Raw genomic sequence first — 144,179 nt, 5'->3', positions numbered from 1 at the left:
CTAGTTTGTTCTTAAAAATGCTGTAGAAAAAATATATTGTTTTTAATCTTTGAGAGAAAAAAGTACATTTTTTTCCAGAGCAAAAAAAATATTTCTAACTAGCTCTACCCAGTTTGCCTATACTGAAATAAATTTAGGCTGAAACAAAACTAGGAAAATAGATGGAGAAGGATGGGGTTTCATGAAGTATCCTACACTCGTCTAAACACACTAACTCTCAGAAAAATGCAGTACTGCACCTTTTGTAATACCATGGTAACTCACTTCACACCTGCAAGAAGAAATAGACCTGAAGCAATCAGTCCCCCCTCTCAGAAGTCTGTTTTATAGCATACTTACCAGCATACTATTGTTACTGCTTTTCCATACTTGACTCTTTGGAGACCAAAGCCTGCAAGATGAGATTGGGTGAGACTGGCACAGAAACTGGATCCCAGTACATAAACCACAGACCACTTAGTGAAAAAGGCATTGCAAAAATACCTTCTGAATGTCCATGTTTGTATTAAGGTCAAGAATAACTTCAATTTATTTCCATTTATGCAGATGTAGCTGTTGAATCTTCCAAAAGTATTGGAAATGGAAGATAAGAGGGAGGGAGAGAGAGGCATAGCAGGGAGAGAATGAAGAAAGTATGTAAATGTAATAGAGACATAAATAAAGACTGGTTTGAGACGGATGAAGAAACAAGCACAAGGCAATAATGGTAGATGAGACAGAAGAAGAGGAGAACTTCCTAAATGAAAGTAGACAAAAATGTGAGAAGGAGAAGTTAGAGAAAGGAGAGGCATGAAAAAGGAATATGAAAGTAAAGCTTTCCGTTATAACTTTCAGATTTAGTATGTGTTATATGCAGCAACTGACACGATTCAATATCAATAGTTTTTACTTCTATTACTTTAGCTCACAGTCATGGATAGAATGGTAATGTCTGAAGAGGTGGGAAGACCCAAAACAAAAAAGTGTCTGTCCTAGAGTATTCGCAATCTGAAGTCAAAACAAAAGACAACATATGATACAGACAAAAGACGAACACAAGGAAATGTTTAGACAGCAGTAACTGAAGGTGTTAAACAGGCCTAACTCATGTCAGGTTGTTTCTAAATGTGACAGAACAGGAGGATTTAAGTGGGAGTTTGAAGGACAACAATGAAGTAGATTTGGAGACAGTTATTGGAAGGTCTTCTCAAGCATGAAGGTCAATAAGGAAGAAAGACCCTGGGTTTGAAAGTTAAGAGGCAGTTGTGACTGAGTGGCTAGTGGGTCACGAGTCATGAGTAAACCAGCAAATGCATTTTGATAGTGTCAAGAGATTGAGGTGGAGAATGACCTTGAAAATGGAGATGACTAAATTGTGTTTGAGTCTGAAAAGAAGAACATGCTAGTGGAGAAATAGAGGGGTGAAAGGGCAGAAGAGTTAGGTTGAAATTTGATTTTTTTGCATTGCTAATCTCAATGGACATGAACAGCACAAAACTGCATTCATCGAGACCAAAGAAATAGACACTACAATACCAGAAATATGAAACGATGAGGGTTTGGGCAAGATTTTCAACTAGGTGGTTGGATGAGACCTGTATTGAATGTTTTATGTAGAAAGAAGTATTTAGATGTAGCCTTAGGGCCAAAGAAAGAAGTCAGGGATGGTGCTCTGTTTATGGTCCTGAATAAGAGATGAAATGGTGGGACTATCAGAAATGATTTATGAAGAACATAGCACGTCTTCACACAAGATGGATTAATTGAAAACGTCTTCAACGAAGTAACTGGAAGAAAACATATTCACAATTATGTTGGTGTTTGGACACCTGAGACAGTAACAGAAGGTAGGAGCAGAAGCTGTATCATATGTAGGGACTTGCTGGAGCAGACTTTGAAATTCTGATCTTTTGTTCATGGAAACAACTACAGAAAAAGACACTTAGGCCTAGGAATCCTGTTCCACTCTTTCATCATCAGAAGAGTGACGTTACTTAAGCTTTATCAAAGCAGCTACAGGTTTTCCCCAGCAAGTGAGACTCAGAACCACAGACATGAAATGATTTTAAGAATTGGGCTGAAATATGCTCTGGTGAATATTTCTGACAGCCCTAAAAGGCTTTAAACATCACCCTGCAGTGTGCAGTGAAGTCTCCTGGAATATCACCAGCAAACTGATTTTCTTGTGATTATTAGGGTGTCAGGAGTCCCAAGGCAGAGAAACTTTTTAGCCTATTTTGGCAAAATGTTCTCAAGCCAGTATCTGGGGGCTTTATGTGGGCATTCCTGCAACTAGCAGGACTGAAATGAAAATTTATGTGTAGAAAAATGGGCTATCAGTATGAAGCTACACTGGGAAAGTAAAGAGGAAAATGAAATATCTGATGGGGGTAGAAGAATGAAAAGTGACTCTTTAAAAACTTGTGCTTGTTTTTAGAAACTTAAAATTATTTTACTCTTTCTTGGCTGTCATTCTAAATACCAAAGTAAGTTTTAAATTGTAAAGGTCTGTGTATTCAAAAAAAATTAATTCACTGAACAAAGCAGGAAATTAGTCATAGTTAAGGGTTTTTTTCAGTAAAGTTTGGTGAACGGTTTTACTGAAAATAGTCAAATATACTTGACCAGCTTCTGCGAAGAAAATTGAATATATATTATTCTGAAAACTTGTAGCTGGCCTTTTTCATTCTTCAGATAGATATTCCTATGTACTGTGTGTATGTGAACTGAATGTAATGATAAGACTAAGCGACTGCTACTTCAGTTAAACATAATGTTCTCTTAAAGTGGATAATTATCAACATTGTTTTCTAGATGCTACTATAGGTTTTATTTTGCACTGTCACAATAATGTTCTTTGCCTATTTTTCACTGCTTGTTTTCTAAAATCTTTTATTTAGAAGCGACATTTGTATGCCTTGTGCAATTATTGTATATCACCATGTGGTTGGAAAACAGAGGAAGAAAGGTATGAATTGATCATCCTGAACAATTCTGCTGTTCAGTACAAAATGTAGGTATTACAGATGTGCAAATTCTGTACATTTTTAAAAAATATTGGCTACACAGTTGTATCTCAGATCTTAAAACAAACATTCGCTTTGGGTCTGCCAGTCTTCCTTTTGTATTTGTTTTCTATAGACTTTCAAGTACTTGAATTTCTGTGCATGGAATGGTCCAAGGTTGGTACATCGCATGCCTGAGTATTCACAAGTGGTGAGGTACATATTTATAGAATAAGATGGTCACGATAGTGGGAGAACAGGCTCCTCAGGATCAGTTCTTAAGTCCAATCACTGGGACTGCTAAAATAGCTGAATGAAACTCCTTTAAGAATAGACATTTGACTAACAAAAATATTTTTTTAAGGAAGTCACCATGTTAGCAGAGCATCTTAACACTCACAGACCTTTTTCTTGCCTTTGTTCTGGTTATGTACCTGTGTACCTATGCATGTGCACATGCACAGAAATGCAGTCCTACACTCATTCTTCTGACTTTTTGCAGGTGCAGAGCTGTGGGCTGAGCAAAGTCTAGACCAAAGGAATTTGGTTACAGTTATTGCAGCTCCCTAGTACAAATTACTCTCAGGTAACCACATAGGCCCCAGTTCTTATGTACAGATGTTGATCAATGCTGATCTTTGTTTTCAGTCTCAAGATTCTGAGGCCAATTCTTCCAGACTCCGTTGGTTTGTATAGGAACAACCAAATCTGTGATGCAAAACCCAGTCTCCCGCTTTGTTGCATGTATAAACAGACCACTGACAATTCAGGTAATGTTTCTCTTTTTCTTCTCTCATAAAGCCATATCATTGTATTGCATGGAGAATAAAATAAAGAAACTGCATTATCTGTCATTATTACCTGATTTACTCCTTATAATTTACATGATTATGTCTAGAGAAATTAAATTTGATAAAATGAGTGATTAAAACAGCAAGTTAAGTGAACCAGCTGAAGGGGAGCAATCACTGCTAATGAAAGAAGACAAAAGAATGCACTGGAAGAATTACTTTTTATTTTCTAATGAAATGTTATTCTTTTCTTTTCTTTCCTCTGATTTTTCTTTCTGCTGTTGGCAATACCTTATTTAAATATTCCTGAAGATCATTGTTTGTTTTTAAACTGAATAAGGAAACAGAACTGGTGGACATTTCTGTGATTAATCATTTGCATGTTTTTGTGAAATTCTGTGTGTAAAATGGCAGCACAAAGTCATATATCATGTCTCAAGTCAATAAAAAAATGGCTGCAGTAAAACCAACAAACTGTTTTCATACAGAGGTCGACAGCATTTAGGAGCTGAAATACTTGCAGAACTTCATTAATTTTACCTTTGTTTCCCCAGTATTAACAGATACATGAATTGTCCTCTTCGGCTGCTACGATGGTACTTTTGAAACCTCGGGTTCAGATTCCCTCACAAGAGTTTGTGGGGAACTGTCCCATTTGTCCTTTGGCTCAGAATTCCCTTCTGCTCTGTTTAAAGAGCGACTCATGTAGCCTCTGTCCATTCCCATTCCTAAGTCCACTATTCCACACTTGGCACTGACTATCCTCATATATTTGTCATGGAGAAGAATAAAGAAAGTCTTTTTCATTACTAGTGTTTGCAGCAAATCTCAAGATTTCATGCCGTTTGCCTTCCTGGCATTGCAGCCCCATACACACTTCTCTTTCTTAAAGGGGTTCCTTTTGCTAATTTTAAACAACACTTTTTGATATTTTAAGTGTATCTGCAAAGCTCTAACGTTTCTGGAATTTAAAACTCCTTTGAAGACTGCTGCTCATTCTTCTGTTGGCCAGGAGATATTTATGTATGTATAGTCTTAGCCTCAGAAATTATTGCAGAATTTGTAAGCAGATACACTGAGGTCTGACTCTGTGTGGCTTCTTCTGAAAACACAAAACAGAAAATACAAGGTGAAAGTTAAGCAAATGTGGTTTTAAGCACTGCAAGTACCAGCTCAGACTGTAGGCTAGTTCACACTTAATGGGAAATTATATTCTGAATATATGCACTATCCACAGGGTTTATGGAAAGGAGTGTACGAATGACCCGCCTGTTGTTTTGCACACTTACGGACAGAGCATTTTTAAAAATCCTAATTTATTAAGATCTTTTGCATGAGGACATTTTTAGGTGTGTAATCAGTTTTCCTGAATGGGATGGTCAGTCATTGCCCAGAAGGTGACGGGGGTCTTTGTTACAAACGTTCCTTGCAGTGACAACTTCAGCTATATCAAGTGAGATTCTTTGAACTGTTCCAGTGAATTCTTATAATTCAGCTGGGTCATGGTCCTATGTGACTGCTCCAGCATATGCATGAACCATTGCTATTGATTATCTTGAATGCTGTGAAAAAAATATCCCATCTTAACTAAATACAAAATACTGTCCTGTGTGACCATTTCTGCATCTTCAGGAACAGTTGCTACTGACTATTTAAAATAATCTATATAGAGTTTGGTCAACTGCCTGGGGGAGTCCCTGGGACTGCCAGTTTCTCCACCAGGGAAGTTAATCAGCACATCTTAAGCACAAAACCAATGTCTAGTAGTTGGACTAAGCACAGCAGGAGCTGCCTGGGGGAAGTGGCTGTCCAAAATTCCCACCTGGAGAGTTCCTGTAAGGGTTAGTCAAGTGCTTTGCTGTGGAGTTCAGTCAATCACCTTCTTTCAAGTCAGTATTTGTATCAAATAAGCCCATCAAACCATTTGTCTCCCCTGTGCAGGGACTAGCTGAGGAGATCCTGGGCCACCCAGGTAAACAACGCCTAAGTGTGCTGGGTCTGCGCACAGGCACAGCCCTTATACCCACCTACACCACAGCAGGAACTGGAGTTTTCTCCCTGTATCACAATTTCAACTTAAATTCCATGGATCCGTTGCAATTAACAGAATTTCCGAGGAAAGGCAGAGTCCCTCATTGTGATTTTTGCATTTTGACTCTTTCAAAAAACTCAAATGGTGACAGGTAAACTTACCAGTGTTCAGTCTGTCAAGGACTGTACTCTTGTCACTGAAAATGTATAGTTATTTTAAGATTGATTTTAACTGGTTCCTAAACCACATGCAAATTCTTGGGACATCGTATATTAACATCTGCAACACTAATGACTACTTAACCGTTAACATTGTAATTCAAGGTATTTCCTAACCATGTTCACCATTCAGTGCAGAAGGCGTTATGGATCACACTTAATACAAAGGCCAGCTACTGGTCCTGTGTCTTCCTGTCCAGTGAAAGGTTATACCCAAACATACCCAACCGAGGCTGCATACCTCTCACTTCCATAGGAATTTCCTTTTCTTCATGATGGTCCAATTAGAATTGGCACATCCAGGTTTTTATATCCCTAATTCAGATTAGGTGGAAGCTTAGAAGGATTTACTGACACACCTACTTTCACTTTAGAACCCTAGAGAAAATCCATAGTATCTCAAAATTAAGAAGATTTAAGGATGTCTATTGGTTTATGATTATAAAAGAGTCCAACTGTATTTCTGCAAAAAGACATTTTATGAAGAGAATTGGAAATAGTTTCTGTTCATGTTTAAATATTGATAAATATTCTGTGAGATGTTGTAACTATAAATGCATGCTTGATGTTTGAAAGTTTTCCAGATTACAGTTGTTCATTTCTTGTTATTTAATTGCTCCAGCAGGCTCATTTTAATTGTTTCTGCTGCAGCAGTCACTGAGTATCAAATTCAAAAATAGTTTAGTAATTCAGTTGTCCTCTGAAGAATTAATTTGTTAAACTTGGACATGAAATCTAGTCCTTAAACTGTGATATAGTGACATTTTAATCCTGCAAATCTCAAACCATTTAACTATGAAGTAGCTACTAATGTCTTCATAGTATACAGTCGCATGCATTATGCTGTCTGCTTTAAAGACAAAGATTTAAACCAAGTTACCTACTAGCAAGTGCAATAAAGTTCATGATAGGGTTCAAGGTACAACAAAAATAAGTTATTATACCTGTTAGGCAGAAATGCAATGTTATTCGGATGTTGAAATTCTGCTATATTGAAGAAAGAGGAAATATTTGTCTTGGAGGCTGATTTAAAACACTGTCAGCCGTCTTTCAGAGGGCCCATACATTTGCTATGTTGCAGGCATTCCCAAGGGAGATATATTGGCATGGGCATCGGCAAGGTAGTCAAAGGGCAAGGAACTGCAATTTATTTCTTGTCTGTCATCAGTTTACCTTCACACAGATGAAATGTTTCTCTCACTGAAGTCAATAACAAAATCTTTGTAAAGGATGCATGTGTTTGTGTGTCTCTGTGCATGCGCTTGTGTATGTGTGTATGTAATTATGCACACACACCAGTAGGAAAAGTTCTGATCAAATAATTTTACCCATTTTAACAAGCACGAGGTATGATGTCATGATTTCTGCCCACATTTTCAGTGTTAAGTGATTGAGTATGTGGCTGCATTTCAAGTCTTCCAGGCCAGCACAAAGCATGTGTGCAGCTTATATGTAAGGTAGATTATGTGTATATGAATAGCGCAATTACAAGCCAAATGTAATATATTTATGTGTGTGTGGAGGGCTAACATGTTACAAATATGTTGCAGAGTGCTGCCATAAGAAACTAAAATGGTCAGCGTGCTGCCAAGGGTTACTCCTGTTCCGAGTGCTTCATCTATAAAAGCAAAGTCATGTACCTTTTTACAACTGATAACGATCACACTTTTGCTTCGCAATAGTGGTAACAAAAGTTAAGCAATGGAAATCTATATCTGATCTTCAGAAAACCTGCCTTTATTTAGACACTTAATTTCAGTTAACTTTTATAAGTATGCACTGTGCCCATGGGTACTAAAGCTGCCGTGTGTAGAATTTATACTGCAGTGTGTCTGTTGGAAGCTTTTATCAATATATGGAGATTATAACATACGAGGTCTGATTCTGATTTCAGATATATACCAATGCAGAGTTGACTCACTGACTTCAGTGGGATTATTTACAATTTATGTCAGTGTAAACACAAGAGAATCACCCTGGTTGCAACCAAAGGTTACCGTCTGCTGGCGCTTGGGTGACACGTTTTTCTGGAAGGCACAGCATAATCAATCCATAGTCAAAGAAGGTCAGTGGCACTTTGAAGCATCCTTTTTTTTTTTCCTGGGAGAACTGGCAGGGCAAGAGAAGAAGGTTATGAAGATCAAGCCACTAATGGCAAAGGAAGGCGGTCTAGCACAGGAAGGAGATTTAGAGGGACTACGAAGCAAAAGCAATTAAACTCAGGCAAGTGTGCTTAGAAATAGTTCTCCATCTTATCAACTTTGCAGTTTAACTCCACAAAGTTTCTGTGATGAGTAAAGGAATGATTTTTGAGAAAAAGATGTCAAAGAGAACAAAGGAAACCATCTAACAGAAAAAGAGTCAAAAAAGGCAACAAAAAGAAAAGAAGAAAGACAAAAAGAAGGAAAGGAGTAAACCAAGGAGAGATTAAAGAAGGAGAGAGACTTTTTTTTCCTGCCAAAATCAATGTATCTTCTCACTCAGGTCTGGGAGTGCTGTCTAGAGAGCAGCTCAGTAAAGATGTCAGGAGGTCTCCTGTATTGTGTTTCAGGCAAACATTTCCTACATTTACATCTAATACAAAATTGTTTTGCTTTAAAAAGTGGGCACTGCAGACAACATCGACAGGTGTATTTATAGTCCAACACATGGCCAATTATTTAATTTACATTTCCATAGTAACTATTAGCAGAATCCAGGCAAAGAAAACATGTGCAGTCTTTGTTCAACAATTACACTGCCACATACCCATCATTGTTAAGCTGTATGCAGCAGTTTAAAAATACACACCCGTGGGGCTTTTTCCTACTGTTTACCTCATTCTCTCATGGTAGCACCTGGAGTTCCTGGCTATGAAATACGCAAACCCAATCCAGAGAACCAGCAGGCTAGATTTATGATGAGATGCAAAAGGCACGCAGATGCATAAGGGGTGCGTACCAAAGGGAGGGGCTAAGGTGACAATAACCATGGGTTTCCTCAAGTGCATATAAAGTGGTCACATAAGTGAGACCATGGGGAATGGTGACATAGAATTTATTTCTCATAAACTTACTTTCATGTGGAAGTTGAGGAATAGTAGCAAGAACACGGAGCACTATCACAAAGCAAAGTAACTATGTCCTTTTACGGTGCCAGGAAAAGTCTCCTTGGTCTTGTTTTCACGGGAAGCGCAGACCAAATGGACAGGGGTACTACAGGAGTGGTCAGGGTAATCAAATTGTACTTTCAGTAGGATATTGGCAAGGTTTTAAAAGGGATCTTTGGAGCTCTTTTTCTGCTAATCACTGAGGTGAAGAGTGCATTCAGGTCCTGTTGAAGTCAAGGGTGAAAAATGGTGACTTTTTTATGCCGGAAAGTGTCTCTGCAAACACAAGTTCCTCTTTTCACCATCAACTATCATTTTCCCCTCACTGACCCTGAAAAGAAGTGGTTGCCTCAGGTAATTACATGTACAGGAAGGAATTCTTACTGCTTTCTGAATATCACCAATAACATGTTTAAGTGATTTACTGTACCTTGTAATTGGTTTTCTGAAAATATGAATATTTTACTGCCACTGTGGCAACTCTCCACAGCATCTATAACAGTGACATTCTGCAGGACATGATTAATGAGTTTTATTTTTTTCTCTGTCTACAAGTAAGAAGGTTAGAAGTTTTAAAATTATGTTCTTTTTGAGAACATGCAAAAAGATCATAAAGCTGCATCTGACCAATGTTTGAGAGCTTTTCTGAAGGGCCAAGAAACCAAAATAACCCAGCAAATATTAGAAGCAAGCTAAAAGAGGCCCGTCATGCATAAAGTAATGCCATCTTAGTATCATACATAGCTAATTTGGAGAGGAGGAATTAGCCTATCTCTGAGTACGTGACGTGAGAACAGGAAAGCAGAGAAGAATATCTGTGAATGTTGAAGCCTACTTTACTATAGTGGATGCCTTTGAAATCCCTTAAAAATATGTGTGGGGTAAAATACTATAAAGATGAGGTGAGCCTCTTGGTATTCTGTGCAAAAATAAAAGCAAATCAGATTGGTAGAAGGAACTGAGATGATGCCAAACACCGACTTTGACACTTGCCCTGGAAGGTTTGCAACCTTGAGAAGATATTTTGCTACCCATTTCTGCTTGCTTACAAGCAGGAAAAAATAGATGATGGTAAAATAAAGCCTTTCTGTTGAACACTCTCTGTGCTGTTCTAAAGAATCTAGTTTCTAGGTCACATTAGGAAGGGTTCTTAAAGGGAAATAATATGAGTAATTTCAGGTTCCTTGGCACCCAATGCAATTCACAGTGCTGGGTGAGGCACCCATGCTCTCTTATATAATGCAAGGAGAAAGCTTTAAGCCTAAAAATGGGTTTTACTAAAGCAGAAATACAAAGGAGACTAGAAATGTTTGCATCCTGCCTATGACAGGCAGTTAACTTCTCTGAGCCAGAGATGGGCACCTCTTTCATAACAAGGAACTGAGCTTACCTATTTTCAGCATTCCAAGTGAAATTGTTTATTCCAAGAGATGACTGGAAAAGCAAGTCATAATGTCCTTTTAACCACTAGACTGGTAGCTAGGGTACTTATGAAGATGTGAGAGACTTAAGCCCTGACCTTAGGGCTTTGTTTTAATAACAACAGGAGGTGCTTCTGAGTTAGCTTTACAACTATGCCCCATGGAAATAATCTGAATTTGCATTTGCTAATTATTTACAAGCTAGTTCATAGTCATATATCCCTCTTCTATTATATACCAGACAGTCTGATTAGAATAGTCTGTAAAGCTTTAGAACATTTGAAGGAAAAGACAAAGACAGAGAGGCAGATGGAAAATAAGAAAAAAAAGCAATGGGGGATAATGTATGACAGATCATGCCAGACCAGCCTGATCTCCGTCTTTGCTGACATAGCAAGCATTATGGGCAAAGGAAAGAGGGCAAAGTCTTAAAGCATAAATTCACCTGCCCCTAAATACACTTTGCTGGGGATGATAGAGCACAACACAAGAGCTGGAAAGCAGGAAAAAAAGGCTAACAGGGAGACTGCTGAAAAGAGAACAATGTTGCTAGAAGAAAGTAGCTAGTGTAATTCCTCAAGGATAGGTCTTGAGGCCAATTATATGTAATGTTTTTATTGGTGACCTTGGCACAAAGAGTAGCTATGTGCTGATGAAATCTGCTGATGACACAAAGCTGGGAGCAGCAATCAATAGAGAGGAGCATCAGAATATCATACAGGAAGAGCTGGATGACCTTGAGGACTGGAGTCCTAGGAACAGGAGGATAACATGTAGTACCAAGCGCAAGGTCACGCACCCAGGGACTAAGAAGAAGAAGGACTGCCATAAACTGGGAATGCAACGGGTGCAAATGAGAAAGGAGGGCGATTTTGTGAGTGTAAATCAACCACAGAATGCCTCAGAGCCACTCAAAGGATATGACTGTCAAAAAAGTACGTGCAAAGTATCTCCAGTGATACTAGAAATGGACAAAACCATTACTCAAATGGTTGAAAAGACATTTTTTAGAGTATATTCAAGTATGTACATGAAAATCTCCCTAAAAAAATTAAAACTGAATAGGTGCTGCAATGAAAGAGGGTCTCAGGATATGGATATGTGAATGAGTTACTGCAGATTTGGGAAGGATGCAGGTTTACTAGGTATCATGAAGTAGTTTCTGCTAAGTGTTTGCCTGCCTGCACTTGTCTCATGGTAAATTCAAGGTAGTTTTTCTTCATTCTCTACTGAAAGATAAGCTGTCTTGAACTTACCAAGGTGAAATATTATGGCAGCTTCCATGAGGTGGCTAATGAGATATATAAAAGCATGAGTTCTGGTTCAAGTAATCTTACCCTAAAATAAGATGCGTTGCCCAATCTGGCCAAGCAAAAGATGAAAAGAGACAGGATTGTGTCTGTAAATATGCAAAGTAGACACCAGAGGTGAAGAAAAGTCCTTTGAGTTAAAGAACAAATTAGCCTCAAGATTGAGTAGTATTTAATTGGCTATTTTTTGGGTGGAAATTATCAAATGGTTTCTGATCACAAGAAGGGTGGGTGGTCAGAAGTTTTCCAATAAGCATATTGAGGGCAAGAAACTTAATTGCTTTTGGAGATGTAACTTGAAAATATTTTCTTAATGACTGTTGACTCTGTTTGTAATTCTTGTTAGCAAGGTGTTTCATGTGTGGAAAAGGTATGGGATAGATATTTAGGTTGTGAGAGTGTCTCGGGGCAGGAGACAGTTCTCTGGGAAGCATTCCTTTCCGTTTCTGCTTTTTAGTACTTGACTATGACAAATAAAGACTCAGTGCGATGCACTGCTGTATTGTTTGTCTATTACTCTAAACCTGTTCCTGAACATCTTATAGCGCTCCTGAGCCTTGTAATGAAAAGAATATATGACTTGAGCCTATTTAACAAAACCAGAACTTCTATCTATTAATAACACAGTGAGTAAATAAGCAGTGAGTGTATGACTCTAAGCACAGATGAATTTCAGTGTTCCCTCACATGCTAGTGTGTTTTTCTCATTTATGTTTTTCATCTGACTTTTAAAAAATAATAATAATGAATCCTCTCTTTCCTGCCATATTGAAATGAGGGAAACTGTTAAGGTGGTGAATGGTTAGGCTGACATTTATACAAATGTCATTATAGAAATTATACACAAATAAAAATTACATAAAAATAAATATAACCCATTTAACAATTCCATAAGTTATTTAAAAGAATTACCAAATGCATTTGGGTAGCCTGAAGATGATATAAAAATGGGAATTCTCATAAACACAGAAGAAAAGCAAATATTCATATTCCGTGTTGAGGGTCTCTGCCCTGAAAGGTAGAGTGGTAAGAAAACTTGACAAAGACAAAAAAATTACGTTTCTAGCAAGCATGTATGTTAATACATCTGGAGAAACAGTTATCTACTGGAACTGTCTACACCCATCATGTTTCCATGGATACAGCAAGACTGTAAATATTCCTAAGGCATGTATTTTTAACTCTTTAATTGAGACCTCAGTTTGGGAAAGCATAACTTGAAGCACATAGCTAGACTATTAAAGGGGGAAAATGGAGGGAGAGAATAGATAATTCCCATGACTTCAAAGATGCCTGAAGAGATGTTCTCACCAAATGAACACAGGTTACAGAGAGAAAAACTTCCTGGCTGTCTCACTATAAACAACTTGGGCTGTTTAATTACAAAGACAGACTCAGACCCCTCAGGAAAATGTGTGGACCAAGAACCAAGAAGAAATGTCTAATATTTATCGGTGGGAGTCTCGACAAAACAAAAGCAAGTTGCAGGAAGCTTGGCATACTGTTTCATTCCTCCTGGCTGCTTTGCCTATGAAGACCAAAACCATAAGTTACTTCATGCTTCATTTTCCAATCTTCCTTTGCTGACTGATAAAATTAGTAAATAGTGTTCTGTCCTTTTTCTTCATTTTGGGTCTATTTATCTGGGAGAAGACCTGGCTGTAACTCTGAACTGATGACTTGTGAACAGTTTTGGTATTCTAAAGTTTGTTTTCATGAAACATCAAAAATATTTTCAGTATTTCCCATGGTGTGGAGTTTCAGAAAACTTAACTTGCAAATTTTAATTACTTTAATGAAAATGTCTGAAAAGTAATCTGTATTTTTACACATTTTTATTATATTTTCATGGAGTTATAATATATAATATTAAGGAAGATGCTGATTAGTAGAGATTTAAAACCTCTTACATTCCCTTCAAGTTCAAGCTCTTTCTCTCCTATTTGTTTTCTAATGAAATAGTTTTATAGCACATTTTCCATCAAATCTGTTTTGATAAACATTTTTGACCAGCTACAGGTAGTAATAACAGTTTGCAGCAAATGATGACAGATAACCTGTTGATAAGCAATTTAGCTTACCTGCTTTAGAAATTACTTTTCAGAAGCACAGCTGATGGGTTACTTTTCAGATAAATCAAGAGCAGTCAACATCAGAAACCAGGCAAAAAATTTAAATTGCATATTTTAATTTTTTTCTAAATTTTGTGTCACATATTTCTGTCTAATCCTTGTAGTCTAAAACTTAGTACTTACACTGATGGGAATATTACTAAATAAGGTCAACCCCACAGTTTAAGACCCATATATTTTTAAGTGACAAATGTTAATCTGGCAAATCAATGCTGCAAACAACCTGATTATTAAAAAATGCTGTGTGACTGGCAGTTATTGGCATTACTGAAAATCATGCAATACAATTATATACTTGCTTTTAAAAATTTCTGTCTCTATAAATTAGGTACTGGGCAGGTGGTATGATGTTTCTGCTATCAAAGTACAAGTTTTGCTCCTATATCTTCATGTTATATAAACCCACAGAACTAATATGTGAAATATGTTTTCCTAGAGCAAAAGATAGGCTGTGCTTGATATAAGAGGTTGATTCAATAACACTTTTCTGATACTGAGCTTTATTAGATAATTCTAGTGCTTTTTAAAGCAAAATTGCCCTTCTTTGCAAAGTGGTTTTCCCAGTAAAGTGAGGTCACAAAATATGCTATAAATCAGTTGGGCCTAAACAAAATTTGACACTGTTTAAATTGAATTGACTGTTAAGCCAGAGAACAATTAACAGGAGAAAATACAGATGATATTTGAATTCTATTTGTTACTGAGCAACAAAGGTTGTGAACTTCTGAAGTTGTCTTATTTTGGTGATTAAAAGAAGGGTGTTTTTTTAACCATGAGAAGGCATTTGGGGCAGATTTTTTTAGTAGGGCCTGTAGCAGTAGAACAAGGGGTAATGGTTTTAAACTAAAGGAGGGTAGATTTAGACTAGATATAAGGAGGAAATTTTTTACGATGAGGGCGGTGAAACACTGGCACAGGTTGCCCAGAGAGGCTGTAGATGCCCCATCCCTGGACACGCTCCAGGTCAGGCTGGACGGGGCTCTGAGCAACCTGGTCTAGTTGAAGATGTCCCTGCGCATGGCAGGGGGGTTGGACTAGATGACCTTTAAAGGTCCTCTCCAACCCAAACCATTCTATGATTCTATGATTTATTTCTGTTCATAAGCCCATGAGTTAATTTATGGATTTAAATTGCTTAATCATCGTGACAGGATAAGAAAGGACTTGCTTGGCCTTTTTTTTCAGTTTTCCAAAATTGCAGCATTGTCATTGGCCTATCAATAGAATTTAAAATATTAATTCTCTACCTGCAGCGTGCCTGCTGTGGTCAGTCCCTGGCATGCTGGGACTCCCAAACCGTGCCAGGAACTCCCTGGGGGAGTGCGGGCTGGCGCAGGCACAGCTGTTCCCAAAACTGCTGTGCCAGCTCTGTGGTGTGGGCACTGGCACCGCTCAGTGCGATAGCAACGGTGTAACCTCAGTTCCCAGTCTGCTACTGAACTGAATTACACAGCTGCAGCTGGTCCTGCGTTGTGGACAGGATAAATGATCTCTTAAAATCCCTTTCTGGCTCCATAGTGACATGCAAAAGCCTTATCATGGTATAATATTAAAACCTGCTTACTTCACTGAGATCTTTATTAAGACAAATTGAATTAACTTATTCCAGCACTCCAAATTTCAAGCATTTGAGCCCTGGACATTTCTTTGAATGTCCGTTTGTGATGATTTAACTTCTTATCACTGCATGTAACATTTTGGAACAGGGATGGTCTGAACCCGTAAGAAATGACCCAGGCTTCCTGCTTGCTACATTTTTCCCCTCATTTTTTCCTCTTGAAAATTACTAATTCCACACCTTGAGAATCACAAAACTAGGACAATCAAAGAGGTATTTACATCAAGTACACAAAATCACACAGGATTCCAAGTTTCTGCTGTAAGGCGGCGGGGGATAATTTTGTTTGGGGGACTGAGGACTACCCTAGCATTCAAAACTGGTAATTAGAGGAATTCAGAAAAAAAGTGGTGACTTACCAGTAGGCTGATGTCACAGGCATGAAGAGTGCTGAGCTGTGGATCCCAGGAAGGGAAAGAGCAGGTCCCCCAGGATGTTTTAGCATTCCAGTCACAAGCTTATTTCAATGTGCTTTGCATACTCCAAGATCTCCTATGCAGAGTCAGGCTCTAGCCAGCCAGGGGGGACCTTAGCTTTTACATCGGTGGCAGCTGTACCAAAAATGTCCTTTCTCGCATTTTGAGAAATACTTGGCAATTTTGTACTCCTGTTTCTGAGGTTGACAGGCATTTCTATTTTATTATGAAATTCATACAAAGATGGTATTTTTGACAAGAAAATGAAGACCAGCAGTATCGGATCAGTCAGGGCTCTGTGAAACACAGCTGTTGCCTGCTGTTTGTCCCAAATGAGAGGATTTGTTTTCACATCTGAAGGCCAACCCAAAGGATAGAAAGTGTCAGGAAAGGGACAGTTTCCTCTGTGAGGACACAAATCGCCACTCACAGTGATTCTAAAAGAGTGAAGAACACTTTTAAAAAATAATAATTTTTAAAATAGTACTTTTAATGTGAATATATATGTAAGGTATAAAAATACTTTGAAAAAATGTTTCTTCTTATGCAGTACTTAAGTTCTGAAAAGTCATCACTGTAGTTTCTCCTTTAATGTGACTTTTAACTAACCAGCTTTAGCCAACAAACCAAAAAAATCTTCTTAATCCGAGTCCACGAGCCAGATTAATATCGCAAGGGACCTGAACGCCCTCCCCTTCCAGGAGTTCACCTGGCTGCACCCTGGACGGAGGCTGACCCAGATCCCTGTCTCCAGACCTCATCCTGACCTCACTTGCTGACTCGAGGCTGTGGCTCCTAGCTGGGCTCCTGCCCTGCCCTGGTGCTCAACCCTGGCTGCCGCAGGGAGCCTGGCCCTGGGGCTGCGTGAAGCCTTGTCCCCACGGCTTCCCACAGCTCCACGTTGACCTCCAAACCCTGCAGAAAGTTGTGGTCATTGTGTAGGTGCAGAGCCTGTCAAATATTAGCTCTTCTTATAAAGTTGGTTGAATACGTACTGATTCAAATGGTTTCAGAGTATCTGCTGCTTGATGCAGGAAATTAAGTGTTTCTCAAATGTGGTCGGATCCCACAGACTGGAACAGTTGAAAAGGAAATTTTCTTATCCCTCATGAATTATGTACAATTTAAAGTTCTTGTGTAGACTAAATTCTAGTGCTTTCGTGTGGGAAGATTTTGAAGACAAAATAAAAAAGGTAAAAAGGTTGTATTCAGGTTTACTCCATAAGTGTCTGCTTCCACCCCTGTTTCAGTTTTGTGAGCTCATGTCAGTTTTCTGATTCAAATTAAGCACAGTAGGGTTTACATTTAATTTATGTTTGTGTGGAGCATGGTCATTAAAATACCAAACTACAGCTTCTACTGCAGACCTGCAACGAGTAAGTGCATCTGTTATTTTTAGAATCTGATCCTAAGCCAGCTTTGATTGAAATTCACCTGTCCGCAGCTGCTTGCAAACATATCTAAACAGATACGAAACACCAACAGCAAGATGTGGCATAAACAGTTCACAGCCGTTATTCCATATCTCTGCTAAGAATTTCACCTCCTAGGTACAGAATTCCCATGGAAATCAATCTATGGATCCAGTAAAAATAACCTCTCTCTGCTGAATACGACACTGTTTAGTTATATGGCTAAAAATGTGTCAGGCCTGATTCCCTTCTATTTTAAGGCTCCTCTAAGTAGAACCTTTTGAACACTTACCGGGACAGTGAGCAGAACTGAATTTTGCGGTCTAAAAGAAGATGAGCCAAGGCTTGGGTTCCTCCTCTTACTGGAAGGGGAAGGCAGGACACGATGGGGCGAGTGCTGGAGGAAAGACACTGGAAAACCAGAGCCGCTGCTCAGCTTGCGTCAGAGAAAGGCAGCTCACGGGCCATCACCGCTGCGCCCCACACGCTGGCTGCTCCTGCAGCAGCAGCAGCCGAGGACTTACCAGTGCTTTTCCACAGACAAAGGAGGCAGCGGGAAATTCTGCAAAGGCTGTTGCCCTAAGTACTTGTGAAAAATAACACCACTCCTTAATATTTAATAGTGTTGTGATTAAGGAAACTCAGTTTTACCACCTGTTTTTAGATATGTGCTAGTTCCAATTATTATGCCACGTACTAGTAAGCCTGTAAAGGACTATGCTTCCAGGAGCTGCATTTTTCTCCTGGCAAACGAAGAACCGGCTGATGTTATAACATATCTCTTTTCACTTTAGAAATACCCAGTTCGGTCTCAGTACTCCTCAAAGTCCTATAAATCATGGCACCTGTGTGCCCCATCCTATTGGTAGTCAAAACACCCAACTTAATCACAGCATTCTTTAAGCATTTGCCCCTAAATTTTCAAAACGGGGAATGTAATACAGCCCACAGCACGTTTCATAGCTGTCTAGTCCAGTAGGAGGATTTATGGGGACTTGATGTGGTGATGGCATTAAGCACAAGTTATTCAAAGTAGTCTGTGAGCTAGGGAGCTGAGAGGAATTACTGAGATCCACCATAAAAAAGAGCAAGAATGAAGATTAACACTGGATTCAATACAAAGGATGCCTCTCTATTCTATACTCTGAGAGATCATACAGAAATGTGGATTTAGCAGCTCAGTTCTTATGAAACTTAACAGGCATTGCATGGTGTAATGTCCATGTATTGTTTAAAAATGTAGTCTTGGATACTTACAACTTGGACTTCCAGCATATTCCAGATGTAGTATTACTAGTGGTGTATCTATATGTCTGAGAATAAGGGCTGTTTGAGCAACTAGAAAATGTCAAGATAGATAATTATTCATTGAAAAAAAAAGCAAAAATGTGCAATGGATGTTATTCATATGATATTGTTTAGCCATTTATAGAGCTGCCTTAATAAAGGACTGTGAATAAGTGATGCAAAAATTGCCAAAATTTACAATGACTTCTTTATAAAAGATATTTTCCCTAGCTCTAAATAGAATTTGGATCTAAATCATTACCACAGAACGCAACATGAATACTGAAAATGAAGGGCTCATTTATATCCACTGCCCTGATTTTATCTCTTGAGTACTCTAGATAAAGGACTGAATATACTAAAGGAGCAGGTGATAGGTATCTAAGGAGGAGTTTAAGATGGGCTTTATATGTTTATGTTTCTGAATGTCATCCTTGCTCCACTTCAGTCACCTCTCTGCCTCCACAGGCACTATAATTTTCATTTTATTGTGTCCCAGGAACTATAGTTAAGTTACTGAACATGCCCAAAGCTGCCCTTATCTTTTGGAAACAAAACCTTTAATTGCCTGGCAAAGAAATGGAGAACGAGGTCTTCCACCAGACTCCCAAATGGACTCTGTCAGCCATTCTCAGCATAATTAATGGATTAACATATGTGCAGGTCCAAGCCTCGTACAAAAGAAAAAGAGTTATGGTGCTGGATATCTTTTATGTAATTAATTCAGGGCGCTAAATGAGAAACTTTCAAGCTTCAGCATCCTTCCAGGTCCCAGGACCTTTAACGCATTTTGTTCGAAGAACTGTGTTCTGATGCCTGCCGAAATACTGCTGTGCTGCCTTATTCTGCCGGTGCCCGAATCTTGTTTGCCGGCTGGCGCATAGACACTAACAGAGACTCTTCTCCATGCTAACTAGTTCTGACTGTGCTGCAATCCCTCAGACGAAGGGTGAAAGTGCCTAGTTGAGACAAAAAAGCAAAGGATATTTCAGAGTCACAGTGTGGTGTTTCATATCTTTACTCATCTTAATTTTGCTCTAAGATTCCAAGAAGATGTATATTAATTAAGCCATCAGTTATTAGATATTCCAGGATGGTACTTTCTCATCCTCTTTTACTGTAGCTCTTTCACTTTAATAATATTAGTTGGAGAGGAACCTGAATTTGGTTATCGCACAGCTCTGGGGTGTCCATAACATTCTCATTACCCTGGGATTCAGCTATCTGTGACCAAGAATCCAAGGTCCAGCTCTTATACAGTTCATATGCATAACTTTGGCTCAGACTTCTGGGGGAATTGTGAAGTGAGAAAGAAGTGTAAGAAAGGCCATGGAGTCATGCTATGCGAGACAAAAAGGCAAAACTGCAGAGAGATTGTTGAGACTGGGCTCATTAGCAGCTCGAGGGTTCAGGAGTAACTCCAACTTGGAAAGATAGGCAATTCTAAAGAAAAAAACCTGGATTTGGAAGACAGCAAGTCAGCAGCATGGAGGACCTGCTCTTGGGACCAGTGGAAGTCAGATATTCCCCATCTGACTGATGCCTACCTGGCCAGCAAAGACATGTTATCGGGGTGGTGAGCTCATTCATCTTAGATACTTTTTGTGTGTATTGATCAATAAATAAACGTCTTATACTTGACCTGGTGCCTAAAGTTCTTGCAAAGTTTCTTTGTACATTAAAAAAGGCACTTGAATGAAGGGTTGTAAGGAGATTTGGTTATAGTGCCCTAATTCCTACCCAGGAAAGTCAATAAGCCTCTCTCACTTCCCTTCTATATTTAGCTCTGACAATAGCCCCACGAAGATGTTGCCATTGTATGAAGTGGAGCAGTGCTAAATAGAAAGACCTGAGCCTGTATCTCTACTTTGATTCAGCGACAAGATTTGAAAGCCACTCCCGAGAAAATGTACAAGCTGGCTGACCGCTCAAAGAACTCTGTCTTGCTGTCTTTTGTGGACTCATTTGCAAGACAAGAGTGAGCTGCACAGGATCCCAGCTGGAGGAAGATGTGGAGAGCGTCGGTCAGACACTGTAGCCGAGCACCTCACTCCTTAGGCATAGATAGCTCCTTATTCATACGGCTTTGAGGGTCTTTTTCCTATCCTTGGTACCTGCACTCCAAAATGCCTTTGAGTTTCTTTCTCCAATCCAGCAAATTGTTTATATGTATGACTTGCCTTAAGCGTGCAAAGAATATTTGTACATTTAAGTTACCTATGTGATTAGGATCTTTACTAAATGAGAACTGCCATAAAACATAGTTGTTATTAAATTAGGGTATAACTTGACCCCAGGATACTGTAAACCTATTTGAGATTAAATGTTTGCTCCGTAGTTAACCTTTGCTTTAAAAACACTTAGATTACATCTCTTCACCTAAATACTGTTAAACACAAGATTTCTTTTCTTGTATTAAGGCACATTCACTGGTCTGAGTCACTGTATTTCTTATTTCAACGATGAACTGGATTTGACAGCCAACTTGCATTAAATCTCTAAAAATAAGACTGTATAATGAAAATGCTGTCAGACCCTTATCTGTAGTAACATTAGTGGGCACCACTTTAACCAGGAAAATGACTTTCAACTTATTTACTGAAAATGAGATCAGGTGACCATTTTTAATTCCAGTTAAAATATGCAGTCATGCATGGGTATGAGGCTCAGATGGCCTTTTAATAAGTTTGTAATTTGGTTATCTCTCTGAGCAGACTTAAGAATTTATCTCAAACACAAAATTTATATTAATTTTTTTAATGTTGAAGAAGCTACTTGGAAGGACTTTTTTATTAGTTAGAGTTATAACTGTTGGGTTTATCTTGAGCACTTCTCAAGTTTTCATTATTGGATTTTAACTTATTATATAGCTAGGCTTCATCTAAATTGTAACCTTTCATTATCACTATTACATTGATTTCTACAAGCCTTCAAGGCATAATTGACCTTTGTACATGAAGGAGGCATTTCTTTTCTCTGTATTAAAAAGGTGATCCATATGTGTTATTAAATCATTAAAAGACAACATTCATTGTCCTTATATTCACAAAAGGAGAAAACAGAACACCAAGATAGAACTATAGAACTATCTCTACCTTTTTATCACAGTTTGTTCCATACCACTGTTATATGTATGTTGTCATTGTATGCTCTTGTACAGAACATGTATCAAATCCTTATCTGGGTTTGGAGAAAAAGAGCAGATATGTTGTCTTATATCCTCGTATAGCATAACAGGACCTTAACAAAGGTTTAGAGGAAGAAAGTCTGATTTTTCATTCCTTATTTTATTCAAAATACATTGTTTTTTCAATTTCAAAACAGCAGGTGTATTAATAAACTGGAATCAGGATTGCATAGTAAATTGGTATTAAATATTCTTCTAAAATGCTTTTTAATTATACAATCATTATAAATTACCAAAGCAAAACATATTGTCTTAAACCTGTAAATGTCTTTAGTCTGTATATCATTTAATGTTTTTTATATTGACTTCTGGTCAGTAACCAAGTTTCCTTATTAAGGAACACTATCTTGGTTATATTGCAAAACACCCCATAATTGGAAAATGGCTGCTAATAATTTGTATGTAGAAATTTTGTTTCGTTGTGAAAGCATATGATGATATGGTCATTAATTATGTGATAAGTGATCCTATAGGAAAATGATATTTTATCTTTTTTTCTGTATTCTGTCCCTCCCCCTCTTTTTCTTACACGTCTGGATTGTACTTTAACTCCTTCAGCCCCTTCAAATTTTGTAAAAAAAAAGTATTCCATTCTTCATAGTTTTTGTTCAATTGATCTTTGAGAGACCTTAGGTAAGCACCCAAAGCATAGGCGATTGCTTTTCAGAAATCACAAATGGATCAAGATCACTTTCTAAGGATCTCAATGTCTCGGCCAAGGCTGGGATGCGTGCCAGGGAAGGAGTACCACATACTTACCCTTTCCTGATACTTCTCCTCAAGCTACTGGTCACTGTCAGAGACAGGAAATTGAGCAAAAAAAGTCCTTGGACTGGAGTTTTTCCAGAGATTTATCACTTGGCTGAATCTGGGTAAGTTTTCACAGGTTTGACAAAATTTCATGTGAGGGGTATGAATTAACTCTTCTGACTGATGTCAGCTGCCACCTCGGAAGCGTGAGGTCGGGAGAGGTTTACAGTAAGACTGCCAGGCTTCACGTAGGTAAAGCTGTATATTGCATCTGCTCTCACTCTTAGAAATGACTGCATCATTTCCCAGAAAAACTAATTGGATGCAGGCATCACCCAGCATGAAAAATTTCCTAAGATGAGATCTTTCTGTGCTCTTTCTTTCTCTGTGGTGCAGAGTGGGCACAACAGTGCTAGTGGGAGCAGGGGATGCCACTGTCTCAGGGTGCTCACTGATTAGTCACACTTGTCAATACTGGATCTGGTCTCCGTTGATGGTATCTTCATCACAGATGACAGCATAGATAACACAAAATCTTTTTTAGATTAAGTGGCCATCTCAGACCAAGTTCTGTGACCGTAGCGTCAGGTTGCATGCTTTGATATCTCCCTGCCACTTGTGAGCTGCATTAATTCAGCATCTACAGCTCCTGGGCCGGATGAATTCAGAGGAGGTGCTATGTATCTGCACCTTTCCCTAAATGCACAGAGTAGCTCAGGACTGAGTACTGGACCATTTGGACACTGGACCCCTAGGCAATGCCATATCAGTGATTCCTTGTCTCCTGGAAAGAAAAGAGTGAGGTTGTATGGAGGTCTCCCATTGCCTGAGGCTCATGTGTCTCCACTTTGGCCCATCTTGGATTTGAGGAAAGTAGGATATATTATTTTTATACAAACAGGCTTGTAAAGAGAAAAACACATAGTCATTCAAACTACACAAGCCCTTTATTTCATGAAAAACATGTATGACTCATGGAGAATGTTCACCGTAGATTCTCTTTTGTATTCAAAGCCAAACTGAGTTTCTATTAAATGTATTTTATTAGCAACATCTGACCCTTCTGTGAGCTACTCAATTAAGAAAGGATTTTCCCCCCCCTTAGGTTAATTATGTTTCCCATTTCATTTAAAATATCATGTTTTTATTATAATAAGGTTATGTTAATGTTCTGAAATTCAGATCAGTTAGTCCATGTCAAAAAGATAATATAAATAAAGCATACAAGCTTGCTTCTATTTTCAAGAAAAGTATCAATCAATATGAGTATAACTAATCATCAGTAGCCCCTACTCTAGAAATCATTTCAGTTTCACAATTCAGAACTTTCTGGATGGGTTAATAGGCAACGTATGGGATTCATATGATGCATGCATCTACAAGAAAGAAAGAGAGAGGGCGAGCAAGCTCCTTTCCCATTCACGTATTACTTCTGGTTCTAATGGCTTTAGTTTTTCAGATGAAAGCTGAGAACCTTTGAACTTCTCATCATATGCACAAGATTATTAAGAAATGAACCATCAAAAGGTTGTATTTCAGCAAGTAAAGGTCAAATAAACAATGCTAGAATGTTTTGCACCATTCAGTTTCATTTTGGGGTAAATTTGGATATTTTAGTTTGAGTCTAGAACACATAATTTTGGCAAGCATTTTAAATGTTGCTAATTTCTCACTAAACAGTAATACTGTTGAAACAAGGCTAGAATAACTAGCTCTTCAGCGGTAAGTTATTTTGTGCATGCTGCCACATTTTACATACTATGCATATATAAAAAACATATATATATATATAAATTTAGGCACAGACATATAAATAGTTGCTTATCATTGGTGTCAATTCAATTTTCTGTCAAAATCAAGCTTGGCACAGATTATTCTGGGTCACCATCACTAGAGAAAATAATTAGAAGATGCTAGCTTAAAGCATTAAAAAATCAAAGGGAACGTTGCCAAATAATGAGATTAGTTTTAAAGTCACAGTAGTTAAAACTGTTAAGCTTTCCTCTGAACTCCTGAGAACCAAAAGTTTACATTTTTCTAATGAAACCAGAGACTCTCAGGTAATAACATAGCTCTGGAAATGGAAGTTTTGGGAAAGTGCTGAACATCTCAAGATGTACAAAAAACGCATGTAGAGCTGAACACTGCCATCTATCTATCTTTCTTTCTTTTTCTGATTTTTCAGTCTCTGTGTACTGGAGGTACTCTAAGCAGGCAATACAACTGTCCATTGACTTTGCTCAAAGGTATTGCTCTGCAGTCCAGACCAGTGTGTGGGGAATGGTGTGATGAAGCCTGCCTAGGATTCAAAACTGAACTACTGTTCCAACTTGAAATATTAACCTAGATGTATCCTATGTCATGGTGACTATTTTCTCTAATCTTGTCTTGCTATTACTATAATGTACAAAACCACACGACAAGCAGAATGGAGATTATGCTGCTAATTAATAAAGCCCTATGTTACATGGCTCTGGAAGCTTTGTATTTCTCTAAATTCTGGTCTTTAAACATCCTACTTAAATGTACAACTATACAAACAGTTATAATTTTTTAAAACATTAGAATTGGGCATGAATTAGTGTTGCCTAGTGACCCATGGGTCAAAAAATAGCTAGCCATTTATGGGACTTAGGGGATTGCTAAGCATTTTCTGATGGTCCAGCCCTCTGGAGGCATCTCAGTCTCCTTTCGCCTCTCTCCCCTTGGACCAAGTTAATCCTTCCTTAGCAGGCATGTGGCTCGCTATGATATGTACCGATTCCACTCTTCTCCTCCTGTCTCTCCAGATTTAGTAAAGCAAAGATTGACACACCACGTTTCCTGTTGTTGCCAAAACAGACTTTACTTCATAGAATTTTCTCACAGACAGCAATTTCGTTGCCAACAACCTCTTATTTCTTCACAGACAGACTTACCTTACCACTATCTAGGTATTACACTGACAGGTTTATTGGCTATGCCCAGGATAGTGCAGCGGCAGTGCAGATGAACAGCAGGGCAAAAGTATTTCTGGACAGTTGTAATAAGAAAGAAAGAAAACAAATACGATTGAAAAGGAAAGCTGCTGTTTAAATTACAAACCAGTATTAAAAAAATACTATTCTGGCTGAAGTAGCGCAGCCTGTGCCTTGCAGTTGTGCGACACAAGAAGCAGTGGTCCTGTGTCCACATCCCGTTGCTTCTCCTGGGGAAGAGGGCAGAGTGTGACGTCTCCAGAAAAGGACCATCAGAGAGCATAAATATAGTAACCTGATCGAACCCTGAAGAGGTATGTGGATATTTTAAGAACCTGAAAGTGCAGCTGTCCCTAGACTGCATGGAAACCATCCACAGGTCATGAAAGTGAGACCAAGGGCTCCAGTTGTTGGTATTTATATAGGCTTTCAACCCAGAATAAGGTGGTAATCCAAATGTTTGTATTCTCAGAGGGAGAGGAAAACCTAATGTAGCTCTTTTAGCAAAGAGAGAGAAAATAAAAAGGAGGTGTGAATGGGTAGGTTAAAGCAGCAGAGAGGGCAGTGTTGGCTCCCTGGGAAAGGCAAAGTGCCTCACTGCCTAGACTGAAGGGGAACAGGGTGTTATTTGTTGCTGCTCATCACTGTGTGACTTCGCCTCGTTCTTGTATTGAACTGCAAATTGACTGAATATGCAGCTCAGCACTAGAAATGCTGCGGAATTCACTCTCCTGACTGTCAGGAGACAAGATCAGTCTGTGATATTTCTAGCACATCCAATATTACACTATGGCATGATTACAGCATGCCAGTAGTATCCTGATGGTGTTATTTTCATGCAGCCACCTCAGAAGAATGTACAGACAGGACTGACTTCCCAGAGCTGAGATGCTGAGAAAGAAGCTGCCATTTCTCCATCTGTCTGCCCCTATCCTGTTACTTGAATTCCATCAGTGAAGATCAGGCTGCCGTGAGCTAGCACCGTGTCATGATTACGCCGCTGTAAATGTCACTGCACTGGTTCATGGCAAGACTCATTAAAGACAAACACGTACAGAGATAAGTACTTAACTTTTCTTTGTGCCTTAGAAAAAACTTCCTCTGGTGTTTAATCTTTTGAGCCTGTTTGTGCTTGCTTACCCTCAAAATGATCTTAAACCTTTTTTTATATAAAGAGATATGGACGAGGCAGTAAGTTTGCAGGCAATAACGAGCTATCTGCAGACATTGTGGAATTCCTGTCGTGTGCAGGCTAGTCACCGCATTGTTCAAAACCTGATTGCCTGAGGAAAGGTATTTGCCTTCGCAGAGCTCTTCAGGATGCGAACTGAGCTGTTTTAGCTTTGCGAAACCTTCCTGCTCTGAGATCTTAATCATATATGTAAATTGGCCAAACTAATTTTACTCATAGCTGAGCCAGGTTCAAACAGGGGTTTGGAAATGCTTCTGAAACAGTGCTATCCTGCTGATGTCAATCACCAAAATCTTGTCAAGAGCATGGAGTATTATTTAGATTGCAGATTCATGAAGAAGAAAACAGGTTTTCTTATGAATTTGGACAGTACTAAGCATAGCAGGATCTTATTCAGTCACGCAGGAGTACAGTCAACAGTGCAATATGTACAACATGAATTTCAGAAAATTTTACTGAGGCCAGTAAAACTGTAGTAGATTAAATTATAGGAGATTAAAACATGTGTTGTTGGTTTTTTTTTTTTTTTTTCTCCCAATATATCTGCTCTCTGCATGAAGATACAATTGAGATAAACCATTCAGATTTGGAGCTTTTAATATTTTCTCTTTTTTTAATATACTGAAGTTCTCTGAAAGAACACAGGTAGCTGAATGGATATGAAAGGAACCTGGCATCTTGTTTCGTACACACTCAAATCTTAACCAAGGGAAAAGGTAGCAACATTACAAACTTGCCCGTTAATTTAAATTTAACTTCAAGATTTGATCCTCTAACTCTGGGTGCAGTGCGAGCAAGTGACAGTGGTTGAGCTGCTGTAGCCGAGGTCTTTCTGGTAGCTTATGACTTCTCTAGAAGCTTTCTGGCTTACCTCAGAAGAGCACAGAGAAAAGTAGAGGGCTGTATCACTGACTTCACTCCCTGTATTATGGGTTGTGAGAGAGCTCCTTGCTGCTGGATGGACTCACTTTGACACCCTCTTCTGCCAACTGCCACGCTGAGTATAACCAAAGGAAAGGACAGGCAAGGTGAGGGAAGGACAGGTTATTTTTCTTCTACTGGTGTATGTGCAAATGCAGGAGAAATTGTGAAAACTCTGACTTGCTTTCCTGCCTGCCTAGCTTCTGTTGTAGACAGCTATACAGAGTAGGAAGAAAATCTCAGTCTAGCTCATAATTATTAAGGATCAAGTGCTTCCCTCCCTGTAAAGAATGGCTTGGGTTGCTGTTATGCAAATGTGCCCTGTCTCGGTGACCTTCCTTTTGGTCTGGCTTCCACTGATATTTATCTTTAAATAAGATTTTGATATAATGTCTCATATTAACCTGCCATTTAGAAATTGCATCTAAAAAAAGAATGTTTCTGTAGTCTTTTAGCAAGTTTTTAGTGTTTATGCTTTTGACTTGTCGGTCTCATTAGTAAGTTTGTGTATATGTGTATGCACACACACACACGATATTTTTGTATTTAGTCTCTAAACCATCATACTATTGTAACATGAAGGCTAACTTGTGAAACATGTTTTGTGTGCCTTGCACCCAGACTTACCATAAGCCTGCTTGAGGTAAAGAAAGAAGTGAAATATTTTAATATCTGCTCGATTAGCATAGTTATATAAAACCAATCAAACTAAGGTTAACAGTACCGTTCTGCAACTGCTTGAAGGAATCAAATGTCTGGCACCTTCTGTGCAAGCAGGTACCACACATCTGAAGAGACTTGAATGGACTGGCACCTGGCAGGTCTTGCCCACCTGAATAAGCTAGAACAGACTAGTTCTGACTTACGGAATGAGGAAGCAATCCTTTGAACCTAACTGGTCCTGAACCACAGGAAATGTATATAGAAATACCAGTGATTTGCAATAGAGCTTAAGGAAGCAAGAAGAGACCCGCTTCTGTTCTGGGTCCCCTTATCAAGCATCTTGATCTCCGAGATTAAGAAAGATCAAAATCTGCAGGCACCAGAGGGAAAATCATGGCATCAGGCTTGACTAAGATGTTTGATTAATGCATCACTCAGTTGTTAACAGATAGGTTGCCTATTAGCAGCACATAAATAAATTAGTGTTTGATATTGGTGTCTGTCTCAGAATACTCCCATCATGACTGTACCTCGTTACCTAACAATAACAGCTGCAACACTGCCTTAGCATCATATCTGGCAGTTAAAATACAATTGCACGTACCACAACATAATCAAAAGTCTTAGAACTTCACTGAATTTTTTAAGATAGTCCTTTGCGTTATGTTTTTCCCTCTTGTGGTTTGACTTGGGTGGATTACAGAGAGGTGCTAATAGCATGCTTTTCCTTGGTGTCATCAGAATAGTCACAAGAACATTGACATAACTAATATGTTGCTAAAAATCTATCAGCAAGTGTGACCTTTCATCATGTCACAGCTGAACAAAATATTAGCATACTTTGTATGTGTATCTATCTAGGTATATGATGCTCATTTATGACATTTATCTTCTCTTCTAAGAAAAGATAAGAATTCTCTTGTGAAAGCAAATGAGGTCATCTACCAGGTATCGGTTATATCTTAAATTATTTATTCACCATTAACCTTTTGTAAGCTTTATAAGTAGGATTTGCACGTTAGTCTGCAAAGAAACAATTGCTTTCATGAAAATTGCTTATGAATGGTATTCAGGATGAATGTGTATGTATCAGTCCAGGAAGGAGTTCCAATCTTCCAAAAGAGCCATACTAATGGTTGTAACACCTTATAATTAGATACTATACATGCTTGTAAGGTTTGGTATAAAACTTCAATACTTGTCAAATACCACCAAAAGGAAAGACATCAAGATGATCTGAATAACAAACTCTGTTAGTGCTAGTATGATATTTTCCCACTCAGCTATTCAGTAAGAATACCTTAGAGTAAGTTTATGCAAAACTGATTTGTGAATATGTCATTTGAAAGCTGCTAGAATTGGTGGTGGAAGATTTTACATAGGGAGCCCTTCTTCCACATTTCAGTCATGACAGCAGTATGTCTGAATCTGCTTGTTCCCAGAGTGAGAAGGAAGATATCCAGTTGTGTGGAATTTAAAAGGGGCTCTTGTCAACAGATTTCATCTACTGATTACTGTGGTCTTTTACTGAAGCTAAAACAGCCACTTCCAGTATTCCTGATGCAGAGTTAATTTGGTAGGTAGTATTTCAGTGTTAATACACGAATAGGTTATTCTTGCTGCAAAGTCATACCTAAGCAGCTTTACATCTGCACCTTCTAAGCATTAGTTTCTCATTTTCCTCTGATTAGTATCACTGTCTTCATGTACTCAGTAGAGCAGAGCATTAAAATTATGAAAAAAAAAAAAAAAAACAACCAACCCCCAGCAAAATGACTAAAAATATTTTACTTCTTTCTTACCATTGAAGTTACATGTACCAGTGTAAAAGTAATACTGAAATGGTAAATAAGAAACATCAGCCTTGGCAGGTCTTTTACAACTGTATTTCTTATACATTGTTTTGGAGAAAGAATTTTGCATTTCAAATATTTTGGCACAGGTAGTAATGAAATTATAACTTGATTGAGACATATGGCATCAAGGAAAAGAATAATAAATAATGTCTTGAATGACTAGTGCTTGAATAAATCTTACATACATATTTGCTAATTGTAGCAGTTGTAGTTGTATCGACTCTCAGTTTATTTGCTTTGTACACATAACCGTAGCACGTTTGCCTAGAAAAATTTTAATTGATATTTGGATTGGAAGTCTTTGTGAAAGTTCTTCTTGTAGTTAGGTTAGCGTTTCAATATTGGGTCAAATGCGCTCAGTGCAGGCAAGATTCTTCTGTTCTGTGAAAGGGCACTATGCACAAGTAAGGAAACTGAGGCAAGCATCCTGTCTTTGCTGTGCTGTGGCTGCTGTAAGCACAAGGACTGCTCCTTACCACAGGCTGGAGGATGCAAGGTAGGAAGGGCAGGGATGGGGGATCTGCTGCATGGGTCAGGGTTGCTCTCTCTATTTATTTTTAATAAAGAGCTTTACTACTGAAAATGGCCTTTTTCTCTCCAAATGGATTTGTGTTTGTGTGTGAAAAACTGTGCCATGACTTCTTGTTTACTAGAACCCTTATTTGCCAGAAAAAAGTCCCCTTATCTTTCCCCTCTTCACAAACATTGAACAGCCTAGGTAAAATATCCAAGCCAAATAGCCACTTTTAGTTTCAGTTGTGGGATTATTTTTTTTTCATGTAAAAGTAGTCCCAGTTAAAAGAGCTTTCAAATTCTTCAAGGAAATGTAATTCTCATTTTGCCTCTAACCCACTGGGATGACACTGTGTGAGAGAGATCATGCAAAGAGTTTGTGGGTTGTGAGAGAAGGGAAGAGCTAACTGCAATTGTTAATGGCAGCTGGGGTAGCTGTGCCCATTCTGCATGGCTACATATAGCTGTAGCATGTCTGCACTATTTCCACTGACCAATTATTGTACCTGGGGGGAAGAAAAATGCCCCCAGGAGTTTTGGCCAAAGTAAGGCTCTTCTAGACGTTGCGTTACTGAAGGCCTGTACATTAAAGCTGCAGTTTTCCCCTAAAAGTAGTTTCACATCAAGGAGTTTAATTTGTAATCTAAAGAGAAAACCCAAGGTCTTGATCCCATGCTCATTAAAGCCAGCAGGATTTTTGCCAACATTTTGAGTAGGAACAGGTTCAGGTTGCAAGTGAGTCTACCTTCCCAATGACTCCTTCGTTTCAAACATTTGTCCCCTTTTTTATTCAGCTAGGAGGTTTCTGTGAAGACTGCTTTTGAATGCTGTCTTTCTTCTAAAACCTTAAAGAACTCACCCAGCTAGGTCAAACTATAGCGAAGAGCTTTTTGAATTATCAAGCTTGTGGAAACAAAAGAGAAACTAGCTAATTTTAAAATGGCTTAATACCCTGAAATGTGCTAAATGAAAGTATTATGCGAATGGTTTCTTGTTATACAGGTATATTCTGAAAGTTACTTTAATGCAATGCTATCTTTTCTTCCTCTGTAACATACTGATCATAATTCAATTCCTTTAAAAGAATTTGTTGTTCCATACAACTGCTGTATTAAATAGGTTTACACTTCTATTATTGCAACTGGAGCATCCAACTTGGTGCGAGATGCAATAGTTTTGAGCCAAGACTGTGTCTTTTTTTTATTTAGACATCAGCAGTACTGTGGTGTGCTGCTCCCATTGCTCTAAGGTTAAAGCCTGTTTTGTGAAGGTGGCTTTTCCATGCTCTTTTGTAATCGTTCTTTTCTTGGTTGTTATGGAGATAAAGCTTATGCAGTCCCTTTTCTGCTTACTTTATCATGCTCCAGGTCCAATAGCACAGTAAACAACCTATTAGGCTACCTATTTATCTATGTCAGTGCTGCAAGTTCAGACCTCTATTATTTAAGGTATGACTCTTTTTTCAGGTATGTTTGTCTGGAATCGATTCAATATTTTTTTTTTTTTTTTTTCAAATTGTGCTAGCTTTTGTGGGATTTTTAAAAAGATCAGGAAAACTGATTTGGTAAATTTGTCTTTTCCCCAAAATAACAGTGTCAGTTCTCAGCTGAGCTTGTGTTTCAGCTGTTGAGTACAACATTACCCAATCTAATATTTTGCACATAAACCAGTTGATAACACATAAGGTACTTCAGATTATTTTCCCATGAACCTCAGTGAATTAAAATGTTTCAAATCTTCTTATTTTCTTCTAGCTGGTTATTTACTTGAAAGCCTGTCTATGTTTAAAAAAAAAAAAAATGTTAAAGGATGTTACCTTGCTTCTCTGCCTTTCCACTTAGAAATTAGTTGTGGTTTTCTGACCAGCTAATTGCTCAAATTTGCTATATTCCATTGAAGAACCACTTCTGGGTAGGTCTTTATTTTTAAAGATATTTTTAATTTTATTTAGATGACATTAGCCCTGAAAAGTACCTATGGAAGTGCCATGAATTATCTATAGGGATTCTGCATCCATTGGTGCTTCCGACCTTGCAGAGAAATGTCCCAAGTCAGAAATTACGTGGTTCTTGAACGTTGCCTCACGGGAGGTGCAGCTGAGTGGTGGTCTTTCCTGTGAGCTAGGCTTTCTCGTTGGGTTTTCTCGTTGGGTTTTCTCGCTGGGCTTCACCTCCTGGCGTGGGCTGCAGCCACCCCGCCGTGCCTCCCCCCTCACCAAGGGGCTCTCATCCTGGGAGACGCAGCCTACACTGGAGAGTATTGGTATTGAACCAGTTTGGGGCTGTGTTTGAGATGAAATCCTAGCTCTCTGCAGGGGAGAAATCAGTTCTCAAATGCTGCTTTGGAGGCAGGTTTCTGTTAAAAACCTGAAGTTTGTAAATTCCCTATATCCTCAGTTGCACAGGGAAAACCTCTGCTGCACCGAAATGTCTGAACATTTAACTGCATTCATAAATTGCTGGAGAGTCTTTGTTCAAGAAAAAAAAAAAAGCATTTCTGGCAGCTATAAAATAAGATACATAGAATATCTTCACGGCTGTATTCTGCTGTTCAGGGACCACATTACGCATAAAACATCAACCTTCCTCACTTCTTGAAATTCATTAAATATAAAAAGAAATGATCCTGGGAAATGCTTTGGGAAAGAACTCTGCTTATGGAAACATAGCATTAGATCATCCTCTTATAACTCTTGGGGAAAAAAAAAAGCAAAGAACAACCTTTTTAGCTCTCTCTTTTGCTCCATTCCTGTAACTTCCATTATGGATTATTCTATTGTGAGACTTAATCCTGTAGATAAAATGACTCCTCTTACTGCTGTGCTGACTTGGGTATATTGCATTATGCAGTAATTTTCTTTTAATCTTTATCAAATAAAAGACATGCTAGGACAGTTTTGTTAAACCAGCTATCTATTATAGCTTTATTTTTCTTCCAGTCAGTATCAGCAATGATGATTTTAGAAAACTTTTCTGTGACATCTCAACAATGAACATGCAATATGTTGTCTACTGCATATAACATAATTTCTTTTTTTTTTTCCTCTAAAGGAATTTAATATAATTTGTAGATACTAGTCAGACTGTGAGGACAACTATCTTTATTTTTAGCAACAATTTTTCAATCTCTGTAATGTCAAGGGAGAGGGTTCAGTCTTGGTGTGGGATTCAGTGGAGTTATGTCTGAGTAAATCAAGGCTGAGTCTAGTGTAATAATGTTTAGTATTATATTACAGTCTTGTAGTTTTGGGGTGGGGGGTGTGTTTAGTATTATATTACAAGCTTATGAGTGCTCACAGAGGATGTAGTGCAGCCAGTCCTGCTTTGTCACCACCACATCATGTGATTGTACAGTGGAGGAAAAGGCAGGGAGAGATGTACAGTCCCATCTACCTTCTTATAAAGTTGTGTCTCTGTACAACATACCTGCATACATATGTGTATCCATGTACTCATATATGTACCCTTTTTTAACCCTGAGACAAGGAAACGGCGGGGTGGGTGGGTGTCAAATTTGAGTCATAGTTTTGTTCCTCAGTTCCTTGTTCTGGATTTTGTGGTGGGTTGACCTTGGCAGGGTCACCTTGCCACTTAAACCCAATACAGATTTAAAATAAAATGCCATTTGTTTAATATTTTTAAAGAGGACATAGTACTCATATAATTGCCAGTCTTGGATTTCTACATATTAGTGCCTATTTATGCTCCTCTTATGCTATCCCGAAAAGCACACTTCAGCCTTAACTGGGTGGAACTACCTCTGAGAGAGGTGGCAGCTGGTCTTTCTGCTTGCGTTCAGCCCCTGATCCCTCTGCAGAGAATGGCACCGGCAGAGCTGATGTTGGAGTTGTAAGCATCAGTCTTGGTGATAATGAGCAAACTTGGTACATTATGTCTGTGCTTTCCCGTGAGCAGGGTCTATGCCTCCACTTTGTCCTCTAGGGAGTCAGCAAATCATAATAAATATTGGCCAGTAATAAGGCATTATCAGTCAGGGTTCATCATTGACTGGCATTGAACCAGAGGAAAAAATGCAAGTTGAAGCTGATTGATAATGACTAATCTCAGCACCATCTGTCAGTGGTACATCTGCCCAAACCCTGTGGTTCTGCATCTTGTCTAGCACCACTTCGGGTTGGGCCGAGCTGCCAACTTTGCTGCATCTTGGCGTAAGAAAAGAACCCTTTAGGAATGAGCTGCTGTACTGCTAAAAGGTTCCTGCTGTTGAGATGCTGGTGCATACCATATACAACTGTTTCAGCAAATTCCAACTTTGTTCTCCATCAACAGTTATGTAGAAATATTTCACTGAAATGAATTGCCGTACAATACATCAGCCTTGTCATATCTCTTAGACTCCCTGACTGCACAGATTAATCTTGGAGGGAGAAACATATTTCCCATACATTTATTGTTTGTGGAATCTTATGGACAGCGAATGCATGACGGTAAGGTATATGGTTTAGTCATCTCACTTGGAGGGGTCCATATTTCTCAGGGGTGACGAAGCAATGAATAAATTAGGTTATATCAAGAGAATACTAATAAAGATTACCCCACCACCACATATGCAGCATAAACTGTGTCTTACAGAAAGTATTTAAGAAATACTTCAGAATTCTACAAAATGTTCTACTTTAATTCTTCAAGTTACAAACCCAGGTTACCTTAACGCAGCCTAGGAAAGAGAAAAATAACTATGCTTAAAATGCTCCTGACAGCTTTCTCATACACTAGAGTGTCACAAGCTTAAATCTGAATTGCAAAATCTACCAGAAGAAACAAATGTTGTATTGCCATCTCTTGTCAGAGCTGATTTTTAAATCATACTGATAGACTCATCTATCCAAGCTTTTATTCTGTGGAGGAAGAACACCTTTTAGCCCTCTTGTTCACAGAACTCAACCATCTTCTTTTCCTACCCTTTCCCATGGGCCAGCAGTGTGGCCTGCCTCTCCGCTGGTAGACCAACTCATGGAGCATCGGCGATCTGCAGGCGGGAAGTGTGCCAGGCCACGGAGCTCCTCGGAGGACCCCACCAGGGAAGAATCCCTGGCTGCAGGGCCATACCCCAGTCTCGCTCCTGCTTGGTGAGAGCTGTGGTGCGGTCACTGCAACCCACTGACCAGCTGTATGCAGTGTAGAGAGTCAAAAAGCAGAAGAAAGGTGCAGGGTTATACCACCTAAGCATCCCAAGACATCTTCCTCGCTGAGGGAGAAGCATGGAGGAGTCTGCTGCCTGAGTCTGAGGTTTCATGTGAACTTGGTAGTCTTCATATTTGGGAGAAAAAACTACATGTGCATCAGACTAATGGAAACAGAAGGAAACATATCTGCATTTCTACTTGTCTAGAGCGGACATTTTCGACCTCCAGTTGCAACAAATGTCATTAACATAAAGCCACATTTAGCTTTGATGTGAAGTTTAACTTCGCCAGTTTGGGCTGCACAAAATGAAATGTTTAATAGGATCCAACTCTCAGAGAATTGGTTGGCGCTTCCGAATAGATTTCAGTGTTTCAAGGTAGTCACTTAAAAACCAAGCCACCTGAGTACACTTGTCTTTCTCTGAAAATAAGTCTAGATTAATGAGGGAGAAAGCTTGGTTCTGGTAAGTGCAAATATTCTGAGAGAGCACAGGCACAGGAGACCTATATGCAGGTTTATGGGGATTGTGAGATCTTCCATAATTTAACAAAGTTATCAGTGAGACTGCTGCAGAAAAGGTTATTTTTATGGAAAAAACATTTTTGCTGTTTCAGCACTCTGTCACTGATCCATGAACTTCTTTTTTAATAGGAAAATGTAGTGTTATAATTGATCCTTATGCTGATAGTTTAGGTTGAAACATGAAAATAATAAGACATAATGAGGCAGTCCTGAGTAAAAATATTCAGATAAACAAATGTGATGTTAAACAGCTCTCCATTAAGTCTAGATTTCCACAGAACCAGCATGCAAACACTTAATTGCCTCTGAGCCATAAAGAACTTCATAGCAACCAAAAGTCAAAAGAACTTTTTCATTTCATTGTCACTTCTTTTCTTCTGAAGGCTTTTTGCAACAGCTCACTGTCTTTCCAAGAAAAAAATACATGACCCTGGTTTTAGTTCAGTTTAAATGAAAAAACATCTCATTGCCATCCTTTCTGACAGAGGTCTAAGTGTAATTTGTGATATTTGGGTATCTGAGACATCCATCTGAGGCTAACAAATATAGCACAGAGCCAATGGAAGGTCTGTGAATTGGCTTTGCACGGCAAGGTTTTGGTAGCCAGGGGGGCTACAAGGGTGGCTTCTGTGAGAAGCTGCCAGAAGCTTCCCCCATGTCCGACAGAGCCAATGCCAGCCGGCTCCAAGATGGACCCGGCGCTGGCCAAGGCTGAGCCCATCAGCAACGGTGGTAGTGCCTCTGGGAGAGCAGATGTAAGAAGGGGAAAAACTGCTGTGCAACGGCAACTGCAGCCAGAGAGAGGAGTGAGAACATGTGAGAGCAACAGCCCCGCAGCCCCCCAGGTCAGCGCAGAAGGAGGGCAGGAGGTGCTCCAGGCGCCGGAGCAGAGATTCCCCTGCAGCCCGTGGGGAAGACCATGGTGAGGCAGGCTGTCCCCCTGCAGCCCAGGGAGGTCCACGGTGGAGCAGATCTCCACCTGCAGCCCGGGGAGGACCCCACGCTGGAGCAGGGGGATGCCCAGAGGAGGCTGGGACCCCATGGGAAGCCCGTGCTGGAGCAGGCTCCTGGCAGGACCTGTGGCCCCATGGAGAGAGGAGCCCACGCTGGAGCAGGTTTTCTGGCAGGACTTGTGACCCTGCGGGGGACCCACGATGGAGCAGTCTGTGCCTGAAGGACTGTAGCCCAGGGAAGGGACCCACACTGGAGCAGTTCATGAAGAACTGCAGCCCGTGGGAAGGACTCACACTGGAGAAGTTCATGGAGGACTGTCTCCCATGGGAAGGACCCCACACTGGAGCAGGGGAAGAATGAGGAGTTCTCCCCCTGAGGAGGAAGGAGCGGCAGAGACAACGGGTGATGAACTGACCCCAACCCCCATTGCCCGTCCCCCTGCACCGCTGGCAGGCAGGAGGTAGAGAATTAAGGAATAAAGTTAAGCCCAGGAAGAATGGAGGGGTAGGGGGAACGTGTTTTAAGATTCAGGGTTTATTTCTCATTATCCTACTCTGATTTGATTGGTAATAAATTAAATTAATTTTCCCCAAGTAGAGCCCATTTTGCCCATGACAGTAATTGGTGAGTGATGTCTCCCTGTCCTTATCTCGACCCACGAACCTTTTGTTATATTTTTCTCTCCCCTGTCCAGCTGAGGAGGGGAGTGATCGAGCGGCTTTGGTAGGCACCTGGCATCCAGCCATGGTCAACCCACCACAGTCTGTTTGTCTCTGGAGTTGTGGGCAGAGGCCAGGAAGACCATTTCTCATAGCACAAACTACATTGGTGTGGACAACTGAATGGAGTCCACGGTGTCAACTCTGGAGAAACTTTCTAGAAAGAGCCCCTCTCCTCCCACCCCCCACCCATGCCATTGCCTCACTATAGGTGTCTAGTTCCATTTAAGATGTCCTAGGATATCCTACCTGCCCCCAACTGATACTGCAGACAGGCACAGGTCTGCTATAGGTCCTTGGGTCTGATTTGCCCACCTCATAAGGATGTGCACCTCATATGGCTCTGGATACCTGTGGTCAGGCAAATTAATAGGGCTCTGGATCTCCCTTGCCTGTAGTGGGAACTTACATATTTGGCCATCTACCACATATAGAGATACCCATATAGAGATACGTATATTTCTGTGTCTTAATCACAAACTGAATCCCATTCCTTGGGTTTGATTCATTTGTCCATACATGGCTGTCTAGTGCCACTTCAGACAGCCCACACTCTTCCACCTGGCCCCCAGAAGCTGTTCCAAAAGGCTTTGGGTCTCTTTTAAGTCTTCTGTCTTATCCACCACTTTTGTGTGCTTCTTGGATACCCCAAGGTATCTCACATGTCAGTAGATTCCTATGTATGGGCAATTGAATTGATCCCTGTGCTGCACTCGAGGCAGGAGGTGTTTCAGTCTTTTTTGTAACCCTCTTTTCAAAATTATAGAGACTATATTGATATATGTACCCCCCAAATTACCAGAGATTCCTGAATGATTTTGCAACAAGCAGTCCAGAAGGTCTCCTTTTGTTGCAGCAAGGCACACCATCCTTTATCTGGGGAATCTACAGCCACATGTCAAAGCAATGGTAATGAATAGAGAAGACAACGTTGGACATATAGGGCAGCTGAGAATCCAACTAGACCAGTCCAAACACATTTTATATTAGAGGGGCAGTAGCAGTCTTCATCCGATCTGATGCTATGTATTTAGGGTAATGTGCACAACTTCAGACTTTTGTCACACTATATCTAGCAACTTCATGTTCTTCTTTGCATTAATACACACAGGCCCCATCAGCAGCAGTGGAACGTTGCCACTCCAGCTAATGGAAAGAAAGTAATTCTTGCTTCAGAAAGTATGATTGGATCAGGGAATTTAATCCAGAACCTGGATTACTGCCATGGATATTACATGTGCCTTCTCTCTCCTTTCCTTAGTACAGTGACTCAAATCTCCTGCATTTTAAGTTCATTGAAAAGAGCACAATGAAACTCTCTCTTCATCTCCTCCCCTTAAATTCCTCAAATGTCAAAATCAGTTAAATCATTTTGGTAATACCTGCAAGTTCAGAGCATTGTCCATATCAAAACATGATTGGTTGACACATCTAAGATTGCACTTTCTATCATAAATGTAAACACTAACTTCCTTCTCCTCATTCTTGAACCTTGCAAGGCACTCTCCCTAGAATGAGATTTATGACTTAAGGTTTTTCTTGTGGTGTGCCTGGGTGTGTCATTTGGACTGAAGAATCAAACACCTTCTGGCTAAATATCTGCTTTCATGCACCACTGAGCTCCAATTCTCCACAATTCACTGTTGCTCCACTACTTGGTCATCCTCAGTTTGCCACCAGATATAACTAGTTCTGCTCAATATCCAAAAAAACATTGCCAGGACATGCTGCAGAATACAATTTACAAACACAAGCGCTGCTGTACTTCAGCTAGAAGCCCTTTTACTTCTGTGGTGGGGACTACACTAATCAAAAGGCCTCCTTGTAAGCAAAATGGTTGCTACTGCTCTGCCTTTCTTATTAATTACCTCTTCTTCCCCTTGCCCTTCTCTCTTCCCCTTCTTCCCTTTCCCCTTTCCCTTGCCTTGCCCCTTTCTTTTGCCTTCCCTTCCCTCAGACTAAAAGGGAGGACAGTCATGTCATTCACAAAATACCCCCACCCCAAAACCCAGGAGTTTCAGAGCGATGTGATTCCCTTAGCTGTTGTTCTTCAGTTAACCACCACAGTAGTCTATACTTTGGCATATAATTAAGTGGTTGGCTCAATGAGTACTTAATGCTTGTTCAAAGCTGTACGATAAGTGCACACGTTTGAGTTGCTCCATCGTGGACATTACACGATATTACTGATGTGGATGGGAGTTGCAGGTTAAAGTCCCTTAGTGCTTTTTGACAGCTTAGTAATGTAAACTACTGAAAGGTTAAAAAATAAAAGAAGCAATGAAAATACCAGAGACTGGTTTTTTAACCTTTGTACAAATAGGCTAAAGTAAAACTGGGCAGGTTGTTGGTTTTTTTTTTTTTTAATTATTTAGCGATGAGGAAAAAAGGAAATAGGTGAACAAAAATTAAAAGAAACTGTTTTCTTCAGTTAATTTTTTATCACCCTGTAGCTTGTCCTGCATGGGTCATCCTGGCAAATGCTTTCAGTAAGGGCTTAGATGAAGTCCTTAAGTTACTCCAGCGCCAATGAATTCAGTTCACTTGAAGACAGCTATGCTTAGGTCCTACTCAGCCGTACTGAAGCTTCACCTGGTGAGCAAGGGATAGAGGAAGATTTGTTATGAACTGTAGTTAAAACAAAATTTTGCAATTCAGCTTGTTTCAGCTGGCAATTCATAATGAACAGAAAGAGATCCTCCTGCTTTGGCTGTGATTGCAAAGATTCCCACTACTTTTCTGGGCTTCAACTTACAGTTAAATTGTGATTTTCCCCTAAGCTTTCTGAGCCAGAGCAGCATATATATACATATATACTGCATTTATACACAATTTTGGAAGTCCTAATGAGTCCCTGGGGAGTCCCTGTTACTGACTGTGACCCTGCTGTGTTAAGTGCTCAGATTCAAACAGATGGCTCAGCTCCAAAACCAGGCAGTTCTTTCCATGTAAGAGCAGAGGTGATGAGTAGATAAAGGGAAACAGATCAAAATGTGTAGCCTACATGCTTTGGTATTTCAAGCATTTGAATTTGTGCCACAGGACAGAAGAAAACCAGTTAAAAAGAGAAGTGGATCTTAGCTGGAACATTCTGGATCCCTACCCATGTGTAGAGGACAGGGCATTCAACTACGAGACCTAGAAAAATCAGGAAAGGAGCATGGTAGTCACAAGTCATGCTTAGTAGCTTTTTCTGGCGCTATCTGAAGAAGATTGTGGTTGATTATTCCCTTAAGCCATACATGCTCACCCTCCAAAAGCTTTTCTAGTCAGACTGCAGAAAAAAAGATTGTAAGAAAAAAGAGACTTGAACAGTGCAGAACCTAAATGAACTTCCTATAAATTCTGTCCTCTACCTTCACCACTTTCAATGCATATAATGGCTTCATTTCTCTGCCATGAGTGAGTTTTGATCTACCACAGTTTGGTTTATGGACCAGACAGAGTGCACAGGGAACTGGTCGTCACCTCCATAGATTACACATTGCATTTTGCTCCTCACTGCATTTAAACTGGGATTCTGCCTCTCTTTGGAAGAGAATGCAGGCAGGTGCACCTGAGGTGATGGTATGCCTGTGTGGATATTAGTCTTTTATTTACCTGGGTTTATGGGAAGACAATAATATCTCATAGCCCTACAAGCCCATGCCTAGGCAAGTGAAATAGGTTCTCAAGTGCAATCCTACAAGATACAAGGAAGAGATCTTGTATATGATGAATCCAACAGCTGTCCTGTTTCTGTGTTAACTGTTACCTGAAGGGTCATCAGTGATTAACCTATAAGTTAGAATGTGGAGAATTAAGAGAGTTTGTTGGCACAAGTCAGGAGGACATTGAACGGACTGAGATGCTGCCTTTCTCAACTCTGGAGCCCAGGTGACAGGGTATCAGGGATATCTCGGAGAGACCAAGAAACCACCTCTTAAAGAAACTTGTGGAGGAATGTGTTTACATGGGCACTAAATTATTTTAGTGTTAATGCAATATAAATGCTATGTAAATGAATATTGCAGCTGAAATCCTATTAATAGAGGTCGGAGAAGAAAAGAGCCATATCTGTGTAGGAAGAACCGCAGTATCTCTATTAGCTAATTCCATCTTATTTTTAGTTGTGCAAAGCATTCCAGCTAATATTTAATATTTCATGTTATTTATAATATTTTCTCTGTGTATTTGATGTTTCCTTTCCTAAGAGCCCTTCCTCTGAATACTGGCTGGCAATCATCAGCATCTGCTTATCAGTATTTTAGTTAAGTTTCCCTGAAGCCCAATGCCATGTAATGCTTTTTGAGCAGATAGAGAGCTCTGGCTCGTACGCCGGGAGAGAGTGAAGCTGAGGGGCAGGGAAGGGAGAGCTCCAGAGGAGGTTGCTCAGCAGCCCCCTTCCACATCACGTGGGGGCAAGGAAACAGTCAGACCAGACTGGGCAGCGCAGTCGGTGGCTGACGCAGGACGCCAACTGTCTGACTGCTGTCCGGTGCCTCTGACGGGAGAGGAGGGGTGTTATCCTTTCAGTGTGTTAGCATTGTCAGAAAGCATCCGTCATAGTGAGGCGAGCGTCGCTCAAAATGTACCGCACGCTCCCCACCTTTAATATTCTGCAGGTGCAGTCTTCAATTAGGCATGAGATTGATTTGCCAGACAACAGTAGCAAAGGGCAGAGAGGACCCCAGATTTTTTCCCGGCTTCAGTCCAAATTGTTTTTATCCCTGTAAGGAACTAACATTACAAACTAACCCCAAATGCTCTTGAATTTAGGGATGTGGGTGTTGAATTTTGAATTGAAATTCCAGCTTTCTTCACTTCAGGGCATTCAGATTCAGCACATTAGAGCAAAAGAGGCTTGAACTGTCAGTTCTCATCCTTTAATATTGCACCAAGCTGGTAGGGCACATTTGCAACGCGCACTGAGATATGTACTTTCCCTTATTCTTTCAACTGACAAAGTACAGAAAACTGCAACACATTTAGGAAAAAGACCTCATATTTGGCCAAATTGAACGTGTTAAGAAATATTAGGTCTGACTGGTTTTGAATTTCCAGATCACACGGGGACAATGAAAGAACGGGTGTCCCAGGAGGAGCTCTAGTCTGCCCAGCCTGAACCCTACTTCACCTGCATGATAGTACATGCTGCTGTGGCAGCTCCTGCCACTCTTCAATGAGCCTAACGTGTTCCCATCTATATATGTAGTAAGCTAATTCCCTTGGGCCAGAACCAGTGAAGACTCCTGCCTTGCACCTATCATGAAGCAAGTGTTGCTGCAGGCACTAACTCGTAGCAGGGCTAAGATGCGTGTTTCCTACCTGCGTTGGTGTTGGCTACTGCAGTCATTTCCCTCACTATAGATACAAGATGTACCTGAGTGAGCTCAAAAGTACTTCCTCCTCTATGGTTTCTCAGGCCTGTGTCAGTGAGAATAGAAAAAAATCAAAATTCAGTGAAAATGATGTGGCATCCAAGGTAAGTGAAAGGATGGTAATGTGAAAGGATGCCATGATGTATTGAGTAAAACTGAAATGTCAAAATGAATGCAAGAGGACCAAATCACAATGATGATAATATGGTGAGCACCAAGCTCTGAAAGGTTTCCTCTTATGGCTATCCAGTAAGACTTTGCTGCTGCAGCAATTTGACTACTGAATGAGAAGATAATTTCAACAGGGGCTCAGGGCAATTGTAGCACATTAAAATGAAAATGGCTTGTTCTGAAAGTGTGTAAAGAGTATGTAGGTGATAGTGGAACTTCAGTAAAACTATCAGCATACCCTTCACCTCTGGTCAACCTATGTTCTAAACAAGACACCCCATGAAGTTACAGTAAGGTTGTAATGGAAGTGCTGAAAAATTACAAAATGCCTGAATTAAGCTTTCTGTGTATCTATCTGCATTTCTGTCTGTACAGCCCTGGGGTGCCCCCTTGTTGTGTATGAATTGTGGCAGTTTGACTGAGGATCACATACTGTTTTTTCTGCAAGGCCATCTCACTCGGTGCCCTGGGTGGACAGCGCTCAGTGATTGAATGGCTCCTCAATATTTTTGTTTTACCCTCCTATTTCAGTGCATGGCCCATGGACATGTTTACTTTGTGCTACTCAAACCATTCCATGCGACAGAATCACAGACGTCCTCGGGGGATTTTTCTATGGTGTTACTCATTGTAAATTTTATTCGTGCAGTATTTTTGTGGTATGAGGGGTGATATTATCTGCATTTTCTATGTGGAGAAAGGCAGACAGATTAAGATTAAAATTGGCCTTTAATTTGGGCAGCTAGTTTGAGGCACCAAAGACCATATATTTTGTTGAGTATTTAGTCCAATGACTAATCTAGCTTTAGGTAGGAATTTTCTGACAAGAATAGGGATGGGATTATTGCTAGACTGTCTTAATCACAAGACCAGTCTTTCTCTTACTGAAATCCTGTCTTCCTCAACACAAGCCTTTCAGCCTCTGTTACAGATGCATTGAGGAACCTCACATCAGAAACCTGAGTCATCCCAGAAAGTGGTCCACCTCATGCAACTTTTATTCTGAGTGTTTGATTCCACTGTTTGAGCTAATGGAGAAACTGGAGGGTGATGGTAGGCTGACATCTTTCATGTGGTCCAGACAGCGTTAGAAGTAAAATATGAACACTACACTAAATTCAACAGTGACAAGCCCAACCTTTGGACAGTTTTGGAAGTTCACCTTAAATCTAGCTAATTTGCAGTATCGTTCACTGAAGGCAGAGCGGTGTGGTCTGCAGCAGCATAAGCAAAGTGATGCAGAGGTCAGAGCTGCAACCGAGCTACCCCAGTCTCCCTGACGGGAACAGCTGGAGGGAAGCAGATGGCACCAGGTGTCCAGCAAAAAGCACTTGACATGATCGGGAGGAAAACTAATGAACAGTTATTGTCACTCACCCATACTCCTACATCTTCCTACATCCTCTTGGTATTTCTTAGAATAACTGTAGATGCCTCATGGCAGCTGTCACATTAGCCCTTCACCAGACAAGGAGATGGGAAACTAACTGTTATGGCTTTAACTGGTTGCAGGGTTACATTTCTCCTAGCAACTTTTAACCTCAAAGCAGAGAGCTGCTTTAGATCTTGTCAATATATGTTCCCGTTAAGATAAAGATAATTAAAGTTTATATCAAGTGAACAGTTTTATTTAATCTGTTTCTTTCCATGCCTTTACCTCCTCCAAACACTGAGTTCCTCATCGCACACCTAAAGCCTTGGACTCCTTCCACAGGCTTTTCAGAGCAGGTGCTCGCTGCCCAAACCTGCTCTCCCCTGCGGACTGGGAGCCTCTGCTGCCTTACCATGCGCTACTCCATAGCAATGCTCTTTCACACCCAGAGCCTGGTTCCTTGCCGCAGTCTTTCCACCTCGGTTCCGTCTCCTTACGTGGTATCTCAGAGTGACCCGCCGGCCGGTCCCCTTCCCGGCTCCATCCCAGAGCCTTGTTTAATCTCAGTCCCTCCTCCTCTGCCAGCAGCCATGGAGCTGCTGGTGTCCCTTCTCCTACGCCTCTTATTTGCAGTGCCTTTTGCTAAAACCCCTACCGCTCATCCTACTTCATTTTCCTCTTCCTTAGCCTCATCCCTGCTCCTTTCAATGCTCCATCTTGCCTCATGTCCATGGCATTCCTGGCAGGAGAGACGGCATCCCTGCTCGTAGCTCCTGAGCCCGGCGCTGCGCAGCCGGGGTCCAGCAGTTACGGGGACAGCCCTCCTCTGTCCTCTGTCAAAGTCCAGCAAAGTTATGAGCCACTGCAAACAGGGGCTTGTAATGCAAAGTGGCAGATGAGTTTAACTCAGCATCACTACTCACTCTGCCAGTGATGGTGGCACCTGTAGCGATCGACAGAGAGCAGAAGACAGCTGATGCGTGTCACTTGCATTACCTGTCCTTACACAATGAAACTGTTTGCTAAAAATTTATTTTTGTCTACCGAAGAGCTGGCTAAATTACGCAGTTCCTTCTGCTTATCTCTGTATCTCTGACGTGCAGCTCACATAAAGCTAGTCACCTGGTAAAGACAGAAACAATGGACAAGCTCCTGAAAAAATGTTCAAATAAGATATAAAATACCTTTGTCCCCACCAAGCGATCCACAATTTTCCGCCAACACAGCTAATAAAATTAAGGCTGTTAACAAACAGATATATCAAAATTCAAGGAGCCAACTGCCCACCTGGACCTGTCTAAACAAATACCAGTGTATTTATGTGACAGCCTCATGATATGTCTAATCTTCAAAGCATTCACACTGCAAGAGGGCTGTTCCGTTTCTCACAAACAGATATTGCAATGATGTAGGATTTGTGCATGGAGATTTTTTTTTTGTTATCAATTTAAAATCAATCAAATGGCAAATCGAATTGGCAAATGGAATTAGCCAAGTGAGCTAAGACACTGCCGAATGTTCAGCTAAATGGGAGCATCGTGTGTAAGTGAAAAAATGTGTAGCTTGCCTGCAAGCATTACATTCTTTGAACCTGTCCTTGCATCTTTTAGGGAATGGTCTGTGCCTTTCAAAAAACAAGAAACTCAGGGAGGAAACCATGGGGGAGCAAATATATAAACAAAATTAACTAGCCAGCTATGACAGTTTAGAACCTAATAATAGTTATTATTTTGAGACATTCAAATTATTATACTTGCACTATTAAGAAAGCTTGGAAAATTTTAAAGTACAAAGCTGCAACATAAAAATATAACAGGTTTGGAGCATCAAGACAATGTTCCATCTCGTGCTATCCCAACATCTCAGCCCAGGCATGATTATTCAGAGGAATGTACTCAAATCACTGTAATTGACAATTGTGTAGTCATCAGGGAAGTTTTTTCCCAAATCTCCTCACAGTTAGTAGATGACTTATAGTTGTTCTCCTTCTGTAACTGCTTATCCTTCTTAATATCCTGATAAACTCTCAGATGCAATGATAACCAGTGGGAATGTAAAAATGATACTGTAAAAACAAACAAGAATGAAGAACTTAAAATTTCCTTTTATCAGTTACAACAAGTTGATTTTGATTTTCACTGAAGAGTTTAACAATACTTAGCTCTTTGTGGTTCATTCCATTCGTAAAGCCAAAGAAAATAACTTCCAAATAAAACTGAGGGTGAAAAATTTAGGCTGGAAATGTTCATTATGCTATGTTCTGGTTTTTTACATGGTGCAAATCAGATAATCTGAACCACTAGTCCCTATGAAGGCGTAGGACTGTCAATACTGAGAAAGATGATTTTGATTCAAAGACTAAGGGTTATTATGCCCTCCCCATAACCAGGTGTCCCAGTGGTTAATTACTGCCACTATTAAATATTGGCACATTGTTTCCATTCTGAATGCTTTTAGTTTAAATTTCCAGCCATTCGATATTGGCTTTGCCTTTTTTTCCAGGTTAAATATTTCACAAACATTTTGAAGAAGTGAATTTACTTTTGATTATTTAATGGAAAACCTTCAATAATTCTTTCTTATTCTGACAGCTCTTCTAAAGTTCAATAATACAAAAAACCATTTTACTGAAGGCACAGCAGACATTAGGCAAAATCCTTTAAAAAAGAAATCCAGGATTCTAGGACAGCCAATGATGTACTGGCATAGAAACCATCTGCCTGTAGCAATGCTACAGGACGTGTACACAAGAATCTGTTCCTCAGTGGACACCAGGGTGCAAAATACTGAGAATAAAAAGAAATGCAAATGCAATTGACAACATCCAGGAGGACAAAACAGCCTGAAGAGCCTAAGCATCAGATCTGCCATGAATCTTCAGTACTACTGCAGAGCACTCCCCCAAAGGGACAGATGGTAGGAAATTCTGCAGTCATATCTGGTTAACCTGAATCCATTTATAAAATCAATATTGCATATCCTTTTAAACTGGTTATCACCTTTTCAGTGGTTATCATCTTTTAGAGGCCATGCTGAGATAAATTGAGAAATCAGACCTCTACTACCTTTATCTGATTCTTTCCCAGGCAAAGAAACTGTTTAAAATGTCCATTTAATTCTACTCCACAGACATCATAATTTATTGTTTTCACTACTGGAAGAAGTAAATGAGAGAGAGTAAGACTGCATTTTTAGAATACATATTTTAAAAATTATTCTAAATTACTTTTAAAGGGTGTTTTCTTCATTAGAGATTTTAGTTTCAATTTTGCATGGTTGAAGAGGGTAAAACCCAAATGTTGTTAAAGGCAGAATATTTAATTGGCTACCTACAATAGCTGGATGAATCACAGATACTTCCAATTCACGCAGTTTAAGGAAGAATCCCTTTTGGCCAGGCTCCTGGCCTTCCTCTGGTCTCCACTTTTTTGGGGGTGGTGGTGAGTCTTACTCTCCTAGAAGCTACAGATCAGGAATTGTACCATCACATACAATATCACTTTGCCCTTTTTAATGGATGGTGAGATTTTTGTTCAATTCAGCAGGAAAGTGGCTTTCCAGACAATTACGCAAGTGAGGTGGGAGTCACAGATCTGCAGCATGGGAGTACAAGGACAGGAATGAAGCTGAGACTCTGCACCCCTCTCAATAAATCTTGTATCAGGCTACGTTTTTTGAGAATGAGGGCTCACATGCGCCGTCCAGAAAAGACAAGCTTTGCCTGGGTTTGATACCTGTATTTCTACGGTCTGAGAGTTTTCCTCTGCTTGGTGAGTCATAGTCATGTACGCAGCAAACTGAATCAACACTGTGACCTTACTCACTAGTCACAGACACTGCATGGATGTAATGGTTTATCTCATGTTTACGGCGCAGAATATTAAAAAAAAAAAGAAACCCAATTAAAATATGATTCACATACCAAAATTTGATTAAAATAGCACTGATCGTGGTTCCCTCGCAGAAGGGTGATCCGGTTCATTACATCAGTTATTTTGTTCAGTCCTGGGTCTGCAAAAGGTCTCCGATGTCATAGCACCGAGAGCGGCAATACCGTGGGATTTCCAACGCGAACCTTCTGGTGCTGTGGGTACTCCTTCAGGAGGGGGCAGCCAGGGTTTTGTCCTTGCTCAAACACCATTTCCCCAACCGGGCGGGGGGAAGAAGGGAAGGGAAGGGCGCCAGGCCTGCGGGCTCTGAGGCGGTTTGTGTCAGCACCTCGGTAAGAATTGAGGAACTTTAGTCATTAAAAAAACAGGTGTCTACAGATTTCAGGCGTTGACGGAGTCAGGCAGCAGCGGAGCAGAGTTTTCGGGGAATCTATATTTGGACTGGAGTCCGGAAAGGCAGTTCGGTAGGATGTCAGTGTGACAAATGTGACAGGCTTATACGAATCTTCGCCTTCTCTTCAGAAAGATAGTTAACAGGGCTTGGAATTACGAAGGGCGCAGATGCAAGATCCGTTTCGTGCCGTGACTTCGGTCGTCTGACTCTCACACTGCACTGGGAGGAGAATCCAGGTGCTGTGTGCTTCACCAAATTTTTCTTCTGATGCCATCCTTTCCTTGACACAGCCAGCAAAGCTCTTCCCCCTTCCTATTCCCCTCCCCGAGCCAACAGGCACTTTAAATATACAAGTACAGCTGAAACTTTCATTTAGATTCCTGACGACTGGCACCACAGTTATTATATCCCCAGACTGACAGTTCCTGCTGATTGGTGCCACTCAATTCAGAAAGCAATATCGCTTTGATATATCAACCTGGCAACTGCCTGCAGGAAGCTATTCTAGTCATTCTCTCTGAATTTCACTCTAAGAAATATACTCCTTTCAACAGGATTTTTCAGGGAAAGAAAGGCAGAACATTTAAGAGAGGGGATGGGAAGCTCAGTATGCCCCCCATAGCCTTAAAAAAGAGCACCTTTTTTCTTATTGAGGAGGTGGTAACTCTGCAGGAGACAAAGACTCTAGGAAGAGCCTTTGCTCCAGGTTTTTACACACTTGAAAAATCCAGGTCTTATTCATAGAAAAAGGAAAGGGTTTTTAAAAATTTACTGCTGACCTATAAGTCCTTTATCAAGAATTTGACATGTTGGTGTTTTAAGAATATGTTGTCTGATGTTTCAGTTCAGGCTTTGTTGTGGAGCTTAAGGGTCAAAGTGTCAAGATGTTATGGAGCAAAAACAGTTGGGAGAGTTGTGCTCAGCAGCACTTCAGCTGGGAGGATTAGGAGAGAGTTCCCCGGGATACTGACAGTACTCAGCCGCCACCAAGTTAGGGAACAGTCCACCTGCCCAATGCGGGAATTGGTGAAAAGTAAAGACGAAAGCGTACTTTTTAAGAGTTTCTCTCAAAGGTGGAAACTAACACAATTGGGATATAAGAAAGGAGGTAAATGACTTTTATTTAAACCGTGTAGAAGGAAGGAAATCTGAAATCAAGGATTTGTAGAACCAGAGTACTATTAGACCAAAGTCACTACATAGTCCTGTATATATTTGTACTGATGACCTAGTACGAGGCTAATCATGTTCTCTTGCCAAAGTGCTTTCTATTTTTTCTGAAAGACGTTATCAAACAACCTCAGTCATGACCAGCTCTTCTAATCTTATTTCAAACAATGGTCTCAGGACAGAAATGTTCCCTCTGTCCCATGGCACAAGCAAAATCTGAACTTGAGTTCCCTATGCAGGCAGCTGGGGTTGGCCTGCCAGGGTACTCTGACATGCACAGAAGACAGTTTTGGGGATCCATCCCTTAGCTCTCCTGCAGTTCCTCTGTTTGCTTTTGTTAATGCTTAAGAAAGTTTCACTTCAGTTCCTGGGGAAGAATTGCCTGGCTACTACTTATTTCTAATAGTCTTTCCTATTCCTAAGTAACTGCTTTTCATAGAGGTAGGTTATTCTTACAATAGCAATGCAAGCCAGAGCCTGTGGTTCAACCTGAAAGCTTTGGGAACAGACACGGGTGTATGCTGTGAAGTGTTTTGCTAGAATTGCCAATAGCAAGAGCCCAAGGACTTTCCAGAAATGCAGGTGGCTGCTTATGATTTCTTCATCTTCTCTGAATGTGATTGCATTCCCTTTAGCTATTGTGTGTAGCATCCTTCCATTTAGAGTTATTTTCTTAAGTGTATCTGGAGGGCAGCGGAAGGCTTTTAATGAAGCTGTATTGCATGCTTCGGTAGTGCTGTATGAGAATATTCATTCAATGGTTTATTTAAGAAGGAAGCAGATGTTTTTGACATGTCAGAAATGTAAGAACTCTTTAACTTGGTGAACTGCTTCCATCAGTTCCTACAGATGTTATTCACCTGTGTGCGTCTCCAAAGAAAGAAAGAGTATTTACAAGCAGCAGAGAACTCCTCCTGAATTCTCCAATGTGCTGGTGCGGACAGAGGTCACAGCATCCCTGTGCACTTTGTTATTAATACAATTGTAGGTGGAGCAGGTCTGACACCTATTATATTAAACCCTATTAATGGAATGCCTGGTTAAAACTACCCAATTTTTTTAAGATTGCTGTATAGCTGCTAGCTACAGTGATTTAAAGGCCAGTTATTCAGCACATTTTCCCAAAGATTTGTACTGATTTCCTTGTAACAACAAAACCACAGTTGCTTTATCTTCTTACCCTTCCTGTTCCTGCTATCACCTCTTGGTCCCCTTGGTAGGGTGTAACATTTTACACTTTATCTGTCTGTTTGCATACAACCAGTAAAATAATTAGGTCTCCTGCTTCAGCACACCTGTGAAGATGCCATGATGTAAAACAGGCTTTTTTATGTTTCTTTCAAAGCTACTGTTACCTGCATGAAGCTGTATTTCTGAATGACTTTATTGCCAAGAAGTTAGAACATGAGGTAACTGACAGCTCTCTGTATCTGCACACCCTCACATCCTCATTTACATGCATGAAAGTGAGTGAGAAAAAGAAAAAAAATGCTATATTGCCATGGACTGTTAAGGCAGCTGCAGATCATATTAAAAACCTAGACTTTTTGTGTTTGTGCTGGAGCTGGAAGAACATGCAAAATGTTTCTGTCCAATTGGCAGGTAAGTTGATTAATGGACTACCATCTAAGTGGAGCACCGGCGAATCGATGGGTTGTGGTCAGGCCAGGCGACATAGTGCAGTCATCACGTTTGCTAGGCTGGGCACATACACTGCGTCTGACAGGAGCAGTACTGGTGGCCTTGCCCTGTACTCACCCTAACCGTGCTACGAGACACCTTGGCCCACACAGTGAAATGCATCTCAACCCCCCCACTATGAACCATTAAAAGGAATATTGCAATGAACCTACTGTCTCCTTTCTGAGCATTCAGTCAAGTAAAATTTGCATTTATAATTGTGCTCATTCAGAAGCGTATAAACCTCCCCCTCCGCAGGACAATATTTTGGATGGTGTCAAGAAAGAGTTAAAGAGTTCTTTGAGGGAGGAAGAGAAAATTTGGGACTATACTTGTAGCTGAATTATCTTTCTTACGTAGCCAACAAAAAACGCACCCCGGGAAAACAAAAGGTTGACAAGGGAAAATGTTTCTGGAAAATGTTCCTTTTTCTGGTGCTGACTCCCTTTTATGCCCTCTTTGTTACAGAAATGCAGCACCTGGTCAGATGGGCTGCTCATATAGCTAGCAAGTCCTTCTCAGTGTCTGGCTGTTGAAGGCATTGATTTATCTCGATGTGTCGGTCACGGCTCACAACAAAACGGTGAGATTTGCAAACTACAGGCTTTTTTTTGGACATAAAATGGAGAGGGAGATTTTTTAAAAAATGGGGAAAAGCTGAAGATGGAAATGACTGCTTCGGAGTGACAGCAGGATCCGTGTGTTTCTCTCCTAAGCATTCCTGGAGATTTCATAGAAGCGGGCTGAGGTGGTGAGGCTGCCAGTCTCTTTCCCTCCAGCTGGTTATCACTGGGATGTCTCCCAAACATGAGTAAGCCTCATGGAGGACACAGTGGTACTGGGGATGATGAGAAAGCCAGGAAGGTTTAACTTGCTTCCAGTATCCCATGCGCCCCTCCATTCGGCATTAATGACCTTTCCACTCAAAAGGGCTGACAGCTTGCTTTGATAAATTTAACCAGTAAAACCATAAATGGATAAAGAGTGTCCTTTTCTTCATTTTTCCCCCCAGCCCATTCAGTGAAATAGTCTCAACATATTGAGCTGAACAGGGAGCATGTTTTGCAGTTTTCTTTGGGATGAAAGGAAAAGGCTATGACATCCCAGGGAATTCTCAGAAAATGTGACACACTTCACAATGTGAATCAACAATCTGATTTATACTGTGTGCAATATCAACCTCGTCTGGGTGTGTAAGATGCCATTGTAGATGTCAATGAAAGAGGACAGCAATGAATGGAAAGGAAAGGAAAGGAAAGGAAAGGAAAGGAAAGGAAAGGAAAGGAAAGGAAAGGAGAAAAGAAAAGAAAAGAAAAGAAAAGAAAAGAAAAGAAAAGAAAAGAAAAGAAAAGAAAAGAAAAGAAAAGAAAAGAAAAGAAAAGAAAAGAAAAGAAAAGAAAAGAAAAAAGAAAAGAAGAAAAGAAGGGGGAAAAAAGCTGCAGGACTAAATCCAAGCCTTTTGTAAGTGGGCATTACTCCACTGAGTTCACATAAATGATAGTATTCTGCTGAGAAGGACAAAAAGGATATAAGGTTTTGACAGACTGGTTTCATGCAACCTGGGATTCAGTCATTCCACTTGTACAATGTCTTCTCCACTGACTCAGAGGGACTGGTACCTCAAGACCCACTGCAAAAATACTCCACCTATGTTTCTCCCACAGCAACAAAGAGAGGTGAGAATGTTATTAACAATGAGTCAGACCACTGAATTCTCTCTAAGTGTTCTCAGGACTGCGTAGCAAATTTATAAATTCTCAACATTTTCTGGTTAATGGTCTTATAGCAAGACTACCTTCACAGATTCCACTCCCAGCTATTTGCAAACTTCATTCTTAATGGGAAATATTATTTCGGTTTTGTCAGTTGCATTTGTAGAAAGTCTGCACTGTTGACAAGGTTTTCTGAGTTTGCTGTTGTTTTCCTAGAGCTACTCTGTACATTTTCAAATGAAGTATTTCTTCGTAATAAGATATGTCAAACTTCATTTTGCAGTGAATCAAAGAGATTCTGCGTTGAAGTGCCTGGGGAGAACTTTAGAAACTGATGCGTGACTAGAATTAAAATTTGAGGTTAGGCAGTTTGTCCTAAAACTCAAGTTAAACATCAAAGATTCCCAGCAGATGAAAAAAAGATACCCTGTGTAGAAGATAGTCCAGGATAATTAATAACATTTGATTACTTACTTGTTTTGCTCCATTTCAGTATTCCGGCTTGATAAAGTTCCACTGACATACTGCTCACATGCCTATATTTACTTGAGAATATATACTTCTGGAACCCATCAGAGGCACTACCTGAGCCTGAGATCTGGTCTTATTTCCTACACTTAACAGGCTCAAGGCCTGATTTACAATTGCTTGGAAGCTTCCAAAAAAAATCCAGATTCTAGAGGCAATGGTGCTACTGCTTCAGAAGGTGGTAGTCTGCCTCTGAATCATAAGTGAAAACATGCTCCAAAGTCGAGGGAACCAGGGAGATGGTGAACAGTACATAAATCTCAATACTGCAAAGTACTAAACACTCTGGTACTGCTCCAGTAAAGCACTTAAATGAGTGACCAGTCCCTTCTCAAAAATGGACCCATGCAAACCTGCCAGGCTGGATTGAGTCAAAATCTTTGGTACTGTGGAAAGCTGGGCTCATGCCTCTTTCTGTGATACAGGACACAGCTGGGTTGTTTTCATCAATTATAGTAATAGTCTGCATAACTGAGTTTTCGTACAGTGGAGTCAGTTTATCTGTTTCCAACAGCACAATGGTGGGCAGAAAAAGGAAGAAAACAAGTAAAGGATCCAGGATGTTATGAACCATTGACCTATATTTAAAAAAAAAAAAAAAAATCAAGTTTATGCAATGGCTTAGTTTTTGAGTACTCAGATTAAAAATTAAGATTTTCAGAAAATGGTCTACGTTTGCCTATGAAGATTGTCCTCCATGAGATGTTTCAAGATGCGTACTGACAAATAAAGGCATTCAAAATCAATAGTCACTTCGAACAATATAACTGCCTTAAGTATAGAACAATCTCAAATTATGTCTCTGTGTGTACATAGATATATATGTATATATATGCTGTTTTCTTGTTCATGAAAGAAGAACTTTTGTCAGACACTACATGGATGATTCTGAGTGGATATTCAACACCAATTCCTCTACTGAAATTACAAAAAGATACTCACATTTAGAGAAAAAAATCTATACGTATATTCCAAAATTTTTACCATAGCTGCAAAAATTGTGATGTCCCAGGAAAAAGAAATCTGTTAGCTGAATATTTTAGGCTGTTAGAGATGAAGAATAAATGTCTTTAATAGTTTGCTGTTCTATAGACATGAATAAGAAGGAGACTTCTATCCAGCTTGCTTTATGGTATAATACTCAAAACATATTTGGAATATAATTTCTATGATCATGATTACCGAGTCATAGTTTCAAAGCTTGTTCCCCTCCCTTCTCTTCCCTTCCCAAAATGCCTACTAAAAGTGCATCGTATTGAAATATCTGAATCTTTGCCTTTTCTGTCTCTCTTCTGCACTAGAATCCATCAATCTTAGGGTACTCATCTCACAAAATAGCAGATAGGAAAAACTAAAAAGTTACACCCAAGATAGCGTGAGCTCCCTATCTCCATCCTTTTTACAGCAAGAGACTTCCTTTTTCCATATTTATAAAAACCATGTCTTTGTAGCAAAGATTTCCCTCATCTCAGCTTTTCTTCTGTGTTGCATCTCAGGCCAGCCAGCATTTACTGTACTTCTCTGCAAAGCATAAGTTGCTCCTTGAGATCCTTTAAAATAATACAGATTTTGCAATTATTGTGATTATTTCAGTGCTGTTACATGGTTTTATAAAACTTTTACTTTTTTTTCCTTAATATTAGAAATATTAGAATAATACAAGAAAAAATATTGTTTATGCAGAGAAAACATCCATAAAGAAATAAGTTTTCTTTGGACAATACTACTACATTAAAGTGTCATGGCATAAATAGAACAGCTTCACATAAACATTAATCTTGTAGTGCAATAAAAATGATTAAACGCCATAGCAAAATGGAATTATCAGCACCTGACCACATCTGTGAAATATTTCAAATACAGAGGAGATCTGTAATGTGTTTGTTTTGTTAAACTTAGAGCATGGAATAAAAACATTCACTTCTGCATTTTCCTGATTGCATTTTTTATTTCTTTACAAAGGGAGCATCAGTGCATGTGAACAAAACAGTTCCACTCAGTAGGGCACATAGCTCAGAGCATTCTGTCCCATTTTCAGTGACCTGGAAAGCACAAAGGCTGTTGTGCAGAAAAGAAGAAAAAAGAGAAAAAGAAAAAAAAAAGAGAGAAAAAAGACTTACCGGCATAGCTGTAGACAAATAGTACCTTCATTATCAACATAAATTTGAAACCTATCAGTTTCCTTGGAGAAAGCGATTATCTTGGAAATGGAAGTATGGTGCTCTATCTCACCACGGTTTCATTTGGGAAATGTTGAAAAACAACAATGATAATGAATTTGAAAAGCAACATCTCTGTTATTGTCACAATAGTAATAAATGAAAGACAAAAAAGCCAGACACTGAAGAAAACGACGGGACAATGCCTGTCATAGGAGAACTCTTATCATGTAGGACACCACTGACTAAAGCACTATTTTATTTCACGGTCTTTCTTTGTGGAGTATTACACAACATAATGAGACATTATTCTGGTTATACAAAATCAATTGGAATAAATTCCAGAATTATCACACAGTGACTACAATTCAACACAGCCACATTGAAATGAAGAAGACAATAGGGCTTCTTTCCACTGCTGTATACATGACCTTTCTCATAGTCACCCTGTAGCTAAAGGATACATGTCACTGCTTCCCCTGCTCTCCTGTAAAATCACCGTGTCACTCACCTGGCAAGTATTTAGCCTTCAGGGTAAGACACAGGCACACAAGGGGGTCAGTGCAGTGGGTACTCATGGAACGACTGGGAAGGGAATTTTGGCAGCAATAATGCTGGGTAAGGTAGAGATAACACTCCAGATGATGAGAAAGATCCCTGAGCAGGCACTGTATGGATGCGATAAAAGCTTTGCTAACAGCGGCGGTGATTCAGGTGGAGTTTCCCCATGCCACAGAAGGTGGCAGGCAAAATTTAATGGAGTTCTCACACTGGGTATGGGACCAGTGCATAAGTGGGACTGCAGGACATGAAAAAGTGATTAGTCAACTAGAAGAGGAAAAGCTATTTCTTCCCTCTGACTTAGGGCCATGATGATTATTTGCTACTGTCTGTTTTTAATGAGACATCTTGTTGGTGGCCAATGGATAATTCTCAAGCACTGACAGCACAAGCTCGACTCAGGATGTTCTGTAGTGTAACAAGTGCAAATGAAGAGGTAAATTTCCCCTTGTGGATATACTTTGTCTGCAAAAGTTGCATCTGTAGTTCAGTTATGCATAGAAATTTGAGTAGTCCTACTTCTAACAGATGGCTAAAAGGTTAAATCATTTACCTGGAGAGAGATATGCAAACCAAGCACACATTTCAAAATACGAAGCTCATTTTTTCTCGCCAACTGGGAAAGATGGCCTTGATCTGGCTAAAAATATCCATCAGTGACTACCACCTTCACAGTAAGTTATTCTTAATATGCTAAATCCAAATATCTGTAGAAATCCATATCCATTTCTTCTCATATTATCGTCAATCTTTAGGTATTATGGTGCAGAAAAAAATATCTGGTTGACACTGGCATCCTGCATCTTCCATCTTTGTTCTAGTCTTACATATAGCTGAGACCTAGTCACTCTTGCTAAAATTACTGGCATTAGAAGTAGGTAAAAACAACAGTAAGATCAAAGCATTGGAATAAATCAGTACGATGCAACAGAGCTTACAAGGACTATGGTATTTTGTTCTGTGCAAACCTGCAATTAACCATGTTTGTTTTTAAAATTGATGAGATGTATAACAGCATGATGGATGTCTTCTTTATAATTCCTCCCATGAAGACTATTCAGAAATAGGATAAACCTTGTATTTAAAGTTATTAGCGACTATTCCTGCTTTTAACTGGAGAAAGAGTGGCAGATCTATAAAAATAATATTCCAAAATAAAATTAGCTTTAAATAGGAAAAACCTCAGAATTATACTACCAAAAAATAAATGACTACCACTAATATGAGAGACTGTCTCATTCAGAGGAGTCCTATAAAAATCTAAGACACAATCGCATCAACTAGCTCCTCAATAAAGCAAAAAGCATTATGATGTGGCTTTAAAATCATGTGAAAATCAGATACATTGTGGGAAAATGGTGCTGGAATGGTGACATCTAATACATAAAAGGCTATCTAAAATAACACCGATCAGTACTTAGGAATATTTTACTCATACACTGTGATGTGCTTGTGAGAAAAAAAAAAGGAAGAGGTAAAATAAAACTTACTTTAAGACGGCAATTTGTTGAATGAAGAAGTGAGGTCACAGAAGAATTATAATCTTTGATTAGCATATTATGTAAAAACACTGAAACTATGAAGAATAATTCTTCTAAGTGTCCAGTGTCTGTACAAAAATCGTCATGAGAGTAACCAAGCTGAAGCCAGATACACAAACCTCAATGCTAATATCCATATTTGTATTTTTAAAGTACAATAACAAATTATTATTATATTGCCACACACATTTGCAGTCTTAAATAACACACGTAAGACTGCAAAAATGAAATGTATCATAGTTAAATGTAAGACGAACATATGCAGCAAAATGTGTCAATAGAATATGCATTTATCAACAAATTTCCCAAGATTTCTGACTGGTTTTACACATGATACAATCCAAATTGTGTTGTTTGTGTCATGATATTGCAAATGGATAATGGCCCACGCTCCACTCAGCTCTGCAAAACTACTGGATGTGAGTTTATTTGCACATTAAGATCAGTCAAATGAGTTAGCAGAAACATTAGAATACACAAGAAAGCAGTAATTAAAAAACAGTGTTAGAAAAGCAACATCCAGACAGATTCAAAAGATCAAGCATTAGCTGATATTAAAACATTCCATTGTCAACATCCATCAGACTCTCCAGATTATGGATTCTTCTCCAGTTTAAGTCACTTCAGAAAAAGCCATTCTAAGAACAAAAATTGTCTTCTGGAAAATGATGATTCTGACTGGAAATGTTTGGTTGTGTAGGGGTAGAATCTTATACCTGAAAAATCAACTTTCCTCTCTACTCTCATTTTCTTCTCCTCCCCTCAATCTTCCTATACCTGTTATATATCTTTTAACTTCTTTTCCTTTTTCCCTTCATATTCACTCATTTATGAAGCTTTTTTTTTCTGTTTCTCTATCCTTCACACATCACCGTTTATCATCTTCCTTTGTTCTTTCTTTTCTCTTCCACAATTTCCCTTTTCTTTTTTTTTTTTTTTTTTTTTCACTTTTTAACTAATTTTTTGTAACTTCTTTCCCACTAAGTCTCTGCTTCTGGAGGGAACAATAATACCCCCAGGTCTTCACAGTTTGATACTATCAAGTCTTCTGTGGTAGTTTTACAGAAATGGCAAAGTCCCTTGGAAAATGCACTGACGAAAGACTAGATAGGCTCCAGTCCTGTGCTCAGATCTGTTACTATTCAGCTTTGTGATTTTTGGTAAATTTTTGAGCTTTGTTGCCTTGCTACTTTTAATTTGCCTTCATATGGTGTGGTTTAACCCCAGCCAGCAACTAAGCCCCACGCAGCCGCTCACTCACTTCCCCCCTACCCAGTGGGATGGGGGAGGGAATCGGAAAAAAAAATGTAAAACTCATGGGTTGAGATAAGGACAGTTTAATAGAACAGAAAAGAAGAAACTGATAATGATAATGGTAACACTAATAAAATGACAATAGTAATGATAAAAGGCTTGGAATATACAAGCGATGCGCAGTGCAATTGCTCACCACCCACCCACCGACGCCCCATTACTCCCCGAGCGGCGATCCCCCCACCCCCACTCCCCCCGGTTTATATACCGGACATGACGTCACATAGTCTGGAATACCCCTTTGGCCACTTTGGGTCAGCTGTCCTGGCTGCGTTCCGACCCAACTTCTTGTGTCCCTCCAGCCTTCTTGTTGGCTGGGCATGAGAAGCTGAAAAATCCTTGACTTCGGACTAAACATTACTTAGCAACAACTGAGAACATCAGTGTGTCAGCAACATTCTTCTCATACCAAACTCAAAAACATAGCACTGTACCAGCTACTAGGAAGACAATTGACTATCCCAGCTGAAACCAGAACATATGGGCACAAGTAATGGAAGGTAAGTAAGTCCTTCAATTTTAATTTGCTTTTTTAAAAAAAAAAAAAAAATCCCTTAGGCTGACCAGGAATAGACATATATGAAGCTCACCTATGTGCTGTAGCTGGCCACTGCTGTCTCACATTCACCACCGGCTGGTTGGTTGGTGGCTGGTGGCTGGTTGGTTGTTGAACTGAATAGTGCTAGTTGAAACCCCTTGACTTGCTACCCTTATGGAAAGTGCTGGCTCTTGTTTTAGTTACCTGCACCTACTTTTTCGTTACCTGTACTGAGAATTACATAGGGTACTCTCCAGTGCTAGTGGGCACCTTGATAATGCCACGGGATTGTTACAGAAAGTTGCGTGCAGTAGTATCAGGGCCCTGCAATGAGTTTTGAGGGCAGCCTTTCCGTACGTGTTTACAAGGACTGGGGGTGCTGTCGGAGGGATCCCTCACGCAAGTTGTCCAGACTGTGTTGGCAGAGGGAGAGACACACTGGGGGTGGTTATAAAGATGAATGTCCTTTGGAGCATGTTTCCCTGTCATGCCAACTGGGCAGCTCTCAACATAGCCTGGAGTTGCCTCATGAGCGAGGCAGAATGAATAGAGAAACAGTTTGGCCTCAAGGATCCTGCCAAGGATTATCTAGAAAACCATAGAATACCGTGAAGTTTGCTGTGAATGAGTAAACAGGTCCTTAAAGTGTAAGTGTTGTTAACACTGTGTGAACAATCAAGAAAGGCAGTGCTGTGGATAAATAAATGAAGTCAGCTAAACTGACTTCATGGCACTAAACATGGCACTTCAGTAAGGTCATTACTGTGCAAGTTGACCTGAACTATATTTTGTAGTCACTGCAATAGGTGTGTGAATTTTTAACTTGAGAAGTATGTTGGTATTTGTCATGAAAAGAGCATCAAGAATATATATCGTCTCTGTGTCCTTCTCTTTTCCCAGACTCTCCTCTCCTTAGTTTTCTTCTTTTGCCCTCTTTTTTTCAATTTTCTTGTATCCTTTCTTCAGTTTTTCTTATCTTCCTTTCTCTGCATTGGTTCTTTGCAAGATGTTGAAACAAATCTTAATATGTGCTAATGAGTATTCCTAAGTACATTTAAAATTTACATAAGGAGGAGCAGAAAGAGAAAAAGAAAGAGTGTGCTGAGGAGAAGAAAGAGCATAGCTCAGTGTTGCTTCCAGGTTTAGCTCATTTCCATAGTCAGTTGTGGTAAGTCCTGTGGCATTTGTTGTGGCAGGAAGGAAGGAAGGAAGAAATGCAGACAGAGTTTACTTTAATTTTTTTCATAAAGTAATGTTGAAATTCCACAGAACCTCTTTCAGGCTCCCAGCAGAGCTGCTTAGTCACTGTGATATTTTCCAAAACACAGTCATTACCTGTACCTGAAGATTCATTTCCAAATTAAGAAAAAAAACCAGCAGCACTTTTTTTTCCATGAATGAAGCTGAGAGCAGAGCAATAGAAGTCATGTTCATTACATGCAGCTCTGCTGTTTTGACTCATCCAAAATTCAAAACACACCGTAAGAGCCTCAGTCCTTCGTACGAGGGGATGAGGCCCCATGAGGACGAGGCTCTGCTGCAGCCAGTGTTGGAAGATGAAGAAGCCGAGGAGAGCAAGAGAAGCCTGGTGTACTGCAGGGTGTTGCAGCGCTTGTGCGTGGCACGGGGCTTACAGATTTTGTACCAGCCGGGTGTGGATTTGTTGGGCACAACACAAGGAGCCACCCTTGGAGCCCACACGCTGGAGGAGGCAGCCGGCATGGCGGGCGTCGTGCAGAAAGGCTCCTCCAAGGACCAGTGGCACTGGGAGAGGGAGGGTCGCTGCTCTCTTACCGGGGAAGGAAAACAGCAATATTGATGCAGTGAAAACTGCTGCTACCCTCGTTAGCACTTCAGTCCTCATCTCTCAGAAGAAGAGAACAGCTCTCTGGAGGGCTCTGAGGAGAAAGCCATTAGTGATTAAGAGCCGCTCAGACGCTATAATAGTGGAGGCCATACAAATTAATATAGCCCCAGCTCCGAATGAGAGGGAGACACTGTCTTTGTGTGAATGAAGGAGGATGCCAAACTCTACCCCTTCCTCACCGTTATTGCTTCCCTCCTGCATGGGGATTCCTCTTAAAAGTCCTTGCATCCTTCTTTTTCCTCTCATGGTGTAACAGCATCTTCTACTCCCTTGAACACCAAGATGCCAGCTACTTCCCAGTGAAGGGGCAGAAGAAAAAGCCCCTTTCTAAAAGCTCAAATCAAGCTATAAATGACTGGGCGGGTTCCTCCTCCTCTGGATTACTGGTTGAAACGTCTTTGGCAACTTCTCTACTGAAAGAAAAGCTCTGAAAATATGTGTCAAACTAAAGCTCACCAGATCCTAGTCCCACTCCTTACCTTCTCAGCCTCCTGAGAGTCTGGCTGGCAGGCTACTGGGTGAGGGTCTCCAGCTCACAGAGCCCAGGCATGTGGGACAGCCCCGCGGCACAGACAGCAGTCACTGGCTGCCAGATGGTGAGCCAGGAGCTAGATTTGGCAAGAGACCGAGCTCCCAGATGTGTCAAACAAGCTTCCATCCCGGGTGAGCCCTGTCCCTGCTCACAGGTGGATATCTTCGAACTGCAACACCTGCTGAGCAGGATTCCCAGCACGCTGGCAGGAATGTGCACAAGTTTTGGGTAGAAACCTGCCCGATGGTCCAAGTTCCTTCGAATGACTGCCTGTGTTTTGGCTGAGGCTTGCTGAATTAGAACCCTCCTCACAAAACATTTTGGTCTCAACGAATCAGCATCCTGATGGGAAAGCAGCTTTAGCCAAAGAGGTGTCTGTCACTGAAATCCGTATTCAGAATTATTCTGCTCTGTGGGCAGGACAGGATTCCTGGTAGGTCCCATCCCCGCAGACTGTCCTAAGGAGAACCAGAGAGAGGGTGTGCCACAACATGGGAAGGGATTTAACCTCCTCTCGCCCTTTCACACTGGGACCATTTCTACTCTTGCACGTGTATAAGCATCTGGATCTGCATTTATACTTACATATTTAGATTATTGTCACTCTATACTGTCTAAGCTCTAAGCAATTTATGTATTTTTTGTCACAGCTCTCCTGAACTTGCTACCTGGTTCACAAAGACTGAAGCACAAAGCACAGTTCCTTAGACAGGAATAGGTGCTGAACAGAACACAAATCTCAACACACTGCCTGTTATCAAATCATGATTTTCATATTCCTGTTTTCACAGCTTCTACCAGCATGTTTTCTACTTGCAGTCTGTTTCCTACCCTGAGAGATCAAATGAAGAATTGCCAAGACTGGAGTCTTGTGAAGATTTCCTTCCTCAAAGCTGTTTCCACTTATTTTACTGTGGAACGGAAGGAAAAGACAGGGCCAATCCAACACTTGTCTTGAATTTTGGAAGGACTGAGTACCAGTACACATGCACTGAAGTACTTTCCTTCAAGAAGCTGTGTTTTATTGCTTTGTTTGGGTTGAATTATGTGATTTCTGTATTTACTTTGTTAATAATAGACTCTGTATATGAATAATTCCAGGTTGCTTAAAATATTTCCAACAGAGTAGAATATGTTATTCAGACTGTAGCGGATCCTTGACTTCCTGAAATTATTATAGTAACATCATTGATAGATACCGTATAGAACTTAGACGATCTTTCATAATAACTTCTCTCTCTTTCACTTTTTGTTAGGAAAAAAAGTTTTTGTTTCTGTGCTATCTGGGGGGATGGTGCCATATAGCATTTTTTGCTAGTGCAGTCATTTCAATAGAACAGGCTTTGACAAGTAGGTGGTGTACGGAAAATGTTTTCAAATAGCCCATGTGCATGAAAAATATGGCTTCAACCATAGCTTCGATACATTTTCACACAATGCTTTAAGATGCTTCTTAAAGACTTCCAGTTATCTACCCTGCTTCATGCATGGCCAAAGGATCTCACATAGAGCTTCTTATTATTTAAGAAGCTGGTGAAGATTTCTATATTAGTACCTAACAGAATTGCTGAATCAACCATTTCCAGGTTGCTCCTATCTTTACATTTACACTACAGAATGGAGTAACGGAGTCTAGGCAGCACAAACTTTTCCTTTCCCTTTGATTAATGTTAGACATATAAAGGAGACACAGTGTTTTAATACATAAATCTTATGCACTTACTGTGTTTTAACACATATCCATGTGCATATCACTGTAATTAAGAGTCTTGCCAAAGAAGAAAGAATGAAACTTCTAAGCAAGCTGAGATTAAAAACACTTGGACAACTGATGCTCTCTGGTCATCCAAACATAAAAAAAGAGCCACTTTCATTGTTCTTGGTACCTATTTAATGAAAAGGAGCCCTTTGCCTTTCACAGAAACAAATCTTCCATCCAGTCAGACACCTCCTAACTTCTAATTACCCATTACGTTGGCAAAAAAATCCATCCAATTATCCAGCTTCTTGGCTAACTCTTAGTGTTTCCTTTTTTTCACCAGCACCTTTATAGCCTTGTCTAGATTCTTCCCTCAACTTATTTCCTGAAGGCTTTCTTACATTCAGGAAGGATAGTGGTTGCAGTTGTTGAGAATAGGAAAAATATCTGACTGTCAGGAGCATATGGTTGGCAGCTGAGTGAAGCATATGTCACTTTCTCTTTCAACGGATTCACGTAGATTTTTGAAGAGCACTACAAATAGTACTAGGCCTTTGAGACCTTGGAGAGAAGGAACAGTTACACATCACCTTTCTTTCTATTTCTCTATTGGCTCCCTCATTCTTTTTTGAATTGAATACCAGCATCCTGTCTTCACTTTTAAGATTCTTCTCAGCTTATCTCCCCTGCTAACTCTTCCTGCTAATTCACTCTCAAACTGATAATTATGACAAAATCCATCTTCAAATTTTTAAACAAGAAATATTGTTGCTCATGCTGCCCCACGAGGCACTCCAGATAAATACCTCAAAGCAGCTCTATTAATTCCCTCAGAAACTCCCAAAATTTGTTTGCCAATACACCCGCAGTAAACTAGATGTTTGTTCAGCAGGAATATACTCATTCCTCCTTAGCCTGTTTGGAATTGCTTTTGTAAAGAGCCTAACACAGTGGGGTCATGGTCAGTGAATGCACATGGTACTGCTCTAGGCACCACGGTTGCTGTATTATGAAGGCAGACACACGAGAGACAGTTCAGTTGCCTAAATCATCTAGTGACATCTGTAATGCTGAAGAGTACCTGAGAGTAAGCATAGGGCTCCAAGGATGGAGATCCTACAGCTCTCTGGGTGACCTGTTCCAATGTTTGAACATTTTCATGGTAAAAAAAGTGTTCCTTATATCAAATTCAAATAAGAGTTTCCCACATTGCAGCTTGTGACCGTTGCCTCTCATCCTTTCACTGTGTGCCTCTTGAAGAGATTTTAGCTTCTCTTTCTCTGCACCATCATGTTAAGTATGTTTAGATAAGATCCCCTCAAATTTTCTCTTTTCCAGTCTGAGCAAACACAGTTCTCTCAACCTCTCCTCATGCATTGTGTGCTTCAGTCCCTTACCATCTTGGAAGCCTCCCCGGCCATGCTCCAAGGTGTCCATGTCGTTGTTGTCCTGTGGGGAGAAATGACATGGACTCCAGATGTGGCCTCACAAGTGCCAGACAGAGAGAGGGGTAAAATCACTTCACCTGACCTGATGGCTACGCTCATGTTAGCCACAGCACAGTTGCTCTGGAGACACACCACTGGCTTATGTTCAATTTGCTGTTGACTGAGTCCCCCCCAGGTTGTTTTTTATTTGGTTGGTTGGGTGTTTTTTCTTTTGGCAAAGCTGCTTTCAGGCCAGTCAACCCCCTGTCTGCACTGCTGCATGGGGTGCAGGACTTTGCTTTTGCTGCACACATTTTATCTATGTCAACCCCTTTTTCCTACTTTGGAACTGCATTTCTTCATGTGGTGAGAGGACCCTTATTGCCTCTTCAGTCTGGAAATGCAAGTAATACCTGATTGCAGCATTAGATAGATATACACCAAAATGAAATTGTGCAAGCTTTGTAAAATACCAGCTGATTATCTCAGAAAAGCAGCAAATGCATTTCCCAGCCTGGTAAACACATGGATGGGGTTACCTCAAAATAAATGTTTTCCTCAGCTAACTGATAGGAAGAAATGCTTTTAGAGTGGCCTATGGACTATGTTTGGCTCCTCCTTTCAACCTCCTTCACCCCACTCTCTTGTAAGTTTTTAGCTGGTAAGTAAAGCAGCCAGGAAAGAAAAGCGGATCATAACAAACATCTAATACAAAAAGCATAAACACACAGAAAGAAGAAAGAACAGAAGCTGCAGAGGTCCACTGCAGGCATTTGTACCTAGAATTTGGTATAAATTTGATAACAGATGCTGCCAAATTTAATTGCAGTAAATATCACAAATCCTACTCTTGTCTCTGCAGTTATAAGGCATTTGATCACAGCCAAGATACATGTACTCCTCCTTCCGACAGGAGAAAGCTGTAGTGTCTTTGGATGCAAACTGGTGGATCTGCCTTAGAAAGGAATCTGTGAGCACAAAATTTGTATGCCATGTCTCCACCTGATGTATTACTCATAATAAGGAACAAAAAAATCTCCAAGGTGCTACTACAAAGGCATGATCCACATTTCACTGAAGTCAACAGGTGTTTTGCTGCGTAGCCCTAAGGGACCAACGTGTGGGGACAGAAAGTGCCAAGATAGCATTAGAAGACACTAGGCATAGATATCAATGCACTGAGAACCATTAATAAATCTTGTAAGAAAACCTTCCAATTTTCCCTATTGTTTGTCCTTATTATTATTATTTATTTGTAACTAATTCTCAAAGAGTTATGATTGCGGTTTCTTTGTTGGATGTCCTGGATTTTAGCCAAAGTCATAACCTGTAAGCAGGATAGGCCCTGAAATGCAAACTTGTGAGTCATTGCTTGTATGATAGAACTTCAGGCTGAAAAGGCTTATACAAAACATTTCCACAATGCTTTTCTTAAAAAAAAAAGAAAAAAAAATTGAAAATACACAAGAGAGTCCTGTTTAAAAATTCTAGACACAAAAGCAGACAATGATGTCAATGAAGGTTGCATTCAGTGAAAGGTATTTTCTTTGTTGAAGCCTCATATAATGTCACTCAAAATTTGCTGCTATTGTCATTCCTCAAATAATTAATACAGTAGATCAGCTTCCTCTCTCTGATGTAACTCTGGTTATGCCTTTTTCCAAAATTACTGAACTTATTACAAGCTCAGTAAAGGTATATTTTTTAAAGCCCACAATTTAGCTTTAAACTCTCAAGCATGAGTAAAGGTTCTGATTGAAAGCAGAGGAATAGGACCAGGTTTTGAACATATATTGGCAATTTTTTGCTTTAATTGAGGCAAAAGATTCTGAAGTTCAGATGGCATGAATCAAAGCACTCATTCTGGGGAAAAATGACATGATTTAGAAACTAACACAGAAAAATAGACAGAAACATTTTGACAGACTGTTTAAACTCCTATCTAGTTCAGGACTGATGATGAATGGGAAAGAGGTGAAGGGGTGGAAGAAGAAGGGAAAAGAGTCTAGGAGATTTGGTAGTTTGTCTTTAAGTGGCCTGAATTTTAAAGCACTTAGAACTGAGTTAATGCTGCTTTCAAAATCAAGGCCTTCTCTTTAGTACTTTCACTTGGATTAGAGATTTACTCAGTCACAGTATTCCCCTGATGCAGCAAATAGAAAACTATTTCAACTGCCCAAGCTCCATGGAAAGGTAAGAAACACAGACCCAAGATGCTTCAGACCTGCCACTTGCAAAAAATTCTCTTAATTGAATTTGAAACTGCACTCAGAATCTGGGAGATCTGGAATGGAAGACATCTGAGAGCTACTTATAATTTTCTGATCTTGTGGACTACATTAAGCTGGCCCAGCAAGTCACAAATTACTGCAGCTTTTGTCCCAACTTTTCTAGTAACAGCAGATGAAATCTATAAATCCTTGTTCAGGCTGAAAAACAATGTAGAGACTTTCCTTAGAATGATATTCTACCAGCAACAAGCACTCCATCCAGCACAGAAAATGAGACAGTAACCACACTGAAAGGACTCTACCACTTCAGTGTCCTAAATTCATGTTGTGGTTTAACCCCAGTCAGCAACTAAGCAGCACGCAGCCACTTGCTCACTCCTCCCGCCCTCCCAGTGGGATGGGGAGGAGAATCTGAAAAAAGTAAAACTCATGGGTTCAGGTAAGAATTATTTAATAACTAAATTAAAATAAAACATAATATTAACAAAAATAATAATAAAATATAATTATAAATGTAATTAAAAGGAATATAACAAAAAAAAAAAAAGGGAAGAAAAGACAAGTGATGCACAATACAATTGCTCACCACCCGCTGACCAATGCCCAAGCAGCGATCGGCTCCTCCCGGCCAACTCCCCCCAGTTTATATACTGACCATGACATTCTATGGTATGGAACATCCCTTTGGCTAGTTCAGGTCAGCTGTCCTGGCCATGCTCCCTCCCAACTTCTTGTGCACCTTCTTGCTGGCAGAGCCTGGGAAACTGAAAAATCCTTAACTTGGGATAAGCGCTGTTTAGCAACAACTAAAACATCAGTGTGTTATCAACATTATTCTCACACTGAATCCAAAACACACTGTACCAGCTACTAAGAAGGCAATTAACTCTAACCCAGCCAAAACCAGGACAGTTCATGATCAAGGAATGCCAACTGTGTTCCTACGTCTCGTTTTTTTGTTTTGAACAGCCTCTATAGAATGATGCAACTTTTCCAAACACATGCATTTGACACACCATCCAGCAGAAAATATGCTGTAGTCACACACAAATTACTACATTGACTCAGACACCTAAATGTTTCAAGAGGTTGAGCACAGAGTTCCTAAGCCAGGCTCAAGAGGTGTGTGCCTAAAGCCCTGTTGCTGTCTCTTAGACATCCATATTGTCTGCGCAGCTCTGAAACATGTACCTCTGCAAAACTTGAAACCACTTCAAGCACACAGGTGATTATCATTACTTTGGGTAGAAAAAAAGGAAAAATGGACAGAAGAAGAGGTAATATTATCTTCCATCACTTATGACTCACTCTCTAGAAATGTGAGACATATTTTTTAGGATGACTTTAGGCTACAGAATAATAAGCAGAAGTAGCTATTTTGAAGCCAGAAAATGAAACCAGTGGATCCAATGGCTGCTTTGGTCATTATCTGTACTACAATCTTCTTTTTCTTTTTTTTTGGCCAGTATGAGCAAAAGCATCCCCCTGATTCACAGAATTGTTTAGGTTGGAGGGGACCTTTTGAGATCATCTTGAACTGAATCTGCACATCAAGCCCCTAGGTCTACAGTGCACAGAACTGTGCTGTAGGCCATTATTTACCTGGTTGTGACATTTAGCAAAATTACAGAGTCTGCCCCAAACAGACCTGAAAACAAAAGCAATAAACTTAATGAAACAGAAGCTTGAGAAGTTGCCGGCCTCCTGCTTACCAAGTGTTTCAGATAATATTCATACATGCATTTCACTGTAGCTTTGTTCTGATGGTTGGTCTGTCATAATGGACTGTAATTGGATTAATGACAATTAGAGATTTTCCATTACCACCTTTCAATCAGTCTTTTCAGAAATGTCTCATTTAGAAGGGGCCTGAATTTCAGCAAAGGAAACTGTTATCCATTGTTAACAATAAATACTTTCATTTTAGAATTCATGTCAACTCCCAAAGTTTCTTTGGTTAACAATAATAAAAATTGGGACTTGGATAACTCCTACCTAGGGATATTCATATTACTTATTAAAAGTAGTTCCTTTATAACTGCTATAACAGTATTTTTCTCTGTTTTATGAACAAGAAAAATGAGTCACAGCTAAAGGACTGAAACAGGGCTCTAAGTGACAACTGCATTTTACAATAACAAAAGGTCCAGTCACTTCAGTGGGAGCAAACTTACCCTAGGTGACATAGAAGATGAGGATAAACACAGCAGTTCAAGAACAGGATTAAGTTCCAAATTAAGACTGACATTTAGGGCCTCGATTAATTTCCTAAACACAGGCATCTGGCACCATTTGAACTGCCAGGTATGATGCAGGAGCTAAAAGTTACATGTGCCTTCCTGGACTATCAGCTGGAAGCCAGGCAAGATGCCATTTGCTGTCTAAGTTGGCACAAATGCATATGTTTAGGCAAATGAATCAAGCTCTGAGTGTCACAGCTTATGTCTTTATGTGACGGTAGGTATCTCCACAATAGTCATTGGTGATCTAGTCAACATAGTCAGGGGAGCCTGGAGAGCAATCCTAATCACCCTGCAATGGACATCTAGTGACCAAATAATTTTCTGGACTTCTTTGGCTGCACAGGCACAATTCTGTTGCCTGTTATTGGCATATATTTACCATATTGTAAATTAGCTATATATTTGAGGCCAAAAGATATGGTGTAGGTCCTTCAGGGGATGCATATCCTTCTGGTGTGAAGCTGGAGGCCAGGAAGGGCGCCCACAGTGTATATAATGCCATCAGATGCCTATGTTTTAGTTGAATCATACACCAAGACACCTCAACTAGGTGTCTAAATATATATGTCTATGTGTGCCCAGGGACTAGGCTCAATAGATAACTAGGTAAGTTATGTATTTTCAGGCCAGATGATCCTGACGAATAGCATCATTAGGTACTTAAAGACCAGCTGATTATATTTTAGAGCCATAAAGAGTCATGTTAAAGATACTGTGGGAAAGAAATGTCCTATCAAAAGATCAGAGAAATGAAAATCTTCTGTTAAAAAAAAGATAAAAAGGAGGATCCAAGTACTACAAGCTATCTGAGTTAACGTCAGTTCTTTCTATACAGTTGGACAAATCATCATGCTGGCTCTTCATAAGCACCTGCAAGGCAACAAGGAAATGAACATCAGCCAACATGGATTTGCCAACAACAAATCACATCTAGCTAATCTAATTTCCTTCCACAGCAGGATGGCAGATCTGTGGACAGAGGAGAAACAATAGATGTCATATATCTTTCCTTTAGAAAGACATTCTCCCTCATGAAATTCTCATAAGCTAGTAAAGAAATGTCAGTTGAAATGATAATACTATAGAATAGAAAACTGTACACAGACTGTAATTATTAATAGTTCACTGTCAAGATAGGAGGATGCATAGAGGGAATTTTGCAGGAGTCCATTCTATTGATTTATTAAATATTTTCATTAAACAATTGGATGATAGAGCAGTGAGTTTGCTCATTAAGTTTGCTGGTGATACCATACTGGGAGGAACAGCCAGTATGTTGGAGAATAGAAACTACATTCAAAATAGGCCTGTTGAATTTGGAGATGGAATGGAAAAAAGGATGAAATTCAGAGAAGACCCATAGGAGGTACTACAGCTGGGCAGGAATATTCAAATGCATAAATAACATACAGAGAAGAAATGGCTGGAGATCACAAAACTGAACAAGAGAGCTATATCATGCTATTGTGAAATGGTGAACAACATGAATAGATGTAGAAATGGGTGTATGGCCTCTAAAGTATCTGAAATCATTTCCCTGCTTAGCTGTGCATTGAATATTGAAAAGATCTCAGCTGAAGTGTCATATGCAATTTGGAACACCACTGTCAAGAAAAATATGGACCAGCTGCTTAGTCTGGAGGAAAACAATGAGAATTCTCAGAGGACTAATAAATATTCCCCCTGAAGAAGAGTCAGAAGAAGTGCAGTTGGTTCGTCTGGAGAAGAGAAGGTGGAGGGGATGTGTGTCACCATTCTTGGCACCTGTATTGCGCTGCCTGCTGCAAGGAGAATACAAACAACCAGCTTTCCAAGACCATGCTGACTGGGAAAAACTGTGGGCTTAAACTGAAGCATGGGAGATTTATAAAAAACTTCTGAATGGTCAAATGAGAAGAATGGGAACTACTTGCCTGAGAAAGCTTGGGAGATTCCAGTGTGAAAGGCCTTTAACAATATATTTAAAGAACCACCTAGTTAAGTTGATTATGCTTTAGAGTCTCTTCAGGAACCTTCTACTAGTAACATGGAAAATAAACAAATCCCAGTAGTTTCAAAAGAGAATAAGATAGACATTATTTTCATATCATTTCTTCATGGAAATGTAAGAAATAGAATAAATAAGATGCATAAAAATAAAAATCCTATGCCTAACTGAAGATTCTATGATTATGGCAGAAGAAACTGAGCAGTGCCAAATGAGCATCTTCCAGTGCTTATTCTAGGATTCAAATACGCTTTTCTTAGTTACTATTCTTGGTCTCAAAGACAAATGGAGACACCTAAAGCAAGTGGATCATAGATTTTCTTTAAAATAAAAGAATACTTACACTATTATTTAGAATGCCCATTTATTTTTTAAAAATTATAGCTCCTTCACAGTTGATTATCTTTAGTATTTCTTACAGTAAGGGAAGGTAGCTTGGAATTCTTTTCTAACGGTTTTGTTCCAAAACTTTCCAAGCAGATGGAAGCGTTTCCTGCTAGCTAGCTTTTGAAAATTTGAACTCTAGTTACTGATCTGTGTATTATTATTGTTTGTCACATTACAATAGGAATCAGATGTTCTGACCAAAATAGAATAAATGTAGAAATAGCTACTGTGACAACAAAAAGAAGAAAGCAAAACACGATTCCTACACAGAGTTTACTGTTCTTTTATCATGATACCAGTTATCTATTTTATCCAAATTACTTATCAATAGCATTCAAAGCAAATTCACTGTTTGCAGACCAAAGATGACCAAACCACAATGTATATTAGGTACAAAGTTATGAAAAAATCCTTGAAATGCTGAAAACTCTCAAAGACTGAAGTCTTTGAAACCACATTGATTCTTTTCTCTCTGTTCTACTGTATAGCTTAAGCAGTACTGAACAAGATCCATACAAACTGTGCACTGCATACAGTTAATCACAAGACCGAAGATTAGTAAATTAAAGCATAATAAAATAATACCAACCACCAGCAGCAGCAAATAAGCCCATCTCCACAGCAGGATACTGCAAATGTTTCAGAGAATAAAGAACATTTCAATTATGGGCCATATGCATAATATTATCGTGCTGTGCTAGCCAGGTTGAAATTAGCTTCCCATTTTTCGTCTCCTTCTTCACAACCTACACAAAATCATCTAATTCACTAGGATTTCTACATGCCACTGTAGAAGTCTGTGAACTTTCCATCCAAAAAAGTCTAGATTTAAATCAGAAGCACAATTTATACAGTGCAATCTTCCTTCTCCTCCACTGATGTTGCAATGTTCAAACACGTAAATTTTGGCCAGGACCATGGCTTCCTGTGTATTGAAGTAACATACAGCAGAACCCTACAGTCTCTGAGTTTCTCCAAGAATGAGGAATTATATATTTAGTTTCTGTTAAGCTTTTTTATTGCACCAAAGAATGGTTTTCAGAGAACATATCTTGCCATTCTAATTATTTTTGTTTGTATATATACATAGACATACAATCTTTTTGTTTTTTAAAAGTCTTTATTTTCTTTGATTCAGCATATTAATAGCCTGGTGTGCAACCTGCACACCTGCAACCTGCAAAGTTTGCTTTGCTTGTTTTGCTGAAGAAAGTTCTCCAAATGTCTAAAGAAAAATAAGGATATACTCCTTATGAGTACTATTACTACTAAGAATACAAGAGGAAGCTGGATCACATTTTAAAGGCAGGGATAATTCTAGTGCATCATTCACAGTTTGAGGAAAGCAGCTTTAGTGTTCACTCAGCCTTGTTTGCTAAGTTTTTTCTTAGCTTGTAGAAATAATGATGGGCAGGAAATGGCAAATTCTCAGTATAGTCATCTTGTGGTTAGCTTTTCTACTGGCTAGCTTGCAACACCTACCTTGTGTACGCTTACTAATTTTGAAGACAAACATTTTTTTCCTCCCATGATTTCCTGAGAAAAATAGTGATCCAGTTTGAAAATTTGGAGTTGGATCAGTTAAACTCTACCATTTGATGAAATTTAAGCAATTAAGCTATTCTGAATTCCGAAACACCCCAAAACATCCCTTGAAAGATACACTCCCTCACTGAAAATCTCACCAATATCCCAAAAACTATTAGTGTAAATAACTTTGTATAATTTTGCTGATGCCACAAAATTTCCTGGTAAAGGCACTGTAATATCACTGGCTAAAATGTACAAGTAGTTCAGATTTATAAGCGCCAATTAATAGCAGTATCTTTTTGCTACCAACACACTTGCTGCAAGTGATTTCCTGGCATTGATATGCAGCACATATGCTTCTTCTAAGAATAACTAAGAAACAATCTGCCTAGAAATTATCTACCCCTGTCTCTATAAAGCACTGTTCATCTATACTACCAAAAATGACAGCTGGTTCTAGCCTATTTACAACAAAAAACCCCAAGCCCACTATTTTCATTACGGGTGCTGTCATCATGCAGACACTTAAAAGAATGCAAATGCTATCAAAGAACCAGCTTAGCATAACCATTCCTGTAATGAAATGTTATAATCTTATATAATTTTATGTAAACTACATGATGAAACTGTAGAGCAAAACCAGTACTTATACCCATTGCTGACTTTATAAATAAGTACCTTGTACTCATCTCTTGCATGCACGCTTTACAACAAAGAAGCCATCTGCCATCTATCACAAAATACTCTCATATATTTTTGGATCCATAGCGACACGCAGGTGTCTACCCACCATTAAATTGGCTTCCACATTTTAGGCCCACACTGCGGGCCTTGTTAAATATTTGCTGCCTTATCCAAAGCACCCAATTTTCCACCAGTTAAGTTCTCTAACGAGTAAATTTCCGACTGGAGCTGCATACCCACCAATCATATCAGCGTCGTACCAGCCTGTTTCCTGCTAGCAAGTCACAAAAAGTGTAGTTAGATAAGGCATAAAACAAAACTGCCTATGGAGACCCCAGTTCTTTTTTCTTCTCTGGCTAAGATATCAGAAAACCCACTTGAATTCCAGTTTTGTACTTTCAAAGGAATGAGGCTGAGAAACATGTCTATTACTTTCTCCCATTCGTACCTCAAATAAAGAAGCATTCATTGGGCTAGGGAGACAGACAGAAAACTTAACATAATGGAATGCCCATGTCAGATGTAGGCATCTTAGATTTGAGTCCCTATTCCAGTGATAATTAGTTATACAAAAGGAAACCACTTCTACAGGAACAACAGAGAGACATTGACTTTATATGTACTCTATTGTTCAGGAGATTTTCTGAAGAGGCAAATTCTAATCTGTTCTCCAAAGCAGGCAGACAAGGATGCGAGCATATGTTTCTGCCTCCCTACATAAACATACAGAGAAGCAGACAAAAAAAGGCAAAAGAAAGGAGCAGGTAAAACCTTCTGTCTGTGTTCAGCATGACGGGACTGACGTGGCTTAGAGGAAAGACTTGTTCCCCTTGGCTGTCTAGGGTCAAAGCACGGACTTGGCTACTCTAGAAGGCAATTCAGAGCACCTTGCAGAGGCACCTGCTCTAAATCTCCCTCTCCCCTCTTGCTGTATAAACCTAAATTAAGCATGTAAAGTAATTTTGCCTGTAGCTGGGTAGTATTAGGCAGTATGACAACCTTGGAGAGCAAAGCAGCAAAACCACAGGCAATGTTTAAAGAGAATAATTTTATCCATAACATCTATTGTCTCTTTCACCTTTTTTTTCTAAATCTAAAAAAGGATACTGCAACAGTCTCATGAAGGACTATATTTAGCCCCTCTTCCCCTTAAATTAATCTCTGCTGTGGTACATCTCATTTTGGAAAGCCACCTGAGGAAATTACTTTTGCATAGATTCTCTTGATATGAATTATCTTGAAACCAACAATATGACGGCAGATACAAAGCAGAGAGGATCTATTTCTTTGTGTGTGTGAAGAATTACATGGATTATTAGTAGGAAGAATGTTAGCATAAAAGGTGGAACCCAATTTAAATAACTAAAAGCTGTAAATACGCATTTAAAAGTCATCATCCTAGGCTCCCTTTATAGTTGTGAGAATAGAACAGAGCCCTCCAGAGAGCGACTCTTACACTGAACGCTCAGGGAAAGACTCACTTGCCGTAACACACGCGTCCACTGTTACTTTTGGCACTTCGGGTTGCCAGGCTGCGTATCACAGGGGCATGGGTGTCCTACCTACCCCCCCTCCCACCCGCCAAGCGCATGCAGCTATTTGCATCTCAAGAGGCCCAAGATACCTATTTTGGGGAAACTGATTCTTGCTTTTTGCTGACAATGAGATTAATTGCCTGATAAAGAGACCTATTGCTCTCTATTGATTATAAAGTAAATCTATGGTAATCTGTTTTGAGCAAGATGCCCAGCTTTCAGATGCCTAAGTGAGGGCAGAAGAATCTCAACTTCATGAACCTTTGGCATGAAATAATGAAGTCAAATGAGCATAAAGAAATGCTGCACTGTGTTTTTATATGCACTACTAGAAGAAAATATTATGATCAATAATGTGGCTTTTTTATTTCATTGAAGAGGTATCTGATGCATTTTGAGAGGTCATAACTGTCTCTTTTCCCAATAGCTTCTACAATCATCTTCAAAATGCTAGTATGGTGTTTTGTAATATATTTTGACATGACACAGTGGTGGATGTAAATGAAGTTGGGTTTTTTTTCCCTTATCCCCAGTTAAAATATAGAAGACTAGGCTACTCTTATACTTTTTCTATTTGAAAGTCACAGAATAATACAATAATTTATTCAACAACAATTGCAAGCAACAACCTTAGGTTTATGGATTTTTCAATTTATTTCACTAGGTGACAAAAAATAGTTTTCTGTCTTAACTTTGTTTTTTTCAGTCTCAAGGTTACATGTGTCTTAACCTTGGATTGTATCTCAGCAGTATTGACTGCTTTAGTGAATATTTCATTGCCACTTGCATAGATATTCTGTTCATTATAGCACAGTCTCACACTACAGGCAGGTCAAAGAAACTTATATTATATATGCACAGATATTGAGAAATGAAGTTGTCAGCATCATTCAGTATGTCACATAAATATTTCTCTCAAGAATTATCTTCTGCTTGGTGGAGTTTTGTATTTGTATTCATAAGTATGTCTCCTTTCTGATAAAAAACAAGATTATATAAATTCTGTTTTTCCCCCAGTGCCTGCAAAACATTCTAATACCATGGTGCTCTTTGCAGTTTCTCTATCATGTACTTACTTTACTGTTTTCTGATTCTCACCGATGTTTATTCCCTATTTTAAATTACTTTTTACCACTCTGATGCACAAACCCAGGCTTGCTGCATACTTTCTGTGGTCTGCTTCTGTTCTTTCAATCTCTGCAGAACTGCAACTTTAATTAAAGTGAAATATAAAAAAAGTCAATATTTACAAAAAATGGTCTTGGTTCTGGACGTGTTGATTTCAGGATTTATACCACATTAATTTTGTTAGAGGAAACTAATATTTTAGTGGCTGCTCTGACTCCACATTGTGAAGTGTTTAATTCATAGTAATTGCTATAAAAATATCTGATACATACACATATCTGTCCATACACAGTGTGGTTAGACTAGAGAGCAAGGATATCACTCCCATCGTGCAATCAGTTCTCCCTAAAATACCTTAAAATTTTCTGCTCTCTTTAGATGGCCAGATGGATTGGATTTAACTCAAATAAAGCTTTCTGGGAGTTCTTTACCTGGTACAAACAATGCTCCTGTTGGCATTCTGTGGTGTCCTGTCTTATCTCAGAATAATGAGGACAATTTGGATCAATTTGTCACAGTATTCCTACACTTTTATCCTTTTCAGAAAACTAAGGTATGGTAAAACCAATTGGTCAAACCACTGTCCACACCTCATAGAAAGAAAACTACCCAAAAGTAAAGCAAACAAATGAGTGTACTAGGTAGCAGCTGTCTTCTTATTGATCCACCATTCTTGGCAATCTTCAATATATTTTCCCCCATTATATTTTAAATTTGTAAATTAGAATGTAAATGAGCATGTCTCAGTATATTTGGATTTGCTTAAGTTTCAGCCCACATTGCTTAAATCAGGAAATGTGACTCTGTAACAACAATCTCCCTCTTTTTACCTGTTTATTTTCTAGAGAATAAAAGTTTCAGGAGTAACTTTCTGGCTGCATTAATCACAAACACATTGTTTTCAAATGCTGTGTGTTCTGGATATGGAGAGGGAATAACAAATTGGGTAAATTTCCTAGTGTAAATGCTTGTCTCTTCAGGCCAGTTAATTTTTGACCATTTCAGAAGTAGATGCCTCTGTTGGTAACAATAAAGATACTGTTCCCTGTTCTTCCTATCTGATTCTTTTCTTTCTTGTTTGCTTGCTTTCTTGCTTTCTTGCAGGAATTACTTCTCCCCAGTCTTTTTGGAACTTGAATAGATGAAAAAATAATGCTGTTGAGACACCTTTTTAATGCAAGACTTCCATTCCTTGCTGGTTTTGCAGCCTGCCGTTTCAGGCAAGGCTAATTTCTGCAGGTGGCTGTGTCATGTGATTTGTCCTTATCTTTTAGAAATAGAAAAAAAGCCCAGCAGTTCCTGCATCAGGAATATTAATAGAGCATTGAAGTTAAAAGCCAAGTTACATTGCTGTAGCAACAGGGCTTGCACATTGGAGGGCTAAACAGTTCCCAAACTGTCCTGTGGCAGAATAAATCCTGGCTGTTGAATGAGAAAGCTTTAAAATTAAATACTCTACAGCTCAAATAAAGGGAAAGAAAACAAAAAAGCCTGACTGGGAAAAGATGGCATACTGGCTCTGGGAACCTGTGTCTCATCAGTCGTACTTACCCCACTCCAAGACCCCCTGTCACACAACGTGGCCACACACACATGTGGGAACGGGAACACCTCCATTTACTCAAAATGCACTTTTCCGTTAAAATAACTTTCTTTTGTTATCTGTGAGATACAGTAAGATTATGGTGGCCAAGCTGATGTCTCCAAATGCTCGTGCCACCGCTGTTTCAGAGCACTCCCATCAGACAAGGTTGCATTACTAGGGATGCGCAAGGGGCACAGCTGAAGATCTACCAGCTACTGACTGAATATTAATTATCATTACCTAGTAAACGACTGCTAGATAATCTAAGCAGCATAAAGGGCGATGCTGGAACAATTCCAGTGTGGGAGATGGATGGATTTTCATTTGGTTACTATTGTGTTCTCTTCTAATGGTGCTTGCTTCGAGCGTAGGTATATGCTTCCTCTGAGAACAGCGAGTTATGCCTCTAATAGGTAAATCTGGCAGTATAATTTTTAGACCCTTAGAGTGAAATACTCACTTGTGTGCTGAGGCACTTGGCTTTCTTTACAGAAAGGGAATCAGGCACCTCAGAAAAGGATGTAAACAGCAGGGAGCCCTTAAAGCATTGCATGGTATTTGTAGCAGTGTGCTTGAAAACTCATTTCTCTCCAGAGCCAAAGTTCTCTGGAGAAAATCAGTGCTGAAGGAAACTGCATTTGGGATTTAGAAGACAAAAATATGTTATTTTTCAGTAGCGCATTCATAGCATTATTCTTCCAAAAAGCCTAAGCAGGCTGCCTCTTTTGTTGAAGGGGGTGGCATCCACCATTTATGATAACCTTGTGGTTGGACCTAGGAAAGCTGAGTTTGATTTCCTCCTCCTTTCTTCTGAAAGACTGTCTTAGCTACCAAGGCTTCTCAGATATTCAAAGCAAGAAGGGTGCAATTCTGGCATTAGAAAGATTAATGCATAAGTGGCCCCACATGCATTGCTCTAGTTAGAAGAACCTCTTGGGAGTGCCAGGACATCACTGTGATTGTGAGTGTCTGCCCTCAGCCAGTATCAGATAACCTGAGCTCATCTACTTGAAAATGGTGATCAATCTTAATTTTGTCATGTGGCTTTTATATGAGGAAGTAAAATTTGCACCCCCCCCCCCCCCCCCCAGGTTTAACCTAATAACACAATCCACATGCAAAAAGTCATGGGGCAGAAAAAGCTGAGCAAAATCTCCTTGCTCAGTCCTGATTATGCTGTACCTCCTCCCACTCTGCCTGTTTTGATGATAGGCTTTGTAAGTAGAGATCTTTTCTTTAGTTTTTTAACTGTGAAGCAGCTAGCATGCTGCTGGTGTCATAAGATAAATGATTAATAATCATCATTATGAGAGAGAGCAAAAGGGCAAACGATGGCCCCAGATCAGTACTGAATCCTATTTTTGGCTGACAGCAGCAAGTTACAAGTCTGACAGGTTTAATAAACTGGTACTGATATTTACCGAATTTTTTTCAAGTTTGTTTCAGCTGGATACAGAAGGATATGTATTTGATCAAAAAATATGCAGCAATAGCCAAAAGATCTCAGTGCCAGGAGGCATTATTCAGATCCACATGTTTAGAAGGAATCAAAGTAGGATTAGCCATTAAAACTGGTAGTGATAACAGGTAATACTGTGCTAGAAAAAATGGGTCATAAGACTCCATGTTTCAAGACTGTTTTGAAGCACATGTGTATTCAGGAAGAGCAGCCAACAAGAAGGTGTAGGTCCCTGAACTTTATTTTTCCCTTATGCCTGAATAGCGGTAGGGCCTTTCTCAACTCCCACACTCTTTTTTTTAATGAGAATTTAATCCCTCAAAACCATGATCACTGCGCACCGTCTTGTTAATGGCAACACTGTGATGCCTGGAAGTCCAGACTTCAAGGTGTTGTACAAAGAGTACAAGAAAGATATAAAGCCACAGGAGGAAAAGGCTGAACAGTCGCAAGCCAAAGGAGATGCTGGCCACATCTTGGCTCCTTGGCCCCTAAAAATCACGCCATTCAGAGTGCCCAAGGCAGAGCATCTCACTGAATCAATAGCACAGTCCTGGAGAACATCCTGGGGCCCTCCTGTTGAGTCCTCACAGCACATCACACATGTCGCATTAGTTAGATTTTAATCTCAATACCTGCCAGGACCAAAGCAACACATTCGGTGAAGATCTAAGATTTAATTGACAACCTAGCTAACATTAATGAGCAAGCATTACTGAACAACTTTTCACATCCAAATTGGTACTATAGACAATCTACCTCTACCCAGGACATTGCATTAATCATCTCTGTATTAGTATAAATTAACAATATAGAGTTCCAGGTATGTGACTGCATATTCCTTGCCAACAGCATCTGTCCAAACATCTGGAAGTACAGACCTAAAAAAATAAAAAAATGAAAAACAGAATAGTGGTTGGTAGTCAGTAAGAAATTGAAAAAACCTCAACTAGTCAAATCAATAGTTTTTGTTCTAACATAATCTGCCTTATTGAATATCAATATGGACTTGCAGAAAAGGACCGAATGTCCTTCTTAATTATAAATAAGGATTTATTTTTTTTTTCTAAAGCCCCATAGATAACTAGAATATTCTTAAGCAGCTTCTCAGAATACTCTAAACACATTGAAAACTCATGCTAAGACACTCATTTTTTAACCTAAATCACTCACCTTCAAGCACATGATCATTTAAATCACAATATGCAGCAGCATATTTACCTACATGTATATGTAGGTATGTAAAGGATCCTCAGCTTGACAGGGTCAACGGAGCCTCTCCTGTAATATCCCCATCCTTGAGGCTGATGGAGAAGAGAACAGTCGGAAGAAAAGATGATGGATCAGGAAATTTTCAGAAGGGCACAAGGGGTCAGACAGTGGGCTAAAGTTAGAGCAGCCCTCATACTGCTTTGTATAATATTTTACATTTGGTCCAATGATAGAAACTTCCACTGATTACAGGATCTTCTGGCTTTTTAGTCTTCTCTCTTCTAGAATAATGAACATTTATGTAAGTCTCAGAATGATGATGAATATATTCCCTTCTGTTATCAGAACTGGCTGAAAAAAGCATCTTTGATTAGCCTGCTGGGTTGGACAATGAAGTCTCTGTGAGGATCATTAGTGGCCAGGTAAGTGGAGGCTTTTTCTGAGCTGTCTGCCAAGCAAAGAGGGTAAGCATTTCACTCTTCCAAATTGGAGCCTTTTTCATTAAAACTGATAAAACTAAGAATCTGGTATTTTTTTCAGCCACAACCTCTAAAGCAGAATGTGCTTTTCAGCTATGCTTTTAATGTATGGCATAGTTCAGAGATGGATTTGAATCAAAGCAAAGGACAGACTATAGTTGGTTTTAGATGGGTGAACAAAGGGAAGAGGCAGCCTCTGGGACTTGTCTGCCTTCATATCATGTATAACACACTGTAATATGTCTTATGATTATTAACAAGATCGCAGAATTCAACTAGCCAGAGTATTCCTTGGGACTTCCTCTGGGACTTGGCCCTTCTCATACCCTTCATGTTCTTCCCTTCACAGCAGTTTTGTGGTTTTAAGGGACAGTGTCAGCTTGCCCCTATGGCCTGTATGCATTTCTGTTTTCCCCACATGGAGAATGAAAGACTTAAATAACAAGCAAAACAGAATGGCTGAATAATTTCAGTGCTACACTCTTTGAACCATTTTGTTGTCTAAGAGAAATTCCCTCCAATCTAAATATTTTTACGCCTCCCCAAATCTGAAGAGGTTCTGCAGGTGCTGCTAGCTGATAACTGTTTATAGAAATCTAACTAAAGGTGATATTTCATACCAACAAAATCCAGTTTAGCTTAGCATAGCCCAGATATAGAAAGAAAATATTCCCATAAGAAGAACATTTGGGCTGACCAAGACATGTTCTTTATTTATGGCCTCTCCATTTCTCATCGGAGTCATAGAAGAAGAGACTATAGTATAATGACTGCACAACAATTTGGAGTAGCAGTAGCATAGTAATCTACACTTACCTTTGAATACACGTCTGTGTGTGATTGATACATGTAGTTCTCACGTCAAGCACGAGCACATTGATAATTAATAATGTTTAATGAAATGGGGATCACTGACACATGAAGTTCTCTTTCATAGTACACATTAAAAATACGTTTTTCTTGTAGTGATAATTTTGAACCCATCACCATCTGTCAGTTCAATTAGTTGAGGTACAAATAATAATGTTTTAATGAATTTCTAACAACCCAATTGCATCAGTAATTCAAATAGTTGGCCAGTTAAAACATATCCTTTGTGATTGCACTAACCATAAATGTGTTAACTTCAGAATGATAATTAATTCCAATATCTGTATTTTTTTCAGTGTCATCCTGGACTCTCTTTTTCTTTGCTTGGTTTTGTATTTTTTACATAGTCTGCTACACGCTTGCATTCTGACATTACCCTTGAAAATCCCATACTGCAAAAATATTTCCTTTAGAGAGGCTTTACACAGAGCCAGTCAGTCCTCTGCCAGAAGAAAAACTGGGTTCCCTGTTGCGGTGCTGGAACTAGGCTGAAGCTAGGTCATGTTTTAATGGCTGAGCGAGTGCATGTGTGACTGGATGTGTGGGTGGGTATGCCATTTCCTGCCTACACTGCTGAAGGTCATTTCTCACTGCGTGAAAAAAGGCAAACTTTGATATTAGCCATTGTATAGGACCAATTTTTCATCTAGACAGTTAAAATCAATGAAGCAGTGGCAATTTAGTCCAGAAAAGAATAAAGAATAATATCTTGTGAAATTAAGATTATTTTACCTAGAAATTTCTCCCTTTTTTCTTTTAAATTTTGAAAGAATCATGTTGGAAATAAAAAACAGAAAGAACTGCTTTTTAACTGAACCTCCCAGTGGTGATCCAGTCAAAGTAAGCAAAGGAATATTTCCCAATACTAGAATTTTATTTCTTAATTTTCCAGTCTATTTCTTGTGAAATGTGCATATATTTCAAGCACTTAAGTCTCTCGTATCAATGTTACTTACCTCAATAAATATGAACGTTTATCTATAATGAAGACCTGAGGAGATGAAGCAGCAACTTAGATATATCTGCAAAGACACGCTCTTTCTTGTGGCAGAGATGCTGGGGAGATCTATTTTTGTATTCCACATTACAGAGGATTTCTGATTCCGAATCTTTTGGGGAAAAATTATTCTTTTAGTCACAAACATCAAAAGAATTTTTTTTGGCACGTGCAGGGAGCCAAAACTAATACCAGATGTGAGCAAAGTGACAATATTGCAGTGATGAGTTTGAAGTTAGAGCAAAGAATTACACAATACTGCAAAATTACTGGCAGGAAGAAAAAAAAACCACTTCCTAAGAGCTGGAAGTAGCTCTGTCCTCACCCTGTTTTGACTGAATAGCCTCCTGTTCACCCAGGTGATGTATAATCGTATTTGTCCTGTTGGATTTAGGTCTGTTCATAGACAGTCTCTCAACCGGTAAGATTGGTGTCTGGATAAAGACTTCTTGAATGAAGACTTCTTTTGCTGGGTGGCATCTAATATATTTGTATCAATATATTTATAGGAAGTGCAACATATTAATGCAAATTGAAAACAGAGAGATGATTGTATTCTGTCTTTGCACTTTTTATCTCATCTTTGACATAGGTTTATCCTCCAGACAATATCCACCGTGAAACATTTCCCTGATATGGCCTTCACATGCTCTTGCCCTCTCTTTCTCTTGTAGTATTGATTTTTGCTCCTCTCCTGGAAGCACAGCTCGACAGGTCATTCTTCCAAATCCCAGTGCTGCAGCACTGAGGCTATTTTTTATCAGTGGTCAGGGAACATGAGTTACATTTTCTGACTGGACAGAGTTCTGTTAAAGGGTCTTTTGAAGCACTGTACCAAGCTTGTAAAACACAGTAGATCCTGTGCCTTGATTTCTGAAAGAACGCTTGCAGCAAATTAGTCACAAATTCCTTAGCCCATAAAGAGGTTTCCAGGTTAACATCCTCACACCTGGGAGGAAGGTTTGGAAACCTAATATTTATTAGTATCTAATTAACGATTTTAACTTGCTTGCCATAGCTGCTTGACACCAGTAGCTTACAGCAGTTTCAGTGAGAAAGCAATAGTCCTCAATATCAGCACTTTGCCTTCATCCACCTTGGAGTATAATGAAGTGCCTATAGATTAGACCTTAATAATATCTTTAGAACCTAATTACTAATTGTTAGAGTCTGCAGTTTATAATATATATATTTCCTTATAATATATTTATTTATATATAGTACCATATCCCATTATATAATATACTGTTTATTTTCAGATATGATATGATATGATATGATATGATATGATATGATATGATATGATATAACATAATATAATGTCTGAGGTGACATGGGTTTCCCTCCTCTGCTACTCTTGGAGAATCTTGAGTTCAAATTTTCAAACTAAAAGGATGTTGAAATCATCATCATCCCTTCACGTAACTCACCTGCTCTAGGTATTTCTTTGTCAGTTGTCCTTTAGTAATTTCATAAAAATAAAAGTCCTCCTCATTTGTTTTTGAAGGAACCCCTACCAATAACAGTGGTCATCTTAACCAGAAGCGAGATTAACATCTACCTGTTTTCCACGATTTTCAGTTTCCAGAGAAACAGCATTTAAAGTGTGAAGTACTCCGTCATGTACTGCTGAGCTGAGGCAGGAGAATATGAACCTGTCATCTTCCAGTCCACCCTGTTCTCCCACCTTTCCAGAAGTCAGCTTATTATTTGCTGATTCTGCACGCTTGATTGAAATTCGGTTTCTACAGCATTCACAGGCTTATGCAGACCCCAGCATTACATAGAAGGTTGAATAATAATACATGAATGAAAGCTTAGAGCATAAGCTCCAGAGTATAGTAATGAGGATGCAGGGCGCTAACTTTATTAATCTCACACTTGTCAAGAAATTTAGCTGTGCATAGCAATAAATGATATAGTCTTGTTAAGCAGTGTGATTCATTGGATTACGGATATCAGAGATTCAGAAAGAAATCAATCTATTTTAGAGCCATCAAACCAATTACAGCTGCAACTGCAATATTTTCAGGGGGCCTAAAGCTTTATTTATTTTACCATTTTTATACCTTAAATGGGATTGCTTGTATAGTAACATGCAGTGCTGTGCAAGTGTATATATTTCATAACCAAACCCAAACTCTTTGTTTTCTATGCCTGATGACAGTAAAATGAGTGCTCCTTAGTGAGAGATTACCGGCTGATTTTCTGCCACTTCTTTCAATTCTAAACAAGGCAATAACTTCTCCTTGAGAAGAAATAAAAGTTTATTTATGGTCTTTAGAGCCATGATATTCTCCTTAGTGGCATACTGAGTGATGATAGCCTGAAAGATTTTGATGTAGTCATAGTAAGATTTCATTCATTTGGCTGTTTGTGAAAAAGATGATCTTGAAGCAGGTTTCCGAATACATCTTTGAGGCTTTGAAAGTATAACATCTCTGAGGCTGCATAAACAAGAATTTAGTGTATTTAATATGAACAAATTCTTGTCAAGGCCTTACATAACACGATATGTAAATCCATTGAAGGATGAAATGGAACTAGTTAGATGCAAGTCAAAACACTTTGATAAGTCACAGCTAATCAGATACAAATAAAAATAGGTGCTGAATTTTTAAACAAGATTCAGTTGATTAGATTGGGATCATTCCATATTATTCAGGGGCAACAATTTTATGCAAGATGAGCAAACATCAGGAGCATTCATCGTTCTTTGTTTTTTTAAAAGTTTACCTGTGCGTGAGTTCAAATTTGTCTTTCTTCTTATTATTGCTGAATTAAAGTGATATAATATTACAAACTGGAAAACATTGATTACACTAAAATAGGTTTTAAATATAGTGTTGTATATAAAAATTTGTATTTTTATTAAATATCTGGCTGGAGACAGGCATTAAGTAAACAGAAAGGCACTGCAGAAGAGAGTTCAGCCATTATTGCCTTGTGTTTGGGTTATCATTAAGTTTCATCATCCTTCTTGCTAAATCCTCTATTTGACATCCCTCTTTTAGCAGAAGACAACAGCAAGAACAATTTGCTATATAGAAGTTAACCTGTTTTTCACAGAGTTCTTCATTCTCATGGCTTTGAACACTGCTCACAGAAGGAGCTCTCCAGCACACTCTCTAAGACACAGAAAAGTTCGTTCCAAGCCTCTGCCAAGTTCTCTGCACAGACAATTTCAGTTTAAAGAGAGGGTTAGCTTGCACATTCTTTGGAAGTAAAGCTGCTTCTTACTCTGTTTGCCTAACACCAAACACATCAGAAGCCAGCGATTTGCCTTAGTCAACGCACATGTGGACTGTGCAATTAGTAAACTTGATAAACCACCTCGCAATCCAGATGAAACAAAGTTTATGTGTCCAAAAGAGAGTATGCTCCCATTTGTAAGTACTTCAGAATTCTGGTTGATAAAATAAAGCTGTTAGAAAATAAATGTCAAAAATGCCAGTGGGGAATGAGAGTTATTCCTAGATTGTGCAATCAGTTGGGGAATATGGTTCAGTAGGCCATACCAGACCTGGGTTATCTTCCTGCTTATCTTATTTCCACCACTCATACTGATTCACTTATACTTACCTGTTAGACTCCTGTTTGGACATGTGTCTGGGTTTTATTTCTCCATCAAAACTAAGACGTCAGAGGAGGCTGGCTTGTGAGAGGAAGTAGAGAGCACTCTTGGACTTTTAGCTCCTCAGAGGTAACCCTAGATGCTGTGTGTTGTATATGGCCTTTCAGACAAGGATAACACGACACTTGTTAAGTGCTTAGCAATGTGGATCTTCCCTCATAAATCAGGACCTAAAAGACATATCTCAGTTGAAAGGGAAAATGTTCTGTTCTTCAGAGGTGCTTTTTGGATAACCGTTCTCAATATCTATGATGTGCTCAGCTGCCACCAGAACAGATGCTACACAAATGCTTAGAGCTATCCAAAATTACCACTCATTCCAAGTGTACCTAGATGAGCTGGTACCTTTTGTATTCTGAACTGTTGATAAATATCTTGGGCATAAGAAGTGTTTGATCATTATGAATTCACATGCCATTAATTGTAATACACTGTTGAAAGGAATACATTTTATGTTCATGCAGCTGTCATGCGTACTGCCAGGGCTGTTATATTCTAATTTAGTGCTAGTCAATAGGCATAATAAAGGTGTTACTCATCAAATCTTGAGCACGCTATATTTGTGTATTCTACGCTGCAACCAAAGCACAGGGCAGACGTAAATAGCTTCACACTGACATAAGCATGCTATAATTTCATGGCATCTTTAATGTCTATGCATCATGAAGATAAACTGGTAGAACGGAATATTAATTAAATTGCATTTTATTTTTAACAGAAACTGAGCTTCGTATTACACTTTCACCTAAATTGAATCTACCTGATTAGTATTATAGAATTAAAGCTGCTCTAAGATGAATTGGTTTCATATCTTTAGTTTCTTCATGCTTCTAGTATCTGTGAATTGCATTGTACTGCCTAGATATCCTGCCATCTTTTCAAACTGCAATACATACAAACAAAGATTGCTTAGCTCTTCTTTAACAAAATAGCTAAGCAAGGAAGAACACAATAAATGAAAAATATGTTACACAATTCTTAAAGTCCTATACTTTAGGCCCACCACAAAAGATGGGCTTTGTGGCATGCCCTTCATGCACTAAATTAAAACTATTTTATATCCAGGAAAAAAAAATTAAATTCAAGAGTCAGGCAATCCCTGAAGTATGCTGCCTCTGTTCTAAACCTCTGGTTCTGCTATATCACCAGGCTGTGACTGATCATGAGCAGAAGAGCCATTCAAGGGCTGACAGTCCATACGTGACTTGTAAAGTGAAGGTGTGATGGAGCTCAAGAAATTAATTAAGACACAGATTGAATTAATGGTTAATATGGACTCATCAACTCCAAAGTGAATATCAGATAACCTTCAGCATGGTTTATGCCTATTACTCACATTATATTCTGTATAAACTCAATGGATGTACTATTAGTATTATCTATGAAGAATAAATCATTTGTTACGAACTGTGAATCTCAAACAGAAACCAGCCATAGATCACTAGTCTGAAATGTAAAAATGTTTCATGCAAAAAAATGTTGGACATTTCTGGCATAGGAAAATAAAGTATCCTGCATAAATTAATTGTATTTGTTAATTTTGATGGCATGAGCCCCTGAGGGAAAGACATTAACAGTTATGCCATTGTGCAGCATTAAATATTTAAATGTAGTTTGGTATACAGGGACACAGAGTGTATCCCCTGAGTAGTTCATAGGCAATAGTCCCTAGCTTTAGTCCAAAAGCAAAATATACTAGAAAATTAATACCAAAGTTTGGAAATGAATTCTTGAGAGCCCACAGCTCAGCAAGGAACAAAATCAAAATGTACAGTACTTTAAAGTTAGAAAAGTGTTTATAAATCTTGATCGAACCCTACTCCAATGCACTGGTTAGAGGGAGCGTTCAGATGACGACATAAATTGTGTAAACCCAACCAAAACTGGGAGGAATTTAAGTCTCTACATCCATGAGAGCAATCAAAAAAGCTTTTTCTCTACCACTGTCCAACCAGTAAAGTACCTGTCGAAACTCATCAGGTAACTCCTTGCACAACATGAAGGTTTCTGCTAGGAACCAGTGTCACGGTCTCTTTCACCAAAAGCCTAGCTGAGGATCAAGGCCTGTGCTCTTCTTGTGATAACTCTTGCCAGAGCTATAAGCTGAAGACCTGCGTTTTGTTTCCATCTCAGCCTGCAGATGAAGTTGAAGGGGAGCACTTTCAAACCTGTTCACAGATTACTGCTCGAACAACGAGGCTGTTGGCTAACGCACATGGTGGGTGCTCTCCCCTTGATGCTGTGCTACTGTGCAGCTAAAAATACAAGTATCCTTGAGCCAAATTCAAGCAACCAAATAGCAGTAGGACTCTATAACCTAAGAGTTATGATGCTTTGCTGTGTGAGATCATGACCTTGTTCCTGTCACTGTCTGCCTATGTGGTACACAGTAACTCAAAATTAGATAGAAAATAACCCTCCCATTACCTTCAATTTAACTTGCTTTTTTGGTTGTGATTTTTTGGAAAAAAAAAAATTAAATGCCAGGGCACAGAGAGAGTTGTGTGGGATTGCTGAGACCCGGATCCTTTGGGCATAGGAAATTCTGAACCCTCTCCTAACGTGAGTAATGCTATGTCATACTCATAACATCAGACGTTTCCAGACTCCTTTTCTGAAAGTGTTTATTTTCAGTGATTTCCTCCTGAGATAGCAGAGGTGGTTTCAAATAGTGCACTCTGAATGCAAAACAAAAGGCCAGTGCCCTCTGACCAGTGAAGATGGGAAAAAGCCATCCTAATTAATGTTGTTATTCGTTTGCCTAAAAGCAGCTGGGAATTTAATTAGTTCTGTAACTTGTTAGTTTTGATGGATATCTGCCCTCTGCCAGGGAGCAGCTGTTATCTCACCTCCAGCTGCTTCTTGCAGATCAGCAGCTCCTAATCTTTTTGGAGCCAGCCTCACTGCTACCTGCCTTGCCTTGCTCGTCTGACCGAGCACCGCTTCCTCGCTGGCTTTCGCCGGTGCTGGATGCGGCTCCCTTCGTCCCTGCAGCCTCCTTGCTTCTCCCTCGATGCTGAAACCCTGCCGCACCTCGCCTTGCCACGCTCCCGACGCTTGGTGGTTCTCTGGAGTCCCCCCTCTCCTCCGATATTTAATGCTATGATGTTAACAGAGAGATCTGTGCCAACGAGCCCAGCAGAGCTTATGAGACTAGGCTCAATCCTGCTTTTCACTGCGACTCATCTCCGCTGTAACCCTCCCTCATGGATCAACAGCCCTAAACCTGCTGCTTCAAGAGTGGACACGGTAGAGCTAGAGAGCTGGGTGTTACCAGCTCAGGCAAAGTGATTCCCCTCATGAAAAGAATGGGAGGAAAAAGTATATATAAACTAAAAAAATAATTTGGAAAATGAATTTCTGGTCAATCTGAAACAGAAAATGTTAGCTTCGTCCCACTGGAATGAAAATAAAAGGGGAAAAAAAAAAAAAAAGATTTCAATTAAATGCTTAATTCAGTCCAAAGCAAAGTTTTCATGTCTTTTTGCTGTGTAATCCTTTTAAATGTATTTGGCTAAATTCAAAACAAAATTTATTTAAATGGTTCTATTTTTGTATTTTCAAAAGTTTTTGATCTTTCTTTTCTGGACCTATCAAAGCTGTTCATATTCCAATCATTTTGGTACTCTCTAAAGCACAGTTTTCAGAAAATAAACGATTCATGATAACAACTTTGCCCAAGTCTGTCATTCACAGTTTTCCCTCTTCCTTTTCCCTTAGCGGACTTGTAAAATAGATGGTCTTGGAAACACACCTTATTGTGTTCCAGCTGAATGCCCTGCTAAACTGAGACATTGCTTGGAGTTTGCATAAGAAATGTCTTTTCTCTATGTCTGTGTAAGAAAGGGGAAAAAACTATAACAAAAGGGTTGTGCTAATTTTATATTTATATTTTTGTAAAATTAAAAAGCCCCAAGAGATTTAACCTACAGTCAAACAAGCCTGTGCTTTCTCATCTAGCTCTGTATATTGTAATTATTATATTATTTGTTACTATGACTAGCATTAAATTGGGGATTAACTTGGCTAGATGGTCAATATTTTCATACAACACTGTTGGGCATAGAAAAACTTTCTTGAGAATAAAAGAGAATCTTCTCTTAGGACTATTTCTAGTATGAACACAGTATTACTCCCTTTTTCTCAACTGTTCTCTTTCTCGAATTTTTTTAATGATCCAAAATTTGCCCTTGTCATCCACAGCACAGAAAAAAGCATTTTAAGATGTTTTACTGGAGTGACTCTGTGCTCACAAAGTCATTTTTCACAGATTATATCAGACCACATACTAATAACATATGCATACTCACTACCAGCTTGTCTGGGACAAATGATAATTTTGACACTCTCTAATGCATCACTTTCACTGTGTTCAAGGATTTATTATCCTGCAAATGTTCATGGGCACTGTAGGGGAATCAGATCTTACAGCCTTTCAGTAATTTTCTGAAATCTCTTAATCAACATTTCTGTTCTTTAGAGCTAAAGGGATTCTCAAAGTTAAGTGTAAAGTAATGCCAACCTGTTACATCTGGACTTTTTGCTTTACATTTTTGCTGAATCTCTTTTTAGGCTTGAGTGCATTTTCATTTCTCAACTTCAAAAAGGAAAAATCCATGAGGATCCAAATGTTGCTAGTACGGCCACCTGTGACCCAAATATAAGATTTTGGGGGTAATGAGATACTGACTTCAGGTGGCAAATACGTTGCTGTCAGCCATTTGGACACCTTTAGCCTCAGCAAATTGCTACTCAGACTAATTTATTAGTCTCAGTAAGTCTCATGCTGGTGAAATTTTAAAGTTGTTGTAAACTACATCAGTAGAAATGCATCATTAATTTTTCCCTGTATTTTTGATGCTTTGGTTAAAATTGACAGTTTAGGAGATAATGTTTGAGGCTGGATCGAACCTCTCTGAAACTGGTAGGTTGGCGTATTTACGCAATACAAAGCTCTTCAGTGCTTTTGGAAAAACAGCCCCGTGCAGGTGCTGTTTGGGAAGGGACATACACAGCACGGCGCGAGGGGACAGAAAGGGGCGAACAGAAACGAAGGGCAATGTCCACAGCCCAACGCAATGCCACGTGGACGTACTGCTGCTCTTCAGCTCCAGAAAAGTACCCATGCCAAACTGCTTTGAGCATCTCACTTTCCTCTTTAGTTACCTGTATTTAGTTATTGAGCACAGAATTATGCTGTGATGATCTACTATAAAAGACCAGGAAACCTTGGTACAGTCTGACCGAGCACTAACATAGGACTCACAGGGAAATAATCTAGATGGTGGGCTCTCAGCTTGAGTGCTCATTGAAAATGTTTGTGTTGTGAATAGAGAAACTCTTTGTTTGTCTGATTACCCCCAAGCTCAAGAACATAAAAAGAGATTTTTTTTTCCCACTCATAAATCCATAGAATTGTATATCAGAGGTACCTGAATGATTCTTTTTCTCCCCCCACCTTTTTTCTTTTTTTTTTCAAATTTATGAACACTGAAATAACCTTCAGAGCCCTAATTTTTAACTTTTTACTAGCCTGAAATGGACCAGCAATATTTCTTCTTACAGCTTTCAAAATCAGGTTTCACCAAGTAAAAAGAGTTCTGGACACTGAAAATATAGGTCTTTGTCTGAAATTTGTTCTCAGATAAAACGTCAGGCATATTCAAGGATCAGAAGTCTGTCATTAAGTCTTACAGACTGCAAAAGGTTCTGAGCAGGCTTAATGTTTTTCACCAAAACAGTTACACAGAAGTCAAGTTTGCAAGTGTCAGAATCTTACAACTGAATGCTATGGCTCTAGTTAGAGGTAAAAAACTCCTGTGAAACCTGACATAAGCCAGTGGAACAAAGTACAGATGTAGTTACACACGTGTGTAAGGATTTCAAAGCTAAAACCCTGAAATGCAGCAGTCTGAAACTTTTCCGGAATTATTCCACATCTGCAAGATACCTTTCCCTACTCTCAGTTAGTTCTCTCTCTCTCTGTTTTGTTACTCAGTCCTGATCTCAAATGCAAGCAGCAATAAAGCAAAGTAACTTTCTGCTTACACAGAGAGTGAGACAATCTGGGGTGGCATTTTCACTTGTCCCATTTAAGAAGAAACCTTTGGGACATCTTTCATACTCTCCACACATCAATGCAAAATGATAGCAAAGAATCAGCAAGCTCTATATCTGTAATTGAAAACTGAAGTTCTCCCATATTTAGGTTCCTTTAGGCATTTCGTGGCTACCTCCACTGCATTAAACCATCTCACAATTTTATGTGTTAAATCTTCCTCTTTTCCCTTCTGGACTTAAAATATGACAAATACAAAGCTCAGATACTTTTAGAATCCATAAAATAAAGAGATTAATAATGGGATATTTTTTAGTCAAATTCTGTCCATGTTTCTCTTGTAAATATGTTTTTTAAAAAAAGTACCCTCATGACTAACAAATACAGGTTTCAGATAACAAAGTGAATATTCAACTTAAAATAAAAGCCAATCCTTTCAAACAGCTGAAATCTGAAAATAGAATAAAAGAAAACAACAATTCTACAAAGGAGAAGAAAACCTGGTCCCACAACAGTGATAGTCTTCAGAATGAATCTCTGTGTGCATGTGTGTGTGCATGTATGTATGTTTGTATTTTTTGTTCACGCATCCTATACTCCTAATTAAAGAAGCATTAGCAAACCCACCGAAATTATTTGTTACTCTAACTAAAACTCCATTAAAATGGTAACTTCTTTCATTCATCTTTTCCAGTCATTGTTGCTTCATGTGTATGTATGTTCATCATAAAACTAGATTACCCAAAATACTTGATGCTACTGAATTCAAATGATTTTAGAAGAATTAATATACTTCTTTAAAAAAATCTTTTGATCTCTCTATTCTGAGAATTCAAAAGTTAGGACTTTAGTTATAATATCCCAGTGGCAGATAGAACTAAGAATGTCTTTCATGCTTCAATGTTAATGCATTTCTTACATTAACATATCTAGGTATATGAGTAATGTCAAGGCTTCCCGAGTTTGCAAAATGTCTTTCATTGAAATGTGGAATGCTTTGTACTTTCAAATACACACTCTCAACCCCCCTCTAATGTAACATAATATTTATCTGACCATATAGTAAGATAGTTGTGGGATACGTTGTAAGGTTAGGAGACACTTTTCAGGTGAACTTCATGACAACATATTTCTTTTCCATTAAGAGCAGCAGACTTCACTTCACTCTAAAGAATTTCCTTTTGTATATATATTCCTTCCAGGTATAAGAAAAGATGTGCTATATAATAGCCTAGTCTAACGTAATGCTTAACATGAATTAAGACCTCACATATCTAACTGAAAAAGCATGACATACATTTAACCGTGTATGCCAATATTCAATGTGTACTGATGCTGAAATTGTAATGAGAAGTGCAATTTCTTGTGTCACACAGTGGCAGTTTTGAAAGTTAAGAAATACAATGGTAAATAGTGAAAAATAACCACCTTTTTAAGGAAACAACAGAGAATATATTTGTCTTAACTGATGGTAAAACTAGTGTAATGACAGCAGCTTTCTCGTGGGTATCCCTCAGTTTCATTGGGAACACTAGCAAATTGTTACTTTTAAAATTTTCATTCTTTGTCTACAGACAGTTTCTACAACAGTACTGAAGTTCTTCCTGCAGAGAACAACATCTACCTGCAAAAGGATAGACACAATGATCAGTAATGTTCCTCAAAATCGTCATTCTGAAAAGCTGGAAGAGTTTAGAAGAGTTACATTTTTCTTTACGTTAGCGCATTAGCCTCAAATAAATTAGACAGAGACAATTAGGTAATAGAAAGGGCATAAAAGCCCTTAGGAAAGGAGCAATCAATTAATGTCTAAAATTTCAAATACTCAGCTTATATTAAAGCTGTGAGAGGGCGCGTGAGAAGATCTCTCACTTTTTACTTTACCTTCTCTGCTCTCAGATCCTGACACCAACTACTCCATGTATGACCGCAAATATGCACGGCATGGCCATTATTTTAATTATAGTGGGACAGGAATCTTTTCTTCCCTTTAATAAACAAGGTGGATCAGGGAGTGAATCCCTCCAGAAATACCTATTTTCTAACTGACTGTGTAATAAATGTGTCTAGTTTTACATATGTGTGTTGACTTTTTGTTTCACATTTAAGGTTACAAATGAAATGAAAGGCAAATATTAGCAGTGATCTCACCGGGTATCGCTTTATGATTCTGTATGAGTTTTGAATTTTTGTTTGTGACAATCACAGCGAAGCTTTAGAAAGACACGTGGATTTGACAGGATCGTTTTGACTATAAGATATAAGCCAGTTCTGCTATGGAAATTCAAAAGACACTTTACACACTGCAGTCTGACTTCTATGTTATTTAACATGTCAAAGGGCTAAAAGAAGAATGTCAAACTTGACACTGAAATGTGTACTTTGCCTGACATAAAGAATGTCCTCCCTGTAAAGACAGAAACTGATTCATAATCGAACTTCAGGGAACTTACTAATGTACTAGATTGGGCCTTCATGGAGCTTTAATTTCCAAAGCAACTAACTGAAGAAAAGAAAACCTTTCACTGAAACAAAATATGGAGGAAAAGTATGTATTTGTTAATTCCTTTATATATCAAGTATTCTGATACCTGATATTAAGAGCATTGCTGAGAGTTATAAAACAGTTGTGAAAAGTTTAGAATTAGGTGTGGCATTTGTATTCAAGTTACATGAGAAATGTGTTGAATTTAACGAAATGTTTGACAATCAGCATTCATCAGTATCTGATGGGAATTTTTGTACTGTATGAGACTGTAACATAGCATTAGTTCATACAGAATGAATACTGACTGCACTGTGTTAGTTAGCCAGGAAAAGAAGATCATAACATATTAGTGTCAAAAATTGTGATGTTAGAATCTTGAAGACTGTAACTATTGCAATTATGAAAGCTACCCTGGCAAAAAAATGATATAACGTACTCGGAAAACATTAAATTGGCACATATACTATTGTTATTGAGGCATATTTAGACCCCTTGCAGTTCTATAGAAATGCAGAGACCTGTGTGCTATTACAACATGTACCATTAATGACCACTTACTTATGCAATTTTTATTTATTACCTCTAAACTGCCAACAAAGCTTTCAGTTTTCTATACAACACAGGAAAGAAAAAAGCATTATTACCACCACCCAGCCCTAAGGACAATGCTGAGGTTACAGTCAGTGCAAGAGACACGTTCCTCCTAAATTGGGAGTCTGCCCTGAACTGACATCCATAAAAGCCTTTCCCTCTGCACTGAACAAATGAAGACTCTGGGAGGCTAAGTTTTTGGTTTAGGTACCTTAAACATCTAGCATAAGATATGCAGTGTAATTACATCCTTAGAAGCTTGTCTTGGTATTACTACAGTCTACGGGACAACAATATATTCAGCACACGAAGACATGCTCAGAAGATGGAAGGTAAACTCCACGGGAAATCCCGGGAAGCAGTGGAGCACAGTGGCTTACAGCAGAGCAATGCATCGTCACCCAGCAGCGTCATTTTGGCTGTCGTACAGCAATGGATACAATTCAGATCATCATGAAACTGTGGGAACAGATATGGGGGGAGGAGGATTTGTGCTAACTCTACGTGCATGCATTTCATTCATTTGGAGGCTAACCTAGTGCTGTCTGATGACAAATGGTTCCATATCCAATTTCATTAGTATAAAACCTGGAGGAATTTTTGCACTGATCAGTAGCTAGAGACGGCCCAAGTCAGGCTATAGTCTAGCTCTAATAATTCACAAGGTTTGCAGATTGGCTCCTCAAAGCTGCCAGTGACAGCATCAGAGCTCAGCATGCTCAGGTCTGGTGCTGTCCCCCATAGCCATGGCAGACATTGCTCCCAGCAGGAAGACTGATGAGTGACTGAAGGAGTTAAAGAATGACTCTTGATGAGAAAGATCCAGTGTCAAGTTTTAAAGCACTGTAAATTCAGCCAATCGATTTTCTGACCCTTTAAAATTATTTTCTGGCTAGCATCGTTCATATGTGGAGATTTGAAAGAAAGCAATACCCTTCATCAAACAAAAAATTGCAGAATTAATTTCAAATTGGCTTAATGTGGTGACTAAAGCTAGAATTTGGCAAGTATCAACATATTTGTTTTCCCTAAATCTAGTTATATTTAAATCTATTTTCAGCAGCTAGAGACAGCAAACTTAAACATTTATGCTACTCTAAAGCATTATCAATGCATATGCAGCCTTCTGAAGGTTTTCTATATTCTGAGTATTTACAGTACAGTTAGTCACAGTGTGTCCCATGGACCATCTTTATGTTTATTGCTATGTATACAGCAAGAATTGTTTCCATGTCAGGTCTCTCTCCTCTTCTGTGGAGATTCTCACTGCCTCCTACCAGCCCACCTCCCTAATACTAACCTGCCATACCATCCATTAATACTGAATTTTTCTACACGTTCGAGACTCCTAGACTTAGGATGGATAGACACCTGATTTAGATGAAGACCACCATCTGGAGGTCTTTAGAAGTGACTACCTCTCTCTTAATTTATTTTAGTTTCAGATTATCTTACAAGCAATCAAAGTTAGCTCCTTCGGAAGTACTGGATGACATCACTGTGTTGGATGCCAGTAATATTGGCAATGTAATGACTATGTTGGTGCATTAGCTTGGTTCAGGAATCCCTCCTCCACTTCCTCAAAGGTAGGAAACTACCCAAAGCCTACTTGGAAAATAGATTCCCAGTGAGTTTGGTGTTGGTGTTTGAGCCTCTCATTGAACATGGATAGGTGCTGCCCTTCTGTGTTCCCTGTCTGACAGCAGCCTGAATTCTGCCCTCTGCCAGATGAGTGCAGGAACAGGCAGAAAAGGACAGGAACAGACGCCCTTTTCCAATTCATCCTTCAACAACAACAACAACAAAATCTAACCCTCTTGAGAAAAATCTCTCCAGTGTTTGGCAGCCTGTATGGAAAATCAAAAGCCACTTTTGACAGCGCTTACTGGTATGAAGAAAAGAATAATATTTTAATACATATAAATCGAACTCTTCATCCTTCAATAAAAGGCATTTAAAAGTAGGCAGTGAATTTGACCCACTGTGGCCCACAGTATGTGATGGAACACACCTACACTCCTCTTTTGTTTATTCCAGACTCTAATACAAGCCACTTCTGCAAGAGAGAATTGTTCAGTAATCTCAAGGACTAAGCTAAATCGTTTTTTTAAACCAAAGTATTAATAGTTCAAATGTGCACCATTTGAGAAATTGTATTATTATATTAATTCTGAGCGACTATGCTTATTTTGGCTGTCACCTTTCTTTAAAGCCTTTCCTTTAATTAATGAGGAATTGGAAAGAAGAAAAAATTGATGATTAAAAAAAATATTAATCGTACATACTCAGTGGGAGTCCTTAAGTGAGTTGTAATGGTTCATTTTAATATTTAAAATTACTTAATAAGTATATATGTTAATCTAGAACACAAATATTGCACAATTTTAACCCTAGAAAATCTCCTGTAAAAAAACCCCAACAACTGTACTGAAGATTGTGAAATAATTAAATTGTCAACAAAAAGATGACACGTGAATATGGGGCATTTTCCTTGTTGCAGAAGAAAATAATTGTTCAGGAAGAACTTGGAAAAAATCAGGAATAAATATTCATGGGTTATAGATGGCCAAGAGTAAACTCACTGGCAGTTTGAGAACTTCTTATCATGTTTATGCTCGAGTCTCACAGGTATGTTTTTTGAAAGAATACCAGAAAAAAAGCCAGTTAGGCAAACCCAACCAATTCCTTCAACACTGGGTTCCTTCAGGTAGTTTTTTTATCTAAATATTACCAACAGAGCTGAATGTATATCCCTGATTAACGTAAGAGCTCTCTATGTGGTGGGACATAGAAGTGGGTAAAAGCAAAGCATCAGCTGGCTGAGAGATGAGACAAATAAGAGTATCCACTCAAGTGTGTGTATCATGCCCTCATCAATGTGAGGCATATGTCCAGCAGTTCCAGCACTGATGGGAGACTGAAATCGGTCTCTTGAAATTAGTGGCAGCGCTAGGGTTTTTTAGCAGGCTGGGACCTTAAGAGAAAATTCTGCAGGGCAAGTCTGCGTGCACACACAGACACACAGGCATATAATACAACAGAGCTTCAGAGGACAATATTGTGCAAAATATAAAAAGTGTACGTCATTCATTATCAAAATAATATTAACAAGACATGAATATTTAGTTATTATATGCTGGAAAGCAAAAATGTTCATTACTTGTAAAGGACCTTGTAACTTTCTCCAGCGTTCTCTCTTTTGTGCTTAGCCCCGGTTCCCCCATGCCCATCTCAGCAAACCTGGGGATAGCCAGAGAAATCCCCACGGACAGCTACTGCGCAAGTCCAGATGCATGAGGACTCTGCTACACATTTAAACATTAACAAATAGTAAAAAAAAAAGCTATAGAAACTTTTACAAGTTGCAATAGGTATCCTGAGACAGATGTCTGCTTGAAAGAAATCCACTGGTCATTTTGTCACTTTTACAGAAAGGTTTCTCCCTGGTCCATCCCTTTGAAGGTGCCACTGACCCACAGTTTCTCCTTGAATCCTCTTGCTTTCTCCAGAAAGCATTTCTTAACAATGACAAAAATTAAATTTTCAAAGTTGTTTACAGGACACAAGTCGCTAAATTCCCTTTCAGAAGTAATGCCTTCAAGTCTCCAATAAAATACCATAAACTGAGGAAAGTAAGAATGCACGACGTTTTGGAAAAGGTGACATCCTCTGACGTTCTCTTCTTAGCCTGTTGCCTTTTTCTTGTATTACACTTGGTCAATATTTCTGCTTTACCTGTGTAGACATCTATCAGTTACTTACTTGCAGATATATATGAAGTATGAACCACAGTCCTATCCATTGGTTTAATTTACAGGAGACTCAAATTTTGATTAATACCATTAATAGCTGGCAGTCTAGAGTAGTATGATTAGTTCTGAATAAAATATCAAGAAACTTTTTATTTTTTGATTATTACTTAATTGATTATACCATCTTACTAGACCAACAATTTTGCTTGCCAGTGAAAAACCTTAAATTTAAAACAGTGTGTGAGTTGGACTTCAGCTCTGAAATTGTTTTCCCTTGGCTTGTTAATGCTCGAGTATAAATCAGTAAGAATTAAAACTGAGATGCAATTCTGATTGTAAAAGTCAGACCACCTGCATGAATTGTCTGAACATTCACACTCAGCTATAGTATATAGCCCCCAAAATCACCCATTTGGCCTCAGATCCTTTATTTATAGGAACATGTTTCTACAGAAAGATTATAAGACGAAAGTCAAGGTAACCAAGCACAATTGTCTTCCACCATTGCAAGCAACAACATCATGTAGAACCTTTCACAAATATATCTGTTTTCATTCTAGGTCTTTTGACCGCCTATCTCCATTGAAAAACTTCAGTCATCTCACTATTTTAACATCTTGAATATTTTTTTTTTCATTTCTAAAAACACATGTTCTTGTGGCAACACTGTCCATTAGCTTTCTCTCACTGAAGACGTTCTTCTCTCTCTTCATTTTTTGTGAGATATTTATACAAAGCAATAATCTGCCCTCTTAACTTTCATTTTACACTTAGCTGTGGCTTAAAAAGAGAATTAAGGCTTTGTTTGGTAGATGTTAACAGCATCAGCTAAAATGCACCTGTCACTTAAAGTTACATTTCCTTTTCATCTGTGACTGCATAAATTTATCATACATACGCTATCTCTTGACCTAAACAATAAACAACTGGAAGGAAGGACTCTTAAATCGGCCAGACTCTGGAAAAAATATATATGCATTTTACTGTAATTGATTGTGCTACTGAGATTAGAATTGTTGAAAACAGAATTTAAGCCTTCATTTATCAGACAAAAAGCTAGCGAGATGGAAAAGAACTAAGTAATTACTTCAGCAACTCATCTGTCAAACCTTTCACAATTCTTCAACACGGGTTTACTGAATGGAGACTCCAATGCACAGCAAAGAGTAATTGCAGTATGAAAAACTGATGCTCATTTTGGTGGACCTGTGTTTAACAGGACTGGGTTTTTTAAACTGTCATTCTATATTTAGTTTTCTCCTTTATCCTGTATTGCCCTAAAGCGTCTAATCAAAACAGTCTTAGATACTGCATGAATTAGAAGTCACTCTAAAAGCAGTGAGATTATCACCAGCAATCAATGTTGCAATGTAATGACAGCTTAGCAAATTTCTGACCTGCATTTATTTTAAGTAATTTGAAACTCTATCTGGGAAGCAAAAATCAAAGGAAACTGGGGTAAAAGATAGAGTAGCATCTCAAAAATAATTCTTCAAAGGAGTCTCAAATTTAACTAAGGTATTTTTAAAATATTTAATATTTGATTAAACGGAATCAGAATTCATGCTAATCACAAATTTACTTCTGAACTAGAAAGACTACTTGAGTAGAAGTTGTTGAAAAGTTCATTTTACAGATCACAGGCTAAAGATTTAGTAAGGAACTTGGTCCTTCAGGCAAGAAGTCAGATGGAATCAAAGCACCCAAGTCCCAAACTGTGACCTGTAAATCCAATCACTGTTATTAAACTTCATTCTACTTTCCTTGCCCCAAGCCCCCTTCTTCAATCCCCGAGACCAGAACTCTTATCAGTATTATTGGAATATGCTTGTTACACACCGATGAGATCAGGCTGCTTATAAAACAAACATTTGGTTACATTCTTTTAAAAAGACCTCTAGGCTCTTCTAAGCAAGATGGTAATGCCTCCTACTCCAAAAGAACTAGAACCAGAAATTCCCTTCAAACTATGAACAGTGACCCCTATTTCAGAAAAAGGATGCTCAAGGCCCATATGTGAACAGAGGTCATCAGGTGCCAGAAAAAGGACAGTGGCAGTCATTCCCCCGGCGCTTTGTGTCTCCTGCTGGGGAGACCCTAGACATATGTGGTCTTTTGGATTGGGTAACAAGGCTCCTTCCTATCTACGTCCCCAAGGGGGGGAACCTAACTCAGGTTTCTGCTCCAGGTATTGCAGTTTAAACAGTAGACACTGAAGCTTCTAATGGGTTGTCTTCAAAGTCCTTTACTGGATTAAGCTACAGGTAGCTAAGCATTAAGGTATAATTATTTGGATATTACCATAAAACTATTACAATTAAAGCATGCAAGCCAATGTGCTGTGTGCATTGGCCTTTTGAACCCAGCATCACCTTGAGAACCGCTATAAAAAATTCTTCTCAGTGATACCCTAATTTACGGTATCATTTAAATGCGATGTTACCATGCATGAGTGCTTTGTCTTTCTCCTGAATTAATATCAAGCAGGTCAAAGCATGTGCTAGCAACTAGATTCAAATATTGGTGGTTTTGACACTAAAAATTTTGAAATGACAGTGACTCAGTGATGTCCTGAAGCAATGCAAGGCATTGAAGAGACAGCGTACAAATTTGGCCAGAACTGATTTTTGCCAATCAACAATTAAAGTGTAGCTCACTATCTCAAATACTGGACACTCCCTATATCTCATTAGTATACAATGCCTTACCAGTTGGCTGTTACTTACTACCAACTAGCTTTTCAACTATGGAAAATAAAACAGATTTTTAATATCCATCTTTACAGTGATACCTGAAAAATTCAGGGCTCTTTGAAATCTTTTTTTTTTTTTTTTTTTTATATAACGCAATGACAGTGATAGATGTAAGGCCCCCAGCAGGTGGCCTGGATCTTGACTATACAGCTTAAGATCAGAAGAGCATTTATGCTCCTGCACTTTACAAGATTTTATTTTAACGTTTCACAGAGGTCAGACTTTGGGGAAACCAATGTGTCTGTCTCTGAGGTCTCAGACAGATTGCCTTTTGAAAATCAACCTTATCCCTTCCTTCTTTTGCTGAATCCCAAACCATATGCTGACTACTGTCACACATCTCTCCATAACGATGCGAGCAATGAAAAGCCATAGCTTGAGTCTACTTTTCTGGAGCTGAAAACGCGTAGACTGTATGACCTACCTGCAGACCAAATAAAGTGCCAAAAAGTGAATCCTGGTCAGGCTCAAACAAAGTAACAATGTCTGTGGGTTTTCTCCCCTTTCTCTGTAGTGTTGCAGAGATGTACTAGAGAGGGCTTTCCTTGCGGTGTCCGAGGGCTAGCTTGGCTATTGGAATAGCAGAGAAATATTATTACATGTTTATGGGTTTGGAGATAAAAGTGATGCACGAATACAGAATAGCATGCTTGACTTTGGTACTGTGTTTCTGATGGGCAGAGGACAACTAAAAGTGTTATGTACTAAACATTTGAGTCATGCATTTAGACAACTTTGTATATTTAATCATAGGCGTGGTAAGTCTCAAGGAGTTAAATATATATAGGTTGTTCTGAACAAAGCACTGAATCCCCACAAATGAGAGTCAAAGAAATTACTTCCTTGGACTTTGCATGACTTTGTAACAGTATCTCAAGTTAAGATTTTAATTCAGTTCATATTTTTAATAGGTACTTGTTAATTTTGTTTTAACCATAAAACATTTGTGTAACAGTTGCATAAAGAACATTCTTTAATGTTATGATAAAGAAGGTTACAAAATCTTCATCATGGGACAAAGATTTATGCTATCATGGCAACCAGTTTTTGTTTGACCTGAAAATACAACGGCAAAGCTAATAACTTGGGAAAAAAAAAAAAAAAGCAGCTAATTTTGGAAAAAAAAAAGAATACATTGTAAAAAACTTTTCACCCTGGTACACGACTATTAATGATTTCTACTCCTAATAACCAGAACTAATACACTATCTTCTTTTGCAGGTTTCAATTCATGATTTCTTTAAATATAATATTCCTTTTTTGTAGTTCCCTGTAACGTGTCAGAAGCCTACTCCTATTTTGGTAGAAAAAACAAGTTATTTCTGTGCATGGTAAATGTGTAAAACAATACATCTATCAGCTCTTTGTAGGAAGCTGCTGACCTATTATGTGAACAGTCTCCGTAAGATAAATTTAAGCCTTCCACTGTTAGCGGTTTCAAGCAAAAAACCAAAAAAGGGACGTGCTATACCGAGGTCACTCCTGAACTAGGCAGTGTTTTACTAAGTGATTTGGAGGCAAGTGCGTGGCTCAGGCGGAGCCCCCTCGCGCTGCAGGACGGGGAGCTCGGCGGGCGGCTCCTCGGCAGTGCCGCCCAGGTCTGCCTCTCCCCGCCTTCACAGCTCTTACTTCAGACTCGCAGAGCAGCAACTCATCCGCGTTTTTATTTGTGTGCGTGATGTAAGGGCACGCAGGGCTCTGTAGCTGAGCTGTAACCCTCTCCTACATTAGCGATAATCTAGTAACTCTAGCAGTTTCTCTTTCCAATAAAAGATTTTTTTCCAATAGTCTTATTATTATTCCCGGCTCTAGTGAGCTCATGGCTGACAGCTCATCACATATTCCCCAGGGAATCTCTTCTGCTGCAAGAATAGATATTTGTATCTTTTCCACTGTCCACTGAGATTTTTCTAAACTTTTCCTTGCCAATATTGCTAAGATCTGATCAGATAATCCTAACAAGCACAACTCTAACCTAAGAGTATTATTGTCAATGCGCCTGGTCCTTCAAAGATCCAGAAATACGGAGGTAAAACAAATTGCACAGAGTCATTTTCCATGAGGGAAAAGAACAGAGGATTTCACTATGCCTAAGGGTTCACAATCCTTCTGGCAACTCTTCTGGAGAAAAACAAAATCACTGAGAAAAGCATTTACATACCGTACTTTTTATATAAAGTACTTATATCAAGAGGGTTTTCTTTGAAAATGGAAAAGATTAATCCCCAAGGAAATTTAATTCTATTACAGAGAAAACATTTTATTTAGTTCTTAATTTTGGAAATAATGATAGAGGTAATTAAGGTAACAATTCCATGCAATTTATTTCCAAGTAAAATTAAGATGTTCACTCTCCAAGCTAATTTTTCTTTGAGAGAGAAACAGTGTTGAGTGCTTCTTCCTACAGAACAACAGCTTAATATGAGTTGGCTCTAATAGAAGACCTGGGCACATGGAGCTTCCAGCATCTAAAGGGCTGCAGAGATAATTATTTTCTGTGAAGAATGCAAAAAATCCTGATGCTGTTGAGTTGTTCAGAGCCCTAGCTCACACATGCTCTGGTGGGATTCACAGACAACATATTTCCCACCAGACTTACCCACAGGCTCACTACATGAGTTGTTTTCCAAGTATTCGAAATGTGAATACAGTGGAAGGACAAAGCCTTAGAATCTGCTGCCCATGACAGCAACTATTACGCACATTACTGCAAAAACAAGCATGTAGGAAACGTGCATTCAAGACGTTGCTCCAAATCCAGCTGCGCTCCTCAAAACAATTTTATTCTGGTCCAGCTGGCCATGCACATAGGCCACTGGGTTTTGCTTTTCCCTGAAGGAATTGATTAGGTACTTTATTCCTCTATCGTTTACCTGACTCTCCCTGTCAGCGGCTGGAACAGGCTCTATGCTCAGCATTGCTTTATGAAACTCCTTGTCAGGCACCTAACTTGCTCCTTGTGTTTTGTGGGGAACTGGGTTCCCTCACTTGGACTTGAAGTTACTTTACAAAAGGGGAATATATACACTTGAAGGAAAGAGCCTTTGTTATCTATGAAACTAATTTGTACACTCTCAGAAACCTGAATGGTTTTCTATTTTTAAAAATGTTTACCCTCTTTCATACAACAATTTGTCTACGTTTTTGGAGAGTAGTGAGGGGCAAGCAGAAGTTTGAGAAAATGTGAATTGTGATAAATTGCTCCTTTTGTTCTTAAGACCTAGAGTAAACAACATGTAATTGAAACTGATGGAGGTACTGAAGTTTAGCCGTGGTGTAATTAAGAGCAAAACATGGGTCATCACATCTAAGAAAGCTTCACCTTTTTTCCTGAAGCATCTGCAGAAAAGCACTAAAATCAGTTGTCCGCAGACTGAACTGAAATGTGAGCAATTAACTATTACAGCTTTGCCCATTTCATTGTTTTCTTTTCTTGAGCTTGATTTTCTCCCATATTATGGGTTATTCCTTGGACTTATCTATAAGATCAGTGACAGAGATGCCTTTATATATCAAAAATCTACCATATACTATAATTTCTTGGATGCATGGAAAGACAGATATTAATTCTTACAATGCTCCATTTAATTAATAGAAATTAGTGAAACTTAAAGCATAAATATTTAGAAAAATACTCTATATTTAAAAATAAGTACTGCTGGATAGTAATTGCTGAGGGACAATTAGTTGGCCACAGATGGTTACTGTGTGCAATTTGTGCCTAGCTGCACCGAGTAAACATATTTAGAAATGAATGTAACTTTTTTTTTAGAAGTTAGAACCCTCTTCATGCTTCTTCCATTCAGATCCAGCTCTTTTCCTACCAACCATGACTTTCAGACATGTCCCTTTCTCACAACTTTTTAAGCATCTTTTATCTGCAGAGCCCGAAGATTTCAATGGAGAACAGCATTTCCCTACCTGGAGCAAGTCTTTGGAGAAATATTAGGTGAAAAAAACTCTGCAGGCAATGACAGGAGAGACAAATGCAGCAAGAGGCAGAGCATCTCTCAGCCATGTAAGGAAAGGGAGTTTCACAATCCCTATTATACCTCCGTAGTGACGGACGACCTCCATCTTCAGGGAACTGATCAACCCCACCCCACTTGGGTCATGTAAATTACCTGGTAATTGATCTTGCTGTAGTTTAGAGGATTAACAGCACATGAGACATAGCAAACTAGAAGGTAATGTTGAGCTGAAGCCCCACAAGCTGTGGAGGAGCCATTTGTTTACAAATAAACATAAGCTCATTCAATTAGCTAATGAAAGTAGATGCTTATGCAGAAGATAATTTTTGCACAATGTGTTAAGCCAGGGACCCAAGAATGAATTAGCCTAGTATGGTAGCACAGGGATGAAAGTGGAGTCCACTGTGGCTCCAGTGCCTCCTTCTGCATGGCCGTGGTGTGTGGGTGGAAGGGAGTCTTCTCTGGAGATGGGAGTAGGCTGCAACTGGGGGTGCCAGGAGCAGGGATGGGCTTCAGCTGGGGGAGCAGCACCAAACTCAGGGGAAAACGGCATAACCCTCCCTCACTGGGTGCTTCCACTTTTCACTTTGTGCAAGGAGACTTTTCAAGCAGAATATAACCGATTTAAGAGTACAGTGCAATTATTTATTGGCTAATACACATGATATATATCTAGGATTAATGAGTTACTGAACTAGGTATTAATATTCTCACCAACCTTAATGAGATATTCAATGCATCTTCGCTGGCCTGGCAGTCATCAGTCATGTCAGATAGGGCTGGCCTCCATTGCTCCTTCGAATGGGCTGATCATCAGGGATGCTGAGTTTTGGCCTAATTTTCTGCTTTATTCCTGGGATTTTATAGACTTTAAGGCAGTGTTTTCCCCATTGAATCATTTCCTGCTAACTACTGCAGTATCAAAAATTTTACTTCTACGTGTTTCTTTTCTTATCTTGCACAGTTTTAGCTCACACCTTCAAGATAATTTTCTCAGTAAAACCAAGCCAAGGTTACAGAGCTCTGCTGCACCAACCTAGGCCTTGCAACACAGGCAACTGAATCCCTCCACTGTTAAATTATCCTACTTTTTCCAAGTTATCCCTACCCTTTTCCCCCTACATTTTAACTAGTTAGTGTTCCTAGCAGGCTAGCGGACTTTGTTTCTCATTCTATATTCACACCCTGTTGACTCAAAGGCAAAATTTGCTGGGGGTGAGGAAGGGGAGGAATAAGAGAACGCTGTCTTTGAAAAGTCACAGCTGGTGAGGATCCTCCTTGTTTTGCACACAGGTTGTGAAGTTTGCATCCCAGGGCCCAGGTAATGAATCTGATTCCCTGCAAATGACTGGTTTCAGCATATTCTGAAGTAGGCCAGGAAGAAAAATCACTCGGTCAAGTGACCTGGACAGTTTTGTCCCACTTCAACACGAGGAGAGCTGCTTCTATCCAAAGTGGTTGGGTTTTTTGTTTTGCCCAATTGAAGGGGGTTTTGCCTCCCTTGCAGTGCTCACAAGCCCTTTCAGGAGTGACCTGGGGCAGCCAGCCCCTGCCAGGGTAACCTAGACACTCTCTCAGAGAAATGAGAAAGCATCTTGAGCAAAAAGTGGTGCAGAATAAAAGAAAAGGGGTAAAGAAAAAGGAGAAGGTCATCTTTCATATTCCATCATTCTTTCACTCAACCGTGCAATACAACAGCAATTTTATAAATGACTCCCTCTGAGAACTAAGTCAACTCTGCCAGATCAACAAAAAGTTAATCTTCCTTAAAATATTTCACTCAGGGTTATACTTATTCCATAACTTCTTCAAGAATATTCATCATTCAAATTCTCATTTAAATCCTCAAAATGGGGCTTCAGTGATACATAGATGTAAATAGAAAGAGAAACTAAGAGCTATTATGTATTTTGTCAATTTTATCTCATTATTTCACTTTTTTTCATACACAGTAGAGGTGTTTGTGTTTCAATACAATCTCAGCTTTCTTTTCCAGGCTGACAAGTTTTTGATGACATAAAGGATGAGCAGGAAGTATTTTATAAGGTCTCTCTGGTACCTAATTCATTCTTTATTCACTAAGAAAAGCCAATATTGAAAAATGCCTTTTGCCTCTAGTGTAGTTTTAACATTGGTCAGTTTAAAGAAACAAAAATTTTGTTCCCAAAATCTCACATAGAACCTTTTATTTTGAAGGACCTGCAGCACTTACAGTTGTAAAGAAGTAATTTTCTGTTTTCAATTAATGTGTATTTTTCCTTGAATTCTTAAAGTAAGTTTTTCACAATATACACATGGATGGGAAAAATAAAAAAAAAATTGGTGGCAGCTTCAAGGTTTAAAATATGTATTTTCTAATAAATTTTGCATAGATCATTAAATAAATACAATCTTTAGCACAGCCTATTTTTCCAACGTCTTCTGCTAGGATAGCTTCTTCAATATAAAGCTGGAATAATCTGAGTTGTTCTCTTGAAATATTGCTCCTAAATATATACCTTCCAATAAGAGAGAAATCAGATTATGTTTAATTTTAAAGACATGTTACGATAATTCAGAATCTGTCACTATGTGGTTTGTGAGTGCCAGTTTGAGCTCAAGTGCCATTCCCTTAAGTCATATAACTCTTTTCCTGTTTTCTGCCTCATTCATCTTGCACTGAGAAGGCAAGGCAGTGCTATCACAGGCTGATATTAAAAACTATTAACAGCTGAAAAGATCTGACTGTAGGGTGAGCATCCTACCTCCAAGATAAAGCCTATTTTCACCCTGCAAGGAGCTGAAGGTTGAAGAGAACAGATGTTTCAGGAAATTCAGGATCTGAAAAACATAGTAAAGTTAGTTAACTTAGCAGCTCACACAGACATGTGCAAACTGATGACTGATAACAAGAGAGCTAACAGTGTAAGCACAGTGGAAAACAGCTCACCGTGGGTCAGCCACTCACAAATTCACCCAGTTCTTTGAGATACACTGATATTACATCTATACCGCTAGTGGCATCCGAACTAGCTAGCCTAAAATTACATCATGTGTGTATCTCTGTGAGCTGAAGTCATAAAGGGAAAAATAGATCAGATAAAACAGACCTACAGATTTTTTTTGTAGCAAAAGGCTCTTTCTAACTGAGGAACAATAGAAAGCTGGGTGGTTTCAAAGTCCGTCTATTCCAAAACCCCCTACAGCAACTGAGATGCTTAGAGAAATGCATTGGAAGACAGCAGCCACATGATGGTGACGCTTTTCCAGAATATTTCCTCAGACTGAACAATCTGTGGCTTAGGGACTTTCTGAAAAAAGCAGGAAACTGATGGTACAGGAAAGAGAAAGGCAGAAAGACACAGGAGAGCCTGTATATACGCATGAAGAAGATCCTGGACTTTTGTAAAAGGCACAGCTCTCAGGAGAGGGTTCAGGCAAGAAGAGTGGCGTGTTGTGAGAGCAAGCTTGATCCTTTGCTGTTCCTAAGCAAGGACCCACTCATGCCTTGTAGTGTGTTTGGGCCAATGTATTGGGTTCACATGGCAAAGCTTTGGTAGCAGGGGAGTTGCAGAAGTGGCTTCTCTAAGAAGAGATCAGGAGCTTCCCCCATGTCAGACACAGACAGTTTCAGCCAGTTCCAAGACCAACCCACTGCTGGCCAAAGCTGAGCCAATTGGCGACGTTGGTAGGACTTCTGTGATAACATATTTAAGAAAGGGTAAAAATGCTGTGCAGTAGCTGGGAGGAATGAGAAAAATGTGAGAGAAACAGCCCTGCAGACCCCCAGGTGAGTGAAGAAGGAGGAGAAGAGGTGCTCCAGGCGCTGGAGCAGAGATTCCCCTGCAGCCCGTGGGGAAGACCATGGTGAAGTTGCTTGTCTCTCTACAGCCCATGGAGGACCACGGTGGAGCAGATATCCACACTGCAGGCCATGGAGGACTGCATGCTGGAGCAGGTGGACATGCCCTGAAGGAAGCTGCAGCCTGTGGAGAAGAGCCCATGCCAGAACATGGGCCTGGCAGGAGCTGCAGTCCATGGGTGACCCACACTGGAGCAGTCTGTTCCTGAAGTACCCTGTGGAGAGGACCTATGCTGGAGCAGTTCTTGAAGAACTGCAGCCTGTGGAAAGGACCCATGCTGGAGCGGTTTGTGAAGGAATGTATCCCGTGGGAGGGACCCCACACTGGAGCAGGAGAACAGTGTGAGGAGGAAGGAGCAGCAGAGATGAAGTGTTATGAACTGACCACAATTCCCATTCCCCATTCTCTCTGCTCTGCTTGGGTGGGGAGGAGAAGGAGAAGTTGGGAGTGAAGTTGAGCCTGGGAAGAAGGGGATAGGGGGAAGGTATTTTTAGGTTTTGGTTTTTTCTTTTTCACTATCCTAGTCTGTTATTAATTGGCATTAAATTAAATTAATCTTCCACAGGTTGAGTCTTTTTTGCCCATGACGGTAATTGGTGAGTGATCTCCTTGTCCTTATCTTGACCCACAAGCTTTTCATCTTATTTTCTCCCCTGTCTTACTGAGGAGGAGGAGTGAGAGAGCAGCTGGGTGGGTGTCTGGCAGCTGGCCAAGGCTAACCCACCACAACCATTCACTCTCTAAACCAGACACTCATCATCCCAGAAGCAACGTTTTGGGGCCAAAGCTAAGCCAATTTGACTTCGTGGCATTAGGGTTCTTACTAAAAGGGCCTAAACATTGCCTGTCACAAAAGCAGCTGTAATGCAAGCAAACTGGACTGGATGACCTTTGTGTGGGCTCCCATGGCCACGTGCATCCTGCAGGTGACATTGAGAAGGTGGGCCACTGAGCACACTGGGCTTTAGATATTACCATAGAGATCAACTACAGCCTCCATAGACAACTTCTGGAAGACTACCAACAAATAAGAAATAGTTACATGTGAGATTGTGTCACAGGGAACAGGCAGCGTCCTACCATCTGCTGTCACTTTTGAGGTTCTTCTGTCAGAAAATCTTATTTTCATTTTCTTTCTCTGCTTGAGGGCTTTCAGATCCATATCTCCAAGGAGTGACTCTTACCCACCTGTTTATAGAGGCATCTAAGGGCATAGGAAATTGCTGTCAGCTCTACCTCTCGACATTGTTTCACAGGGCATGAAAACAAACCAAGGTCCCCATCTTCAAGCATTAAGTATTTTGTCCAGTCCTTAGAACATGGAATGTGAGAGTTTCAAATGTCCTAAGTCACCAGGCAAGAGAATTTTTTTTTTCTTTTCTTTTTCTGACCTAATAAATCCTGAATACTTTTCTGCCTGACAGAAGGATCTCAGCTGGAAGAGTGGAAATTATCTTCTCCCTCAACAAAACACACAAAAAGCTGGCAGCTGATGCACGCTTCAGAGCACTGGGAGTCAAATCTCTTCAGCAAGGGAGGAAACTGCACAAGACATATCTGATGGGAGCTGCTGCTATTCGCAGAAAAGAAAGGACTCCTCCAAGTCCAGCAGTGTGATAAAAAAATCTGCTGCTGCTGTAATTCCCAATTTGGTAAAGCTCCAGTAGGAATTGCACAACACATCCACAGGGACACAGAAAAAACCCTCACTTCAGAGACAGGTGGAAGCCTGGCACTGCGTTGCTCTATGCTATGGAAACTAAGTCAAAGCCTCTTATCAGTCCTGGTTTGTATTGGTGGCAGATGAGGAAGATACTGGGAGCTGCAGTACTGTCCACAGAATCACAAGGCAGTAGTACCTCAGGAGCACTGCAATCATATCATGGTACCACACAGCATTGTGACTTGAAGTTACTAGTCTAGAAAAATAGTTTGTTAGATAAATAAAGTAAGGTAAGTAAATTCATTGGATGAATTCAGAGAAATTTGAGATGATTTTGAAAATTTGTAACAATATATTGGCTTTTCACCTTAAAATCATGTCTGTACCGGTGACATTCTGTATTTACCACATAGGCAAGCATAGTATATGTTCCCACATGATTAGCTATTCAAGTATTTGCTCTTGATTTACTATTGATAGTATAGTATGAAATATAGGATTATGTGCACATGTGGAAATTTCCTCTCACGTTCTTCCACCCACGTAATATATTTCACAATTTCTGAAGTCACATAGAAGACAAAGAAACCTAAAAATATACAAATGAAATTAACAGTATTTTCATTAAACTTTAGGGCTTCCCATCCTACTAAACCCAAACATTTTCTGTACCTGAATTTTTATCACAAGAACTAACACCTAACTTTCCTATGAATCACCATTACATCACATTTTTTAAGACAGATCTATTTGCAAGCATAATGGCAGTTGCTGAATGCTTTGAATTCCAAATGATGCTTGATATGGCAGCTTTGCACATATAAGTGCAGTCACTAAATCTACTTTACAGTTAGAGCTCAACAGCAGTAGAGAAAGATGATAGCTGTTTGAGAGAAGAATGAAGTGCTCTACCCATAGCAATGTCCTCAGCAGACTCACTTCAATACAGGTTCTCAGTATTTGACCCATGGCAGCCTAAACTGTAGATATGATCTTTCAGACTGTTATTCTGAAAAATATAACACAAAAAAAGTCATCTTAAAAGTTACCATGCTACCTTGCAATGACTAAGTTGACCCATATTTCACACACAGGTTTCTTATTCTATAACATTTAAGTGTGGGGAAAATCCTGTGTGGAGTAAAGAAAACTGACTTTTGGGAAAACTCACTGGAACTCCAGGGCACAAAGACAGGGAGGCTCTGCACTGCCAGGGTTGCAACCTAGGAACCGTCTTACACGTTTATTTTCTGTCATTCTGTAATATTATACCTGCAATATAACTCAAATTACTAATTTTTTTTAAAATTTCCTGGCAAGTTATGAAATTATATATGAGCTGCCAAATGCTATGTACCAATATCCTTCAATGACGTGCATAATTTTACTAGGTGAAGTTGTTGACCTATAAATAGTTGTCCACTACATTTCAATTGAGGGGCATCTGGATGATGATAGAGAGATTTTATATAGTCTTCACACATAAATAGTAGGATTGTGGCATGGTGGCTAGAATTTTAATGCAGTGATTTGGCATTGTTCAGCTGGTTGCCATTCCACGGTGAGTGTTGTAATAAACCCAGACTGACAAAGGGTGGGAAGGAAAGCTAATTTTCCTGTGATGTCTTTTTCACAAAATGATTTATTTTAATGCTTATATTTGTTGTCACTGTAAGCCTTAGAAACCTTTTGATGGCCAAATCCCTATGAGGTCAGTCATTTGAGATCTGAAGATAATTTTCTAGGATGCCAAGCTTATGTTTCCTCCAGAGGTGATTTCATTAGTGATGTCATGACATAAAGCATTTAAGACTGCTGCAACTAGTTAAATGTGTCATTGGTGGATGCTCTGAGATAAACACAGAGATTGACCCAAAGCAGCAAACCTCACACATACATCTTCTACAGACGTCTGTCAGATTGCTAGCAGCCAGGCAGGAAGAGAGAAAGTTCCGTCATTTATTAAATAAAAAGGATAATGTAATTTTCACTAAATGTCAGACATACCTCAGGAAACAATCCTCTTATGGAGTCTTTAATTTTTTTGGTATGTTTATTCAGCTCTCCAGTTACTAATCTGATTTGATTTTTCATTAGATCTTCTCAATCTAACCTCGTTGATTGATATTAGAGCTGATTTAAGAAATTAAAAAGTGAGAGCAAATATAAGAAATTAAAAGCAATCAAGGAAACTGCATCACATTTCATGATTTGTTACTTTTGACAAATGACAAATCCACTCATTTAGAAACAATACTTTGATTATATTATATCAAGTTTTATTGATCCAGAATAATTCTTATAGCATAACAGAAAATGACCAACATGAACATTTGATAGAACTATTAATCACAGCATAAGGCTTCCACATAAGACTTCATAGTAACAAAAGATCTCATTTTGCTGTTGCGTGCTATTTCTACTGAGACCAAATCCTAATCTCAGGTAAACTAAAACTAACCACTATGGAGGGACTCCATTTTGCCAGCAAAAACAATCCCCATTCACATTCCTGAACATAAAAATGGAATTTGGCCCATTTTTGGTTAAAATGCAATTACAGTGCAACAGAACAAGAAGATTAAAGGAAGGTGGATCCATCTCATGTGGTACATTGCTATTTGCATCCTCTAGAACCCCAAGTTTCCCTCCATATATCTTTCATTCTTTCTCTGTCTCCAACTGAAAGAGGCTTGAGCAGCTGGGTGCTTTTTCATACCTGTTGACAGCTCCTCAGCGACATTTAAGAGTGACACTGAAACCCCCAGAGCTTGCCTTGAGTTTAAATGTAGCCGATTCTAGCTTCTTGATCTGAAACCAGTTTCTGAAAGCATCCTGCGACACTTAATAATGAGGTCTTTTGCTGTTCACTAATGACAACTGCAAATTTTTTAAAAATACAGTTTAAGTCCAATTATTTTTATGATTAGTCCTTTCTTTAGCAAGAAAACTAAAGAATATTTGAAATAGAGCTAGGTGCTACATTTCTAATCATGTCTAATTTTAAAATATTTTTTCTAGCTGTCTTTATTGACATGTTATGTTACCAATTTTTTCCCTCTCACAAATGTCACTGTAGCAAATGAATTGTCAGCTTGTCATAGTGAATCAGAAAGTTCCTTCCTGTGTCCCTCACCTTGGATGTAGCATCACGATAGCAACGCACAGTCTGAATATTTTGTGGCCCTTTCTAAAACAGGAATTCCCACCACCATGAACCCGAAGCCAAAGGCTACATCCCCCAAAAGAACTTACTCTTCACATGCCTTTTTGGGGGTGCTTCAATCCATTACCTTTGTTTCTGCTCATTTGCAGAAGTATTACCCTTCGCCTAATGCCCGACCCTTACAGCACCTCTTTTTCTGCCACCGGGGAAGGCCCATCGGCACCGAACTGACGGCGCCAGGCAACGCTGGCTTCTTCTCTCACGGGATTTCACGTCGGCCACCCCTGTCAGCTCCTCCTTCTGGATGCGGCCCTTGCTGAGCCTGACCCTGAGCTGCCCGGCGGGGAAGCGTCCCGCTCCGGCAGCGCCCGCCACGCTCTTGCATGGCTGTGCCGTGCCGCGCCGCGCCGGCTAGCGCTGCGCGTGGGACGCGCCCGACGGTGCCCGGTCCTGGCTGCCATTCCCACCGCCCTCCTAAGGGACGCGGCAGGCGAAGCACCGGGCTGTTTGCTCTGCGTAGCAGGCGGCCCTGTTGAGGCGGCGCTGGCGGGACGAGTTGGGTGGGTGGGTAGAGGCTGCCATGATTCCACGACAGATAGAGGCCCCGAGGACCGAGATCAAAGGTTAAATAGCTTTTTGCTGCCATCTCTTGATAAACCAGAGGAAAAGGCAGCAGAAACAGATACCGTGTCTGGGCAACACCCACTAGGCCCGGGCAGGCATTTAGCGCTCGCTGATGAGGATGAATTTACCTTCTGGGTGGACAGAGCACTAACGAGTTGTCACGAGTGTTTGACGGATGAGCATCAGAGCTGCACTGGGAGAGAGGTTCATTATAAATAAACCTCATCCTCGCTGCCCTGACTCTGGGCTGCGGGAGACTGGGAGGGAAACGTGGCTCCTGCCTTTGAGGAAATGAGTAATCTCCTAACGGCACAGTCTCTGTGTACTACGGACAGAGCTTTCCACTGTAAAAACAGGCTTGAAACGCAGGCTCTGTCATCGTAAGAGACACTAGGTGTGGACCCTGGGGTGACCCGGGATCAGTGGCTGCAGAGCTCCATTGGGACCCCGAGTCCCTGCCAAATCTCAGCGATGGGGACGTTTCTGTGGCTAGACTATTCAACCAGCTCCCCACAATTTCACGTGTCCCACAGCTTCCCTCTGGTACCTACACAGCTCCCATTTTGCTGGCTAGCTAAATCTTCTGTATTCACATGTATGGATCATCCACAGCAGTAAATACCCACCGCTACAGATCAAGCAGGTCTGCAGATCAGGCCTCGGAAGCAATGAAATCTAAATAAGCACACTTCCTTTTCCTTTCTTTTTGGAAATTATTGTGAAAACTTTGGCCCATGAATATTGCTTTCATGACTTCCAAGGCTGCCATAATTTCTGCTTAGCCAATGCTAAGCCCCTGCTTCCCCAGGATGTGGAAAAAAATGAAAGTAGAATAAATTCAAATCAGCAGACAATTTACTGAGAAATTCTTTTAAACAGGCATTGCATAAAATGCAGCTGTCGTCCCTGAACAGAGCCCAGGATCCCTGCAGAAAGCTCAGAGCTCTGCGATGCCAAGTCACATTCCTCCTTGCTCTCTTTTCTGCTCCTCTGCCACCACTCAAATTAAGATATTGCCTGATGCTTTGGTACTCTTCTGGGTGAAGTTGGATTGAGGCAACTGAATAAATCCTCACTAGCTGGTGGGTTCTGAAACGTGTAAGTCGCACAAATACTCCATAAAATAAAGTTTTCCTGGAAAGTTTTCCAGTGAGACTTTGAGTGAGATGGTGGCACCTGAGTAAAGGGGGATTTTAGATTCAAGTTTTGGTCTCAGATACCTTCATCCTATCCAAATCCTTCTTTAGAGATGCTGGGTTTTCTATTGGATCTGACCCTGAGAGAGAGGAAGAGTGAAGTGGCAGGAGAGATTAGAAATAAGTTAGCAGAACACCAAAGGGATTAAGATTGTGATAAACCTAAACTAGTAAAAAATCAATAGGGGAATGTCTGCTTTTTACTTCAATTATTTGTCCTTCACTTTTCTCTGGAAATCATTTACCATTATTGAAGATTGCTTGGAATGTTTAAAATATTAATAGCATTTTTACTGAGGTAGCCATCAGCAGAATTAAAACTAAATTATAATAACAAGAATCAATACTTTCCTAATTTCTAAGATGTGAAATAGGTATCATCACCAACATGCATACAGGAAATATATACTTTCATTTAGTTAGACTGATGTTCATATACAACATTTGGCACTATCTGGCAAACTGAGAAAGCAATGCAACACTATTGTGTCTGGTCTAAACCCATTAATGTAAAGAAACACAGTCACAGTTTGAAAAACAAGAAACAAAACACTAAAATACCTGCTACATTGCTGGTGGTGGCCTAGGCATATTCTGACTGCTGACTGAACAACCTTTACAATTAAACATGGAAATTACGTTGTTAAGCCTATGAATGTCCTCGAGGATCTCCTTTTTAACATAACTTTGTACCCTATCCAGGATAATAATAAAGTTTATTTTAATGGATAGAAGAAAGTTTCAGTCCCCTTCTTTCCAAAAATGGCTAATGCAAATACAGTAAAGAGTAGTGCACACTTCTTAAAAAAGGAGGAGGCTGGAAAAGCCAAGCAGTTCCCCTCCCTTCCCTTAGTCACTCATTTTATATAAAGTAAGTCAGTTTTAACTGTGTTAGAAAATTATGCCTCTTTCTCAATTTTAATTTTTTAATGTCATGTCCAAAATATTTCAATGTCATGGCCTCAGCTGTAGTGACTTTGAGTTGTCGTAGACCATCTAGTAAGACTCACGGTTGCACAGGGGAGAGTTAGACCAATGGCTTTCTAGTATGAATTGCTTAATCCCTGCAGGACGCTTGGAGAAAAGAATCCTTTTGAACAGGAACATGATTCCTGTACATGTAATTAGAGCCATACTCCAATGCCCTGCTGTATCCTCTAGGAAATTCTAATTGTGTTTAGCTGTCATCTTAAGTTCTTATGTGCTTTAATGATATGGGATAAGAAGATTATTCTGATAGGATATTAAGGGGAAATATCAATTTGATTTAATCCCATGTTTCTGCATCAGCATCCTCAAATGACCTGTGCTGCTGAGCCACTGTACTTCCTAACAAGAACTAAGCTTTCTGTCATTGTTCCTGTAAAACTTCCAACTGGAAACACCAGTCCAAGAGCTGTATTTCAACTTACTCAACTGTGGCCTGAGACAGACAGGCAGATAAATGCACTGATACAAAAGCTTTCATTAAGAAAGAGACAAAAATCACACTAAGAGATTAAAGATAAAAATGGGTTTTGACAGTGTACTGTCCTACTGTCCTACCTCATGACCCACAAGTAATCGTAACTGAAGTTCTCATATTGATGACCAGAAAGTACGTGCTTTCTTAAGTATGAATCATGTTGTCTCCATATGGCTCCATGCATTATAAAATGTTGCTAAATTACTGCTTAGCTGCTCCCCATTTTCTTTAACGGCCAACTAGAAAATGAGAGTCCTGTTGAATCTTGGGAAATTATACAAGGCTAAAAAGAAGTCTAATAATGGAAGAACAAACTAGAACTCCTACCTTCTGCCCCTGATTGTCTAGATAGCCTCAGACAAATTACTTTATTGTAGGCCAAAATAATTGTGTGTCAAAAATGAAAACCCTCCTTTTCTTTACTTTTGTTCATGTCATGCTATTAGATGACCCAGTATAATTTCATAGCTTTATAAGCACATGTTTACTGGATCAGATTAAAGCACTGGCCGGTGCTCTGTCTCTGACAGCAGTTCCCCCTCCCTCCCCTTGCGCATTCCCAAACAACCGCTTCAGTTTAGGATAGATTATAAAAAAAGAAGGCAGTGAAATTTCCTTCAGAGTACATCTAGACTCCTGCAAATCTATGGGTTAAGGTATCACTTCCTATCAATTCAAGAGGCAATTAGCTGTGAAGATAAAAATACCCTATCAGGCTCCATTAATTAAGATCAATATGTCAAGCAGTAGCAGGTTTAGATCCAAATTCATACACACTGTTGACCACTTTTAGCTCTTATGTGCTAGATTATTCCAATGTTGTCATGTTGCACGATAGCATGTTACAATGCAAAATGGACATAAAGCTTTGTCAAAACCTAATCTTATGGCAATTAAAATTTTAAGGACAGTGACTGGATTTTTTTTAGAACAGATAACCCGGCTCTCCAAATACCTCATAGCAATCTAAACATCACATAACCTGAGTAAATGGAAATACACTTTCAGTGCTTTGAGATTTGCTATTCCCCTTTTTCTCTTCAAATAACAGATGAGTTTCAGCATAAAAATGGAAGAGAAAAATGGATGAGAGAGAGGAGAGATGGACTTTTCTTCCAGGGCACATCCAACATAGAATGGATTTTCTGCAGCAGTAATAGCCAACCTAGATGGAGCTATTCTGAGGACTTTTACATTAATATACTGATAATCTCACATTTAAAGACATGTTAAAGAACACTAATATAGCCATTACTTGGCTATAATAAAGGAATTTAAAAGATAAGCTATTTTTCAAGAGATTTTCATCTTTTGAGTCCAATCCTTTGCCTACCAGTAGACTACATGATCAGAGTGGGAACTATGAAGTCACTGAGACACGAGGAGGCCTCTGCTGAATGCGATTGTCCATCAGGAGCTTATGGAACATACTGGGACACAGGTTAACTTTTCCTGTATCCAAAATATAAAAAAATAAGGAGTATGTAGACTTGAAGACTTTAACTCTGTGGCATAAAATAAGGATTCTTTTACAAAAATTAAATAATCAAACATTTCAGTATGTGGAACAAATTAATGTCCAGTAAATGTCCCATGAAATTTTAAATCTTTGGGACAAAAGTACAGTGAAAACACAGTCAAACATGTTTATGGTACTTGTTTTAGAAGAAGGGACAATTACATAATGATGAATAATCTGTTAACATTTAAAAGATACAATCAATAAATACAGGCATGACTGCAATTATTTTACTACCCTAAAAGATCTCAGTATGAAGAGTTCACCAAACAAAGCAAAACTATGAGGAATATACAGAATTGTGGAATTCTTTAGTCAGAAAACAATTCTTCCTTTCTAATTTTGCTGATTTTAAGAACTTTTCACCAAATCTTTAATTATTATGCAACTATCAATGTATCCTACTAAAGATTAGCCTGATGTACGAGCCACCCTAAACTTAATATTGCCTATTGATGGTGCATGTTGACATGACTTCTTCACTGTTCTGTTGTTTCTTTCTTTCTTGTCTAGACCTTAGTTTATTTTGTGTATGTATAGTCCCCTAGAAATCCTCTGTTAATTCCAGTGAAACATTTCCACCCCATCCCAGAACAGATCCCAGTATAACACAACAGCCAAAGCAAAGAAACCTGCATATGGATTCGCATGCTCAATGCATTAAAAACAACATAAGGCCTGCAACTAAGATTTGATTCACAGAAAATTCAGAAAATTTTATCCTTTATATTAAAAAAATGCATCAGAAGTTTGTAAATTAATGCCTACAGATGCAAGGTAATGCACAATTAAGTAATGTAATCTAACATATGTCCTACATACTTAGGTACAGTGGGGGGCAGCCATAGTATTAAAGCACCAATCTATGTATTGTAGACCATATGTCACATTTGTAGACCACTTGGAAGCTGCAGCTGGTGCAGAATGAAGTTCCTAGTTGCTTAGCAGATCTGGCAGTAGGAGAATACCTTATGCTAGTGTTATTTTTACGATATATTCCCACAGCACAAATTCACACTGTTGATGCTGATTGCTAAACCTGTGTATGTTTCTGATACTTGTTACCTGAAAAGCTCCTTTTTCTTCATGGTGAATCTCTTGCAATTCATCTTATGTCTGCAGTATTGTCTCTCTTTTTCTTTATATCTTACCTCTCTTAATTTTAGGATAATTATGGTGCTAAAACCTTTTTTCACCTTGTTGCTACTCACTTTCATTCTTCATAGCAGTTTTTAAATCTCTCTTCTCATCCCACCAAATTTTTAATTAAAAAAATCACTACATCTTTCCAGGAAATGGTTCTTCAAGGCCTGCTTTCTAGAATGCCATTAATTACTGGAAGATTAGGAAATATTGATGATTTAAGCTTCTCAGTTATTAAGAGCTAGGTCTGAAAAAGTGTCGTGCCTTATTTAAACAAATTGCTATATCCTACATCATTCTCTAGAGCCAGGAAAAAAAAGGCTTACTTTAGATCTTGATCCTCTCTATAATTCAATTTATTTGTCTATATATATAATTTTTTTGTCCTATGGGGCTATTTTTTTTCATTTTTCACTAGGTGATGTGCGACAGGCTTCCCCAATATACTGCCAAACACAGTACACCAGAACTTCCTAATAAGTCCAGGTCAGTAATTAATTTCTTCTACCAGTCTCCATCGGAGTACGCCCTGCGATCGATCAATCTTATTATGATACAGTATCAGAGCTATACAGGCTTGATTAATTACCCAGTTTTTCAAGGGTGTCATTTGCTACTAGAGAGAAAGAAATGTTTCCTCCCCCAGCAAATCCCTCTGGCATACAGAAAGCATTTGGTTATTTCAATTTTAGAGGAAGAATGATGGGCTAGGGTGGTGACTGTGGTACACCTAACAGTACTTGCTGATCTTTCCTGAAGATGCCAAGCTCCATCCTTAGCTTGTGCAACCCCACTGAATGTTTGTATCTGTGTAGTTCATATCTGTTGACCTTCATCAGATCAACGTCTGGTTCAGTCTCTAGTTCTCCTCCCCTGATTCTGATGCACGTCTTTTAAAACAGAGGATTCTTCTTCTTGTTTCAGAAAAATGGGGTAATGCTGAAAGCCTGTCAGAATCTAACAACAATTTTTTATAGAAAATTAGTTTCAGAAAGCTGCCTGTTTTTCACCCTGCCTCTATAACAACCAACCTACATAACCCCATAATGTTCAAGAACAACACCAAAACATATTAAAGACACTTTTTGACTCTCCGAGGTGAAGTAGGGAATCTCAGGTTCTCCTGGTGTCTTTCTTTCTCATATTCAAAACTGTCCCATTAACATTTTGAATAAACAGGAAGAAAACTTTTCTTTCACTTGTGGTATTACTGTCATACCCCTGAGAAGAAACCTATAGGATGTGCATTTATGCAAGCGTGCAGTGTTCCTATCAGATCTGGTCTGTAAAGTACCAAGCTCCGTTGGCAATAGTCCTCTCAGGTCCAAAACTCTCTTGTCGAGATGGAGGTGCAAGCCCAGGGCTGACATTTCTGTGCATCCATGGTCTCAAATGCAGCAAAGCCCTTACGGACATATTTAACTTCAAGCATTTGCTTAAGCCCCTCCTGTTTCTGGAAAGCACTGAAACTTTCGCTTTAACACTTTGCTGAATCAGACTGCTGGTTGGGTGCCAGCTGTTGGCAGAGATGTTAAATTGAAACCCCTTCTGCCTGGTTTCTTTGACCAGCAGCTGGGAAAGTATAACAGTCTATGTCAGTTAAAAAAAAAAAAAAAAAAAGAAAGAAAAGAATAGGGTTTGAGAGGGATGTGCTTGCCATGGTAGCCTTTTTCTTTGGTGTTGGGGTTTTTTTGGTTATAGTTTTGACATGGAAGTATATGAAGGGGTCTTTGCTGAGTGCATAGTTACTGTTCTGCCTGTGCCTTTGCAGAAAATAATTAGTCTTGAAGGTTTTCAGGAGCTTAAAGTAAAAAAAAAAAAAAAAAAAAAATCACATGATGTTCTATTACACCATTTTGCAAGTGCATCACTCCTTTGTTTCCTTTAACACGCGGCTTCCAACTTCCAAGAAAAGCACCCCCAGTGACTGACACCACAGTTCTATGTTCGCCCTTTTAGCTAGAGGGAGGTCCAGCTGTGCGCAGGATGCCTTCCACCACCCATTTAACACATTCTTACACTTTTTTTGAAGCGGAGAAAGCAACCAGGGAGGCCACACCTCAGCCCTCGCTGGCCTTTCACCCGAGGCGCTCGCGGCCGCTGCTGCCTCAAGCCCGACAGCTTGCATCATCACGCCGGTCCCGCGCGGCACCATGTCAGCGGGAGGTGCGAGCATCCCGAGCCCCGAACGGCGGCGGGGAGCTGCCGGGCGGCGGGGCCGCGGGCCGCCGAAGCCGCCGGTGCGGAGCCGGAGCGGGGGGGTGCGGGGGGGAAACCGCCGGCGGCGGGGACGTAGGGAGCCTCGGCGGCCGGTCTCCTCTGCGGCCGGCCCGCTCTGCGCCCGGCCCCGCGCCCGCCTCTGCGCCCGGCCCTGCGCCTGTCTTCCGGCGCCCTCTGCAGGGGCCGGCGCGGAGGCGCAGGCGGGGCGCGGGCGAAGCGGGAGAAGGCGGGCGGGCTCCTCCGAAAGGCGGGCTGCGGCGTCCGTGCCGCGGGGGCCTGGCGGGTCGTGGTGCCTCCACGCTCTTTCAGAACGACGGGTGTTCGGCTGCGGCGTACGCGCGCCAGGTTTTAGCGGTGGTGGGGCGAGTGGTGAAGTTTTAGAAGTGTTTCCCCAAGCCTCCACGGAATAGGTGGTGCTTAATGCGTTTAGCCGTTGGACTACTTAGGATTCCCCCCCTACTTTTACATCTCCCTCTGTTGACGGAATGCGTTGCCTTGTTACTGGAAAGGCTCTAGCTCTGGGCTTTCTCAGAAAGAATCAAGCACGAATCTTACATAAAGTACAACTTAATTTATGAGGAACAGACCACATGCTTGTGGCTGTGGAGCGTTACTCATAACCTAAACTTAGGTTTTGTATTGCGAAGCTGCTTTTTGCCCTGTCTGTATTGATGACAGGCAATATACTGTTATGATGGTGTTGCTGCAGCTCTAAATGACAATGATACTGACAATACTGAAATTAAAGGTGCCGATAGCACTACCATAGCCGCAGCACTCTGTGGACTGCTCTGGCCCCCTTCACCTAACCCTCTCATGCTCCTGCATCTTCTGCTCCCTGTTCCTCATCTCAGAGTGAAGAGGTGGTGATATCTGGAGGGTATATCTAATAATAGGAAAAGAGCGGTGGGGAAGAAAGGTTAGGTTCCCTTTCTGCTGAAACTTTTCTTTAGTAAATGCTGGATCAGATGTGAGGTAAAGGGGCATCATGGAGTCCCACAGGGAGAAGAACGAGGCAGGGAGGTGTGAAGGGGCAGATCTCCCGTGGGGAGATTGCTAGGAAGAGGTCCTGACATCCTACATTGTGGAGGAGGTAGTAAGGGGAGAGATCCCCACATCAGTCCCCTTGAAATACCTTTGGCCCCTGTCCAAAGGCAGGACATTACTGGAGAGCGTATCGAGACAATTGCACAGCAGTATTAGACAACTGGTATTACCCGACGCTAGCTGGGATGACTTCTGGCAGAGCGGGTCCTTGGCCCGTGGTTGGAGACAGTAGGCACTAAGGTAACGTCAGTGGAGCTTCTTGCTGTGACTTCTCCATCTGTACATCTGCAGAACCACTTTATCTGAGTTATTGATAGCCTGCATTCACAACTATCGCTCCTCTCCAGTTAGTGTAGAGAAATATATTAACCCAGAGCACAGTACATAATGTAGACCTGTTTATCACAGATGAAAGACTGAATGCAGACAATTCTACTTTTGTGAGCACTGGAGACACTGCCTCCCAATACACAGAAAGCTCCTACTCGCTTAGAGCATATATCAAATAGCTGTACAAGACAAAAGCCTATTTTGGTTGTGAAGCTTTGCCTTGGAGGAGTATTAGATTGCTGAACGTCCCCCATTTGTTAGGCCAGTTGTGTTTGATTGAATGCATTTGAACTGCACTGGTTTGCTCTGGCACATTCACTATGTAGGGCTTGAACAGGCAGGAGAGAAGGCTTTGGGGGTGGGAAGGAGAAACTAAAGACAGTGAGGCAGAAAACTGACCTTCCTGTATGCTTGTTTCTTCTGCTTTCCTGTGTTCCATTGACAGCCAGTCCCACATGATGCATGGTGATCGCTGAAACCTGCTACCTGCTGTGTGAGTCTCCTACTTTCCAAAGGCTGATTGTAGCTGAGAAATGGATGACCCTTGCTCTCACACACAATACAAATAATATTTCTTGGGCAGGAACAAGATGGGCCTTTTCTTCCTCTTCTTCACTCCACATGGGGAAGGCATGGCCTATTATTGACTAACCTCAGTTATAGACTCTGGGCTAGTTTGATATAGCACGTAGCATTTTGTGGTCTGTCACATCTGTTATTATACTGCTTGTTTTTCCCTTGATGTGGCTGCTGGACATGGGAATGCCTGTGAACAGGATGCATGCAAACAATTCTTTACTCATAGTAGCATCCCAAGTGGTACTTTCATTGGCTTCGCGTTTACCTCCTGTAATATGATTTATTTTGTTGGCAGTTGGAATGGTCCCTGCAGTGAAGCTCATGTGCTCTTTCTCCAGTGCTCATGTTCCCTTTCTGTTATATGCCCTCAACAGATGTGAGAAAGAAGAATGAGACATATGATGCAAATGTCTTGCAGAGAGCATGAACTCAGCATGTTTCACAGGCTGCCCAGGTAAAATATGAGCTGTCATTAGGTGTTACTAATCATGTTGTGGGGCAAGATTTTTAATAACTTATGAAAGACACACATTCATGAACTGCAAACAGACTAGGACTAATGAATGAGAGTCCACTTTCAGCAACAGATGTGATTTAAGAGTTTCCCCCTCACCTTTGAGGTGCTCATTCCTCATCTCCTGCAAGAGATCGCTGATCCTTGGTTGTGCCCCTTCAACGGTGTGACTGCACCATCCATCAGATCTATGCACGCATCTTTCTCAAAAAATAATAAAGGCTGTATTTTTTGAAAAACATATAATTCCCAGATCACACAAGCAGTGTAATTGGCACAAATAAGGGGTGTGTATGATAACCTCTTGGAGAAGAACCAGAAATAATTGTCAGTGAGTGGGAAACTGGCAAAGACACATCTTAAATCAGATGTGCTGCAACCAGAATAGTAGTAAGGAAACATACTGTGGTAATGCCTGAAACATATTGTGTGCTAACAAAGCATAACCCTGTAAGAGACATGCATAATCCTATCCAGAACATACAGTTTAAGGAAAAAAAAAAAAAAAAGATGGTGGGAAAAGAGATAATGTTTGCAATTAATCAAGCCATCGATGACATCTTAAGCCTTATTAGATGCAAAATGATTTTAATGCTACCTTAAATATATTCAAAGGATGTATTGCATATCATCTTCTCACCTACCCTCTTACCCTCTTTTCTTCAGCACCAGTCACAGAAATTCTTAACCAATATTCCAAAACTAAAAAAAATTCACAGTTTTCCTTTCAAACTAAAAGTATCTAAGGTTAAGGGAATGTTGTAACATTATCAATGCAGAGTTGGGAGAATAAAGAAATTACGCAATTGCTCCATGTTCCTCAGTTCCTAATAAGTTTTGATTACATGGTTGAGTGGAGAAGAAATCTGTCAAAAAGTTGTGCAATTTTAAAATCTGGGGGTTTTAATTAATATTTTGAGGCAAGTCAGCTTTGAGGTTTATAAAATGATGAACTTTTCAACAAAAAAAAAGCATCTATTTGATAAAGGGAATAATATACAAATAAAAAGTTCATAAAATGTGACTTGTAATGTTTCAAAACACACACGTAGCAAACCACTGTTCTGTGATCTTTGCATTAGCCATGGTGTTTTCACAAATCGTAAGTCAAGAGTTATTTTTGCCTTGCCGTAAGAGAAGGAGCCATCTAATTCAGGCCACAGGAGGCCCCCACAGAGCAGGCAAAAAAGCAAACTTCCACAGCCTCCCTGGATTTCATATTAATAGATGTGCTGAATATCTGCTCTGTGGTCTTAGCATGCAGAGGAGACTCACAGCTGACAAGATGAATAGAGCATTAGCAGTTCTGTCAAGGAGTAGACACAGAGTCTATACTTTGGATGCTGATAAACAACAAAGCTCAGTAAAATCGTCACTTTAGATTAGTTATTAGAACACTAAGTACAGTACCTTTCACACTTTGAAATAATTTCTGTAGTAATAAAAGTCACTGTGACAATATAGTACCATTGTTGCAAATTTCATCTATTCCTCTCTTGTTTATAAGCTCCACTGTAATAATACTTTGCCCATCAGAATTCATTGAAATGCATTTCATTATCCCAATCAGCCCCCTGAGTCAATGCTTTATTGTATTACATTTCCTTCCTACTGTATTTGAACTTTCTTCTAATACTAAAGCTGATTCCAAGCCCATTACAACCAGTTGCAAATAAGCTTTTATTCTGCTCTGACTGCTGAAGTGTGTTTTAATAAATTCATGCCAATAATTTTATAACCTAATATTCATGCATTTTATCTTTTAATTACTCTACCCTAAATTAATCTAGTTATATTTCTGATTTATTTCATGTTTTTTCTTGGTCCCAGGGTAGGCTAGCATCTTTCCCATTCTCATGAGCACAGGCAGTTGTAGTATTATGTTCTCCCTGATTTTAGGACTAGAAATTAGCATGATGTACCAACGTTTTATAAGGGGAAAGGAATACACCGTATTTTATGGGCATGTTTTCTTGGGAACACACTTTTGGAATAACCTGGAAAAGCTCTACAAGTGTGATATATATATATATATATATGTACACACAAGTAGAAAACATACTCACAAACAATTTGTTGAGAGCAAGAAGGAAGGTCTAGCTCCCTGATTAGCTCCAGCCAATGTGCTACATGCACTTGGAGAAGTTAACTGCATAGTCCCCCTTCCTCATCATTCAGCTCTTCCAGTGGATACCACCACACGGATACTCACTGAACCTCCACAGCTCAGTATTATGTTTGCACTATCTGTGCACACTTCACAGATTTGAAGTACACTCATAAGAGGACTAGGCCTTTAAAGCAGTGAGTGGCAGGGCCAGAAAATATATAGAACTGCTTTAGCAATGCAGTTAGAATAACTTAAATTCTACACTTTCCAGTAGTGTTTTTTCTTCCAGAAAAATTCATTCATGTTGTGATATTCTTTGTTGATTAAAGTCTTGTCTTGGATCAGAAGGATAAGAAATATAATGCTAGATTTTTCTGCAAATGTCTGTTTGGTGCTAGTGTATGAAGACATATCTATATGTTCTTCATCTAGCCAGAGAAGAGATCCATTAGGAGAGAAACAAGACGAGGGGAGTCAGCAAGTCCCGTCTTTCAGCTGACTGACACTTTCCACTGCGAAAGATTTTGGAGAATATTTTCTTTGAGAAGTTCCCACACCTCTGAGGCTATCAGCAATACTGAGACTTACTTGACAAGGATATGCTGTTAGACGGGGGAGTACACATTCTTTACCTCACAAAATACTCTATATGTTTGCTGAGATAGAAGTTGCTAATAATCACTTTTTCCTGCCTTTGCCTACATTTTCCAGGTCAACTTTTGTAGCATGTTAAAAGTAATGAAGGAGACCTTGCTACTGAATTTGTAGCAGCAACACCTATAGTGAATCCACATGGGTGTTAAAAGTGGGAAGAGAGTCAGGGCCCATATTTGGTTTCTTGACCCTTTTTTCTCTTTTTTTTCGGCAAGTCATTCAAATGGCTTGAGATTGTTAAATGGGATGGGAAAAATGGTTTTTATTTATGGGGTTAATTCCACTACCTCCACAAATATATTCCTCCGTGCCAATAGCTTATATCTAAAACTCAAGCATGCAAGGTCATAGAGAATGTGCTGAACTTTGACACGCTGGTGTCTTGCCCCAAATGTCATTTGCGGGGGATCTTAGTTCTCTCTGCTTTAAGCAGCAATGAATTTTCGCCTGCCTGGTCTCAGAACAAAAGATTTAGCTGGAGGTAAAACTTTCCTCCCAGCATATGATGCTAAGAGCACTGCTGCCATGTCCTGGCTCCATTGAGAGGACTTGCTTGACTTGCCAACATCCCATGTGTTTCTAGTATGGTATGAACTGCTGGTATGACTTAAGTGTCCAGAGAAAAAAGCAGTTAAACTAGGTCTACAGTCACAGTCTTATTCTAAACTAGAAGAAAGTGAGACTAAGATAGGGAGAGTGGATCGGGAAGAACAGCTGTAAGCAACTCCAGAAGAGAGGAAAGACTCTGAAGAAAAGAAGGAAGATGTAAGAGATGTATTCTACAACAATGAGAAAAAAGAAAGAAAATAGATCTCTGGAGCAGACTAGTTGGAGAGAGACAACAAAATGGAAGAAAAAAGAAAAACATGGAACCCAAATTTTTTAAGCATGAAATAATTGTTATTGTAATTTGCTATATTGATATTTCACTGCTTTCTTCTACATTTGCATTTCAGACAATAGGAAAATTGACATTGTTTCTAAGAACTGCTTTTACTACTTCCTTCAAGATCATTCATATTCTGGGTTCCACTCATATTTTTCTTTCCTACCTTTATCTTTTATCTTTGCATCCTCATCCTTCTCCATATTACCTTTCTGGAATCAAGACTAACCACTAGATTTAGAATAACAAGTTCTTCTGTCCCTCAGACAGTATTGCTCTCTATGCAGTTAAAGATTCAAAGGTGTTTATTTATACTGGAAATAATTTTCCTATTAATTCCAAGTTGTCAAATATGATCCTTCTCCACTGACTTATCATATATCTGCACTTGGCAATGTGCTGCTCTTCAGATAAAAAGACTCCCTGTTTCCTTAGTATTTTCTTTTTATTTTCCACTGTAAACCCTTCTAGCTCAGGTTGACAGTATCTTTTAAGTTTGACCTTTTCCACTAGATGGCACATGGGGCCATATGAGTGGCAGAAGATACACAGGTTGCTGGACCATGGTGTAAAATGCATGTAATGCTTAAAAAAGAAATATTAAATTTAAAAGAAATACATTCCTTAACTACTGGTAACTGGAGTAGCTCCATTGGTTTCACTGGTATATGTTGATCTATAATAGCCAAAACTTAATATGTTCTGCATATAAAATTGTTTTCTAAGCTGTGTTATATTTCCATTTGGAAGTGGAGAATTTCTGTGTTTAATAGGAAAAGTGTCCCATATATTATATCCTAATACCTCATTCTATGTAGGTCCTTAAGACTGTTGGTAAGAAGATTTGAGGGTCAGATAGAATTGTACCTGCTTACTATATCAAAATGCTAGTAAAAGAGTGTACAGGCACAGTGTAATGGATGAAACTATGCAGATGACTTCAGTGAAAAGGAATAAAAATGAAACACATCATTAATTCTTTGGAGATTGGATATCTCTTTAAAGCTGGCCTGAATTATGGTCCTTGCTTTTAGTTCCTCCAACCTCTTCAGTGATAATTACCGAAGCCTATACTTTATCTAAGAATTTCTGAGCCAGAATTTGTTTATCCTTCTTTGCTGCCAGAGAACTCATTGCCCAACAGCCTTTGACTGCCCATCTGCTGTTGGAAGAGACGGTATTCAAGCCTATCTGTTAGATCAATTTAAAAAACCTTGCCTGACCTGGAGGGTGAGAACCTCAGAGGTAGAACTTCTGGGTGAATCTCAAGCCCCTTATTTGTCTGGGAGCTACAGAAATCACCCCTGTAAAGACCCCCTTGTTGCTCTAATGGCTCGGATTACATTTAGCTTATACCAAATATAGCAACTTCTGTCTTTCATTTCTTGTCTCAGGCCACAGTGGAATTGCTGATAGCTGGGAAGCTGTCCAGCTCACCAAATGAAGTCCGTGACTACATTCCACAGGGTCCATGACACTTACCCAGGTCCTCCTAACTGACATTTTCCCCATATGGAAAGTCTTTAAAGAGATTTACACTTAAAAGCCTTTACGCAACTGGTGCAATCACATAACATGTGTTGCTGTAGAGTGATTTCCAGCTCTTTTTTGTCCCGAAGTGAACTCCAAGCAGTCTCTAAAAATAGGCTTTCAATTTTGTTTTTTTATTATCACACTGACCATTGTGCTGTTGATGACTTCTGCAGTTATCGAGACTCTAGAATAACCACTATCAAAAACTGGCACAAACCAAACCATCCTAGTGCTATCTTTCTTTCTTCTTTGGCTGTTTGCCCAGACTAAGGAAAACCTAGAGTAAGTAAATGTGACTTTTATCTAAGCTACAAATCTGAGCTACAGAGGAGGTGACAATTCCCATAGCAAGGACTTTCCATGAGAAATGTTCAGTTATTTCTTCCCCAAAAGAAAAGACCTGACAGAAGTGGTCAATAAGATATTAGATTTCAAATGCTATGTAGAAACAAAGATGCATAGCACAGAGACTGCATGTTCATCCCAGCCGTTCCCACATAAAAAGCAAGAACTGCTTTAGGTGAGCTGGGTTTTTAAGTGGTCTCTAGAATTCATCTGGAGAACAGACTGTTGCAATTGTCCACCTTTGTGATATGAAGGCAAAGACCTAAACAACTGCAGCTTCTGACGTTCATTTAATAGTGATATTAATTATCAGTGTAGTAGTTCATAAAAAATAACATAAAAGAGCCACTTAAAGCGGTCAAACACTGCTTACTCAGCATATCTTGAATCTTGCTCTGTGAGCATGAATGAAATATGAACCAGGATTTTATTTTTATCTCTGACTGCTCAGTCACTGTTTCAGTGGAGTCCAACTAACTGCAGTGTCATAGGTCTGAAGAGAGCTGGTTAGTACTTTCAGGATTTTCTTCTTCCTGGAAAATTGCTTTTAAACAAAAAATGGTTAGATAGGAGCTTGTATATTTGTGTAAACCTCTTCTGAAATACAGGCAGCTTTTCGATCTAAAATCTGCCTTGTTTCCTAAAAGTTTGTTTTGGAGGTTGCTGAGGACTAGAGAAAGCTAGTGAGCCTCTTGCCTAAGGAGACCAAGGATTGCAAGGGCTGCATAGACAGCAATGATATTCCTCCATATCCAAGGAGCCTCATTTACTGCCTTTACAACTGAAGCCCAGAGCTTCTCAAGTCCTTAATGTGCAGCAAGAGCCCAAAAGCCCAGGAAGACGCAGAAGCAGCTCAAATGCTCAGAAATTGTAGGCATCCCTTTTGTCGCTGTTTTCTTTCTCTGGTTGTTCCCAGTTTACATATCCTGACAGATCTGTAACAGTTCTGGCAGCCAGCTGCCGTATTTTCTTCAAGGGGGGGAAAAATCAATGTCACTAAAGACACATGTTTTATTATTTTCTTCTTTTTTTGATAGAGTTCTGATAGGTCAGGTTTTGCATGAAAGCTTTCAAAATTTTGAAGTTTCCTTCAAAACAGATGTACAAAGTTGCATCACTAGGAATTTAGAATTCTGTCAGATTTTTTAATTTCTTTTGAAGCTGACGGAAAATGTGCTAAGAAAGGTAATGTGTTCCATTTTTAATGGGTTACAAATGGATCTTATTGGCTTCATAACCCTGTTGAAACTGTAACAGCATTGTTCTACAGTTTAAAGTTCCTTGGTTATACAATAGGTATATTATAAATATTAAATGTGTGTTATGTTTTGTTGCAAAGGTCCTTTACATAACAATGAAGTCCTAAACATACCTGGGCTAAGGAAGTTTACATTTATTAAGCTTTTTGTTGCTATTCACCTGCCAGTGAATATTTGCCTGTAATTTCCTCTCAGTCTGAGGAATGGTGATGAGTCCTGAGAGGTTCCCCTGGCAATACTGTCCTCAGATGCTTAGGGTATGAACTCTCCCTTCAGTTTTGCATGGCAGTTATTGCCTGTCATAGATGGAGGTGCAAATTTATGTTGCTTCTTTGCTCCAAGAATTTCATATTAGTAAGTACAGCAAACTAAAACCACAGGAAATGTAAACAGCAGTAGGGCAAATACAAAGCCATATTCTCCTATCTGGCTTCTCATAAATATGAGGTCATTTTTACTTGCTTCCTTATTAGGTTTCCTGAGTGCTTTTTCATGTTGTTGACCTTGAGAGTTTACAAGGACTTTACTTGACACATTTCCTCAGTATTAACTTGATTTCCACTTCTCTCTCTCCCTTCCCCCCCATATGTCTTTTATTCAGTGAATTGGGCATGAATCATGAAAACAGAACTACAATGATGAATATGATTTTTATGCATTTTAGTAGAAATTTCATCCCAAACTGTACAACAAATGAACATGAATTTTATTATTATTTATACCGGTGTAGCAGAGAGGACCAATTAAGCTATTTCCCTGAGTTCCCAGCAGAGTTACTGGAAAGAGATAGAGAGCAGGGGCCTAGTTTAACTGATCTCCATGCCCTCTGAAGGAAACTATTTCTCTCCACTGCAAAGGAGTTAAAGATTGACTTTGTGAATGCCTGTCTTATCCTATCTGTTGCAGCTTCAGAGTGCTGGAACTGGTCCAGCCCAGTGGGCACCCAAAGGCTCCTCCAAATATCACCCACTTCCAAGCAGAAGAGCAAAGAACTGAGCAACCCTTCCACCTGTTAAAACATATGGACAGTATAGCAGGGATTCCCAGCTGGCCAAATCTGACCCTTTCTAAGCTCCTTTGTACAGGCAGACCAATCTGGTGGGCTCAGAGCATACCAGAAAAGGAGAGTCATTCTTTTATCCTTTCCTACATTTTCCATGGCTCCTGGAATTTCACAACCTAGAATCTAGGATTCCTAATGGGTTTTTTCAAGCTTATTTCAAAGAAAATTAAACCTTCTGAGAGCAAGTAATGTTATGATAAATTTGTTTTGTGATGCTATAAATTGTTCACATTTAAAAATATATTTCCTCATATTATAAAACATACTGCTACATCATAAAAGAGTGTTCATTGGCCCTGAAGAGCAGCAGATCATATGGGTTTCAAAACCTAACTTGAAAAATAGTACATTTCAAGGTCTGTTTTCAGTTTCTTTAGCAAGCAATTGTTTATGGTATTAGAAAACTTCAACCCCAGTAGCAGAGGATGCCAGGCAAACAGTTGGATAGCTTCATCTGAAGGAGCAGTAGCAGCTGTATGGCAATAGCAATATGCTATAATACCACACGGTGGACATTTTACTGCTTACTTGCAGTAGTGCTGTCAGTAAACCTACAGTATCCAGGAGCACCGAGTCTAGTGATGTACAGATGATGCAGTTTTTCTCACATGGTCAGTAACAAAGTGCCTCGAGAGAAAACTCCCACCTAAGTGTCCTGGTTTCAGCTGGGATAGAGTTAATTTCCTTTCTAGTAGCTGGTATAATGCTGTGTTTTGGATTTAGTATGAGAAGTATGTTGATAACACACTGACGTTTTCAGTTGTTGCTAAGCAGTGTTTAGACTAAGTCAAGGACTTTTCAGCTTCTCATGCCCAGCCAGCGAGAAAGCTGGAGGGGCACAAGAAGCTGGGAGGGGACACAGCCAGTACAGCTGACCCAAACTGGCCAAAGGAATATTCAATACCATATGATGTCATGTCCAGTATATAAACCAGGGGCAGTTGGCTGGGGCGGGGGGGTGGATCGCTGCTCGGGAACTAACTGGGCATTGGTCGGTGAGTGGTGAGCAGTTGCATTGTGCATCACTTATCTTTCTTGTGTTATATTTCACTCTCTTTTTGTTATCTTCCTTTTCATTACAATTATTATTTTTTAAAAAAAAATTTCAATTATTAAATTTTTCTTATCTCAACCCAGGAGTTTTACTTGTTTTCAATTCTCCTCCCCATCCCACTGTGGGGGGGGGGAGGAGTGAGCGAGCGGCTGCATGGTGTTTAGTTGCTGGCTGGGGTTAAACCACAGCACTAAGTAAGAGAAGATATGCCACTGCCAGAACTGTAAATCCAATTACTCTGAGATGTGGCAATTTGTATTTCCGTCTTCACCAAGAAGACCATAACTGTCTCTACTCCCAAATCTTTTATTTAAATACCTACAAATTTCAAGTAGACATTTAAACTTGCAATTAACTCCACAATCCTCTCTGTATTTATAAATAACATCCTATCTGTATTTATTTTTTTATATATTATATATGTACATATAATCAGCTAGAATTTATAGTGAATTCTGCTCAGGACTAAGGAGAAGGACCTAGTGAGTCACCATTTTGAGTCACATCTTCTATGAGGTGACATAATCCTGCAGAAGAATCGGGGCAGCTCTCAGATCTGGGGCAAAATTCTTGATAGACGTCAATTTTAGATTTTGAACAGGGCTGTTACCTTAGGCCCTCAGGATCCCCCCTGAGTTTACACATTGGGTATAGGGATAAATCACCCTGTGCCACTGGTGAAGGACAGGTCCTAACCACTAATTTCAGCCTGCATCCTCCAGAAGTCTAATACTTCAGACCTCTTGCTTAGCTTCGTCAAAGAGATCCTGTCACTTCCTTTGTCATATAAATCTAACTGAGGTCTCCAGTGTTTACACACTGCTAAGCAAGCAAAGAAATCTGAACATACATCTTCAAACAATCTGATAATATGAAATCTGATGGATTATGGAAAATAGTACTTGTGAAAGACACAGGAAGATAAGGAAGATTTCTCTGGAAAAAAGAAAGACAAGAACAGTGAGTAATATCTTTGTCAATAGCTAGTGGGCACATAACAAATTAAGTGAGTCTGCTTGCAGTTTAAGATCAGCCCTGAGAATTTAAATGAGTTTTGCTCAGGAAATGTGAACCTGCCTGAAAATGTTTCAGCTCTTAAATTCACAGATCAAAAATTTGCACTGCACAGAGTGCTTGCCCACTCTGGAGTTAAAGGCATCTGGGTCTCTAAGTGTGTTATGTGCTACGGCTTCCGAGGTCTAGGATACAGTTACGACTACCTTAGAAAGATACGAAGGGCAGAGTGTTTATGACCATCCCTCGTGCATCTTTTCAAATGTACATGCTGCATATGCAGTTGTCATCCAACCAACTCTCTCTTGAAATGAAAAGCTGGAGAGATCAGCAAGCAAGTTCAAGGGGAACTCAAGGGGAGAGGAGAACAAAAGCCGAGCTGAGAGCGATGTCAAATGCTGCAAAAGTTCTGCCTTCAGCTATATCCTAGGGGGTGGTGGTGACAGAGGTACTGGCTCCTTGCTGCCTCGGTGGCTGTCCTTCTGCCCTCCGCTGCACCCCTGCTCTCCCCACACACACACACCGTGGGCTGGAGCCCAGCTGTGGGCTCCCACCAGCCCAAGCCAACGCTCAGTGGATGGCATGATGGGCCAATTTAATTCATTAAAACTGCAGAAAACAAATCTAACAAAACAAACAAACAAATTTTTTTTTTTTTTGCAAGGTTAGTAGATTGACCCAGCTTACCGTGTGATCAGATGAGTATCAGAGTGACGCAAAGGAGGAAAAGATCAAGCAGCTGGGAGCAGAGGCAAGGGGAGGAAGGAACAGAGTAGGCGAGAGAGGGACTGACACCTCCTGCTTTTACTGGAAGCCAGCCCTTAGTTTAGTTTAGCTGTAATGTGAAACTGTATCCTGGGTATATATACCCTGACTAAGCATTGTTGCTATGTGAGGACAGTGCTCATGGCACCTCTTGAAGTGAATGAATAACATACATCTCATAAGACTAGTTTTTCAGGCCCTCTGCTGATTCAAACGGGCATCACCGCACCAAATTCTGTTTATAGGTGATTTATAGAGCCATGTTTTCAAAGTCATATCCAGCACACCCAACTGAAAAGGACTATCGGAAAGGAGAGTACGGAAGGAGAAGATCATTGTCATTCTCTGCACACCTAGACAGGAGTCATGCCCCTGTGTCTGAGAAACCCCATTGTAGAAGCAAAAATATATATTTGGGGATAATTTTTTGCTGATAGATATACTGTGGGAAACCCTTGCTGTATGTCCTATTGGAGTTCAAAAAAATTGGCAAAATCTGAACACACGCTGTGCCGAAGGATAATGGTGTTAGATCACGATGGTCCTTTCTGTTATTCCCTTTCAGATCTGTAGAAAAAGTAAAGGCTGGAGCCTGCAAACAGTGAAGTCAACGTGAGGTCTGTCCCTGCCAGGTTTAGAGGATCAGCCCATATGTCTCACAGGATGGGAAATGGTAACATCGTGACAATGCCACAGGTGAGAAATCTGAAGTGTAAATCTGGTGGCATAGGCTGAATTTGACACAATCCACAGGATCACTGTAGTTGGTGATGCTAAATGTATTTTCTTTTCATAACACGTTTGAAAACTTCATTTTCTTTCAGAAGAGAAAGAAAGAGTACAGAGGGTTGAGGGAAGGGCGAAGCTATATGACTGTAGTATGCTTGTTAAAAATGAAGGGTTTTGCATTTTTTAATACAGCTCAAACTTCATAGTTGTACTAGTGAGTTCTACTTACACAAAATATTTATTAAAAACTGCAAACATACCAAATATTTCTGAATGTAAAAACAACATGGCATTTGTTTTCAGGTCCACACCTAACCTGAAAAACCTTTGACTGAACACTAACAGCCTACACTGATTGAAAATCTGGATACATGTAGTAATAAAATAAACCTCTGATTTGTCCATTTCTTTATACGATGTAAAGGTGTTGGGGGTTAGATCCTCAAAAGGACAAAGGGGCCACAGCACCAAGTGTTGCAATGCCCAGCCTGTATGTGCCCTGCATTGCAGTGATCGATTAGGCTCCATGTTCGTATGGCACATGGGAGAGGTAAGCCAGTAATAATGGAATAACCCACTGCCAACAAGCAGGGCAGGAGCTGTGTAAACTGCCCAGCAGCAAATGCTTTTTTTAATCAATATTCATTGACCCATAGGAAATGACAGTAACTTGGTAATACAGTGTCTGGGAACTCAGCTGAGGTCTGCGTGCTAATTAACAGCTATTTTACATGGACACTTTTAACACTGGTAGATGTTGAAGGTCTCTGCTCCAGGACACGCAACAGCCTGGGAGCCCTGAGAAGCAGAAGTTCAGCCTGCAGTCTGCTCCAGGTGGGATGAAGGAGGGACTTCTGTCACTGACCCTCAAGCAAATGACTTCATATCTTGTATTATGTACTTTGAAAACATTGGGTCATTTCATTTTATTTATGTTAGTCCCATTTTCTATACTGAAGATTAATCACAACTTGCCAGTATAACCTGGAGGAACTCAAACGCAAGCTTTCCAAACTCACCGTTCATGACTCCATGTTAACAACCACCCAGGAACATCCCAGCCATTTCCCTGTCTGCTTTACTGCTTTGGTGCTAATGCCCACCTTCTATATCTTATCTAACAACTAACTTCTACATGACACAGTGCTTAATTTATGACCTCTTCTTAGAGAAGATCCATCATGTTTCCTTTGTTTATAAAATCTATTATCTGATCAAAGTAAGATACCAGGCTTTTCTATGGTGATGATCCTGAAAAATCCATATTGCATCATATTACATTTTCTGTTTACTCATATGTCTTTAATTATTAACATCTGTCCATTTATTCTAGCAGTCTTGTGTAACCTTAAGACCAGGCTACAATTTTTTCAGGTATTCAGTTTAATTTTTTATTTTTTTCTGAAATACTGTATGTGCTGCTCTCCAACTAGGCAGTAACCATGTAGGTTTATTTAGAATACCTGCTGTTTCATTTATCAGATTTTAGAACTATAAGATAGAAATTTTTGGATTCCTTCATCAAAAGAGTGTTAACTATTTGAGTAAATACTTTCATCATGTTTTAGGCAATCTGCTCTCCAAATCCACATCCTTATTACCAGTCTTGTCTTTACCCCCAGTTTCTACACTATTGTATTTATTGAAATCTGCTGCCTGGCATAGTAGGACATAACTAAGCACTGCCTCTAGTAGCAGGATTTTTTCACCATTCAGTACCTGGGAATTCCAGAGCACCCCTTAGTGACATGGGGCTTCTCATGGGAATTCTGGTAGTATTTTTCTCTATAATATTCTAAATATATCTACCCATATTAAAACTCAGCTGTGGATATTTATAGCAGAGTCTGATTCCCATTGCTATGCAGGAGAAGGGTTTTTTTCATCTTATGCTTTTCCTCACTTTCCTCTAAAAATTTTTAGACTCGATAAAATTCTATATTATACTTTATCTCTCTTTGTTTCTTTACGAACTTTTACATAATGACTTTAACCAAAAGACACAAAATTAGTATTATATTAACAAATAAATATCAAACTATCACAGGTACAAACTAGCACTGCGCAATGCATTTACTACACTTTAACTGAAATAGTTGCATAAACGGTGTGCCAGTTTTCCTCTGATGTCACTGTGAGTTTGTCAGTGAAAGCCAGAGATCTGTGTGTGCTCTACTCCTCTTAAAATTGGGCTTCAAATCTCCTTGTTTCTCCACTGCTGAATCATTGTTGTGTTAACACCCAGTCTTGAGTCAAAATCCAGTCAGTGCCATCATAAACTCATTTTGATTCATGAATTAACTGATAAATTGGGTTTTTTCAGGGAATACTTGTGCATGGCCTTCCCTTTGTCTCTGAACTGCAAAAATGACTGTCCCATCACGTTATCCCACAATGTGAACGGAAGTGGAGAAGCCTGGTAGGACTATTCAGTTTCGGAATGTATTCACTGTTTCTGGAGGGGGAAATCGGTGACAAATCTAGGTTGGTCTTTCTTAACCATTCATTCAGTATTAAAACCATGCTCCTATCCATGCCTAAATGTCAGAAACAGAAACTAACGAACACATGAATAAATTGAAAAACCGCACACTTTATTTTATGCTCTCCTACAGCACCATTGCGAATTAGAAACAGAATTTAAACCATTAACCTATTTCATTTTGTAAAGATAGTTCTATAACACACAGAAAAACGTTAAGGAGCTATTTCTTAAATTTTTAAAACTAATTTCCAAGCTAATATGAAAGTTATTACTTGAAGCTTAATATTATCATATGCACCTGTAAAGGTTGGTCAATTACAAGTTACCCATAAACCCTTTTTTGTTATTTTAACATCATAAATAGTAATCTGGCATTAAATATTTGTGATCTGGGCCAGTAACCTTTTTCAGTCTCACAGGACTTTTTTTAATTAAACTATATCTTTGTCCCATGTCTATAATCCTCTCTTTGACATTTTATATACAAGACACCTTGCTGCAAAAAGGTCAAGCAGTACAGTTATAAATGGAAAAGAGATTAAAAGTATTCTCAAGCCACAGTGATCTAAAAGAGAGTTAAATATGGAGTGTTCTTCACAGGCTTCCTTAGATGAGTTAAGAGGAAACCCTGTTGGCAGATTTTTATTATAAAAGCAGCAAAGCAAATGAAAATTATTTGACAAAAAAATGAATAATGCACAATTTTAATTTGCATATTGGAATAATTATCTCTAAAAGAACCCTATAGGGTTCTGCCTCCATAAAACTTTTATGTAGACCATTGCCAAATGTGACTTATGTGTTTATATAATTTTTCTTTCTAACATAGTTTCATTATAAAAATAAAACCCCCAAACAACTACAGTAGCATCTTGCTACAGTTAATTACATCTTCTTTTTTTTTTTCCCCCTGCAAAAGAAACGTGATGGAAATAAAGCACTCCTTCCTGAAAAGTCTGTGAGAAATTCAAGAATGGGAAATGGCAAGAGATACCACAGGAGCCAGTGTAAGTCAGAGAAAGGTAGTTATAAAGTAGTGTAAGTAAACATATCTGCAGTACAAGTGAGTGGCTTCTTTATTTTCATCAGAACATTAAGCAGAAATTGAAGGAACATTTTTCCCTAATATTCTCCAGCTGGCATATTATGACCTCAACTTGCTCCCTCTATGCCACACTGGAATAGCTTTAATGGTGTATATGGGTACAACTAAACAATACATTATTTGTAATGTCTTAAGTAACCTAGCAAAGCATGGTACCCAATTGCTGAAATGCTGTTGTGTATCTTTCAGAGTCTACTTTGTTACCCCCAAGAGGCCAAACCCTGATTTGGAAACTCTTTACTGCTAATTTCTTTCTATCAATTTTGTCTAGTCCAGTGAAAGAAGGATATTTCTTCTAACTCTATGTCATCAGAGTGCCTGTTGTTTAGATGCAAATGCTGGAGACAGCATGGTTTGCAATGACCCCTACTTCTTCATTTCACTTTCGTATGGTCTGTTAGTATGTGTGTTTTAAAATGGTCCACTGACTGACTTAGATACAAAAGAGGGTTTTTATACCATCTGCTTAAGACTATCTGAGGCATCTAACCCGAGGTGTGATGCAGAGGACTTAAGTTTAGGAGCTGAGTTCCCTGTAGTTTCTCTTCACAGACAGCTATTCAATGTGCCTAAATTAGCAGAGTTAGTGGGGATACCCCAAAAAATCCCAGTGCAGACATAGTGTTTGTGGGGATAGCAAAACCAGAGTCAGTATACTTGTATTACAGACCTAAATTTACATCAGAATGCTACTATTCAAAATCTTAAATATAATAAGAGCTTCAATCCTGTTGTTTCTTTCTTCCTTTCTGCCACTTCAATCTTTGTCCTAAATAGAAGGTTTCCAATTTCTTTCAGCTGTTAGGAGATTGCATAAAGCAACCAAACTGTTGGTATCCAGCAAATCCAGCCCCTGTCCAAAGAAACTAGACACCCTGTTTGTAGAACATCATATCTGACAGGGCTAGATTAACAGCTCTGAGCCTGTTGACTCAGTCTTACTAGATCTGTGTGCTAATGAAATAAACATTCGAAAGAGAATCCATAGCAATTTAGAAGGCAAAAACTTGCCCATAGTGCAAAGGCAAAATATAACAAATGTGAAGCTCAACTACACATTAGTGTGAAGAAGCAATGTGATAAATTGGTCACCCTCCCCACATGCACACAGCTTCGTTACGCGTGTGAAGACCTAACTGCTTACTTCTGTACAGAGTTTTCTGTTGTCTTTTCAGCTGTTCAGAATAAAAGCAAGCTTGTGACGATCACATTCCACATACCTCTAAGGAAGCTCTTGCTAGATGAGGGACCTCCATTACAAAGGGCGCACTGCAGAGCTTGGGCTTAGGGCTTGGCATGCTGTGAGAGTCCCCATCTCATCTCTCAATCACTTACGTGCTCTGGTACTCCTATGACTCAGGATTTTCGACAGCTTTCATAAAGCACCATACATTAGAAATCTGTAAGGGGAAAGCAAATGCCATTAATCATTTTTGTATTACTCAGAGTATGTTTCCACTGGAAAAGACAACTCTAACTGTATTGTAAGCACATTCTGACATTGCAATGGTCCAAAATTGTTTTAAAACCAGCTGATCCATCCACCTGAGAATAGAGTTTTAAATTACACTTTAGTCAACCTAAAAGCAAACTGATGCAAAAAGTGTCTCATTTTTACCATTCTTCCAGTCTTCTCCCTTTGTGCTGGCTTTGGCACTTGCCCACTTCCAGAGTGAACTTGTTCAGCTCACTAAACTGACAGAAAAATGTTTGGTTACGTAGCTGTCACTATTCATCTCTTTGCAAATGTTTTCTGCTGATTTAGCTCCCTAAATCTGGTTTCCATGGAATCCCAGAGACAGTCCCAGGAAGTGGCAGAAGGATATGGCTGGGATCAGGGAGGAAGGGGACATAGCCTGCTACTGTATAGGCTCAATAGTGACACAAAACTTTTTCCTCTGGCTCTCTTCTGCCCATGGTGATTCTCACATGACATGTGGTTTGCCTTGGCACTTCTAGGTTGCACTCTTTCTTGTTGCCCTTGCAGATGGAATAGTTAAAGAACAAGGAACATAATAATGTTTTGATCACTTTCTGGTTGTCTGGGGGTTCATGGGATCAGTGAGCCTGAAATTTGCCCCAAGAACCTATGGCATTGCACTTCTGCCTCAATTTCTGTAACCATGCCAAATACATCTGGGTTTCTTTCTGAACATATCTTTGGCAATACTGTGAGTAGCAACACTATATTTATAAGAAGTGAGAGAACATCAAACATCAAAACAATATAAAGTGTCATTTGCTAGTTTCCGTGAAAATGCTGAAATCATGTTTTAGGAAAACTGCATTA

General features: G+C 39.5%; 1 long non-coding RNA gene across 1 annotated transcript; it reads right to left on the bottom strand.

Moving 5' to 3' along the window:
• Positions 1 to 81,380: 81,380 nt before the first annotated feature.
• On the bottom strand, positions 81,381 to 137,643 carry LOC115341903. The gene is made up of 4 exons (XR_003923568.1): positions 137,493 to 137,643; positions 110,324 to 110,399; positions 81,948 to 82,267; positions 81,381 to 81,655 (listed from the first exon to the last, which is right to left on the bottom strand). It is a non-coding gene; the product is annotated as an uncharacterized LOC115341903 (long non-coding RNA).
• Between the last annotated feature and the right edge of the window lie 6,536 nt (positions 137,644 to 144,179).

Source organism: Aquila chrysaetos, chromosome 5 (assembly GCF_900496995.4).
Source record: "Aquila chrysaetos chrysaetos chromosome 5, bAquChr1.4, whole genome shotgun sequence".
Classification (NCBI taxonomy): Eukaryota; Metazoa; Chordata; class Aves; order Accipitriformes; family Accipitridae; genus Aquila; species Aquila chrysaetos.
Note: the sequence above shows the minus strand (reverse complement) of the source record. Positions and strands in the feature narration are given on the sequence as shown.